The sequence below is a fragment of the Erpetoichthys calabaricus genome, chromosome 14 (genome assembly GCF_900747795.2).
Source record: "Erpetoichthys calabaricus chromosome 14, fErpCal1.3, whole genome shotgun sequence".
Taxonomy (NCBI): Eukaryota; Metazoa; Chordata; class Cladistia; order Polypteriformes; family Polypteridae; genus Erpetoichthys; species Erpetoichthys calabaricus.
The window spans coordinates 2,856,557-2,978,557 of NC_041407.2; the positions used below are offsets into that span (position 1 = coordinate 2,856,557).

At 40.0% G+C, this 122,001-nt stretch overlaps 4 protein-coding genes across 11 annotated transcripts; 2 read left to right on the plus strand and 2 right to left on the minus strand.

The window, feature by feature from the left end:
- Window positions 1-3,664: 3,664 nt before the first annotated feature.
- LOC114664409 (protein SCO1 homolog, mitochondrial) lies at window positions 3,665-20,569 on the minus strand. The gene is made up of 7 exons (XM_051918898.1): window positions 20,367-20,569; window positions 17,998-18,141; window positions 17,455-17,545; window positions 13,657-13,854; window positions 10,201-10,293; window positions 8,074-8,189; window positions 3,665-3,989 (listed from the first exon to the last, which is right to left on the minus strand). Exons 1-7 carry the CDS (start codon window positions 20,520-20,522, stop codon window positions 3,864-3,866), a joined length of 924 nt encoding a protein of 307 aa, XP_051774858.1. The 5' UTR covers window positions 20,523-20,569; the 3' UTR covers window positions 3,665-3,863.
- A 2,312-nt stretch (window positions 20,570-22,881) lies between these two features.
- Window positions 22,882-38,387, plus strand: adprm (ADP-ribose/CDP-alcohol diphosphatase, manganese-dependent). The gene is made up of 4 exons (XM_028818327.2): window positions 22,882-23,178; window positions 24,933-25,556; window positions 26,632-26,757; window positions 37,611-38,387. Exons 2-4 carry the CDS (start codon window positions 24,938-24,940, stop codon window positions 37,904-37,906), a joined length of 1,041 nt encoding a protein of 346 aa, XP_028674160.1. The 5' UTR covers window positions 22,882-23,178; window positions 24,933-24,937; the 3' UTR covers window positions 37,907-38,387.
- A 362-nt stretch (window positions 38,388-38,749) lies between these two features.
- tmem220 (transmembrane protein 220) lies at window positions 38,750-52,535 on the minus strand. Of its 2 annotated transcripts, XM_028818330.2 has the most exons (6): window positions 52,345-52,525; window positions 52,062-52,091; window positions 51,356-51,416; window positions 46,478-46,601; window positions 44,478-44,537; window positions 38,750-42,731 (listed from the first exon to the last, which is right to left on the minus strand). In XM_028818330.2, the coding sequence occupies exons 1-6, from the start codon at window positions 52,462-52,464 to the stop codon at window positions 42,599-42,601; spliced, it is 528 nt and encodes a 175-aa protein (XP_028674163.1). In that variant the 5' UTR covers window positions 52,465-52,525; the 3' UTR covers window positions 38,750-42,598. The 2 variants fall into 2 exon arrangements, with proteins under 2 accessions (XP_028674163.1, XP_051774859.1); XM_051918899.1 differs by lacking the exon at window positions 44,478-44,537 and having other exon boundaries at window positions 52,345-52,535.
- Window positions 52,536-58,687: 6,152 nt separating this feature from the next.
- On the plus strand, window positions 58,688-120,699 carry map2k4a (mitogen-activated protein kinase kinase 4a). 7 transcript variants are annotated; one of them, XM_028820032.2, is made up of 14 exons: window positions 58,688-59,113; window positions 61,975-62,010; window positions 76,709-76,741; window positions 90,397-90,496; window positions 93,214-93,387; window positions 98,704-98,878; window positions 99,623-99,742; window positions 100,316-100,435; window positions 100,523-100,574; window positions 102,772-102,899; window positions 116,867-116,944; window positions 118,821-118,969; window positions 119,163-119,208; window positions 120,297-120,699. In XM_028820032.2, exons 1-14 carry the CDS (start codon window positions 59,002-59,004, stop codon window positions 120,408-120,410), a joined length of 1,437 nt encoding a protein of 478 aa, XP_028675865.1. In that variant the 5' UTR covers window positions 58,688-59,001; the 3' UTR covers window positions 120,411-120,699. The 7 variants fall into 7 exon arrangements, with proteins under 7 accessions (XP_028675865.1, XP_028675867.1, XP_028675866.1 ...); XM_028820041.2 differs by lacking the exon at window positions 58,688-59,113 and adding an exon at window positions 59,165-59,314; XM_028820034.2 differs by lacking the exon at window positions 61,975-62,010.
- The last annotated feature ends 1,302 nt before the right edge of the window (window positions 120,700-122,001 follow it).

Sequence of the window (122,001 nt, forward strand, 5' to 3'; positions counted from 1 at the left end):
GTGCTCCACTCCGTTAAAATATGAAGCCATCCATCCATCTAGCAAACCTGCAAGCAGGGCAGGATCATGGGGATGGATAGAAGGATGGAAAGAAAGATGTGCTGTTCTGGGAGCAGCCACTGGACGCACCACTCAGAACATTAAAGAAGTGGTGACACAGGTAGGCAAGAGGCCTCAGAAGTTTGGCAAAGGGCCACAAGACCACCTGGTCAAGACAGGACAGAATAATCTTGCCAGGCTTGGAAGGATGGTCATTTTATTAGTGGTGGTGTGTGTGTGTCTGGGAGTACTTTCCAATCTGGCCACTAGGTGACAGCACACAATTCCAGAGCTACACAGCATCTAGGAGGTGCAGGGACACCAAGAGCCAGGAGAGGGAGCTGCATTGTGTGGAGAGAGAGAGAGATAGATAGAGAGAGAGAGAGAGAGAGAGACAGAGAGAGAGAGAGAGAGTGAGACAGAGAGACAGAGTGAGACACAGAGAGAGAGAGAGGGAGAGAGACAGAGAGAGAGAGAGAGGGAGACAGAGAGAGAGAGAGACACAGAGAGAGAGAGGGAGAGAGAGAGAGAGAGAGAGAGAGAGGGACACAGAGAGAGAGAGAGAGGGAGAGAGACAGAGAGAGAGACACAGAGAGAGAGAGAGGGAGAGAGAGAGAGAGAGACACAGAGAGAGACAGAGAGAGAGAGAGAGAGAGAGACAGAGAGACAGAGAGAGAGAGACAGAGAGAGAGACAGAGAGAGAGAGAGACAGAGAGAGAGAGAGAGGGAGACACAGAGAGAGACAGAGAGAGAGAGAGAGAGAGAGACAGAGAGACAGAGAGAGAGAGAGAGAGAGAGGGAGACACAGAGAGAGAGAGAGAGGGAGAGAGAGAGAGAGAGAGACACAGAGAGAGACAGAGAGAGAGAGAGGGAAAGAGACAGAGAGAGAGAGAGAGGGAAAGAGACAGAGAGAGAGACAGAGAGAGAGAGAGACAGAGAGAGAGAGAGAGAGAGACAGAGAGAGAGAGACAGAGAGACAGAGAGAGAGAGTCACTTCTGACACCATCTTGAGTCAAAGTCTGAGATAAGAGATAAGAGTTAAGGAGAAGGACCACTGAGGGGAAAAAACTCCATAAGAGCCCACACTGTCCACGTGACATCGAGGGCTGGGATTTGTACTGTTCACTGCCAATCTTGAGCCTGCGCTAATCACAAACATCACAATATTAAATTAAAAACAAATAAATAAAGGGTACTACCAGAAACTCACAGAATACCCCACAGCCCTGCAGCCCATCTAAAAATACTCACCATGTGGGAAAATCACAAGCTTACAGAAAACCCGACACTGACAGAGCAAATTACACAGCAGCTGGCAAACTAATCAGAGTACGGCTTAAAGCTCTGGCTGGCCAAACCAAGCAGGCCGAGCAAGAAAACAAAGAGATCAAATGTGGAGGGGCTGCTGCTGAAAAGTGTGATTTCCTTGAGACAACAACATTGGAGAATTATCCAGCATAACAGCATTTTCAAACGGGCTAAATCCAGTTCAGGATTTCCGAGTGGACGTGTACCATAACAACTCCTCTCACAAAATTACCACACCCAGCAGGATTGATCTGGTAAATTGGGGTGTCCAGCTGGAAAGAGAGAGCCAGAGACAAGGAGACCACCTAGGAAACTGAGGAAAAACACAAGTACCACATATCATTTTAAAGATGAGAGTTGGACACTGCCAGTCGATGCCCTACCCCTGAATGTGTTTCAGTTCACTGGGCACTAGAGGGCACTCAGCATTTTGAACATAGTGGATGTCTCAGAAAAGCACAAGGCAAGGGCTGGGTGGGGGGGCTTTGCCATTTATGAGACAGACGGACAGAGAGTTGGCCTGGCAGGAAATGTGTTTTGTCCCTCCAGCAAACTCCAAGGCAGGTGAGCAAACAAATGCCAGGATGCCTGCCCACTGTTAGTGAGATCAATAAAGGCAAGGGAAGAGGTTGCAAGATCCTGTGGGGTTTTACCTTCCTTATAAATAAAGGAAGCAAGATGCCTCCTGGGAGAAGAATCTGACAGCATTGAGGTCTGGTAGGTGGCCAGAAGACCACATGATTGCTACAGGGGACAAGGGCCTAAGAAGGAACAGAAGGGTCCATGCTGTGTCTTCGATAGAGTGGTGGAACTAACCGTTTAGTGGCAACCGAAATCTCAGGAGTGCAGGAATGCTGGAGAACACCAGAGGGCATTCTAGCCTGGTGCACCTGGAACAACTATGACCCTGGAAGAGACTCCAAGATTTGACCGGTGGTGAACTGTGCAAGGGCACTAAGGAAGGGTGGAGTACAGAGGGCACAAGCATGTGGGTGTGTGGGTGTGTGCACACGAGTGGCGAGAATGGCATTGTTTCATTGTACTTTTTTAGGTTAGTCGGAAAGCCTGCAAGAGGCAGATGAGGGGGTTCAAAACCTTGAGTTTTGTTTTTTTGTTTGGTTTGCATTTTCGATTATCTACTTTGTGTATAATTCTGATACGTGTTTTATATTCTCTAAGACACTGTGGCAAAGGCGCTATATAGGCGTCGACCCGACACAGACTGACAACGTAGGCACGTCTAAAATAAACACAAATGGGTTTTTATTTTTCTTCAGCCATGGGGCACGTCTTCCCCGTGTCCCACAGGCCCAACACAGTCCCAAAACAATACACAAAGTAAATCACCCCAAACCACACTCTTCTTCTTCTTCTTCCTCCTCCACTACTACTACTACTACTACTACACCTCCTCCTCCCGACTCTGGCGCCTACAGCAGTGGCTGCAGGCTCCTGTTCTAGCATCTCCAGAAGTGCTCCAGGTGCTTGTTGACCTACTTCCAGCTGCAGTTCCGGGTGTGGCTACAGTCCAGCCCACATGGGCTCGTTAAGCCACGCAGCTCCCCCTGGCAGTGGCCATGGAGCCCAACAGGGAGGGATAGACAGACAGACAGACAGATACAGAGATACTTTATTGATCCCAATGGGAAATTCACAATACAATCCAGTGTTCCACCATTGTGGCCCAGATGCAACCCAGGGGAGCTGCCACCAAATGTTTCGGGGATGTAGTGTGCATCCCATGGCTGCTCCCCAGGATCCAGTATCAAAGGGGCGTCCCGGCCGTCCACCACAACACTATTTTTGAATCTGTTCGGCCTCCATGACATCACTCCAGGAGTGGGACTCCTCCTGTGACGCCTGGAGGGTATGTTACTTTCTACTCTACTACTGTCTATTCAGTCTCAACGGCCCTGACCAAAACCGAAGTACTGTGAACAGCTTCAAGGAGTTGCCAACATATTGGTGGTGCTTGTCATGGCAGCAACCCTAAGATTGTTGGCAGAAACCAGTGGTAAGGGATACTGTCAAGTTAAAGAATTGGGCCTTCCGGCAGTACGAACAGCCAGTCCCTACAAAGGTTTATTGAACTTTGAGCACCAGGAGACAGAGGAGAGGCCTAAAGACAAGTGAGATAAAGGAAGAGGATGATATGGATGGCAAGTCCTACAGCAGCTGCCAAGTGTTTATTATGTTTTTCCCTCATCTGTTAAACTCTGCCTGTGATTTTATAACACAAAAAAGAAAAATTAACAAACAAGCTTTGAGTTAGAGTACCCACTAGAGGGCACCCCATAAGAGAAAAATAGCAAAAGAAGAACTTTAAAGGATTTAATTTGTAAGCCACAAAATGATATTCATCTTTGTAAATGGAACATCATTACTGCATTAACCAAAATAGCAAATTAGAGATCACAATATAAACAGAAACCTCATTTTGAAAATGCATATGGATACCCATACTGTTTCACTCTGCCTCGGAACGAAGCAGACTTCACTCTATCTCTGCAAATGTCCTACTTGTACTTTCGCATGTAGGAAGCTACTGAAGCTGCTATTTCCGAGCTCTTCTTGTTCTGACCGAAGTACTCCAAAAATTCACCTTTGGGGCCAAGCAGGTACATGATTATCGTGTGATCAACCTGATAAAATGCAAACACAAACAGTGGAGTGGTTATGTAGCAAATCTACAGTGAACGGCATTTACTTTATTTTAGCCTTCTGATGGATATTCAGGCACTGTGCTAGAGGCTCATGGGAAATTGTTCATAACACAAAAACCTTAAGTCATACCATTCCAACTATGCATCACATCATGCACACATCTCTCTATTATAAAAAAAATCTTGCGACGAGACGTGATCTTTGGAAGAGAGACAGAGAGACACTTTCACGTCCCGCGAGACGGACAAGTCAAGTCATACTTACAGTGCATCCGGAAAGTATTCCCAGCGCTTCATCACTTTTTCCACATTTTGTTATGTTACAGCCTTATTCCAAAATGGATTAAAGTCATTTTTTTCCTCAGAATTCTACACACAACACCCCATAATGACAACGTGAAAAGTTTACTTGAGGTTTTTGCAAATTTATGAAAAATAAAAATATTGAGAAAGCACATGTCCATAAGTATTCACAGCCTTTGCCATGAAGCTCAAAATTGAGCTTAGGTGCCTCCTGTTTCCCCTGATCATCCTTGAGATGTTTCTGCAGCTTCATTGGAGTCCACCTGTGGTAAATTCAGTTGATTGGACCTGATTTGGAAAGGCACACACCTGTCTATAGAAGGTCCCACAGTTGACAGTTCATGTCAGAGCACAAACCAAGCATGAAGTCAAAGGAATTGTCTGTAGACCTCAGAGGCAGGATTGTCTCGAGGCACAAATCTGGGGAAGGTTACAGAAAAATTTCTGCTGCTTTGAAGGTCCCAATGAGCACAATGGCCTCCTTCATCCGTAAGTGGAAGAAATTCAATACCACCAGGACTCTTCCTAGAGCTGGCCGGCCATCTAAACTGAGTGATCGGGGGAGAAGGGCCTTAGTCAGGGAGGTGACCAAGAACCCAATGATCACTCTGTCAGAGCTCCAGAGGTCCTCTGTGGAGAGAGGAGAACCTTCCAGAAGGACAACCATCTCTGCAGCAATCCACCAATCAGGCCTGTATGGTAGAGTGGCCAGACGGAAGCCACTCCTTAGTAAAAGGCACATTGCAGCCCGCCTGGAGTTTGCCAAAAGGCACCTGAAGGACTCTCAGACCATGAGAAAGAAAATTCTCTGGTCTGATTAGACAAAGATTGAACTCTTTGGTGTGAATGCCAGGCGTCACGTTTAGAGGAAACCTGGCACCATCCCTACAGTGAAGCATGGTGGTGGCAGCATCATGCTGTGGGGATGTTTTTCAGCAGCAGGGACTGGGAGACTAGTCAGGATAAAGGGAAAGATGACTGCAGCAATGTACAGAGACATCCTGGATGAAAACCTGCTCCAGAGCGCTCTTGACCTCAGACTGGGGCGACGGTTCATCTTTCAGCAGGACAACGACCCTAAGCACACAGCCAAGATATCAAAGGAGTGGCTTCAGGACAACTCTGTGAATGTCCTTGAGTGGCCCAGCCAGAGCCCAGACTTGAATCCGATTGAACATCTCTGGAGAGATCTTAAAATGGCTGTGCAGCGACGCTTCCCATCCAACCTGATGGAGCTTGAGAGGTGCTGCAAAGAGGAATGGGCCAAACTGGCCAAGGATAGGTGTGCCAAGCTTGTGGCATCATATTCAACAAGACTTGAGGCTGGAATTGCTGCCAAAGGGGCATCGTCAAAGTATTGAGCAAAGGCTGTGAATACTTATGGACATGGGATTTCTCAGTTTTTTTATTTTTAATAAATTTGCAAAAACCTCAAGTGAACTTTTTTCACCTTGTCATTATGGGGTGTTGTGTGTAGAATTCTGAGGAAAAAAATGAATTTAATCCATTTTGGAATAAGGCTGTAACATTAACAAAATGTGGAAAAAGTGATATGCTGTGAATACTTTCCAGATGCACTGTACAACCATTAGAAGCAAGTCCCGTGATGCTCATGCAGGGCAGGTTAGAAATAATGGAAGCAGGAAAATTCAAAAGTCTCAAAAAAAAAAAAATAACAGTAAAGATCGCATTAGTGCAAACAAACGGAAGACATTACTCGGTGAAATAACGGAACGGCGAAAAGAGATCGCATAGTGTTTGAGGATGTCTGGGGGAGAAGAGAGACAAGGCATTGAGACAAAAAGGACAGCCGCTGTACAGGCTTTTAAACGTTTGAATCGCTGTGCGAAATGCAGATCACGCGGCACGGCAGCAGCAGCAGCAAGCCAGCAGCTGATCGAGCAAAGAGGAGATTAAAAAAAAATGTTTTTGTCTCCCATTGTATCACCGTTTAAGAGGGGTTTCAGAGGAGCGGCCGCGTCTCCTTGGGGTGCGTTTAAGTGTAGCGCCTTGGGGCTGGGGGATGAGGAGAGGTTGGCGAGCAAAGTCCCACGAGTTATTCATGAACATAATGTAAAAATAGACCATCAGTCTTTAAAATTGCAGTCAGTCTGTCCCTTTGCCTGAAACTCTCTTCAATGGCTGATCATTGAATCAACCCATTCACCCCACCAATCCCTTAAACCTGGGATCTCAAACTCCAGTCCTGATTTTCATTCTAGCCCTTTTCTTAAGTAGTGACCTGTTTTTGCTAATTAACTTCTTTTGAACTAATTTGAATTGACTTGCTCTTGAAGATTCTGACCCCTTGTTTCTTTTTCCTTAATTAGCAGCCAAACAATAATGAGATACAAAACGAATCAAAACATGACCTCCAAACTGTGACCATCATACAATAGCCATCCATCCATTATCCAACCCGCTATAATCCTAACACAGAGCCACTGCGCCACCGTGCCACCCCCTTTACATCCATAAAAAGTTAGAAATAAGTAGCAGTGTTCAGATTTCTTTGCAAGACACTAGAGATTATAGTATCGAATCAGTCAGTCATCGTCCAACCCGCTATATCCTACCACATGGTCATGGGGTCTGCTGGAGCCAATCCCAGCCAGCACAGGCTGCAAGGCAGGAAATAAACCCCGGGTAGGGCACCAGCCCACCGCAGCGCACACACACACACCCACTAGGGATAATTTAGAATCGCCAATGCACCCAACCTGCATGTCTCTGGGCTGTGGGAGGAAACCCACACAGACATGGGAAGAACATGCAAGCTCCACGCAGGGAGGACCCGGGAAGCGAACCTGGGTCTCCTAACTGTGAGGCAGCAGCGCTACCCACTGCGCCACCGTGCTGCCCTTCATACAATATCTGAAAATGAAAAGGGCGGAGGTCACGGGAAAGTCCATTTGCTCAGGTCCCCAAAACATTTTAACGATGTTCTAAGAAAAGTAAAGAAAAAAAAAATCAACAATTCTGAAAATGTCTGCTATTGCACAATGAGAGCAACAACAAGCCATGGAATTAAAGTTCGGCTTTAATTAACATCAAGACTTGCCGCCTCATTAAGCAACTGGTTGGAGTGAAATTGGTCGGAGTTTGAGGCCCTGATTTAGTTGGTCTTCTGTCGACTCACTCACTTTACATTTCATTTCTGTTTAAGGACAGAAATGAAGCAATTCAGAGGAACGATGAAGAAATTCTGGGGAACAAATCTTAAAAAAACAAGTCAATTAAAACTAATTCAAAAAACAGGTCACTAATTAAGAAAAGAGTAAGAATGAAAACCTGCAGCCATGGCAGCCCTCCGGTACTGGAGTTTGAGATCCCTGGTTTAAAACTCACTTAACTCAACAGCAGGGTTGTGCACACTAAAAAGGTAGGAACCAACTCTGGTCAGGATGCCAGTCCAACACAAACACACAATACAAATTTAGAGTCAACTACCAAACTAGCGAGTACCACGGTGGCTCTTTTAAAAAACAATGCACTAAATAAAATAAAGAGATGTCTCCAGCCATGCTGTGTCAACTGGGACAAAAGGAGTTTTAGGGAAAACCTTAAGCTAAGATTTTTGAGAGCTGCGTAATCAGAAATTTCCACACATCTCTATGATGGTTTATAGCTATGAGCTAAACAAATGGACTTGATGGACTGAATGGTCTCGTTTTGTTTGTCATATTTCTTATGTTCTTATGAGAAACAACTATGGAGACTAGCAAGTTTAATGATCCTCCCAATCTTTAAGTCCACTTACAATGTAGTCATTGTCTTCATCCTTCGGGCCCTGGCTGTAATATACTCTGTATGCCCTGGACACTTGTTCTATTTGCTCTGATGAGCCCGTCAGTCCAATAAGCTTTGATGAAAACTCTACAAAGAAAAAACATAGCAAAGGTTGTAGATAAAGGAAGTCCACTTTTAGTTAAGGACAATCTTTTTCATCTTCCCCATTCTAGTTAACATTCCTTGATTCTCTTCTCATGCAGCCTCTTCATTAGCCCTTTCATTTCCACGTGTAATGCTATTTTTGTATGGCAATTAATATTTGTGTAGATATCCTTGCATAAATTAAAATGACTACCTACAGTCCATATGTATGTTCAATGTACACAAAAGGAGCCCCCTGAGCTCCAAACCATACTAACAGACCACCATCTATATGTGGAGCAGCTGCTCTTACAGTGGGGCAAAAAAGTATTTAGTCAGTCACCAATTGTGCACGTTCTCCCACTTAAAAAGACGAGAGAGGCCTGTAATTTTCATCATAGGTATACCTCAACTATGAGAGACAAAAGGAGGAAAAAAATCCAGAAAATCACATTGTCTGATTTTTGAAGAATTTATTTGCAAATTATGGTGGAAAATAAGTATTTGGTCAATAACAAAAGTTCATCTCAATACTTTGTTATATACCCTTTGTTGGTAATGACAGAGGTCAAACGTTTTCTGTAAGTCTTCATAAGGTTTTCACACACTGTTGCTGGTATTTTGGCCCATTCCTCCATGCAGATCTCCTCTAGAGCAGTGATGTTTTGGGGCTGTCGCTGGGCAACATGGACTTTCAACTCCCTCCAAAGATTTTCTATGGGGTTGAGATCTGGAGACTGGCTAGGCCACTCCAGGACCTTGAAATGCTTCTTACGAAGACACTCCGTTACCCAGGCGGTGTGTTTGGGATCATTGTCATGCTGAAAGACCCAGCCATGTTTCATCTTCAATGCCCTTGCTGATTGAAGGAGGTTTTCACTCAAAATCTGACGATACATGGCCCTATTCATTCTTTCCTTTACACGGATCAGTCATCCTGGTCCCTTTGCAGAAAAACAGCCCCAAAGCATGATGTTTCCACCCCCATGCTTTACAGTAGGTATGGTGTTCTTTGGATGCAACTCAGCATTCTTTCTCCTCCAAACACGACGAGTAGAGTTTTTACCAAAAAGTTCTATTTTGGTTTCATCTGGCCATATGACATTCTCCCAGTCCTCTTCTGGATCATCCAAATGCTCTCTAGCAAACTTCAGACGGGCCTGCTCATGTACTGGCTTAAGCAGGGGGGCACATCTGGCACAACAGGATTTGAGTCCCTGGCGGCGTAGTGTGTTACTGATGGTAGCCTTTGTTACTTTGGTCCCAGCTCTCTGCAGGTCATTCACTAGGTCCCCCCGTGTGGTTCTGGGATTTTTGCTCACCGTTCTTGTGATCATTTTGACCCCACGGGGTGAGATCTTGCGTGGAGCCCCAGATCGAGGGAGATTATCAGTGGTCTTGTATGTCTTCCATTTTCTAATAATTGCTCCCACAGTTGATTTCTTCACACCAAGCTGCTTACCTATTGCAGATTCAGTCTTCCCAGCCTGGTGCAGGTCTACAATTGTGTTTCTGGTATCCTTTGACAGCTCTTTGGTCTTGGCCATAGTGGAGTTTGGAGTGTGACTGTTTGAGGTTGTGGACAGGTGTCTTTTATATTGATAACGAGTTCAAACAGGTGCCATTAATACAGGTAACGAGTGGAGGACAGAGGAGCCTCTTACAGAAGAAGTTACAGGTCTGTGAGAGCCAGAAATCTTGCTTGTTTGTAGGTGACCAAATACTTATTTTCCACCAAAATTTGCAAATAAATTCTTTAAAAATCAGACAATGTGATTTTCTGGATTTTTCTTCTCATTTTGTCTCTCATAGTTGAGGTATACCTATGATGAAAATTACAGGCCTCTCTCATCTTTTTAAGTGGGAGAACTTGCACAATTGGTGGCTGACTAAATACTTTTTTGCCCCACTGTATTTGAATAAGATGGGGTATTAAATGGCTGACTGACTTGTAACTTAACAGTTGTACTGCACTCCTAAAACAAAATTTAAAAACTGCATTTAAGATTCTTACCTTTAACATATTTTGCAACGGCCTCTGGATTATCCCTCTCGGGGTCAATTGTAATGAAGAGGGGTGTGAGATTGGGCAGAGTAGGAATTCTATCTGCAAATATTCAAAAATGTGAAGAGACTGTTAAACATTCAAAATCTAAAGGATAAAAAATAAATTAAAATTTCCTTCCCCAGTGGTTTCATTTGTAACCAAAAGTATCTTCATATATATACTGGTCATAAAAATTAAAGGAACACTTTAAAAACACATCAGATCTCAATGGAAAAAAAAATCCTGCTGGCTATCTCTACTGATCTGGACTGATATGGTGAAGTGTTAGGAACGAGAGGATGGCAGCCACATCGTTTGATGGAGATGAATATAATCAACCTACAGAGGGCTGAATTCAAAGACACCCTGAAAATAAAAGGGAAAGAATGATGTGGCAGGCAGGCAGGCTCGTCCATTTGGCTGAAATTTCATTGGAGTAACTCAAAATCATACTCAGTAGTTTGCATACCCCCCACGTGTTTGTATTCGTGCCGGACAACCTCCTAATGGTGTCCTGGGGGATCTCCGCTCAGATCTGGACCAGAGGATCAGTGAGCTCCTTGACAGGCTGAGGCATCGGATGGACCGAAATGTAATGTACCACCTAGACGTGTTCTATTGGATTGAGGTCAGGCGAGTGAGCGTGGTAACCAGTCAATGGGATCAATTCCTTCATCCTCTATGCCACATGAGGCCGGGCATTGTCGTGCACCAGGAGGAACCCAGGAATCCACTGCACCAGCATAAGGTCTATCAATAGGTCCAAGGATTTCATCTCGATACGTAATGGCAGTCAAGGTGCCATTGTCTAGACTGTACAACAACAACAACATTTATTTATATGGCACATTGTCATACAAAAAGTAGCTCAAAGTGCTTTTACATAATGAAGAAAAGAAAAATAAAAGACAAAATAAGAAATTAAAATAAGACAACATTAATTAACATGGAAAAGAGTAAGGTCCGATGGCCAGGGGGGACAGAAAAAACAAAAAAAAAAAACTCCAGACGGCTGGAGAAAAAATAAAATCTGCAGGGGTTCCAGGCCACGACACCATTCTACCTAACATAAATGAAATTACAGTAATCTTTTAAGTTTTTAGGGTTCTCATGGAAGGACTCGATGTAGAGGTCTGTACGTCCCTCCATGGATATGCCACCCCAGAGAGACCATCACTGACCCACCACCAAACATGTTACAGGCAACATAACATTCTCCATGGCTTCTCCAGACCCTTTCATATCTGTCACATGTGCTCAGGGTGAACCTTCTCTCATCTGTGAAAAGCACAGGGTGCCAGTGGTGGACCTTCTGGTATTCTATGGCAAATGCCAATTGAGCTCCACGGTGCCCAATAGAGGACTTCAGGCCCTCGGGCCAACCTCATGAGGTCTGTTTCTGATTGTTTGCTCAGAGACATTCACACTTTTGGCCTGCCTGCTGCAGGTCATTTTGTAGGCTCTGCCAGTGCTCATCCTGTTCCTCCTTTCCCAAAGTAGCAGATACCGGTGGGTCCTGCTGATGGGTTAAGGATCTTCTACGATGGGCCCTGTCCAGCTCTCCTAGAGGAACTGCCTGTCTGTCTCCTGGAATCTCCTCCATGCCCTTGAGACTGCGCTGGGAGACGCAGCAAACCTTCTGGCAATGACACGTATTGATGTGCCATCCTGGAGAAGTTGGACTACCTGTGCTACCTCTATAGGGTGCAGGTATGTCCTCATGCTACCAGTAGTGACACTAACCGTAGCCAAATGCAAAATGAGTGACAAAATAGAAGAGGAGGGAAAAATGTCAGTGACCTCCACCTGCTAAACCATTCACTCCCGTTTTGGGGGTCGTCTCATTGTTGCCCCTCTAGTGCACCAAAGCAGCTGAAACTGATGAACAAGCCCTTCTGCTACTTAACTGGCCAGATCAATAGCTCAGATGTTTCATTGACTTGATGCTATACTCGGATTCAAAAGGGTTCCTTTAATTTTTTTTGAACAGTTTATATATGTGACACAAATGCTATATACAGTATGTCAGACACGCACCCTCTGCTGCCGCACTCACAGTGGCAGTGAAGCCCCTCGAGACCACCTCTCCTGCCCAAAAGCTCGAGCCACAACACTACACTTCTATCAGGACTACAAAGAGAAGACAGAAATCAGCTGCAGCTTGTTCAAAGCTCATCACCAACAATTGTAATAAAGAACAGAAAATGAAAGCACATTTCACCAGTCCAAGCATTATTAGACTGGCGGCCCGCTAGGGACTGAGCTTAACAACTCTCCATTGTATATAAAGCTCAGCACAATCTTACACCTTCCCAGATTTCAGCTTTGATGAATCAATAATTTGGACTGATACATCAGGATAATACTGTTAAACATTTAAAAATGGCAAAAAATAAAAGGTTAATCTTGGTTTTTTCATTGAATAAAATAACCATAACTGCATAGGCTTGCATTTGTTAGCACAGATAATCTTGTGGTGTCACTCTGGTCAAAGCCCTCTACTGACATCATGTAGTAAAGGATAAGGGAGATGCTGCTCCTGGAGTGATAACTGCAACATCCGATCTTCTAGAACTTTCCATCATTTATGGATACTAATGAATGACTTTATCACATTTAAGTAGCATAGAATGCCGAGGTGAGGCGGAGTGGTTAGATTTTCCTAGAGATTTACTTTCCACATTGTCATTGCCTGCTGGATTTTTTGGTTTCCTCTTCTTCCTTGACCTCTGAACATAGCATATGTGATCAAATCAGACATTACAACCATTACAGTCTTATAATATGCCTGAATACAACTGTAATTAGGGTTAGGGATTCCTCCAATTTTTACCTTTTATCTGTTTTTGTAATGGTTTTCTTTTAATGCTTCCAAAGCACTTTCAGTTTCTCATGCAGGTTAAGCTAACTGGCGTCTGCACATTGGCTAATCAGAGGGCAAAGATATCATAAATGCCAACTTGTATTCACAGGTGGCCCTGTGTGACTTTCTCTCTCCTCCGCGCGTTCATCGCCTGCTAAGCCAAAGCCACAAGTAGGCAAATTCAGAGTGCAGATTTACACCCCTGACTGGACCACTAGTGTGCAACAGGCGTTAAGAGTTTTAGCGATCCAAACTATCCAGCGTCGTTCAGAGCTAATCAGTGATACTGTCAATTACTTCAGGCAGCTGCTCAAACGCAGGACTTACTAAACTAATGCAGCAATGCAGATCAGGCAAATGAATGTATAACTGCAGCTTCAACAGACAGCTGGAGGCCAGGAGTGCTGCTGCTGCTGCTTCTAGTCCTAAGCCCCCCCACCTCTTCCACAATTCCACTATCTCTATGACAAAAAGAAAAACCCAAAAGTGAAATAAACATTTTAAGAGGAATTGATATGGAAAAAAAAAATAAAGTTCACTTAAAGCCAACTGCACGTTACCTATCTCCTCCACGGCCTCGATCATTTTCTCCATTTCCTCTGGACAAATATCTGGGCAGTGAGTAAATCCAAAGTAGATCAATACCCACTGCCCATGGAAATCTTCGCTCTTCCTCTGCTGTCCATTGTGATCTATTAGCGAGAAAGGACCTCCGAGAGAAGGCTTCCCAAGAACCCGTTTTCGCTCCCGCTCAAAAGCTGCAATGGAAAAATCCACAGTTGATTATTGTTTCAATTAATCAGGATTTTACATGCAATATTTGTGTAAAACTGCAAGTATTTTATTACAAGATTACAGAGTTGGATTGCTTGCATAACAATAGCACAAGTATGCTCTAGCACACATACAACTCAGAATCTCACGATACTCGGCATTTGCACACGTGACATCAACGATGACCCTAGACACCTAAGAGGAAAGGATTTTGGAAAATGACAAGACAAATAAATGTTTACTTAAGACAGTTCAGGAGCACTGGGCATCGTAAATTAAGATTTCATTTTAACTCCTACCAATAATACACCATGAACAAAGCTGTGCATCCTCTCTGTGACACGCTAACACTGAGGACTTTCAGACAACAAATGAATCAGCAGAGGTGTGTCCAGAAACACGACTGGGACTCCTTTGTACCCACAACTACATGCCTGTATAGCGCCTCACTGGGACTGCGACTGCCAAGGCAGGACTTTTATTTCTTTTTAACTTTTCTTCCTTTTCATTCATTCTGGTGTGTGTTCAGACCATAGTGTGTGAGAGTATATACAGTATATACATACATATACACACACATTATATATATATATATATATATATATATATATATATATATATATATATATATATATATATATATATATATATATATATATATATTGGAACCTCAGGTCACGAACGTCTCTGAACACGTACAAATCGGGTTATGACCAAAAAGTTCGCCAAACTTTTGCATCTGTTCACAACCACACACTCGGGTGACGAACAAGCCAGTTTCCCTTCCGGTTTGTACGCGCCGATGATTTCCGCACGTGTTCAGTCTCTCCCTGTACAGTACATTGTTCTCGGTCAGATGTGCATCGTGCAGAGGGACTCTACCTCAAAACTGTAATCTCCTCTCCACCCAGTTCCTCCTCACATCCTTCATGCCAGAACTCGACTCATGCAAGGTTAGTTTTCTTGGTTGTTTATGGTTCGTTTTTGTATAAATTACGGATTTTTCAAATGTTCATTTTTTTCCCTGTGCTTAAAACTCATTAAAAAAAAAAGTGTTTACAGCGATCAGTTCGTAAGGCTGTAGCATGAACTCCTGCAATGTTAGTTTTCTCTGTTATTCAATGTTTTTACATTTAGTTTACTATTACACTGTGCATTCTATGGTATAATTAAAAATATATATATTTACATTCAGCTCACACGGTCTGGAACGGATTAATTGTATTTACATACAACCCTATGGGGGGAAATTGCTTCAGCCCACAACCAAATCGGGTTGCGACCAGAGTTTTGGAACGAATTACAGTCATGACCCGAGGTTCCACTGTACATGTATGCATGCGTATATACATTTTATATATATATATATATATATATATATATATATATATATATATATATATGTGTGTGTGTGTGTACTGCGGTGGGTTGGCACCCTGCCCGGGATTGGTTCCTGCCTTGTGCCCTGTGTTGGCTGGGATTGGCTCCAGCAGACCCCCGTGACCCTGTGTTCGGATTCAGCAGGTTGGAAAATGGATGGATGGATATATATATGTATATATATTTAATTATTTATATATTTATCTTTCTATTTATACATCTATTTATTTAAAGAACTTATATAAAAAGCCATATAAAGTTCCATCTATTTACCATACATTACAAATTCAAAATAAGCTAATTGACTCAGTATGACCATGGGTGGTTGTCTATGTGAGTGTGCCCTGTGATGGACAGCCATCCCATCAGGGGCTCTGCTCTGACAGACTCTGGAACCACAACCCTGGAATGGAAACTGCAGGTTCAGAAAAATGAGCGAGACACATGACAGGAACAGAGCCATTCAGCAGTCATGTTCAGATTCTTTTCCACCACAAGATGGTGCTAATGTTCTGTCATAAGGGGCAACAGACTAATGCTGGGGTTCTCCACGTCGGCCCTGGGGGCCCACTGTGGCTGTAGGTTTTTGTTCCAACCAGCTTCTATTTTTAATTGGACTCCTGGGCTAATTAAGTGAACTGTACCAAGCAGTTATATGGGAATAATGTATTTTGTTTTCTTTTTAACAATATTTTCCATCTTGATTTTCATTCTGTTTTTTGCCGGGTGTTCTAATTGTTTAATTAATTCATTATCTTCTAATTAGTGGGTCTAATGCTAAAGTAGTTGCAGCCTTTGATCATTCAGTGTTGTTTGCCTAGGTGTCTGCTCTGCTCGTTGTCATTCGTAAGATACAATGAAGGGAGCAAACTGCACAGAGAAAGGGCAAAATATAATGAGATCAACAAAAGGGAGTTAAGCATTTAAATCTCTAGCAAAAATGGAAATATTCCTAATTGTTTCATAAATGTAAAAATCAATTCTGCGGGGCTTTCTTAATGCAGAACAAGAGAAAAAAAAAACAGCCAATTAATTGAGCTCAGTGTTATCAGTTGTTGTCACTGATTAGGAATCTGGTTGGAACAAAAACCTGCAGCCACAGTGGGTCCCCAGGACCGAGTTTGAGAACCCCTGGTCTAATGCACTAAATGACTCAGTCTACACTGTTACAAAAAATGAAAATATTTAATTTAAACTTTTATATAAAAAAAGAAAAACAAATAATTATAAACTGCGGTGGGTTGGCACCCTGCCCGGGATTGGTTCCTGCCTTGTGCCCCGTGTTGGCTGGGATTGGCTCCAGCAGACCCCCGTGACCCTGTGTTCGGATTCAGCGGGTTGGAAAATGGATGGATGGGAATAATTATAAATTGAGTTTTATGGTCAAAAATCACTATTTTTAACATTTTGGTACATTCGGCATTTGTGGTTAAACCTCTCAGCCCAGAACCTCAGAGATGGTTGTTCACACACGTGTGCTGCTGTAAAAGCTAACACTAAAATGGCTGCTCAAGAAATCTTAATAATATTTTCAAAGCCACTTTCTTAATGGAACTACAATATGATTAATTTTAAGTCTTGATGACTTCCAGTTATACAACACCTTGCTTATTTACAGTAGGTGCCATGATTTATGATGATGTGTGTGCTATTCTGACTATAGTGCGTGTACATATATCGATTTATCTACCTGTTTATTTATTTAAAGAGCTTACATAAAAAGCCAAATTTCCCCCCTGGGGTCAAATAAAAGTTCTACAAATCTATCTATGATACTCAAGTACTGAGGAGGTCATTAATGTTTTGAGATTCTAATAAAGATGTGACTTCACTGAACACAAATGATTCAAACGTAAGCGCAGTGAACAGTGTAGTAGTTACTGTTCCTGTCTCAAGGCCCCTCAGCCCTGACTTGGCCGGTACTTGCACGAAATTTTTAATTGGCCTTTTTCACCATGCCAATTCCACAAAAGTTGATTAGTTATTCCACCTTGTCCTGGTATGACAGGCTACAGCCCACCGTGACTCAAAACGGAACAAGCAGCCTCAGGGAGTAGAAATTCAATAAGACAGGCAGACCACCGCTTTTAAAAGTGCAGGCACTCAAAATTAATCTTTTGTATCAAACTGTAAAGTTCATCTGAGCTCTGCTTCCATTACGCTATTTAAGTGAATGGACCAGGACCCCTCATTTGGACACCTACAGGCTTCTTTCTCCTTCTTGAAGTATTTCATCACTGCCAGCAACGCTCCTCCAATTGCAAACGTCACCGCCAGGGATTTCCATGTGACTGGCTACTAGAAAAGAGAAAGCAAAAGGGACCGGCTTGAATTTGGTTCATTTATGCAGAATATTACAAACATCTGAAGGTAACACACATTTTAGTGAAAGCAATTCCCCAGTGTTCAAATTATTTACTTGATATTTCCCAGCTTGCTTCTACTTGTAATCTAAATAACAACTCTGTATCCTTAAAAAGCCTGTCAACTCCCAATTTGATCTATCGCCTTTCATCACAAAGGGTTCAAGAGTGGCAACAGTGCCAGCCTCCCGAAATCTGCTTCTACACCAGGCCTACCAGACAGAATGCTGAAAATGCTCACCGTTGTATTACAGCACAGAAAAAACGGGCCCGAAATTCATAACAGAACGGATGCTAGATGGTATGTCAGTGTTAATCGGTGGATTTACCAGTAGTGGTCTTAATGAATCAGTTATTACAGATTGTTAATGAAAGGTTTCTTACCCCAGATTTCTTTGAACCTTTGGATGATTTCTGCCCTTCAGGTGGCTGTGAAGGTGAGGCTGAAGTCAGCATCCGTGGAGTGGAGTGGAGAAGCCTCTGTGCTGAGACGCATGCTGGAACACTGGAAGCTTGCAAGTGACTTTGCTAAAATATGCATACCAACAGAAAACAAAAGATTAACAGAGAGTTCTAGTTACAAAAACTGCAAGGCTCTCACACAAAACGATGAACTCTGCAGCACTTCCTGCTTAACTGGATGAGAATCTAAGACTCTGAACTGAGATTAGCCGGCTCAGCGCATAAACCAACGACGATGAAGGACGCGGCGCTCCCAGGAGCAGAAGGCCTTTATGATTCCCTGCTTGACACCATCTTGGATTGTGTAAATGCATAATTCCCCTCACCCAGGAGGGTCTGGGCTGCCCTTTGCTCTACTCCAAATTCCTGAACTGCTTAGGAGTTTTGCTCCCCAGACATTTATTTTCACTCACTTTCAGTTCCTTAGAGTTTTCACTTTGCTCTCCTCAGTTGCCATCTGCTTACTAGCAATTGAATTAGAAAAAAATGAACTTGCGCCTGTTATCATATCAACATTTTGAGGTTAAACAGGGTTTAGCAACCTTTTATGTATCTTGCAATTACTCTGAACCTACACTTTTTTGTGACAAGTTTTATTTTTTTGTTTCTACCTTTATATACACACATTGTATAAATGCAACTGGAACTGTATTTTAAAGCAATTTGTGCTATATAAATAATTGCTATTATAGGCAATTGCCCGTTGTGTAATGTCTGTGGTGTGAACCCCAAGCGTGACTAAGAGTCGGAATTCTATGAACGAGTTGTTAACCATGAGTCAGGCTCAGGGTGAGGTGCGGTTATCTGTTTTACATTTTTAAGTCCAAATAACACTTGAGGACAGTATTCTACTGCCACCTAGTGGATGGAATAACTTCACTGCACAAAAACAATCCAGAATATTCCATCAGAGTACAGCCCGCAGTAGATATGCGGTTAGTCACGAAACGCCCCAACATCAGGAAACGCCCATCGCATTACATTGCCACTCTAAGGTGACTCATCAATATTCATAAGTGGGGCGGGGCTTCAACCAATACACAATGGCGAGTAAACATGAAGCTGTAACCTCGGTTGAGTCTAATTTCTGATTATTTTTCTTTTCTTGACACATTTTCTTGTAAAACACTTTGACTTACGTCCTCTGTATGAAAAGGTGCTAAAAAAATAAATTATGTTGTCATTGGCATATTTGTGGATGGTAACATATACAGTATACGTATATACCTACATATATATGTGTGACGGAAGGCCGGGCGCCCTTACACCATATATACCAGGGGGACAAGGGTGGGAATCCCAGCATCTTCCCCGGGACGCTAGATGGCTGCCTCGGACGCCCCCAGGGCTTCATGGGTGTTGTAGTTCTGTGCAGCCCTGTTGGGGTTCCGTTGGCGCAGCCAGGGGGTGCTGCGGCAGGAGCTGCTGGCCCCTTTTGGGCGTTTGTTTCGCCACACCCGGAAATGCAGCCGGATGTCGGCGATCAAGCAAATGGAGCACTTCCGGGTACCCCATAAAAGGAGCCAGCGGCCACCACTCAGCTGCCAGAATCGGGAGGAAGAGGTTGCCAAGGAGGCGTTGTGGATGAAGAGAAAGTGTGTTGACTTGCTTGAATATTGTGCTTGGGACTGTAGGGATTACGGGGAAGACGTGCCCTCCAGCTAAAGAAAAATAAACAGTTTATTTGTTTTACACGTGCCTCCGTGTCAATTTGTGTCGGGTCGGGCGCAATATAGCGCCTTTCTTACAATATATATATATATATATATATATATTACACAGATAGAGATAGATACTTTATTAATCCCAAGGGAAAATTCACATAAAAACAAATACACCGACATATATATCATACATCTATACACGAGTATATAAATAAATACGTTTGACAGACGGGTGGATGTCGTTCAGTTCATCACGCTTTTTTAGGTTATTACTAAAATTAACATTTGAATTTAGCTCAATCTTTCTGATATTTGAAAAATATAGAAAGGCCATGAATCCCCGAAGGATCCCAGTTTCACACACACCGGGTGCCTAATGGCAGCACAGAGTCCAAGCGTGAAAACATTCGATACACGACCTTGACGAGTAAAGCGATCGGTTTCTCCGCCTATGTTCCCCCCGCTTTTCACGGTAAACCCGCATCGACTGATCTGCACACAGACTGCAGTGTGGAATCTGCGGTAAAACGCCACATGCTCTTCTGCCCCGGTACCAGTGTTCATCCTCAGCATCATCACCACCACCATTAGGACCATCAGCAGTAGTTATCATTGGCGCCATCTCACCTTTTGTCGTCCGAATCGATGTGACCACGACACTTGCACATTACCATAACGGCGACAAAAAGTTGAGCTAAGGTGACTCTTCCACAAAACGTTTGAACCGAGCCAGGAAAGACAAAATCCCTGCCGCCTGCACAAAACCATGGTGACTTGAGCCATGATGCGTTCTGTCCTTCCGCATCCCCACTTCCGGGAATGCGTCCGAACGAATAATAAAAGTCGTCTGGAAACGGTGGACGTATTAAATAAGGGTTCCGGGATTTTTACTTATTTTGTGCTAATCGTATTCTTCTGATATTGGCAGTTGGCAAACCGTCTTCTTTATAAGTGCGTTATTTACCTTTTAAATATGTGTATCTGGGAATGTATTTAAAGAAACGAAAGCTGGAGTTGCAATGAAAATCAATAAAGAAGCCCGCTGTAGACTCACGACCACGACTGTTTTAACTTACGCATTCCCCGGACAAATAGATACAATATTGTGCAAATTATTTCAATACGAAATTAGGAAAATTGCATTTTTTATTACAGCTGTTATTACACTTAGCATTTTTTCCAGTCTGAGCTGAGCAAACACAAGAAGTTTCATCAGCCTGACTCCTACTTATGCGCTAATTACGACCTATTAAAGAGTTGAATTGGTCAAATATTAAAAATATAACTTCAGATGAAGAAGATCAAGAACGTTCACATCCCTAGGTAACTGACACAAACGGTTGTTGCATTCTTAAAAAGATTAAATTGGATGTTTTAAGTCTAAATACGTGCGGCACGGTGGCGCAGTGGGTAGCGCTGCTGCCTCGCAGTTGGGAGATCTGGGGACCCGGGTTCACTTCCCGGGTCCTCCCTGCGTGGAGTTTGCATGTTCTCCCTGTGTCTGCGTGGGTTTCCTCCGGGCGCTCCGGTTTCCTCCCACAGTGGATTAGGTGGATTGGCGATTCTAAATTGGCCCTAGTGTGTGCTTGGTGTGTGGGTGTGTTTGTGTGTGTCCTGCGGTGGGTTGGCACCCTGCCCGGGATTGGTTCCCTGCCTTGTGCCCTGTGTTGGCTGGGATTGGCTCCAGCAGACCCCCGTGACCCTGTGTTCGGATTCAGCGGGTTGGAAAATGGATGGATGGAAGTCTAAATACAGGAAATTATTTTCTTTTATACGGCCAAGAGTCCGATAAAAATCTGACAGTGTCTTTCATAAAAAAAAAAAACCGCGACCACTCTGACCAAACTGAGAAACTGGATGGGGGGAATGGTGTTCGCTGCGCGGCGCGTTTGTATTTTAATGGGTATTTGTCGCCATCTTGTGGTCAACTATGGCATACTTGTTTGGAACAAACTGAATTAGCTTACGCCGCTCTAATTCAGGGTGTTCATCACGAAATGTAAGGGTTTATTTCATGACGTAGAAACACAGATATTCAAAATTTCAAAATGTTAAAAGCTGAAGCGCAGCTTTCGAAAATTTAAATATACTTTATTGTAATAGACGTGTCATGTTTCTCCTTCTGATAGATGTCCAAAGGGGGCTACATCCCTAGTAAAGGATCAAACATAATATCATATTTATAATCGCTAACTTGAAATAGTCAAAAATAATACTCCGCATGCTTATATTTGCCATTTTTCACCTTCTGGGTGCAGTTTTATAGGGCTTTGACCACCGCTACAGAATCAAATATCACAAAAACATTGTTCCTTTGTAAAAGTGACAATGACAATAAAGATCTATCTATCTATCTATCTATATGATGGGCAAAAAGTTCAGGAGCTTGTCGCTATTGACTGGGAACATCTCGGACTGAAAGATCAGGGATTAAAGCTCCTGGTGTAGCCCGGGGAGAGAAAGAACAAGATACTGACAGTCCAATGAGTGGTTTGGTAGTGGGGCAAGTAGAGAAATCCCTCTGATCTAAATTGCAGGTAGAAAATTGTAGGTAGAAAACAACGAGTGATATTGTATTTGAATTGTCTAGTATTTCTTTCAGCTGTTGTCTTGTTAGCATTACACAGCGCCTTATTAAGGTACTGGCTATGAAAGGTATTATAAAGCGCAAATTGATTTTTTTCCCCCAAATTCCAGTACTTTCTTTCTAGTTAGAGTCTTGGGCTCTTCTTTGTGAAAATGCAAATATTGACCGAGAGCCCCGACGATGCCAAAGAGCTGAGCAGCCTGAGGGACACTTCATTGATTTCTGCCACAGTGTGTTAAAGAGCGACTGCAGTCAGCGCACAAATACAACTAGATATTGCTGCAGACCGGAGTGATTGGTCAAACGTTGATAATTGGCCATGTGAGTTTTTGAATGTCATACAGTAACAACAACCTCATTCGTTGAAGTTCTGAATTGACACAATGTGATTTGGTGAAGTCGAATTTGATTGACAGTTATCCCGCCTCCATATCCACTCATAATGTCTCCAGTCTACAGCAATGCCCTTCTCCAAAAGCAGGCTCCACCCCGGCTTGTGACGTCACGCGAGGGTACACGAGGGTTATCCGGGAAGTGTAAGAGACAGTCCGCTGCAGTCAGCATAGGACAGCAAGGGACGTCAAGAGTGAACACTTCCGGAGTGCAAACCTATCGCTGCAGCTTCGTTTCTTCTTCATATTTTGGTGGCCTTTCACTTTAATGCCAAGGCGATATATGTCTGAGGGTTTCAGTGTAAGCTTGCTAGCAAGAATGAGAACCCGGAGGTCGCAACGATACTATAAATTTTCTCTCCACCTTTGATTTCTCCTAAAAGGAAGAAGCTGTCTCTTCGTTTATTTTCCATCATTAACGTACTACGCGAATGCCGGCTTCTCAAATGTGCAATTACTGGTAAGCGAAAATAGAGAAATTAAATCTTATCTTCTGTGTCATAATATCTAAGACAGCCTGCCGAGGGCTTCTACACAACGAAGGTTGCTTCTGTCGGTTTGGTTTTGGCATGTGTCACCTGTTGAAGAATTGCGTTTGTCGGCTTCCGTGGTGTTGGTTGTTAATTCGGGGAACGGAGGACGCGTAGTGTGATCGGAAGACGTGTTGGTGAAATCGACGACATCTTCTATAAGCGTTGATCTGTATTTGGACGGGACGGGATGGGATATTCCTGTTAGGTTTTACTGGCAACTAAACTCCTTTTTGACGCGGCAGGAGTGAATGTCGGTGGGTGTGTTCGGTGATTTCGGCTCCCAGTGACACTGAACTGCGTTGTTGTGTTAGAAAAATGGGGATCGGTTTTATGTTTTGTCTTCCATGTAAAGCGCCTTGTAATTCAGTGGTCAGTGAAGTGTGTAATGAGCTATAGCACTGGATTCAGTGGAAAACCGAGGACGGCAATCATGAGATCACAAACGGGAGAAATCGAATCGAACAAGTGGCCTATTGACATTAAAACTATAGGACGACTGACCGCAACCTCGCCGGTTACGATTTTGCACAGCAGTCACTATTTAAGGGCGTCATTTGGACCTGGAGAGTATGGATGAGTGAGATTTTTGGATAGCCCGAGTTGTTTGTCTAAACGCCTGTATGAGATTGTATTTCAGACCTGAGGGCAAGTGCATGTAGCGCTCCATCTTCTCTGCAGATTAGTGGATAATAGCACCACCACCTAAACACTTTTGTCTTCCAATAATGTCCTAGCACCCTGAGGCGTAGTGAGCACAGGCTAACTCGTAATGAAATGGCCGTAAAGTATGGTGGTATTTGGATCCGAGTTGTGCGAATCTGAACCACTTGTTAGGACTGCTTCTCATCTCCCAGGACTTGCTTGAATTTGTCATGTTACCCAAGTGGCATGCCCTCCAAAGATGTGCATGCCATTACATGCCGACTCTGGTCATGTGAGAGTGTGACAAGCAGTGGACTGTCATCCGATCCAGTACCGGACCTCAGCCCCTGTGAACCAGACCTGAATTAAATAGGTTTAAAAAAAAATGGGTGAATTGCGTCAATTATTTAATTATCTGCTTTCATTCTATTGCTGTGCCACATCAGGACTTCCAGTCAGTTTATATTTCACTTTACTCAGATGATTAGTACTCCTCATTGTAAATACCAATTAAAAAAAAGCTTCTTCATGGTATATATTAACAAAAAGCAAGTGAGACCCAATTAGCTGGTCAGATCTTCTTTATTTGTAACTTCTTGTTAATTGACAGCTTATTCAAGAAAACCAATTAAGATCTTTTCACAAATGAATACGATAAAATGTGGAGAACAGATTCAGTGCAGTACAAGAGTCACCTATATATATATATATATTTAAAGATAAGATGGAGGGCACAGGAAAGCCAAACGAACACAGAAGACGTGCAAACTCCCATAAGCAAGGCCGTTAACGTGAAAATTGCTCCAGGGGTCTTTGTACAACGGCTGACCCTGCACAGTGACCCCCAAAGGTCATGCAAAAACACAATTGCCTCTTGGGGATAAACAAAGTATATCAGACAGAGTCTGGGGTGGGAAATGAATGCGGGGGTCCTTAGGCAGGTTTAATGACTCCCATTACTATTAAAATACATGTGGACCATTACTGCAAATCTCCGCAGTTAGTTACGATTGACTTTCTTATGTTTTTTGTATTTCAGGTGCTATGCTGCAGCTGGAAGGACAGCATTCAGGACAAGCTAAAATGTTTGATGGCGCCCAGCCCCTCTTTGTGTTCGGTGTGATTGCTGATGTTCAGTATGCCAACGTTGACAACGGGAGTAATTATCTGAAGACTAGGAGGCGCTATTATCGGAACAGCGTGACGTTACTGCATGATGCAGTCGAGCACTGGAATGGAATTGCTCCCCATTTTATAGTTCAGCTGGGAGATCTAATCGACGGTTTGAATAAGAAGCACAATTTCTCGGCGAAGGCGCTGGAGATTGTGATGAAGGAATTCCAGAGGTGCAGAACAAAAATTCATCATGTCTGGGGCAACCATGAATTTTATAATTTTACAAGAGAATATTTAATGAGCTCCATACTTAATAGCAAAGTTCTGGAAAGTGCATTAGATGATATTTCAGTAAATCCTGAAGACCACGCCGCTGAAGCCGCCATCTACTCCTACCATTTCAGTCCCACTCCAAGCTTCCGGTTTGTGCTGCTAGACGCCTATGATTTAAGTGTTTTAGGAAGAAAAGCACCGAGCAAGAAATATAATCAATCACTTAAAATTTTGCAGGATAAGAACAAGAATCAAAATCTCAATTGCCCTCCAGGTATACACATTTGTGATTTGTGCCTTCATTTGTTATTACAGTGTACAGCAGGGGCGGACTTGGCCATTAGGGCATTTGGGCAGTGCCCGGTGGGCCGCAGACTCTGGTCTGGTCATGGGCCGGCCGTTTCATGAAATACATTTTATGTACTGGTTACTGTTTGACATTAACATTAATTTTCTAAACTAATAAACATTATCTGTCAGGTTTATATAGTCCTATATAATATACCGTATTACGTTATCAAGTTGTTTTAGTTGTCAGCACCCAACGTTGCAGCGAAAAATTTGGTCAAAACTGCCTTTTGCCGATTTCTGTTTCGATACCGCGACATTTCGGTTAGCATATTCATTATTGCAATTTACTTTATCTCATATCTAGTAGTTAAATTCTTCGGTACTAATAATTAGTTTAGATTATGTATTATGCATTTTATTGTTCTCTGGTCGTCGGCGTGATGATAATTTGTGGTTTTCAGCTGCGATTATTAGTATGATGAAATAAAGTTATAAAGCACAGGACAGGAATTTTTAATATTAGGACAGAACATTTCTAGTTTATCATTAATGGAACATTTCAATCATGTGATGTTTTCATTATAACCTCGGTTATCATTTATTCCTTTGTAAATGAGCAGCTATTAGCCTACTGGGGTACTGGCACTTGCACATGACATTGCCATGTACTCTAATAACGTGTAAGCCGTGTTACCAAATTTTTATTTTTCATTAAATTTTACTTCTAAGTATGTCGTCAAATTTTAAGTTGTCTAAACAACAGTGTTACAGATTCAGTTTAGGTAGAGTTCATAACATAGGCTCATAGCAAGTAGCGAGCCGCGTTTTAATAAAATTACAAAGAATAAGGGGCCGGGTGGGTCGACCTCGTCACCTCAGTAGTTGATGGATGCCCGGGCTGGTTTTGAGACCCAGTCCACTCCTGGTGTACAGTACAGTAGTGTAACAATTGCATATTCATATTGTCTTATGGTGTACTCACTGGGGATTTGCTGTGCCTGTTTACTGCTCTTCAGCCATATTTGATGAGTTTGTGATTTATTTTCTGTCTTTTGTAGAGGGACAGTGCGGGACAGAACAGCGCTTTGTTCAGTTTAATGGAGGATTCAGCAAAGAACAGCTTTCCTGGTTGGACAAAATACTTACATATGCTGACAAAAACCTTGAGAAAGTCACAATAATTAGTAAGTAAAAACTATATATATATATTATATATGACTTTTGGTTAGCACATCAAGTCTGGCCGATCCAGTTCTATTAGAATGAAACATTCCTGTTCCACTAGACTAGCCCGGCAGACAGAATAGTCTTCATTTGTAAAGATTTTCTTATTTCTTTGTGTAGCGTAGCTGGAAGTAGAACAGTCAGGTGTCAGCCTCCCCATTAAACAGTGAAGTATTCCTGTGTGTGTGATGTCCTTAAATGAAACGGGTTTGCTTTTGCTTTTTCACGGCTCCCTAATGTGGTGTTCCTCATTCATAAGAGTCCTCCGTTTATTACAATTTGGCATCTTTACGTGCGGCAATGAATGTCTGCTCGTAGTGGATATTTACAACCCAAGGATAGCTCTGGTAGCAGGCCATTTAACTTAATTTAGCACATCAATCTCTGTCTCCAGATTCTTTTACAATACAAATATGAAGATTACAACGTGATTTATTTAAATAGCAGCCTTTCATACAAACAGCTTAGCTCAAAGTGCTGTACAAAAAGTCAAAGACTACTCACGGCAGTGCTGTCCTCAGCGCTGCTCGTTAACTTCGTCCATTTATCTGTTGTTCTCTCAATGGGTAAACGCTGCCTAGCATTATTAATACGAACATTACTCGTAGCCAGCTTCCACGTGTGCCCCCATGTTCTCGATGGAGAACGCTTTTCAAAGTAACAGCTGGCACCAACCCTACCTACCACTTTGCTGCTCAGTTTTGAACACATTTCATATGCCACCTCTTACTCTCTGTTGGCTGTAAAGACTCAGTTCCTACTCTTTTGTCATAACTCTAACCCTGCAGGCCGTTTGTCAGGTTTATCCCGACTGGTGACCCCGTGCCGCCTTGTTGTGTCAGCTTGTAAAACAAGTGAGACCACAAGTTTTTCTCCTCAGCTATTTCAACGATTCATAATGATGTATTAGCCCAGGGGTGGGTAAAGTCAGTCCTGGAGGGACGCATTGGCTGCAGGTTTTTGTTCCATCCCAGTTGCTTCATTAGAAAATAAGCCTTGCTGATAATTTAATTTCATGGCTTGTCGTTGCTTTAACTCTGCCATGTCAGCTCATTCTCATATCATCCAAATGATTTAAAGTTTAAAACAGATGAGTAATTCTCAGTCCTTCGCTTTTTTCTCTTAACTTTCCTTGCAAGTATTTAATTAAACCAAATAGTGCATGCTAAATACCATAAATACGCACATTTAAGTTCTCCCACAATTTGACAAAGCATGAAAGTTTACAGTCAATATGAAAACGTGGATGTTACACAACACTAATAATGCTATGAAGCAGTAATGTGCCGTCCAATAATTTTAATATTGTTACCTTTGGTAAGGAAAGCTGTTTATATTCAAAGATGACGACTCGTTTTTTTTTTTTCTTCTCCTTGCGCATGGAGAACTTCAATAAACGATGGCTTACGTCAGCGGTTCTCAAACTGTGGGGTGCGCCCCCCTAGGGTAGTAACAAAAAAGGGGGCGCAAATGTTGCCATATGTGGTGTAATTTTGCTATTCGTAGGAAAATTTTAAACTTGTAGCGGTGTATCGGCAGCAAAAAATATAGGAATACATTTTATTAGGGTTAGGGTTATTCAAAAAAACGTTAGGGGGGTGCGATTAAAACTGTTATGAAAACTCGGGTCTCAAATACTTAAAGGTTGAGAAACGTTGGCTTACGTAGACATTTAACACTAGAATTACCAGAGCCTACGAAAAAACTCGTATATCCGGCCCACCTTAAATCGCTTCTTAAAACCTTTCTCACCTCTCCGCTAGCGTCTTTTGTCATCTAAATGCACTGATAAAGACAAGCTCCCAGCAGCCGGCTATTCCATCCCCCCAACGACTTAGAACGTAAACAGGCTTTTCCCAGCTCTTGCCTTGATTGATTACCTGGGAGTGAAGTGGAGTTTTAGAGTAGAAATAATAAGATTGTTATTTGAAACACACGCATTTCATATGTGTTGCATTTCTACAGTAATCTGTGTAAACACATTGTTAAAACAGAAACGTGTTATATATTCTAGTAGCAACTGACAAAATGTAGGCATAAACTATATAATGTATGAAGCCTGAAGTCCAAATATCAAAGAAACACTTTCACAAAAAGTACAAAAAAAAGCCACCGCCAAAAAAACCCGCCTTAGTGTAAGACATTGACACACATTAGCTATCACTGCTTCTGTGGCGTAACAGTATCAGCCACTAACTGGGAATCAGAAGGTCATGAGTTCAATTCTGCACAACTCCCATTTGAGAAGTGTTCTTATTTTCACTATTTTAGAATAAAAAGATACATTTGATTTCAGTCTGTAACAGCTGGTGTAATTTATGATATTTGTAAAGGTTAGCTTTATTTTTTTAAAATTCACTTTTCATTGTCTCAGTCGCGTTCAGGATCCATCCCTACCGCCCCCCACCTGACACTGCTGTTTTTACATAAAGACGCGCTGATTTAGTGTGCGCAAGAACATGCAGGTGGCCAGTTGCTGAGTGCTACAACGCACATTTTAAAAAAAGAAAGAGACAAATATATGTGACGTTTTGAAGAAATCATTTTATGACGCGAATAGTACCAATCAGAAAACATCGTCGAAGTAATGCAATATTATTTGAAAACGAACAGCGTCAGGTTGGGTGTGAAGTTATACTGGCGCTGTTTGAGTCAGATCAGAAGCTGAATAAGCTGAAAAAGCTCCTGTTCTGACTCTAAGTAAAAAAGCATGAATTAATCAACAGAAATAACCGCGATTGACATTTTAAAGTTAACGATTTACAGTGCATACCAATTTATAAATTCAATGTCCGTTTGAGGAAAAAAAAAACACTTTCTTCAAAGCTGGGAATCGAACTCGCGTCTTTGTGGCACAGTAAGGCAGTGGTGCTCCAAGTCAGCAAACCGTCCTTATAACTTATTTTTTTCAAGATCCATAACACAGACAGACAGAGCACTGCATAATACAGAGACAGACAGGCAGAGATATACAAACAAACAGGGAAGGCACATGTACTGAAAGAAAAAGCACTGAATAAGCTCACCCGCTCTAACATCACCCCTCCCCTGATCTGACTCTCTAAGTAACAGCGCAAGTACAGACACAAATCAAGTGCATGTGTGTACTGTATAATATTAACAAAAGAGCAGCTTACTACTGAAAACGGCAAATATAGGAGTGAGTGGGGATCGAACCAGTACTCTTGATCACACTTGGTGATATCGATCGCGGTTATTTCTGTTGATTAATTCATGCTTTTTTACTTAGAGTCAGAACAGGAGCTTTTTCAGCTTATTCAGCTTCTGATCTGACTCAAACAGCGCCAGTATAACTTCACACCCAACCTGACGCTGTTCGTTTTCAAATAATATTGCATTACTTCGACGATGTTTTCTGATTGGTACTATTCGCGTCATAAAATGATTTCTTCAAAACGTCACATATATTTGTCTCTTTCTTTTTTTAAAATGTGCGTTGTAGCACTCAGCAACTGGCCACCTGCATGTTCTTGCGCACACTAAATCAGCGCGTCTTTATGTAAAAACAGCAGTGTCAGGTGGGGGGCGGTAGGGATGGATCCTGAACGCGACTGAGACAATGAAAAGTGAATTTTAAAAAAATAAAGCTAACCTTTACAAATATCATAAATTACACCAGCTGTTACAGACTGAAATCAAATGTATCTTTTTATTCTAAAATAGTGAAAATAAGAACACTTCTCAAATGGGAGTTGTGCAGGATCGAACTCATGACCTTCTGATTCCCAGTTAGTGACTGATACTGTTGCGCCACGGAAACAGTGATAGTTAATTCATATCAATGTCTCACACTAAGGCGGGTTTTTTTTGGCGGTGGCTTTTTTTTTGTACCTTTTGTGAAAGTGTGTCTTTGATATTTGGACTTCAGGCTTCATACATTATATAGTTTATGCCTACATTTTGTCAATTGCTACTAGAATATATAACACGTTTCTGTTTTAACAATGTGCTTACACAGATTACTGTAGAAATGCAACACATATGAAATGCGTGTGTTTCAAATAACAATCTTATTATTTCTACTCTAAAACTCCACTTCACTCCCAGGTAATCAATCAAGGCAAGAGCTGGGAAAAGCCTGTTTACGTTCTAAGTCGTTGGGGGGATGGAATAGCCGGCTGCTGGCAGCTTGTCTTTATCAGTACATTTAGATGACAAAAGACGCTGGCGGAGAGGTGAGAAAGGTTTTAAGAAGCGATTTAAGGTGGGCCGGATATACGAGTTTTTTCGTAGGCTCTGGTAATTCTAGTGTTAAGACAGCTGAATGAGCTTTTTGGATGCTAGCATCAATCATTTAGAGCCATTGTACTTTTGCAGGAAAGAAAGTTTTGACCTCCGTTACCTTAAATTTCCTAAAATTGTAGCCGGCACCCGTATTTTTTAATTCCATTATGAAAAGATTTTAAATACCTTATATACTTGTGGATAAGTCGAGACTACCGTATAATTTCTGTTATTTTATAATGTCGGTTGTATAAGTCGAATGCGGAAAACTCCCACTATTGGTCCAAGAGATTAAGATATGCCAAAACCCACCTGAGAGAGGAACCACGGAGCACACAGCCTTTTGTTTTTATGTATTGTGCCTATGTGACCAAACGGTAATACCCAAACTATTCCGAAGCGACGTTTGCACTGTTTTGTGTTTTTTGTGTCTCACACACTCGTACACCTTTATCGTAAGAGCATCCTTTATCTACAAGGGCGTGTTTGATCAGAAGAAAATATGAAGCTGGTTTTAAATTAAAAGTCATTGAAGTGGCGAAAACAAATTGGTAACTGCGCTGCTGCAACAAAATTCAATGTGTCTGAGACACTGGTGTGAGATTGGAGGAACAACATTTATTTATATAGCACATCTGCATACAATGATGAAGCTCAAAGTGCTAAAAGGAAGCAAGAAGATGTAAAAACATTTTTTTAAAAATTAAGTGTTCGTATTTTTGAACAGCCATATAAGTCTGGGTCTGATTTTATGATCGATTTTTCAGGTTTCAAGACCCAACTTATTTGCGAGTATATGTGGCAAATACTGGACACCATTTAAGAAAATTTACTTCCAACTGCCAATTAATCCACTTGCAAATCCTGTCAAAAAGCCCCTTACACACTGGCACTTGTGACCTATCTTTTAACTTGCGTGTTAACCCTGCCTGGTAGGATTTTATGTCAAACTGAATTAGTAGAGTAAGAAGATTAAGATTATGACAGAGGAAATAAAAAGAGGAATAAGCTGCATGCTCATCATGAAGAAGCCTATGATATGGTTTAACATGAATGAATGAATGCCAGGAGCCACTGCATTTTCAAATGATTTTCTACTCGCATGCCGACGCCAGTAACTTTAATTTGGATAGCTGGACAGAAAACAACACCGCTACAGTGGGTACGGAAAGTATTCAGACCCCCTTCAATTTTTCACTCTTTGTCATATTGCAGCCATTTGCTAAAATCATTTAAATTAATTTTTTCCCTCATTAATGTACACACAGCACCCCATATTGACAGACAAAAAAAAGAATTTTTGAAATTGTTGCAGATTTATTAAAAAAGAAAAACTGAAATATCACATGGTCCTAAGTATTCAGACCCTTTGCTCAGTATTTAGTAGAAGCACCCTTTTGAGCTAATACAGCCATGAGTCTTCTTGGGAAAGATGCAACAAGTTTTTCACACTTGGCTTTGGGGATCCTCTGCCATTCCTCCTTGCAGATCCTCTCCAGTTCTGTCAGGTTGGATGGTAAACGTTGGTGGACAGCCATTTTTAGGTCTCTCCAGAGATGCTCAATTGGGTTTAAGTCAGGGCTCTGGCTGGGCCATTCAAGAACAGTCACAGAGTTGTTGTGAAGCCACTCCTTCATTATTTTAGCTGTGTGCTTAGGGTCATTGTCTTGTTGGAAGGTAAACCTTCAGCCCAGTCTGAGGTCCTTAGCACTCTGGAGAAGGTTTTTGTCCAGGATATCCCTGTACTTGGCCGCATTCATCTTTCCCTCGATTGCAACCAGTCGTCCTGTCCCTGCAGCTGATAAACACCCCCACAGCATGATGCTGCCACCACCATGCTTCACTGTGGGGAATGTATTGGACTAGTGATGAGAAGTGCCTGGTTGTCTCCACACATACCGCTTAGAATTAAGGCCATCTCCCACATGGAGTTTGCTAAAAGACACCTGAAGGACTCTGAGATGGTGAGAAATAAGATTCTCTGGTCTGATGAGACCAAGATAGAACTTTTTGGCCTTAATTCTAAGCGGTATGTGTGGAGACAACCAGGCACTGCTCATCACTTGTCCAATACAGTCCCCACAGTGAAGCATTGCGGTGGCAGCATCATGCTGTGGGGGTGTTTTTCAGCTGCAGGGACAGGACGACTGGTTGCAATCGAGGGAAAGATGTATGCGGCCAAGTACAGGGATATCCTGGACAAAAACCTTCTCCAGAGTGCTAAGGACCTCAGACTGGGCCGAAGGTTTACCTTCCAACAAGACAATGACCCTAAGCACACAGCTAAAATAATGAAGGAGTGGCTTCACAACAACTCTGTGACTGTTCTTGAATGGCCCAGCCAGAGCCCTGACTTAAACCCAATTGAGCATCTCTGGAGAGACCTAAAAATGGCTGTCCACCAACGTTTACCATCCAACCTGACAGAACTGGAGAGGATCTGCAAGGAGGAATGGCAGAGGATCCCCAAATCCAGGTGTGAAAAACTTGTTGCATCTTTCCCAAGAAGACTCATGGCTGTATTAGCTCAAAAGGGGGCTTCTACTAAATACTGAGCAAAGGGTCTGAATACTTAGGGCCATGTGATATTTCAGTTTTTCTTTTTTAATAAATCTGCAACAATTTCAAAAATTCTTTTTTTTGTCTGTCAATATGGGGTGCTGTGTGTACATTAATGAGGGAAAAAATTAATTTAAATGATTTTAGCAAATGGCTGCAATATGACAAAGAGTGAAAAATTGAAGGGGGTCTGAATACTTTCCGTACCCACTGCATGTCTGGTGATATGCAGAATTTAAACATTACAGCCTTCTGGCGCGTTGTGTTACACTGTGTTTACTACTTACTAGTTTTGCAACATCAACTCATGACTTGAAGAGTGCGAGGTTGGCAAACTTTCTTTCACAACACACAGAATCGGAAGCAACCGGAGGCAGATGTGCTTTTTTTTTTTTTGCTTATTATCAGATGTAATAGGCATAATCAATTCGCAAGCCTATTTTGTTGTGACCTGTTTGTAAAATAAAAAGGGCTAAATACAGATACAATTAAACGCATATTATGTAGTACTGTTTCCAGTAAAGACAGCTTAGACAGCGTATCTCCCAAAATATAAAATTCGGTGCACACTACAAATAAATTGTACATAGTAAATGTCACTGAAGGAGGCCAAAAATGAAAGCTCAAATGCACCTAACACTACTTACCAAGTTTGTGTGTATATTTTATTAAAATGTAACCACGGATAGGTTAGGAGGCTTAATCATGAGGACAGAATTGAGCCAGGCAGCCAGTCCACTGTGCCCACCAGAGGCGATGCCCTCATTTTTTATTTGGCCCTCCCTCAGATATTATAATACTGCCTTACAGCAGAATACTTGATCCAACACTGGAGAAAATCATGTCCAGTTCATTCAGAGACTAAGAACATTGCTGCATTTTACCCATCGTGACTCTCCTGCCACAATAAGTTATTTCTGAATCAGTGGAATGCGGGGGTCCAATCCAATCCAAAGAGTGTTGCTCTCCAGGAGAGCCCTGTTTTGAAAATAATTTTACTTTAAAATGAACAAATTTAAATCAACATAGCTCATTCTCAGTGAAGCAGTATGACTTCTAAGTGCTAGAAGTGCTCACGCCGGGCCTGACCAGACCCTGCGCAGTGAAAAAAGAGGCCTTCCCTTGAAAACATTATGAAAACTAGGCTTATTTCACATGGGGCAGGAAATTGAACCCACCAGTAAACGGCACGACTCGAGAGATGCTCCGCCCCATTTCCCTCCCTCACTCCAGCCTGCACATTGAACGTGGGGCTCGTTTATACATCACGCTCAGAACGCACACATCATGGCTGCCACCCGTTCCCAGCGTTCATTTCACGCGTCCTCTGAGCACTGTCATTACCCGATCTGCGTGCCTACCTGATTTGCGCGCGCAGGCGTATTGAAAGCCTAACATGCCGTAAAGTGTTCACGCATGCGTTAAATAGATTGGGCAGCAACGTAAAGTGTGTGATGACGTAGCCTTTCAATACGCACGCGCACGCAGAAATTAATGCGATGTGTGCGCGAGTCTCAGTACCAGCGCAGTGTGATAAAAGTCGTTATGTGACATCAGAGGCTCTGTTTACTAAGGACATGTGTCAGAAAGCCGCTTTGCGAATCCTCCGGGATCGATGTGCCTGCTTCAATGTTTGATGAATTGTTCGATATGGTGAAGCAAAATGCCAAAATACAAACACATTCGTGGTGCTTTTATATTCAAGCGTTCGCATATTCCCCATCGTAATGACACAATATATTTTAATGGTCTCACATACCATCTTCTGTGCCGTCTTTTTTTTTTTTTTTACAATTAACAACAGAATGCACAGCGCTGTATTTGAGCCACAGAGAAAGGTGAAAAGGTGTATTTTGAGATGAAAGTGGAAATTTAAGCTTTAATCTTGAACTGTCCACTTTAACTTCGTAGTTTATCATTAAAGCAGATCGTCGTAAACGTCATTTTAAACCCGACCCAGTTGTTAGTCGCTAGGAGTTTCTGGGGCTTCCTCCTGAGCTGACAGCAGCAATCGCCACACAGAGTACATCACATTTATGATATTGCAGCTCTCTGCACATATAGAATTCTTAGATTTATACTTGATATCACTTTCATGATGAAATGCATTAAAAGTATGTGTGTTACATTTTACATACAAGTTGTTAACTTTATTTAAATAATGAATACTGATAATAATTACACATGTTGTGGCAGCACAGTCTGTCGCGCAGGGAATCAGGTCCCTTGTCTTCTCTGTCTGGTGTTTGCATGTTTTCCTGGTGGGTTTCCTTCCAAAGACATGAAGGTTTGGGGATTTGGAGACGCTAAAATGACGCTAGTGCCAGTGGCGTAGCTACGGGCAGGCAGAGGGGGCGGCATTATTGGCCAGAAGGCTCAGTACAATTCGTGTGTTAGCAGCAGGGTTCGGAAAAATACGAATGAAAAAATTTTTATCCACAAATGCTTCAAAAATAATTTTCAGACTGTCCTTCTGTGGCGGCATCAGACACAGCAGTTGAAATGTATAAGGCAATACCAAAAATAAACAAACATGAGACCCATAATTATTTCTAGGAAGATAAACAACTAATTTATAATTTCGTTTCGTTATCAATCCGAATGCATTCTTGCTCATCCCCACCTATCACTTGTACACTCCACTGGTTCTGGTTTTCCCAGAGTAATTATATTAATCTAATAATTAGAACACGGCCTATCAGTGCGTCAATATTATATTCTTGTCTAGTTGATTATTATAAATAATTATGTGAAAAATAATTGCTGTTTCTCTATAGATGAATAAATCTATGCAAAATGTATCTTAATTTTTCTCTGTACGTCATTTTAATTTTCTATTTAAATAATTTAACATATTCAGATATGTTGGTGGGTGGCAAACTGAAGCACCGCCCCGACCCGAGCAGCACAAACTCTGGCTACGCCACTGGCTAGTTAGCGCATGTGTGCGCTTGTGTTCACCTTGCGATGAGCTGATGTCCGTCCAGGGATCGTTTCTGCTAGCTGGAATGGGCACATCCCTGGATTGATGGATTTAATCATTAAACATCCCTTTCAGAGATAATGCTTCAAGGTATCCTCCGACTTTAATGGATGTTTCAGGTAATTCACAACACAACGAAGCCGAACATGTCCTCACCGTGATGATATCTCACACTGCCACCTGGTGGAATCTTCCAAATTTACGTAAAGTACACGTGTAAATATAAACGGTAAAAAGCTTGCGTAGCAGTCCGCTGGAATAAAACTGGCCTTTAAAGGGTCATTTGTCCAACCTTGGTGCAGTGAAGTGTTTTTCTCAGAATTAGTTTACCTCACTTATTTCATCTCCTGTTTTCTTTTTCTAGCTAGTAAGGCAAGTCAGAGAAATGTGTGGTTTGTGTTCGTCTTCAAGACCTTTGAAACTGATTTTCGTTTCTTCTGAATTTGCAATCAGTCACAATTGAAGACGAAAAAGAGAGATTAAAAAGGAATGTTCAGCCTTTGCAGATTACTATAATAATGATGTGACAGCGATTCAATTATATGACAAAATGCCTGATTTTGTGATGCTCCTTTGGACTGGGGGGCTGGGATAGCGTTCCCCCAGATCCTAAGGATGCTCTCCGTTGGTTAGTACAGTTTAGAAGGGCTGCCTTTCTCACGATTTGCATTGCGTACAGATCACTGTTTACCATTGCAAGTTGTGAAAGATCATTTTCAAAACTGAAATTAATAAAAACTCATCTGAGATTCTTCCATGTCACAAGAGCGTCTGACCAACCTGGCTTTAATTAGCATTAAAAAAGGAAATCCTCACAGAGGATGTAAAAAAATGAAGTAGCACAATTGTTTTTGGGGAAATGAAATGAATATTTAATTTGAATAAAGTGTTTATTTCTTATTTAATATGCCTTCTTTACCATTCACTTTGAGGGCACCTCACCTTAGGGGGCATCTTCTAGCCTCTCTCTGCACGCCACTGACCTGAATAATTATATATATATATTTTTGCTTCACTTTTCTGCAGGCCACCTTCCTGTACATCCAGACAGTACAGACCCCATCTGCTTAGCCTGGAACTATGAAGAGGTGCTCTCAGTTTTGCACTCACATAAGAGTGTAGTGTGCTTCATGGCTGGGCATGATCACGATGGAGGCTACCACATGGATCACAGAGGAATCCATCACGTCACCATGGAAGGTGTAATCGAAACCCCGCCAGACACCAATGCATTTGCTACGGTGTATGTGCACCAGGACAGGATGATTTTAAAGGGGGTCGGAAGGGTTTCAGATAGGATTATGCTATATCCTTCAACATAAAAAAAATATTAATTTTCTTCTTTAAATGCAATATTAAAATATTTCAAACCAAAAGAACAAAAACTAGCAGTATTTAAAATGAAATGACTTGATGTTGTTCATTTTACATAAAGCGCATGTTCAATCAGTGAGCAATCATGGGCTTAACTTCCAAGTGAATGTTTTATGTTGCTGCCACTCATGATGATGATGATGTAAAGATTTTATTGAGCACAATTCCTGCAAAACACATTCAGGTCACAAGTACAGATGTAATGCAATTGTAAAATTACAGTGCTAAAGTGCTATGTATTTAAAGTATTGAAGCTGTTTTTGCAGCTCTTACTGTACAGTGTATTAGATAAATCATAGAGCTATTCAGGATAATCCTGTAATTGAATTTCTGTGTGATGTTACAGAGAAGAGAACTGGATGAGATTGTAATCCTCCATTTATTGTATTTTTATGGATTTTTGAAGATTAAAAGCACATCTGTTTCAAAGTAGGAATGTCTCATTTGTAAAAATCCTATTACTCAAAGAGCAGCATATGCAAACTATGATTTAAAGTAAATTTGGCATATTTCACTTTACATGAGGTTACATGCAAACTATGATTTAAAGTAAATTTGGCATATTTCACTTTACATGAGGTTACATTTTATTCATTTAATATATGCCTACTTATTCTGAACCAGGGAGTGGAAAATTGGCCAGTCAGAAAGCACTGCGGCCACAGTTCTCACTAACATTGCTGTCCATCTCATGTCTCCTCCAACATACAGGTGCTGTTTTAGCAGTGCAATACTGAAAGGCAATATTTTATAGTGCAAAATAAAATGGGGGTACGTATTTCTTTGTTTAAAAAATATATTTTCTCCTTCCCCGACTATACCGCATTGGTGTGCAAAAAGCACAACCCCACTACCTGTGTAGACCAAAATCAATTTGAGTGGTTTTGTTCGTAGTGAAAAGTGAAGCAAAATGACACCTTTTATTAGCTAACTAAAAAGATTACAATATGCAAGCTTTCGAGGCAACTAAGAGGTGTCATTTTGTGTGGTTTTGTTCAAAATTAACACTTCAGAGTCGTCGTGTCCACAATCTTACTTTCAAAAACTGTCATAGAAAGTGTCACCAGTCTGAAAGTGGTCAAATCCGGGGACATGTGGTCAGGGGAGGCATGCAGGTGAGGAAAAAACATAATGGTAACATAAAATAAATGTGTGGAGTGGTCTGTGCTATAAATTTGTTTTCTGTATGATTCCAATTATTTTGATCATTTTTATAGACCAAATCGCTGAATTTGCGCATTTCCTGTTCAAATACAGCAGAGAAGCGTGAGGTGTGGCAGCGACGTGCCTCCCCTCACCTCAGACTGCGCTCTCCCTCACACACAGGGTTGATGAATGCCTGTCACTGTCTCTCTCTATGTCGCCAATAGATAAATAGATAGATAGAATTTGGTATAGTAGGCAGGATTAGATAGATAGATAGATAGAATTTGGTATAGTAGGCAGGATTAGATAGTTAGATAGATAGAATTTGGTATAGTAGGCAGGATTAGATAGATAGATAGATAGATTTTGGTATAGTAGGCAAGATTAGATAGATAGATACTTTATTAATCCCAAAGGGAAATTCACATACTCCAGCAGCAGCATACTGATACAAAAAACAATATTGAATTAAAGATTGATAACAATGCAGGAAAAAACAGACAATAGCTTTATATAATGTTAACGTTTACCCCCAACCCCGGGTGGAATTGAAAAGTCGTATAGTGTGGGGGAGGAACGATCTTCTCAGTCTGTCAGTGGAGCAGGACAGTGACAGCAGTCTGTCGCTGAAGCTGCTCTTCTGTCTTGAGATGATACTATTTAGTGGATGCAGTGGATTCTCAACAATTGATAGGAGCCTTTTGAGCCCCCGTCGCTCTGCCATGGATGTCAGACTGTTCAGCTCCGTGCCCACAATAGAGCCTGCCTTCCTCACCAGTTTGTCAAGGCGTGAGGCGTCCCTCTTCTTAATGCTGCCTCCCCAGCACACCACCGCGTAGAAGACGGCGCTCGCCACAACCGTCTGATAGAACATCTGCAGCATCTTAATGCAGATTTTGAAGGATGCCAGCCTTCTAAGGAAGGTTTGCAGACACGTTTATTATACTGTACACCCTGATTTTCCACAGGCTGGCTAATATTTTTAACGAATGTGTGTGACATGTAGTTTTGCTGATCGGACATAAAACCGCAGTGAAAAGGCACAACGTGAGGCAGACGGTACCGTGGTGTCCTGAAGGGGGCGCATGTGAGCCCAACAGGTGCTCGTTGCTGTTCTTCTATGCAGAGGCGCCAATAAGCTAGCGATGTCAGAAAGTCAAGTGCACTGCAGCGGTCCGTTTATTTTTATTTTTCTGTTCCAACTGACTGCCAAAATGGAAGATTGAGACTTTTAAAACTAAAGGGAAATAAGGAGGACTTTTACAAGAAAGTGACGTTGATTTTCGTGGAGGAAGATAGGCGCATGGACTTCATTTACATAAGACCATAAACGGTTTTCAATTTTATAAGAAAATGGAATCAGACTAAGAAAAAAACAATCCAATATTTAAAAACTGAACTTTGACCGGATTCTTTTGTTTTTCTTGTTATCCTTTTGTTGAACCTTCTGTATTAAAATTGATTAAAGCATCAGCATTAAAAGCTTTAAAAAACAACTATTTCAATTAAGGTCGAAATTGAAATCCGTTTTTTTGAACACCACTCTATACTTTAATTTGTTTTAAATGAGTATGAATTTTGGAATTGCAACGGCAAATTTAGAACACATGGAGGGTGAGGAGCAAATGTGCTTTCCACTCTCTCTCGCCGCTATAAATATAAAGTTCTTTCTTAGTCAAATATGCGCCTTACCTGTGTGTGTGTAAAGAATGCTAATGAGATATGAAACATAACCAGTATATCGATGTGCATGTGGCCAATTTAATAGTGGATGAGCTACTCTTCTGGGCTCATAGATTTGTAAATCTGACTCTGAAGGAGTCACCAGCCATGAACCTCACCGCACGTCACTGGTCAAATCGGGTTCTGGGATGCCTAAATTACGCAAATGAATGGAAAACTTTGACTCCATATTTCTACTCCCGATTTGAAGCCATTGCGTTTGTAATGAGTTGGTCTGATATAGAGTATGGAAAATTGACTGCACAGCCATAATGTGAACATAACTTGTGAAGTCTGCATGTGCACGTGCTGCGGAGAGGCGATCGGAGTTGTCTGCCTGCGTATTCGGTGATTAGGTTTGTAAGACCTGCCCTGTGCACAGATCACCATATTCTCTCAAAGCATTTGAGTTGTTTTATTAGCCTTGCTATCTACTGGTTCTTGTGAAGACAAAACAGTACAACGGACATACTAATACCTGAAACACGCTGAAAGATACAAGACGGACATTTTAGTGTTTTGTCAATGCAACGGGATGTGGTAAAAACTGCCAACTCTTACTTTGAAACTTCACAGGCCGAGGCTAAAGAATGCGTACACAGGGAAGTAGACTTTTAACATACAAAGTGATCCAAATTCTAAAGATGTACATTAAACTGTATCTTGAAATAGAGTCATTGCGATGGATGAACGGAGCTAATGAGTGTAAAAGATGCACAACAGGTGACCGCATTATCATGATGGATGTTGTGATCGACGGCCGGCTGTTCAATCCGGTCGTGACATCCCAAAGCAAGAAGAATGGAGAAAGGCAGGCTTTTCTGGATACTGACCCCCAAACGGGACACTAGGTAGCAGCTCCCCTGGATGGCAACGGTTCCCCGGATTCCCTCAGAGCATCCTGGGACATGGAGTCCATTTCCTCAGCCCTGTTGGGGGGCCATGGGGAGCTCACAAAGAACCTGGGGATTTACATTATTACTACAACCCGGAAGTACTTCAAAGTCACGAGGCTGGAAGGCTGCAGTACTTCCGGGCTATTTGAGGAATGAGGATGTGGCAGTTGACCCGGAAAAGAAACACTTCCGGGTCATGGACTATTTAAAGAACTTTGGGAAACCCAGCAAGGAGAGCCGGAGTTGGGTGACTAAGCTGCTGGGAGTGGAGGATTGTTTATTGTATTAGGATTATTATTGGAGAATTGTGGCGTGTGCGGTTCTTTGTGCACTTTATTGGAAGAGAAATATTAATCGTGGTGCTTTTTACTTTTTCACAGGGCAACAGCGCCTCTTGCGTCCACACTGTAAAGGGTATCTCAGACATGACAGTCATAGGGGAAAATGCAAATGCAAATGATCAGTTCTTCCAATGTTTTTAAAAGTTTTTATCACTTGTGCCATGCAGTCATTGCCAGCTAGAAATGCTCTGGTGATCTGCCACCTTGGCAAGTCAGACTGGTGATAAAATAGATGACACATTGCTGGAATGTCTTCAATTGATGTTCGTATTTTCAGTTAACACTATCAGCACAGGTTATTATCGTGTCAAGAGGTGTGCAGCCTCCATCATCCATTTCCTGAACCCCATTTTACTCAGTCCAGGCCGAGTATATGGCATATATTACAAAATAACTGAACTGGACACACACACCATCCTGGCATCATCAAAAATATTGTCCTCATACTTAGCTAATGAGCATTGATTTCTTAACTTTATGCACTCGGTGGTCTCCAAGGGGGTTTAATGTGGCTCAGATGCTTTTACATTACTTCTCACAGGGCGGTCTTACAGTGCGAGGGCCAGGAGTCTCTCAGGTGTGTGTTCACGTGGTAATACAGCCAGGCCACAAATGGAAATGCAACAATTACACCTGCAGCTGAAAGTCTCAGTCCTCCAACTGGATTCCTGATAAAATAAAAATGCAAATGATAAGCGTGTCAACAACATTCAGTGCAGAAGGCACAATGACAAACACTCAAAACACTGCATTCGTCTATTAATATCCATCTTCTGAAGCTGCTTTTTCCTTTGCTTATTTGTGAGAATGCCTTTTCCTTCCTTTAGGTGTTTTAACTTGGTGAAGCCAACAGACATCTGAGGGGAGCCCAATGTCAGTCCAACGCCTGGCCCACTGGCACATTTAGCATTTCAGAGCCTGGACGCTGATTAACATCCAATTCATGCTTTGGGTAGTCGGAGGATAGAAAAGTGAAACCAAACGCATGACAAAGAATCATTATCAGAGCACAACTGGGCCCGAGGATTCTGCAGGAAAAGCTGTTTGCTCTTAAATCTCCACACAAGACTACAAAATCTTTAACAAATGACAGGAGACAAAGCTAAAGTTGTCCCAACGCCTCCACCAGATACTTTATTTTTTCGCCTCGCTCGCCAACCCCTGGGCCTGCACTACCCGTTAGCCTCTTTGCGGTTCTGCCACTCACGTATGGGGAAGCGGATGTACAATTTAAACAGATTGTTGTTTTCATGGGAATTGTTGCATGTGCATAATAGAACAAACTATTTTACATTACAGCGAGTAATTAACCATAGTAAAACGTAATAATTTGAAAGTAAGTTATGTTTCATGTTGCGTTATACAATTTTGTTCTGTTTGGCTTTGAAATTAACACGTAAATATTTTTAAAACTTACACTTTTACTGTAAAAAACAATTTTTTGAATTAAATTTTCATCAATATTGCATTGAATTTTGATTCTGTGTTTGGACTTGCATCGTGACAACGCAACGTACAACTGCCTGTGAGAGAATTTCATTTCTTTCTCGCGCTATTAAATAAAACGACTTTTTCGAATGTTTACCTCTGTGATTTGTTAATTATCTTTGTAAAAGCTATTCTAACGGGAAATGGTTAACATTTTAATACGAATGTTATATCAAGATCTCCTTTGTTGTGTAATGTTATCCCTTGAAGATATACTACATTAACTTTGTCACCTGTTAAAATTTTACATGTCAGAATTGTTGAACCAATTTTGAATACAACTAATCTTGTCCTATTGTGTAGCTATTTACTCAGACATAAATTACGTAATAACATTACGATACGTCCTTCAGTCAACAGTAATTCAGCCGGTGGAAGACCAGATGGTGTTAACGGTTGTAGATATTCTTCATGATATTGTACGTTGATGTTTTCATCTTTCTCACCATCACCATCAATTGTTTCAGCAGAGTCTATCGATACGCATTTAACCAATTTGCCGTGTAACAGATCGACATTTTTCGCGTTAATTCGTTTGACTTCATCGTTTCTCGGTGCTAGGATTGCCCGTGTACTCATTTCTTCTGTTGTTATCCCTTCGGGATGAAATTCATCAATAGGATTTTGACATTCCTTAATTGGGAACTTTAAGTGAAAAAAATGTAAAAATTTATAAGGGCTGAGAGCGCAGGAACTGCGTCTGACAAAAGCATTCACACCAATGAGAGGTGAGAGGACCGCAGGCGAGGGCCGTTAACCGGAATTGGTGAAGAGGAGGGTGGGACTTGGAAAAAAATCTCATGGCCAAAGTCTCATCTCGCCCCAGGATTTTGTCTATATAATAGAGAGATTTTCACTTCAGCTATAAGTCTCCAGTGTATGGTCAAACATTAATAGGTTAATAAAATGAAATAAAAATAACTTACTTGCCTGAACGGCGACAAAGGAGAAGCCATACAGCAACTAGCAGCAAACCAAAAAACTCCCTAAATACAGAAAGTACAGCACACTTACACATTTGTGTTTTCAGTAGTATCACACGAGTAACTTATATCATAATGACAGAGATGTTATCTTTCCAACATTCAAAGTGTACATATTAAAAGTATTTTATTCTTAAAACAGAGATTTCACGACAGTACCTTCTACCTATAAACTGCGAGATTAAGACTTGAGTCTTCTCCACCAAACCAATGAATTTAAAATGTCTTTTAATGTGTTTGGGGTCTGTTGAGGGATGATCATTACTAACCATTCAATACTCTGTACCGATATGTTATTCGTATAACCGTCCCCAAATCGCCACACGCACCACCCAACCCTGTTATGGCGATAAAGTAACGAATGGCCACTTTTATCATTCAGTTAAATTAGGACGACAATTTAATAATGTCATGATCTTAATGCCACGGTTCATTTCCTAAGAGCCATTTTGTTTTCTGGATTATGATTAATAATATAGTTTTGTTTGTAGTCCCGACTGATTCACCTAAGTAAATTATTGGTCCGCAATAGAAATAAAATCCTGTAGTACTTCTTTATATTCTTTGCTTTGCACCCAAATAAATAGAAGTTATCCCCAATACTAACAACCTAAATTGTGCTTCACTCACTCAGAATATGGAACCCATGTAGGAAGAATTTTAAGATAAAGCTTCCCTATCTGTGACACCTCTACACGAGAACCACCTTTTTCCACCCTCTCAAACATACACAGTTTTTAATGTCTGGAAGACATTCGTGATTAAATCACATAGAGATCTGCACATAGACGTTTTTGCATCCTACAAACAATTACACTCCAAATTTAACTTTCCAGGTCTTCAAATTAGAAACCTTGTTAAACAAAACCTGCCCAATTTTCCTCACCTCCCACCTACCTCTATGATGGAAAAAATATTGCTCAGTCTTGGAGGACTCAGACAGCATTTCCGTAACATATAAAACCATTCTGCAGTCCCTCCCTTTCAAATATCCAAGAGTACAGTGGGAAAAGGATCTCTCACTCAAAGGAGTGGAAAGTAGCAATGCAGAGAATTCACTGGAGCGCCATATGTGCAAAGCACACAATTATTCAACTCCAAATTATCTATCGAGTGCAACTCTCTCGTTTACAATTGTCTAAAATGTTTCCAGGAAGCGAGATCAAACCTGCGAACGCTGCAATCGAGCTCCAGCCTCACTGGGCCACATGTTTTGGGCCTGCACCAAATTAACATCATTTTGGACCAAAATCTTTAAATGCCTTTCAGACAGCCTTGGTGTCCCAATCCCTCCTAATCCCCTAAGAGCTGTATTTGGGGTACTCCCAGAGGGGCTTAAAGGGGAGAAGGACTAACAAACTGTAATGGCCTTTACTACACTATTGGCACGTAGAGTTATCTCGCTCAATTGGAAGAATCCTAACTCTCCTCTTTTCAGTCAGTGGGTAACTGATGTTATATACTATTTGAAACTGGAAAAAAATCAAATTCGCACTGCGCAATAACATTTTAGAATAAGCATTTAAATTGAGGAAGCAGGTTCTCTCCCCTCTTTTACTCCATTTATCTTTATTCATTTCTTAAAATTTATCCATTTACTTATTTAAGTTTTACTCTGCTGGCCTAGCTCTCTTTCTCAGGGTTGGGGGCCGATTTGTTTCAAACCTTTTTTTTGTAAAACTTGAGTTATTTGTATGGAATGCTATTTGATTTTAATAAAGTAAAAAAAAATAAAAATAAAAATCAATAGACATCACAGGCCACATTCTGGAGACACTTCTCACCGCCAGGCTCCTTAAATAAACTTTCTGCTGTACCCAAACGTAAATGAGTTTTAGGCCTGACTTACACCAAATGAACCCTGGACCTGGGCCGGTGACGAGCCAGTAAATACACTAACTGGGGGGGCTCTACCCGCTCTGCATTTGCCGCAAGTCACGTACCTGCCTTCCTCCTCATGGAGGATGTTCTTGGTTGCATTTCTGTAGACTGACAGACCCAGAGCACCAGCAACGATAAGGCAGGAAGCCATATGCAAATCAGACAGCTGACTCCATATTAAATTCTCTAAAATAAATGACAGCAATACTTTATTGTCAGGCAAATTTGAACTTTTTCTCGCATCACAGCAGCACCGCCTGTGGGGCCACCCAAATAATTCATTTAAGTGAAAACATTTATCACGGCGCCATCACAAAACGCGAGGAAGCACAATACAATGGATTAGTAAATCTCCATTTATTCTAATAAAGTGGTTTCACAGAATAGGAATCCCAAAAGCTGAATATATCTGATTGAGTCCAGTGTGACCAAGTGTGGACGTGTGAATCAGAGTGTCCTCTGATGAACTGGTAAAGAATGCACAGCTCCTTCCTGCCTTATCTCCGGATGCTTCTCAGATAGGATTTCTAGAAGGGTGAAAGAAATGGATGGGAAAAAAAACAACTACTGCAGTTTAAGTGGACATTGGCTTGCACAGAATTTGGTGGAGCCCGTGTACGAGGTGAGACACAAAAATAACTGGACTGGGCTTGGGGCTTTCCTGGAAAACCGTCTGGAGGTTGGCCGGACGTAATTCATAGAACTATATCCCCTCCTACACGCCGACCGGCTCGGTATATCCTGTGAAGAGCCCAGTCAGTATCTGCACATCAATCGCTACACAAGTTGCCGCGACAAAAAGCTAACAGCGAGACAAGACAACTGTCCCGCACACAATGCTTTTCCTGTAAAGCAGTTTTTGTCCTCAATCATCCTCCCTATTCGCCCGATTTAGCTCCCTGTGATTTTTACTTGTTCCCGAAAATCAAAAGTGACCTGACGGGAACACATTTTTTTCTTCAATGGATGAAGTGAAGACAGACATGGCAAGCCTGTTTGAAGCACCTCAAGCAGGAAGACTTCCAGCACTGTTTCAATCAAAGGCACGTATGGAGCAGTGTAAAGATCGGTATATACAGTGGTGTGAAAAACTATTTGCCCCCTTCCTGATTTCTTATTCTTTTGCATGTTTGTCACACAAAATGTTTCTGATCATCAAACACATTTAACCATTAGTCAAATATAACACAAGTAAACACAAAATGCAGTTTTTAAATGATGGTTTTTATTATTTAGGGAGAAAAAAAAAATCCAAACCTACATGGCCCTGTGTGAAAAAGTAATTGCCCCCTTGTTAAAAAATAACCTAACTGTGGTGTATCACACCTGAGTTCAATTTCCGTAGCCACCCCCAGGCCTGATTACTGCCACACCTGTTTCAATCAAGAAATCACTTAAATAGGAGCTGCCTGACACAGAGAAGTAGACCAAAAGCACCTCAAAAGCTAGACATCATGCCAAGATCCAAAGAAATTCAGGAACAAATGAGAACAGAAGTAATTGAGATCTATCAGTCTGGTAAAGGTTATAAAGCCATTTCTAAAGCTTTGGGACTCCAGCGAACCACAGTGAGAGCCATTATCCACAAATGGCAAAAACATGGAACAGTGGTGAACCTTCCGAGGAGTGGCCGGCCGACCAAAATTACCCCAAGAGCGCAGAGACGACTCATCCGAGAGGTCACAAAAGACCCCAGGACAACGTCTAAAGAACTGCAGGCCTCACTTGCCTCAATTAAGGTCAGTGTTCACGACTCCACCATAAGAAAGAGACTGGGCAAAAACGGCCTGCATGGCAGATTTCCAAGACGCAAACCACTGTTAAGCAAAAAGAACATTAGGGCTCGTCTCAATTTTGCTAAGAAACATCTCAATGATTGCCAAGACTTTTGGGAAAATACCTTGTGGACTGATGAGTCAAAAGTTGAACTTTTTGGAAGGCAAATGTCCCGTTACATCTGGCGTAAAAGGAACACAGCATTTCAGAAAAAGAACATCATACCAACAGTAAAATATGGTGGTGGTAGTGTGATGGTCTGGGGTTGTTTTGCTGCTTCAGGACCTGGAAGGCTTGCTGTGATAGATGGAACCATGAATTCTACTGTCTACCAAAAAATCCTGAAGGAGAATGTCCGGCCATCTGTTAGTCAACTCAAGCTGAAGCGATCTTGGGTGCTGCAACAGGACAATGACCCAAAACACACCAGCAAATCCACCTCTGAATGGCTGAAGAAAAACAAAATGAAGACTTTGGAGTGGCCTAGTCAAAGTCCTGACCTGAATCCAATTGAGATGCTATGGCATGACCTTAAAAAGGCGGTTCATGCTAGAAAACCCTCAAATAAAGCTGAATTACAACAATTTTGCAAAGATGAGTGGCCCAAAATTCCTCCAGAGCGCTGTAATAGACTCATTGCAAGTTATCGCAAACGCTTGATTGCAGTTATTAGGTTCAGGGGGCAATTACTTTTTCACACAGGGCCATGTAGGTTTGGATTTTTTTTTCTCCCTAAATAATAAAAACCACCATTTACAAACTGCATTTTGTGTTTACTTGTGTTATATTTGACTAATGGTTAAATGTGTTTGATGATCAGAAACATTTTGTGTGACAAACATGCAAAAGAATAAGAAATCAGGAAGGGGGCAAATAGTTTTTCACACCACTGTAGAAGGTGACAATGTTTAGAATGTAATTCATCAATATACTGTATATATATATTTTTTTTAACCAATCCAATTATTTTTGTGTCTCACCTTGTATAGAACTGGAAAGCATCTCCAAGTCTTGATCAACTTGCTTGATTCTTTCAAACTTGAGTATTACAATTTAGCTGCCACTCACGATCTACAAGTTTGGCTTTCCCGGCCGCCGCCACCAAGTTCAAGTTTACCGTCATCTGCATAAAATTCAATGGGATTCTCACTTTTAGGCCAGCGGCAGCAGTGCAATATAAACAACCTGTGAGAGCAAATACAACACCAAGGACCCTCGTGCGTTGTCAGCGGTGTCTGTTGAGCCGAGGATGAACACTGGCCCCCCGATTCTAGCAATGTGGGTATGGAGGGTCCCCCACCATTTGCTAAAATGGCGAAGGTAGAAGAGTGACTGTGCGGCACAGACAACAGCATACATCGCCAATTTTTTCCCGTTGCTGCCATAACGTTGATTGTTATAAATTTGAGTGCTATGTTGGGAGACGTTACAGAGCTTTGTCCTCACTGTTTGACATTTAATATAAAGGCACTTACATGAAAAATTGAACAGATTCAGATTCACTTAGAAAAAAGCATCTGTAAATTAGACCAGTTATCCCACAGCCCAAGGGTATGTCTTGTTTTTGATTAATGTGCTACAGTCTGTACTATGGTAAAACGAAATTCCTACGCTTGCATTATATTTCATCTGAGAGAATGTATACTTGTAGACAGTTGCCAAGTAATAAAATATGGTAACCTGATCTGCTAGGATATTTAACGGTGGCAAACACAGTAAACAGGACAAAAAGTCCGTTGATTTGACAGAAAAAGTACATGTTTACAATATTTTATGAAACACACAGCAAGTTCTTTTGCTCCTGTGGCTAAACAAACTTTTGAAAAATGAACCCCACTACTCTACACGTCTCCTTTGGGCTGGTGGCTTAGGCACTGGCCTACAATTACTCACGCTTAATTCTGAGTGAAACAATTCATCCACTGACTTTCCAGCCCCACTTATCTGAAGCCACATCACAGAGAATCGATGCCCATCCTCACTGCACTTGATACCAACCCTGGACAAGGCACTAACTCACCATGTGGCACACTTCCACATTCACCAAACTCCCTCACACCAGGCCAGTTTAGAGTCCCCAATAATCCTGATATGCAGCAAGGCTTTGGGAGGGAAAAATGGAAAAGCTGAAAGGAAACCCATGTAGAAACAGAACAGCTACAATACATCTCTCCATGTCAGTTCAGTTTTCTGTAATTCACTTTAATAACAGGATAACGGTCTGTGTGTCCTTCCAGTTGCTATGTCTCGATCATTCCAACAGATGGCACATCTCAAACATTTCTAGTAATAAAATGCATTGCATGTGATAATTCACTTTATTAGTTATATAAAATTTCTTGCATTAGGAATTTGTCAATAGATGGCATATCAGAAACACAGCTTGTGTAAATCCCATACCAAACGGCACATAACAGAGACCCAGTATTCCATAATGCACTGCAAACACTAATGCTGAGGTTTGGGTTGATTAGTTAGATTTCAACCTCTCTTAGACAGGTAGCATAGCTAGTCCACTTTAATAATAGAAGTGTCTGTGTGGTTGCTATGTCTCCATCCTTCCAACAGATGGCACATCACAAACGTTTGTAGCAGTGAAATGCATTGCATTTTTCATTCCAACAGCTGCCACATCTCAAACAAACATTCACACTGCTTTATGAATCCCACACACAATGGCATATAACAGAGACATCACACTGCACGGTGTACTGCAAATGTTAACGGTCTGCGTTGATTACTTAAGATATCAACCTGTCTTAGACGGGTAGCATTTCTAGTTATATTATTAAAGTGTAATGAGTATTTGTTGCAAGTCTTACTGGTGCAAACACATCAAAATATGGCTGTAGTCCATCAAGTACATGCTTCAGAGAATACGCTTACTCACACTATAATCCCAAGCAGGTCACTGAAGTTGTCCTTTGTGCCACGTGGGTTAGCAGTACTTTAGCTCTAGACCTGGAAAGCGCCATTATGTGGTGCAGGCTTTCGAAAGGCATTGTTATGTTAAAAAAAAAAATACTTAACATTGGTTAATTAAATATTACTTTATATTAATACCCGCTAAAATTTCAATTTATATTTTGGTGATTTGAGTTACAGATAAAGCTGGAGTGCTTTTTGTGAAAAGAACTTTAGAATTATTTAGGAGTATTCTATACCTGTTATTGCAGGAATGACACAGACCATAAAACACAGCCCTGATGGTATGATGTAGGCAGCCTGTGGAGAAACAGACAGCAGAGCATCAGAAAAAGGTTTTGTCTAAAATGAATAAAAAGAAACATCTTTTTTTTTTAATATTCTACTAGTAGGCTCTTAAATGGGTGATTGCTTACTGTGGATTTCCGATCAATGTTTGTTCACACCTACCAACAGTTCTCGCAGGTTTCTGAAACCCTGGCAAGAAGAATAAATGAATTTCCAAGACCATTAATGGGTCCACCACGCCAAAGGACGACCGCTCGCCTTCCCTCAGTGGGCCAGATCGGAGTTGTAAGTTTCAGGATGCGATAGGAAAGCGGATTCCATTCGGTTCATTCTTCTCAAGCATTCGTCCAAGGAACATATGATAAAAATCACGGCAGGGGGCACAGGGCAGGAAACGTAACTGGACGGAGTGCCAGTCCACCACATGCCAAACCCCTGGGCAAATCCACATTAACAGCATAAAGAAAACTGATAAAAATCAGTCTGTGCCCATGGCATTTTCCAAGCGCAGTAACTAACTCCTGTGTCAGTTTAAACGACGTATTTACTGTAAATTAAGTATTTTCCAACATCATAAAAGCCACTTAGTTGAGCGTATAAATTGCAGCAGGCACTAGCTCTCTAGTTTTTAATTACGTTAAACAATCCGATACTTACCATCCAGATTCCGGCATCTGGGTCGTTCACCTGTAAAAAGACAACTCGGCTGTGATCACAAATCTTTTGAAATGTAAATAAAAAAGAAAGGTAAAGACTCTTGACATGACACTCTTGTCTCTTCTACTGAACATAGCGAGACAAGTAAGCGCTTCGTAATTTGCATTTTTTTTTATTGTTTACGTTTGCACGGTACGCGTTTTAAAAACTCAATACGCGCACTTCGATTCCAGGAGGACTACAAGACCCGAGAGGGCACTCGGCCGGCCCGACTTCTACTTGCCTGCACGTAAGCGGCTAAAGCGAAAAAGCAGCCCATGCAAAAGTTGCACATTCGCCACATGGCCGGGAAACAACGCAGGAATGAACTGCTCAATTCACGTTTGGAAGCCTCGCTTTTCATTTTGGTTTCCTCTCCACTCGAAGAAGAAGAAGAGGAAAAAAAAACGGAAGTTATCCCGTTGCATTTTGGATATTGTAGTTTGTGAATGTGTAATTTTGTTAAGTTTTACAATACAATTCCCAGTATCCATTTCTCTACACGCAAAGAATGATACATCAAAATAATAATAATAGTAATACTCGAAGTAAAAGAATATCGTTTGTTATACGTTGCCTACATAGTATAGCGTATCCGGCTTCAGGGCGATTGACGCAGTTTTAACGCTAGGTGTCCTGGTTTAAGAGCTTTAAGTTACGTGCTATAAATCAGTACAATTCCAAAAAAATTATATCATACATAAAAATACTAAATAATAAAGAATCAGTCAGTTATCGTCCAACACGCTATATCCTAATACATGGTCATGGGGTCTGCTGGAGCCAATCCCAGCCAGCACAACCTGCACAGGCAGGGTGCCAGCCCACCACAGAACACACACACACATACACCCCAAGCACACATGAGGGACAATTTAGGATCGCCAATGCACCTAACCTGCATGTCTTTGGACTGTGGGATGAAACGGGAGCACCCGGAGGAAACCCACACAGACACGGGGAGAACATGCAAACTCCACACTGGGAGGACCCGAGATGGGAACCCTTACTGCGAGGCAGCAGCGCTACCACTGTGCCACCGTGCCGCCCCATAATAAAGAATGTTACATAAAAAATATTTTATTTTATTTAACTTAAGATGTCTTCCATCACACAGCACTGAAGATAGCTGAGTCCTTTCCTTGACAAAATCTGGGAGACCAGTATGCTTTTCTAATAGAATGTACTGTCAATATATATTAGACTGCTGAAGATATACTTGGTATTGAGGATAGGCGTCATGCTCTAATATGGTGTTGTGTCATTCATTTTATAGTGATCATACATCAATGTCAGTTTTGCTCAATTCTTTTGCTCCACTCTCTAAACTATAAACAAGCGGTTCCCAAACTCGACACTGGGGACCCACTGTGGTTGCAGGTTTTTGATCCAACCAACTTCTGCTTATAAGTGGATGCCAAGCCTACAAAAGTGAGCTGTTGTTGCCCAGTTTCTGCACTTTGGGGTCAATGTAGAAATTAGATAGATAGATATTTTAGCGTAGTTGGCAGGATTAGATAGATAGATAGATAGATAGATAGATAGATAGATAGATAGATAGATAGATAGATAGATAGATAGATAGATAGGAAAGGCACTATATGATAGATATACAGATATGAAAGGCACTATATAATAAATAGATAGATAGATAGATAAGAAAGGCACTATAAGATAGATAGATAGATAGATAGATAGATAGATAGATAGATAGATAGATAGATAGATAGATAGATAGATAGAATTTGGTATAGTAGGCAGGATTACATAGATAGATAGATAGATAGATAGATAGATAGATAGATAGATAGATAGATAGATAGATAGATAGATAGATAGATAAAAGGCATTATATAATAGATAGATAGATAGATAGATAGATAGATAGATAGATAGATAGATAGATAGATAGATAGATAGATAGATAGATAGATAGATAGATAGATAGATAGATAGAATTTGGTATAGTAGGCAGGATTACATAGATAGATAGACAGATGTGAACAAGCACTTGAAAAAGTAAATGGATGGACAAACCTATTAACATGTTACCTGACACTATCAGAGGGGATCCCCACAAAGCAGAGCCATAGATAGATATATTTAAAATAAAACATTAGGTTGTAACATAAAAACAGTGGAATTTTTGTCAAGGGACATTATGCTCAAACTATATAATGCACTAGTAAGACCACATCTGGTGGATTGTGTGCAGTTCTGGTGACAGCACTACAAGAAAGACATAGCAGCACTTGAAGCTGTGCAGAGGAGAGCAATGAAGTGCATCCCAAGACTTAGGGACATGTCCTAATGTGACAAACTCAGAGAATTAAGCCTGTTTAGTGTCGAGCAGAGGAGACTGTGTGGGGACCCAATCCAGGTATTTAAAATCCTCAAAGGTCTTGATAAAGTAGATCCAGCAACATTCTTTCAGCTTAAGGGTGAATCAAATACTCGAGGACAGCAATGGAAATTAGGAAGTGTGTTCAGGACTGAAGCCAGGAAGTACTTGTGGGACTCTGGAACAAACTACCAAAACATGTATTGAGCACTACAGTAACCGTGTATTTTTTTTTTTTGTGTGTATTAGAACTCACTGCCCACACTTATTAGGATGCAGAATATGCCAATCACTGAATTCCAGTGCCGCTGTCTCAGGCATACTCAGTTTTGACTCTGTTTTCTTCTGTCTTTGGTATATTCAAGTTTTAGAGTGTCTGCAATACTTGGTTTTAGAATTTGTCTTATTATTTCTGCAGTGTTGAATAATGAAACGGCATGTTCTGCTATATACCATTTTCAGAGATCTGCTACCTCTGTAACACCAAGTTTTACAACTCCCTGTCTAGACGAATCCATTTCTTGTAACTCCGTGCTCTGCTATCCCTGCAATGCTCATTATTGATATTTGGGGCCTCGCTCTGTTGGTTTTAATCAATTTTGAGACTCTGTTTCTTGCTATTTCAATTATATACTGTACTCTACTGCAGTCCAGTATCCATCCACCTTAGATGCACTTGATTTTCCTACTCATTATTCCTGCTGTCTTTTCTGTGCTTATTTATAACATTTGTCACCCTGGTGACTAAATGGTGTTCAGTTTTGAGCCTTAGTGCTCTGCTATCTCTACAAAATATATTATTAAAACTTGCTGTTTCAGGTATTCGGAGGGTTACCGTCAGGAATGGTGAGGATGCAGGGAGTAGAGTTGGCGAAGGTGGATGAGTTTAAATACTTGGGATCAACAGTACAGAGTAATGGGGATTGTGGAAGAGAGGTGAAGAAGAGAGTGCAGGCAGGGTGGAATGGGTGGAGAAGAGTGTCAGGAGTGATTTGTGACAGACGGGTATCAGCAAGAGTGACAGGGATGGTCTACAGGACTGTAGTGAGACCAACTGTGTTATATGGGCTGGAGACGGCGGCACAGGAGACAGAGCTGGAGGTAGCAGAGTTAAAGATGCTAAGGTTTGCATTGGGTGTGAAGAGGATGGATATGATTAGAAATGAGGACATTAGAGGGTCAGCTCAAGTTGGACAGTTGGGAGACAAAGTCAGAGAGGCGAGATTGCGTTGGTTTGGACATGTGCAGAGGAGAGATACTGGGTATATTGGGAGAAGGATGCTAAGGATACAGCTGCCAGGTAAGAGGAAAAGAGGAAGGCCTAAGAGAAGGTTTATGGATGTGGTGAGAGAGGACATGCAGGTGATGGGGGTAACAGAACAAGATGACGAGGACAGAAAGATATGGAAGAAGATGATCCGCTGTGGCAACCCCTAACGGGAGCAGCCAAAAGAAGATGCTGTTTCTGGTATTCATAGTTATGAATTTTCAGATGCCTTTACTAGACTTTCAACTATATTTGATTTTTTGGCTCAAGAGTCCTGCTGCCTCTGTTTCACTTATTACCGAAATTTGGTGTCTAGATGAGTAAACTATACTGGGGTTTTGAGGCTCTGCATCCCATGAGCCTCTCTCTTCCTGTTGTCTGTACTATCGGAGTATTGTAGTCATGTTCCATAGTGTCGATTATACTGGATTTACCAGCACTGGGTCCTACAGTCTGCTATGCTTATTATCGAGATTTTCTACCCTGCTCAGTTTTTCAGGCTCAGTGTCCTGCAGCCTCTGGTATACTTTGGTTTTAAGCTCAGTTTTCTTGCTGGGTGTAATATACTGTACTTAGTATTTCAGATATGCTTTCTATTATGGCTTGCTGCCCCTCTGCTTTGTGAACTACACTCAGTTTGAAGCTCTATGTCCTCCTCTCTCAGATATACTGTATATATACTCTCTATTACTGCTTGCTGCCCCACTAAACTAAATCCCAAAGATCCTAGTCCTGCTATTTCAGCTACAGTAGGCTTATTATTTGGTATTTGTCACCCTGCTCAGCAAACTATACTCTGTTTTGAAGCGCCATATCCTGCTGTCACTGTTTTGAGGTTTTTGTCGTTTTTCTGATTTTATTCTAGTGTGTATTGCAGTCCAGAGTTCTGCAATTGCTAACAGTCATTCTTTAAATCAGCCCCACTGTCTCTGCTATGCTTAAAATTGAACTTTAGTGCCCCGATGACTAAATTAGCTGGAGTTTTGTGCATCTCCATGTCCCACTCTGTCCACTCTGCTTGTTACTGTCATTTACCCCTCCGTCCAGTAAACTATACTCAGTCTAAGGCTCAATGTCGTCCTCTTTCAGATATAGTCTTTTTTTATATCTTGTAGCCCCACTACACTACATCCCAATGTTCCTTCACCTGCTATCTCTGCCATACTTATTATTCGTATTTGTCACCTTGTTCATGTGGGCCTGAATTGCCTCGAAAGCTTGCATATTGTAATCTTTTTAGTTAGCCAATAAAAGGTGTCATTTTGCTTGACTTTTCACCTTGTTCAGAAAGCTATACTTGGTTCTGAAGTTCCATGTCCTGTTGTCATTGTTTTGAGGTTCTGTTTTCCAGCTCTTTCTGTTTTATTAAGTATTGTGCCACCACCATCTACCCAAAGCACCATGATGTTCCAACAATGATGGATGGATTAAAAGCCAGAAGTCTGTATAACCATCAGCATCAAGTGACTCCGTGAGAACCCTAACTACAAAGAGGACTATTTCATTTATGTTTGGTAGAATGCCCAAAGGGGACTGGGCGGTCTCGTGGCCTGGAACCCCTACAGATTTTATTTTTTTTCTCCAGCCTTCTGGAGTTTTTTTTTGTTTTTTCTGTCCACCCTGGCCATCGGACCTTACTCCTTTTTATGTTAACTAAGGTTGTCTTATTTTAATTTCTTATTTGTCTTTTATTCTTCTTTTCTTCATTATGTAAAGCACTTTGAGCTACTTTTTGTATGAAAATGTGCTATATAAATAAATGTTGTTGTTGTTGTAACGCCCAGTGATCTGCAGTCTCAACTATTGTCAGTTTCCAATTCAGTCCTGCTGTCTGTTCCTCCAGGATCTCTGGTTTCCTCCCACAATCCAAAGACATGCAGGTTAGGTGAATTGGCCCAAGTCTGTGCTGTGTGTGCGTGTTCACCCAGTGATGGACTGTACCCCTATGCTTGCTAGGGTACGCTCCAGCACCCCATGCGGCCCTGTTCAGGAATAAGTGGGCTACAAAATGACTGACTAGAAAAATGTCTCTTCTATACTTATTATTGGTATTCGTCACCCAGCCCACTAAACTACACTTGGTTCTGAATCTCTGCATCCCATTGTCAGTGAAATGAACTGATTTAGAGGTTCTGTCTTCCTGCTCTTTCTATTCTGTTAAGTATTACAATCCTGAGTACTGTTAATTTCCAATTCAGTCCTGTTGTCTCTTCTCTGCTTATTACTGACAATTTGCCACCCTGCTTGGTAAACTATACTCAGTTTTGAATCTCCAAGTCCTGCTGTCACTGTTATGGGGCTCTGGTTTTTTCAGGTTTTATTCTACAGGAGGAAGTAGGGTGAAATGACACCTTTTATAGATTGCAAATGCAAGCTTTCGAGGCAGCTGTCCCAATATAAGCTTGAGTATTTTTCAGTTTCTTTGTTACACCTTCCCTGATGAAGGGGCCTTAGCTGCCTCGAAAGCTTGCATTTGTCATTTTATTTAGTTAGCCAATAAAAGGTGTCATTTCACCCTGCCTTCTCCTGTATCAATCTATGGCTAACACGGTACAACACTCTACTGCTAAGGTTTTATTCTATTGAGTATTGCAGTCCCCAAGTAATGTCAATTTCCAATTCATCTCTGCTTTGTCAATGATTGTAGTTTGGCGCCCTGCTCATAAACTACACTCGCTGTCTTCTTGTCACTGTTTAGATGTTGCTTCTGTCCAATTGAATAAAGTCCAGAGTTCTACAGTCAGTCAGTTTCCAGTTCAGCTCCGCTTTCTCTGCTATGCTTATCCTCGGTATGTGTCACCCTGCTCACTGGTTCTGACGCTCCATGTCCTGTTGTCACCGGTTTTATTCTGTACAGTCCACGGAGTTTCGAGAATCTCCGTGTCCCCCTCTGTGTGCTGTGCTCGTCACTGGCATGTCCCCCTCCGCTCAGTAAGCTCTCCCCAGTCGGAGGCTCGCTCAGTGTCAAGCCCCCCCCTCCCTCTCTCTCTCTGTTACGGCTTACTGCCCCCGCTCCGCCGAATCCCGAAGCTGCTCGTTCTGCCGCCTCTGCGATGCTCACGACTGACAGTCATTGCCCTGCCGTCTCAGCTCCATTTCCCGCTCTCTCCTGCAAACCGAGCCCTCCAGCTCGGTGTCCTGCTGTCTCGGTTCCGCTCGGCATTGATGCTCGCCGTCCTGCCTCACCCTCTCACTGCTATACTAAATCCTGAAGCTAGGTGTCCTGCCTCCTTCTGTAAAGGGTGAACTTACTGCATTGCAGCCTCCGAGCTGCTGGATTCAGACGCACCACAATGGCGACTCCCAGCCCCAGCGGCGGCTCCACGGGCTCGTCCGGCAACAGCCCGGGCCCGGCGGCGCACTCGCAGCCCGCGGCCCAGCACATCTCCGTGAGCAGCATGCAGGGTGAGCTCCGCCACGCTGTGGCCTCCTTTCTTTGTCCGCGTCTCGCGACTCCTCGCGTTTCCCTGTCGCCTCTGCGGCTAGGCCTCTCGCGCTCGGGGGGAGCGTCGCACTCGCAGCTGCTCGAGTCTTCCGAAGCTCATCGCGATAGCGCGGAGAGGGATTCACACAAGTGGGGCTGCGCTTCCCGAGTTTCGCTGTCCGGTAAGTGGGACTATTGTAGAGAGTTTTTTTTTTTTTTTTTTAACCGACGCGTGTGTAAAATGAAGAGCCGGAGCCCGCGAGCTCGGACACGGCTTATGAAGGGCAGGGATTTGTATCCCCGTTCGTTCGTAGGCCTTGGAGAGGGTTTTAATATACCGAGGCCTGATATGAAGGCGAACTCAGAAGGACTTGGACCAGGGAGTAGTGTGTACTGTCCGGTCAGTCACTGGTATGAGAGCCCACAGCGGGTCAGCCAGTGAAGCGGTCCGGGGCCCAGGATGTGCTGGAAGGGCAGGCTTCCCGTATGGACCGTAGTGGCCTGCCGTTAGCCTGGACTGGGGTTCAGTAGGCATTCGTGGACGTAACCCATAATTGTCCTGTTTTGGCCCGCCAGCTAGCCAGCCAACTAACTGGACTTTAGTTCAATGTGCATTGTGAACACAGGGACCCAGACTGTCTGCCTGGCCAGCCACAAATTTGAACTGACTGGCCGTTGTGTCAGTTCATTCAGTAGATCTGGACTCCAGTGCAATAAGGACGGTCCCTTAAATAGCTCAGTTTGTGGGACCTGGACTGTAGATTGGTATGTACTGTGTTAACTGTCCTGGCCAGCCTGGACTCCAGCATAGTATGTTCAGCCTGCCATTTGCTTGACTGTCCTGGTCAGATAGAAAAATGAACTGGAAATCAATAAGCAGTCAAGATCCAACACTGGAACCGAGTCCGTCTCTGCCCGCTAACTTAGTGAGGTCTCGACAAGAAGTGACCAGTCAGTAACTTAGATTGAAATGCACCATGTGAGTAACTTAAAGCAGGACACACACAATGCACCGTAAAGACAGGCAGTCTCAGTTTATCGTTTTTTGGCCAGCCAGGAACCTGCACTGGAGTTCATCAGGCTCAGTACCATCTGGAATATGCACTTTCAGACTGTACCTGACTTTCCTATCCAGGCCAAAAAAAATAAATAAATCTGGACCGTAAAACACTGTGTCTGTGATTAACTCAGACTGGAGCCCAGTAAGCACAGCTCAGTGCAGCCGAGTCTTCCTTGGCTGGCCAACCAACCTACTTGAGAGAACCGCAGTTCATACTGGCCAGTCAGTAACTTGGACTAAACAACATGGTGCAGTGTAAAGACAGTGGCCATCTGGAAACTATACAGGAGTTCTCAATGCGCTGTTCAGTTTGGGATCTGCCCCCACTCTCTAACAGGCTGGACTGAGGTAAATTCCACTCTGTCCAACCAGCATTTTGCACCTGTGTTTTACCTGTTTGTCTTGGCAAGTAAGAAAATTGAACTCTAAGGCGGGTATGCACTTCCAAGTATCTCAGTATCCTAGACTGGACTGTCCATTCAACAGCTGGGCCTAGAACAAAACAAGAAATAGCAAATTTAGCAGGAGCTCAGTATGTATTGTAAAGATGGAAACTCATATTTGAGTTCTGTATGTATGTGAAGGCAGGCCCTGGACTTCACCACGCTCTGTACGGTTGGCCGTCTTCCTCTGGATTTGAGTTCAGTATGTCGTGTCTAGTATTTAATTTGTGCCTGGCTAGTTAGCCAGTAAAACTGTACTGTAAGCCAGATTAGAGCCCATTAGGTACTGCCCAGCCAGCAGCTTATACTACAGCAGCATTTTTCAGTGCTAGCCAACTAGTAAAGTGGACCGATGGCTTTACAATGTATTGTGAGCGGTGAGTAGGAGCACAATATGTACTGGTGAGCCCCTTGAAGCATCCATCATCAATCAACTCTTATTGTAGTACAGTGTGCATAACCAGTTGAGCAACCTGCACTTTAGCTGTGTGATTATATGTTTGTGATGGCTAACCAACTACCATGACTTCAACTCGATAAGCACTGTCCATCCAGGAGCCTGTTCTGTGCAAACCAAAAGCCCAGACTGCAATGTCCAGGTGGACTCCCATATTTGCTGTCTAGCCAAAAACCTGGACTGGAATTTGATGTGCACTGTTAAACAAGCAATGAACAAAGTGGACTTAAGCCAGATCTCTGCCATAGCCAGTTAGTAATTGAACTTTATCTCAAGAAGCAACATCCCAACAGCAATCTGGACCTGATTTCAGTACGTACTTCCCAGTCTCTGGTCTAAATAACAGCTTGACAGCAACCTGCATTAGAACTCATTCTGTCCTTCCACCAGTCTGGATTGGGGTATTCCATATGTTCTCTGGCTGGCCAGAAAGACAGAGCCTGCAGTTTAGCATTTATCCTGGGCTGCCGTCTGACTTGCCCTGTCCAGTTAACTAGGCTCTAGTAGTCATTATTTGAAAGTTGAGACCAACATTTACAGTGCATATGGTTTTGTGCTCAGGCGTCCGGACTGGAGTTTTGTCTCTCCTGAGTCAGAGATTTTCGTTTCACTCTACTGGTGTGTTGTGAAAAGTAGCCACTAATTAACTCTTGAATGTGCTGACCTCACAAAAATCTGTGCACAACTGCTTCATGTTTCTGTGTTGCCCTGTAAAAGCATCAATATTGGCATTGAGCTATAAAAAGACGTTAAAAAATAAGCCTTTTGTGGGGTGGGTTGGTGCGTTAATTGATATGCAGACAGGATAAGTTTTTTTTTTATAATATTAAAAATGAATTTGCATAATACATACAGTAAAAATATTTCGTTTAAACCTTACAGAGCCCAACACCTGCTGGAGATGTCAGAATGAAACAGGTACACTGTTACATTTTTATAGAATTGTCATTTTTAAGTTCTGTCCCATTTTGATATTGTTGAAGCCACATTGCAAAGCCGCCAACCTTAAAGACATCAAATTGCATATAGGAAGCATCATGTTATTAGGACAGTGATAATGGAAAGCTGCTGTTTATTATTTTGTTTTGTTTATCAGTCTGTCTTTAATTCACAAAGTAGCAGATATCACATAGAGGGACTGGATATGGAAAGCTTTGTTTGAAAGAAGAATAAAGCTTATTGAGAGTTTGGTGTGCGTGAGTGGAGCAAGAGGGTCTTGGTAAGCATGAGTTTGAATGGAATTCAATTTTTGTGTTACTTTTAAGCAGGATAAGCCTCAGTTATGAGTGATTTTGTTAAGTACGCAATTCATTTTTGAATTTTGAAAGAACACATCACTCTCTGTTTGAGTTTTGATTGTGTAATTTAAAGAGGATATTTTTGTGATATGCCCCCCTGTCTTTCCTTTTGGACTCAAAGAATTGTTATAAAAAAGACATTTAGGTTTACCATGGAAAATATACCCAAACATGCTAATTAAAGGCTGTCTTTACACAATATGGCCACCTTTGACATATCTGGGGAAGGGCATCCTATTTGTTCAATTTTTGTCACATGTTTTCAAGTCTCATCCCTCTTGATATAATAAACACATGTGGTCACCTTTCCTTCCTGCAAGTGACATTTTACTCTCTGTATGTCACCTCTTTCAACCTTATCCTTTACTGAAAGAAAACAAAAACTGGGTAGTCCCTACAGAGTTGCTTCACTGTGCTAAATGCACACCCAGAAGTCTCTTTGAGCACTCGACAGTGCAGCTTGAGCCCACTGGGCACCTCAACATTTCTTATTCCCAGCTAGAAGATGTGCCAGTTTGCATTTCTTTTTTGCTCATTGTAGTCCAGTTTCCTACCCATCAAACCCGCTTATCCACTTTAGAGTTGTGAAGAACTGGTGTCTGCATTGGGTGCAAAATTCTGGTACGTAGGAGGAAAATCCAAATACATCCAGAAAAAGCAATGGGGGCACTTGGAGAAAGTGTGGACTTTCCACAGACAAACTCAGGAGCCTGGAGCAGTGGAATGCCAACACTTGCCACTGTGCCATGGCGCTTCTCCCATTTTCTGAACCTGGTTATTCCATTTCAGGGACCTGATTAGCCTATTCCAGTAAGACTGGGAGCAAGTCAGGAAACACTGCAGTTCACACATATGCACATATCCAAAGGCACAAAGTGCACACCATCTTCAGGCCAGGATTTAAACTCACGAAGGTAGAGGTGTGTGGAAACCGTATTGCCTGTGAATGTTGTGTGTTCCCATAAAATCGAAGGTTGCAGTGCTCCATGTGCACACAATGTAAATAGAGAGATGTGCTTCAGGCCAGTTACTGTTGGTCTCTTTTCTGTAACTTGATACATTGAACTTTTGAGGCTCTCTTTCCTTTCTATTGATTAGTTACCAATGCTGTTTGTAATGATTGAATTCCGTGGGTCAGTTTCCCTGTGAAATGCAAAGTGCAATCAAAACAACTTCTTTTTAATTAAATAATAATAGACTTAATGGTTAAAAGCTACATCCACTCTTGTTAAGGAATCAAGTTTTTGTTTTTAATTATCAGATGATGCTGAAAATGTTGAGGCTGATAAATTTTGCAGCTTTTAAACTCTGAGATCCTTCATCACACAATAATGAGAAACAGTCCTCTAATCAAACCAAAAATAAAAGCAAACAAACATGGTGGCAGCTTTGCAATGCTATTCAGACAAACCTGTCTGCATCCAGTCGGATTTATCTTCTTTTCATTTCATTCTTGCAAATGCAAACTCCGGCTCCATTTGCATTAATTAGCCATCTCTAGCAGAGACATATTCTGCAACATCTCATTTTGCCAGTTTCCCCCATTTTTTATTTCTGAAGATATGCATGTTTTTGTTGTATAAGTTTGCATGGTTGTATTAAACAGTTCATGTCTATTAGACAGCTGGAAAGAATTGTGCTTTTTTTCCCCACCAATGAGCAGAATTGAGCAACCTGGAACCGTATTTGTGACCAGTTCTGAGGGTGGAGATTTTCTGTTATATAAATGTAAGACTACAGACACAAGACTTTACAGGCAAGCAAATGTAAGCACTGCCTGCAGCATCCTGGAGAGCTGCCTTGGCTGCAGGGCGGACAGTCATCAACTCCTCTGCGCCTGTGATGGAACATGCTGAGTATCTTTACTCTGTGTTTACCTGCTTTTGCATCCAAAGAACTATGCAGATGTACTTTGTTTTTAAACGACAGGAGCATATTTGTTCTGCACTGTTTTGGACACAGCACATGTTCATTTTAATAGCAGGTCGCTTGTGATGCGTGGACAATGGTGTGGATAGCAGGTGCCAGTTCACACCAAGGCCTGTTCATCAAAATTAACCGCTTGTAATAGGAGATGTTTTGTAGCTAACTTGTATTGTACAAATAAAAAGCAGCAAAGCTAGGAAACAACCAATTTATGAGAATGTTTTGCAAAGACCAATAGAGAGAGAAAACACCTTATTAGGACTTGGGATCGTTTATAGGCATAGTTTCAGTTCTAATTATTAGTTTGTCCGGAATAAAAAGTTACAGATTCTGTGGCATTCCTTTACTGAATTTGCTTAACCAACGGCTTATAGGATAATGCCAATTTTTATACTGGGTGTCGTATTCAGTATTTGGATTATGAGCATGAAGGGGGAACACACATGTGGTTCTGCAAAGCTCGTAAAAGCATAGCTGTATCCTTTGCCCATCATAATGCAGGTGTCTATGCATATGGAAGGAAGGGCAGTACAAACCGCAAATGTACCTTGTAGGTACCCTGCATGCCTAGGAAGAAAAGACAGAGGTAAACGGGCAATGCTTTCCCAGAGTACTAGAAGGGAGGGAAGTGATTATGTAAGAAGGATGTTTGTTCTTTTTATGAAGATGCAGTGAAACCATGGATGTCTGAAACAAAGTTTAGATATAGATTAGGACACAGTCCCATTGTAAGGGAACAGAGACCTTGTTTCCCATTTAAGCAACATGGAAGAGAGGCTTCTCTCTCAAGGTAACTGACGGCCCTGAGCTTTGGAGACACCAGAGGGTCCCTAGAAGGAACTCAAGTCTAAGCTGGTGTCCAGATTGCAAGAAGAGCCGTCTCTGATCCCAGACCCAATTCTTGGGTTTGTTCAGCTACAACTTTGGAGCACTTCAAGATTACAAGCACAGGGAAATTGGAGTTAGGAGACAAGTCACGAGCAAGGTCTCCATTATTGAGAGGAGGAGAGGCCAGGATTACAGTGAAGGATAGAGAAAAAAGGATACTGAGACTGTGTTAAAAGATGAGATGATGCGTGTTTTATGGCACTCTGAAGTAGGCAAATGGCCAAGTCATTTAACGTTAAGTGATGAAGCTTCACTGTGTGTTATCTACTAGTTTTGTTGTTGTATTTATTTGCCTTTTTTCTTTGTTCATCTCTCTTATTATATTATTATTATCTCTCTTATCTCGTACTTGCTTATTTAATAAAAATCCTATACTTTTGCCAATTTGTCTCCCCGATTGTAATTTCAGATAAGAGGGTTTCGTCAAAAGTACCCCTTTTTGCAAAATATGCTGAACTTTGCTTGAGAAGTTCTTTGGGATGGTAATTGCCAGCTGCAATGAATGAGACATCTATTGTTGGTCTCCTGCTAATGAAGTTAGACCCCAGTATTTGCTAGCGTCCCAGTGTGTTTTTCTGTTGAGGGTTTATGATGAGCCTCGGTTGTATGGTTTATGGTTAAAAGTCTGCAGTGCTGCCTGTTTAAGTTTTCAGTATAAGCAGGAGTTTAAATGTATCATTGTATTCAATCAACACTGTTGCTTCTTTTCCTTTTCTAAATCTTCAGATTGTAGCCATTTCGTAGTTCTTACTGCCATTTTAATGTCCGTGCATCTGGGCAAAAATAGCTTATTGGACAAAAATTAGTGAGCATCTGGATTTTCTTCAATTTAAAACTCGGCATGCAAAACTGATTGTGTTCTTTTTGGGCCTTTGTGCAAATCATGTTTTTTCATTCAAGATGCATTATTACAAGTGTAAATGCACTAAAACCCTAAGGCGGGTGTGCAAGGTGAAAGGTAGTCTTCTTTTTAATCTTAACCCAGTGTCCCAAAAGGTGGCTATAACTATTAACTGTAAATAAATATAAGATGCTGTTGTGTAAAGTTAAAAAAAGGTGCTTAATTATGTGTTGCCCTTATACCCTCTAGGGCAGGGGTCCTGAATCACGGTCCTGGAGGGCTGCAGTGGCTGCAGGTTTTTGCTCCAACCTAATTGATTAATAAGAAGCACTTATTGCTCAAGTAACACTTCTGCTTCACTTTAGTTGTCTCGCTCATTAAGATTTTGAACCCTTATTGCTTATTTTAGTCTTAAACAGCTATATTGTTGGTTTTTAATTGCTCCTAATTAGCAGTAAGATGCAACTGACAAAAGAGACCAGCATTTCTCCATTTAGCTTGTTACCATTGTGTGTATTTATCATGTACTACAGGGTTTAATTAAATACTTGGAAGGAAGAGGAAAAAGTGAAGGACTGAGAATTATTTGTCCATTTTAGCGTTCAAATCATTTGGATGATTATCCTTAGAAAAGAGAAGAAAATCTAGGATATGAGAATTATCTGACATAGCAGAGTTAAAGCACTAATAAGCCATGGAATTAAATTATTGGCAAGAATTGCTTTCTAATTATGCAACCGGGTTGGAACAAAAACTTGAAGCCACTGCGGCCCTCCAGGACTGTGACTGAGGACCCCTGCTGAAGGGCAAACAATAATGGACTACTGCTGCTTAAGTACAACATATAGCATCTACATTGATGGAATCTGCAGCTGTTTCACTTAAGAATTCCACCTTCAGCTGCAGTGCTAATTTTGCAGAAAGTAATGTGCAATGTGTTGGCTGATTTTTATTACAGTTTTTAAAAATGTCTTTTATTATTGCATTTACTCGTATTTAAAAAATTCTAAAAATGGCATAAATTCAAAACAGATGAACCTCTGTCCATGAAGCTTTGTTTTGTAAGCCCTGACATACAGTATATATACATTATGGTGTATACATTTTTTTTTTTGATTTGTGGGGGCTGTATTTTATTTCTGACTAGACATTATGTAACTAATCTACATGTTAGCAGGTGTTACTGTATAAATATGTATATTGCTGAATTCATGCAATGTCATGACAGGCTATAAAAAGACAGGGAAACTCGCATTTAGACCTCTGCTTCCAACATGGACTGCCAACGAAGACTTCCATATGCAGTGATGCATTACTCTGTTAAGCAGGTGGTGTTAGCTGTAGTTGACTGGTATTTCATTTCCTTTTTGCTCTATGTTTTAGCATTTTACTTAATTCAGAAAGTTTTATGGATTTTGACCTGAAGCAGATCCATCTAAATGCATTTGATATTGTGTTTTTGTTTTCCTAAAGCAGCAACTGCATATTCTTAAGACATCTAAGCCATTTTTTGTTCTAATGTCTGTCAGACAAATGTTTTACCACAGGGAAAAAAAATGAACTTGGCATATATTCTACTGGACTCTAAATTTTAGCTAATTATAACCTGCTTTCTTAAAATGTAGAGTTAAAGCATAAGCTAATTAGAATACAAATTCTTAGAATATGATTCATTGTCTCTGTCCACGGGCAGTAAGCATCTGCTTAGCCAGCATCGTTTTAAAGAAGATCTCTCACTGACTGCCTTTAGACGAGCAGAAAGACAAACTAGGACTGACCCAGCATGCTCGAGGTCAGCATGTTAGTGGATGCCCCTCCCTTCAACATTTTGCAGTGAAAAGGGGGATGGCAATTGGAGACTTTGTAATCGATGCCGTCTAAAGCACTAACTGCCTCCTGATGAGTGGAAAGTTCATTTCTAAAGTCAAAATGTCCAGATTTTTTTTTTTTTTTTGATCACATAAATAAGCATAGCTGTGAAATGGGGAGGAGAAGACAGTGAGTTTATCACCAACACCATGCAGTTGTAATTTAAACCCCTCTCAGCTGATTTCAGGCTCATGTGGGATTGATGTTTATTCTGGCAGCATCAGGCACCAGGCAGGAACCAACACTGGTAGAGGTGCCAGTCCATAACAGGGACATCATTCCTGCACACCCCCCATACCCCCTCCTTATCAAAGTACTGAACTTATTAATGATGTTAAGTGTCTTTTGACCAAATATACAAAGCCATGCATTGACGGTTCTATTTAGCAGTGGAACACCAGTGTTTCTCCAGCATTTACACAGTGGTCATCCATGATGGTGTACATCAAGCAGATTAAGTTGGAAATTGTGAGATGATGTAGTTGGATGTTACGTCTCCAGGGGAATATTTAGTTAGGCAGTGCCTATTTAGTGGCACCCTTTGGGTGTTATAAATTACAGTTCAGCAGTATTCTGGGATTCTTACAAAAGAAGACACTTGAGTTTTTGGACAGTCCTTGACTGATCGGTTCATGGTTTTTGATAATTTACAAGTATATGATCTCTACCAAAGCAAATTAATATAATGTTTATGAAAATATTTATATTTTATAATCTGCTCCTTCAATTAATTTATTACTTTTCCTGTACATGTTTGCTTCATGCCCTGTAATGAATTGGCTCCATGTCAAGAGTTGTTTCTTTCCTCTTTGCACCTGGTGTTGCCAGGATCGACTCTGCCCCCAGCCTGAACATCCCAACACAACAATCTATGTCAGTGAATGGAGAAGTATGAGAACATATGAAGTTGTGTATGTTTGCTAGGAAGTGGCACAGTAGTTTTAGTGCTACGAAAGACCTTGGTTTGAATCCCACCCCACTCACTGTGTGTTGCTTCCACTTTCTTAAGTTTCTGCAGTTTATGTGTGATTTTTTCACCAGTGCTTCTTCCACAGCATCCCCATCTAGAAATGTTTCCTGCCTGTTGCCTGTTAAACTAGATCTGCAGATTCATAAAATAATTGGCTTCCATAGTGATAGTGTGTCTTTGAGAGTAATCACGTTAATGATAAGGTGCCTGTAAATGAAATTGATCTCATTAACCTTTTTAAGATGCTCTGATATCTTCACCGAACGTGCTTGCTAGTTAATTATCTTGTCAGTTGCATTATTTAATCTACATGTTTGTGTTTGATCAGTGTTTTATAATCAGTTACTTGTAACCTTATTTCTGAATTGTTTATGCTCTGTAAAAGGGTTTCTTCATCCAGTGTTCTTTAGAATTTTGCTGTAGACTTGCGTTGCAGTCTCTAAACAACAGTAGGCTACACTTCTTGGAAAATAATACCAATGATAGTATCCCTCAGGAAGCTCTAACCACTGTAAACAAAGAGCATCAGCTTGGCGACACTTTCTTTCGATGAGATCACTACAGTCAAGACGAGTAAAATCCATTGAAGGCATAGCTCTCTGTCTAATTTAATGTGTCTCCTGATAGCACTGATTACAATTTTGGTGTAAGATTAGTATGTCAACATTACATTCTATTTAGTCTTTCCTTTTTGATAGAAGACTTGCAATGTAAATTATTGGGCTATGGTTTTTATAATGGGCCATTATAATTGGTTGTCTTGTTCATTTTCGTCAATTGATACCAAGCAGATGATTGATTTATTTTTTTTTTTTTAAAAAACGTCTTTGTATCTTCCTTATCTTATAAGATGCATCTGCCTCTTTGAATTTCTTTAAATTTGTGCAGCAGCACCAATATGAAGTAAAATCAGAGCTCTGTTAGATGTGATTTATGTCATGAATGAACACTGAAGGGCAGCGTGTCGTTTTAGCTCCTTTGATGTCTTTCACCCGTGTGGATATGCTAGGTAGGCACATTTGAACAGCATTCTGAGTCAGAGAAGTTTATGTAAGTTTCCCTTCCACTGGTAGCATATGTCTTTGATATTCTTATGTAACATAATCTGAATTTTTTGGATGTGGGTTAAGTGCAGAGCTTCATGGATGGTTTTTAGAGCATACTTTTTACACTATTTTAATTTGTTTGGTTGAGTTGTGTTTAAATAAAAGGATTAAAATCAGACATGTTGCACTGCCCAGGTAAAATGCAGGCATGTATTTTTATTTAGGAAAAGGAAAGAAGACAAAAAGCATAATGTTTTGGCTGTGTAGCCGTCATCAGATGTGTTGTTTTTATTTATATATTGTGTTTGAATGTTCCAATTGGAAACATTTAAAAATCTAGGGTTTTGTGGACTCAGTACCTTTTTTTAATTTTGTAATTATTAATGCCTTAACCCCCGTCACATTACACAACTTTTCCAGTGATTTTCAACTGTAGCCTCTAATTGTATAATTCAAGAGAGCTGGGGCAGTTGTGTGGTTTGACATCCCCATTGACTTGGTGATTCCAGTATGCATACAATGTGTGGGCAAGGAAAGAAGAAAAGAAAGTGTTTTGGACCAGATACAGTGGGTACGGAAAGTATTCAGACCCCCTTCAATTTTTCACTCTTTGTCATATTGCAGCCATTTGCTAAAATCATTTAAATTAATTTTTTCCCTCATTAATGTACACACAGCACCCCATATTGACAGACAAAAAAAAGAATTCGTGAAATTGTTGCAGATTTATTAAAAAAGAAAAACTGAAATATCACATGGTCCTAAGTATTCAGACCCTTTGATCAGTGTTTAGTAGAAGCACCCTTTTGAGCTAATACAGCCATGAGTCTTCTTGGGAAAGATGCAACAAGTTTTTCACACCTGGATTTGGGGATCCTCTGCCATTCCTCCTTGCAGATCCTCTCCAGTTCTGTCAGGTTGGATGGTAAACGTTGGTGGACAGCCATTTTTAGGTCTCTCCAGAGATGCTCAATTGGGTTTAAGTCAGGGCTCTGGCTGGGCCATTCAAGAACAGTCACAGAGTTGTTGTGAAGCCACTCCTTCGTTATTTTAGCTGTGTGCTTAGGGTCATTGTCTTGTTGGAAGGTAAACCTTCGGCCCAGTCTGAGGTCCTTAGCACTCTGGAGAAGGTTTTTGTCCAGGATATCCCTGTACTTGGCCGCATTCATCTTTCCCTCGATTGCAACCAGTTGTCCTGTCCCTGCAGCTGAAAAACACCCCGACAGCATGATGCTGCCACCGCCATGCTTCACTGTGAGGACCGTATTGGACAAGTGATGAGCAGTGCCTGGTTGTCTCCACACATACCTCAGTGCAAGACACATGACAGCCCGCATGGAGTTTGCTAAAAGACACCTGAAGGACTCTGAGATGGTGAGAAATAAGATTCTCTGGTCTGATGAGACCAAGATAGAACTTTTTGGCCTTAATTCTAAGCAGTATGTGTGGAGACAACCAGGCACTGCTCATCACTTGTCCAATACAGTCCCCACAGTGAAGCATTGCGGTTGCAGCATCATGCTGTCGGGGTGTTTTTCAGCTGCAGGGACAGGACGACTGGTTGCAATCGAGGGAAAGATGAATGCGGCCAAGTACAGGGATATCCTGGACAAAAACCTTCTCCAGAGTGCTAAGGACCTCAGACTGGGCCGAAGGTTTACCTTCCAACAAGACAATAACCCTAAGCACACAGCTAAAATAATGAAGGAGTGGCTTCACAACAACTCTGTGACTGTTCTTGAATGGCCCAGCCAGAGCCCTGACTTAAACCCAATTGAGCATCTCTGGAGAGACCTAAAAATGGCTGTCCACCAACGTTTACCATCCAACCTGACAGAACTGGAGAGGATCTGCAAGGAGGAATGGCAGAGGATCCCCAACTCCAGGTGTGAAAAACTTGTTGCATCTTTCCCAAGAAGACTCATGGCTGTATTAGCTCAAAAGGGTGCTTCTACTAAATACTGAGCAAAGGATCTGAATACTTAGGACCATGTGATATTTCAGTTTTTCTTTTTTAATAAATCTGCAACAATTTCACGAATTCTTTTTTTTGTCTGTCAATATGGGGTGCTGTGTGTACATTAATGAGGGAAAAAATTAATTTAAATGATTTTAGCAAATGGCTGCAATATGACAAAGAGTGAAAAATTGAAGGGGGTCTGAATACTTTCCGTACCCACTGTATACAGAAAGATTTTAATGGAAAAAGGATAAATACAGTCCATGACTGAAGCTGAACTCGCCATACCTGCAAAACATTTGTACGGGCACCGGCACTGTCAGGCAGCATTTTAATTGGCTGTCAAAATGCAGCAAACGTACGATAATTTTGAACTTTGAAAGTGTACTGAAAAGTCGCGAGGCACTCTTGTAATCCCTCACCCTCTGGGATTTCCAGTTATGTAATTTGTCATCCTCAAGGCAACAAAATTGAGCAACTGCAGTCATTGATGCTGACGTGATCTCTGATTCAAAATCATGTGGTGTACTGTTGGTGCTACTTGAGCAGAGATCTTTTTTAAATTAATATCTACCTTCTTACGTTTATCTTTTATTATAATGACCACTACCGAACAGTGAAAGAGAAGATTGTGAGTCAAGTCATGTAAGCAGCTTGGCTAGAGAGCAGGAGGGACTCCTCTTTGGAGATTTAGGGGGAGGCAGCTTGATGGCCAAGGTCTTAGGACTCTGAACAAATCCAAATCGTATTATGTGATATCATTTACTGTTGAATTCTGCTCTGCACTTGTAATATTTCTGTTGCACTATTATATTGTATTGAGGATTATTTGTGTTCAGTTCTGTGTATTGTATTTATCCTCTTTTTGGACACCCACTGTACGCCCAACCTACCTGCAAAGGAATCTCTCTTTGAACTGCCTTTCCCAAGGTTTCTTCCATTTCTTTGTTCTCCCTACAAGGGTGTTTTTTTTTGGGGGGGGGTTCTTGTCTTATTAGAGAGTCAAGGCTGGGGGCCATCAAAAGGCAGGGCTTGTTAAAGTCCATTGCGGAACGTCTTGTGTGATTTGGGCTCTACAAAAATAAATTGTATTGTATTTACATGTGGGGATACGATAAACCCTTCACAATTTTTTTTGAGTAACAGGAGGAAAATTTTTTTGTGCTTAAATATACGGTGTTATGTGCCAACATACTTTAGTCTTGAGTGTAATTCTGTTGATAAACTGTTCTCCCATTCGTCATTAGTACATTACAGATGGAGAGGATTATAGAGCCACTGTAAAACCAGGGAATCATTGGGGTATGGAAATATTGTGTCATGTGAAAGCAACATGCCATATAGATCATGGTCAAGATTTTGACATTATTGGCAGTAGCAATATTTTCAAAAAGCAGCATACTAATATTCAGATGGTTTGCACAGATGCCACTACAGCTCCAGTGCTGTGTGTTGCAGTCAAATGCCTGGGCACTATATCAGTGGCATTTACACATTCTTCAAGTTCTTTGGGTTTCTACCAACATCCCAGTGATATGGAGGTCAGGTTGATGGACAACTCTAAATTGTCCTTTTGTGGGTGAGTATGCCCTGTGATGATCTTGTGTTTTAATCTAGGATTGACACCTACTGCTGTATATGTTAAATAACTGAATAGATGGCTTTGACAAAGCATGAAAGTTTATAGTCAGTATGAAAACGTGGATGTTACACATCTCTAATAATGCTATGAAGCAGTAATGTGCAGTCCAGTAATTTTAATATTGTTAACCTTTGGTAAGGAAAGCTGTTTATATTCAAAGTTGACGACTCGTGATTTTTTTTTTTTCTTTTTCCTTGCGCATGGAGAACTTCAATAAATGATGGCTTACGCAGACATTTAAGACAGCTAAAAGAGCTTTTTGGATGCTAGCATCAATCATTTAGAACCATTGTACTTTTGCAGGGAAGAAAGTTTTGACCTCCGTTACCTTAAATTTCCTAAAATTGCTGCCGGCACCCGTATTTTTTAATTCCATTATGAAAAAATTTTAAATACCATATATACGCGTGGATAAGTCTGGATCTTGATTTTACTGTATAAGTTCTGGTATTTTATAATGTCGGTCATACAAGTCGAATGAGGGAAAACTCATGCTATTGGTTCAGGAGATTATGATATGCTAACACCCACCTGACAGAGTAACCTTGCAGCACACGGCCTTTTTTTTCTACGTATTGTGCCTATATGACCACACGGTAATACCCAAACTATTTGGAAGCGACATTTGCACAGTTTTGTGTTTTTTGTATCCCACACCCTCATACACCTTTATCGCAAGAGCATCCCTTACCTGTGATGGAGCGTTCAATCAGAAGAAAATATGAAGCTGGTTTTAAATTAAACGTCATTGAAGTAGTGAAAGAAATTGGCAACTGCGCTGCTGCAACAAAATTCGATTCGTCTGAGAAACTGATGCGAGATTGGAGGAGGCAAGAAGATGTAAAAAAAATAAATAAATAAAATTTAAGTGTCGTGTTTTTGAACAAGTGTATAAGTTGGGGTCTTATTTTATGATTGCTTTTACGGGTTTCAAGACCTGACTTATACGTGAGTATATACGGTAATGGTCCTCAAGTATATTGCCAGGGTAGTCTAGACTGGATTAGGCAGTTATTTTATTTCAAAGGATGTTGGTTTTGCTTCCTAATTCAAGAACAGATGACAGTTGTTTCCGTAAGGTTGGTTTAATCTTGTAGTACAATATTGAGTTGGAATTATTTCTAAAGATGCAGACTATATGACTTATTCACCCATGATGTATGCATTGTAATTAAGCCCTTAATAAAATATTTTAAAAAAGGAAAACAAAAATATTTAAAGTGGTGTTCTGTTGAACAACATTTCTGTAGGATGTGTACGCTTTTGTAGTCTTGCTGTAGGTTCCTTCCACTGTTGAAAAGCTTGCCATATGGTAGATTAACTGGTGGGTCTAACAGGTGTGCCCTGTGGTGCTCACATTGTCTCTGATACCTTAAAGTGCTCATTTGTTTTCTTGCAAGTTTGCCCTGATAACAAGTTTGATGATTTCCTGTTGGAAAATTGGGATGTGGTTGATTTATGAAGGTTTCTGATTGTTAATCAATATACTTTATCTAGTGAAGAAAAGATCTATTCATTTTTCACTTTTCAGAATGTGTCTGGAGTTTTTATCTCTAAAATAACATAGATAAACAAAGAAATGACATTCATAATAATAATGCAACTTAAGCGTTTGTGATATTGGAGAACTCGTCTTTATGGGGTACCAACAGGTGGGTCACATTTAACAAATACATTTGAAATGTGTTGGATGCTTTGTAAGAATTACTTACCTAATATGCATTTCTGAAATGGAACAAAATATTTATACATTATCAGTCAAAAGATTTAGAACACCTCAGGTTTTCCAGTTTTTCTTCAAATTTAATCATATGACATGCAATAAATGATATAAAATAGTGATAAGGTAAGCAGAACTGCAAGAGGTTTAAATTTAAAGTTTAGGTTAGCAAAAACTGAAACAAAAGGAGATATCATAAATTTGCAAATGGGCTTTCTTTAGGGAACAACTAATACGTTACAACCTACAGATGTTCTATAGGAGATAAAGTAAATTTAAGCCATGCAAGTTGAAGCAAACAATTTGCTCAGGTGTTCCAACTTCCGTTGATTACTTAAAAAGTCTCTGTCTGTCCTAAAGCAGAGTTGAACTGCAGACTGTGTTACTACACCCTCTGAAGTACTACTTGGACAATACCCCAGTGATAACGGCAAGAAAATCACAATTACCAAATGAAATGAAACAGAGCATTATTACCCTTTGAATTGTAGGCCTTTCTTTTAGAGAAATTGCAAAAAAATAAATACATAAATAAAGTGTCAGTGAGTACAGTGGTGCCCTACCCAATCCAATGGCAATTAGCAACTGGAAGAATCTCTGATAGGAGGGAGATCTGGCAGACCCAACATAACCACCCAATCAGAAGACAAGTTTTTGAGGGTCACCAGCTTGCATGATGACCGGCACCTCACAACACAACAGCTTCAGGCACAGCTTAACAGTGGTCAAAAAAAGCAAGTGTCAGTTTCATCTGTGAAGAGGAGACTTTGTGCTGCAGGGTTGACGGGTCAAGTGGCAATAAGAAAGCCATTCCTTAAAGGAAAAAAAATGGGGCCTTGAAATACGGGCTGTGGACTACTGCTGATGGGACAAAGTCTCCTCTTCACAGTGGAAATTGACACTTGCCTTTCCCTGAAGAAGGCCCATTTGTAATATTCTGAAATTTACTTTTCTGTTCTGTAACTGCTAAGATAAACTTTAAATGTAAGCCTCTTGACAATTTACTGTTTACCTTTTCACCATTTTAGGTCATTCATTGCATTTCAACTAATTAAATTTGAAGAAAAACTGGAAATACACACGTGCTCTAATAGTTTTGACTGGTAGTGTAGTGAAAAAATTCCAGATTTCATATTCCATCTTGCAGTATCTTCAGTATTTTAGACCTAAGGTTGGAGACCAGATTTAACCCCACTAGATTAAGTCGACTAAATTACAAAGATACCCATAACACTACAACTTACGCATAGCATGAAACTACGCCAGTGGTTTATGAGCAGCCCAGCTATCTTTAGTGCATCCCGCACCCCAAATACACGCTGTATAGTACTGGTATCCTCTCAATAAAATACAAGCCTGTGACTGTTTTGTTTTTTTGCAACTGCAGAAGTTTGTTGGGGAGGGAAAGCAAGCAAATAAACAAACAAGTAAATGCTGTCTTCTCTTTCTACTGTAGGGCTTCAGATAAACTTCACTGGAAATGCACAAAGTAAGCTCTCTGTTTTATAGTCTACACAAAACCCCTTTGTTTCAGTCTGGTATGGGGAATCTTTCCACTGGTCCTAACTAACTCAACGTACAGTGGTGGCGGTGGTGTAGTGGTGGTAAGAGCTTCCATTTACCAATTTCTATTCAATCAGATCTACAGTGAGGCTGCCCATTTTGTGTGTGTTGTTTTAATATTTGGCTGGAGCAGCCTGTAAATGAACTTGGATATATGTTATCTTTTTTTATGTATTGGTCCCGATTTTAGCAGAATTTACTCATCAAAATTTCATGTTTGCTTTCATGAAAGCAAATGGAAGCTCTGTCTGATGGTTATTTGTATGTCTTCATATACTAATTGTTAATGCCTGGCTCAAGATACAGTTAGGTCCATAAATATTTGGACAGAGACAACTTTTTTGTAATTTTGGTTCTGTACATTACCACAATGAATTTGAAATGAAACAACTCCGATGCAGTTGAAGTGCAGACTTTCAGCTTTAATTCAGTGGGGTGAACAAAACGATTGCATAAAAATGAGAGGCAACTAAAGCATTTTTTTAACACAATCCCTTCATTTCAAAAGTAATTGGACAATTAACTCTTTGGCTATTTCATGGGCAGGTGTGGGCAAGTCCGTCGTTATGTCATTATCAATGAAGCAAATAAAAGGCCTGGAGTTGATTTGGGGCGTGGTGCTTGCATGTGGAAGATTTTGCTGTGAACAGACAACATGCGGTCAAAGGAGCTCTCCATGCAGGTGAAAGAAGCCATCCTTAAGCTGCGAAAACAGAAAAAACCCATCCAAGAAATTGCTACAATATTATGAGTGGCAAAATCTACAGTTTGGTACATCCTGAGAAAGAAAGCAAGTACTGGTGAACTCAGCAACGCAAAAAGACCTCGGAAGACAACAGTGGTGGATGATCGCAGAATCATTTCCATGGTGAAGAGAACAACAGCCAACCAAGTGAACAACACTCTCCAGGGGGTAGGCGTATCGATATCTAAGTCTACCATAAAGAGAAGACTGCATGAAAGTAAATACAGAGGGTGCACTGCAAGGTGCAAGCCACTCATAAGCCTCAAGAATAGAAAGGCTAGATTGGACTTTGCTAAAGAACATCTAAAAAAGCCAGTACAGTTCTGGAAAAAACATTCTTTGGACAGATGAAACCAAGATCAACCTCTACCAGAATGATGGCAAGAAAAAAGTATGGAGAAGGCGTGGAACAGCTCATTATCCAAAGTATAGCACATCATCTGTACAACACGGTGGAGGGAGGCAGTGTGATGGCTTGGGCGTGCATGGCTGCCAGTGGCACTGGGACACTGGTGTTTATTGATGATGTGACACAGGACAGAAGCAGCTGAATGAATTCTGAGGTGTTCAGAGACATACTGTCTGCTCAAATCCAGCTAAATACAGCAGTCAGATTGATTCATGATACAGATGGACAATGACCCAAAACATACAGCCAAAGCAACCCAGGAGTTTATTAAAGCAAAGAAGTGGAAAATTCTTGAATGGCCAAGTCAGTCACCTGATCTTAACCCAACTGAGCAGGCATTTCACTTGTTGAAGACTAAACTTCAGACAGAAAGGCCCACAAACAAACAGCAACTGAAAGCCGCTGCAGTAAAGGCCTGGCAGAGCATTAAAAAGGAGGAAACCCAACATCTGGTGATGTCCAGGAGTTCAAGACTTCAGACTGTCATTGTCAGCAAAGGGTTTTCAACCAAGTATTAGAAATGAACATTTGATTTCCAGTTATTTCATTTGTCCAGTTACTTTTGAACCCCTGAAATGAAGGGATTGTGTTAAAAAAATGCTTTAGTTGCCTCACATTTTTATGCAGTCGTTTTGTTCACCCCACTGAATTAAAGCTGAAAGTCTGCACTTCAACTGCATCGGAGTTGTTTCATTTAAAATTCATTGTGGTGACGTACAGAACCAAAACTAAAAAAAGTTGTCTTTGTCCAAATATTTATGGACCTAACTGTATGTCTTTGTTTCTTTGCAGTGTCTATTATTCAGAGAATATCTGTCATGCCAATATTTTTTTAAAAAAATGTCCTCACCAGCTGTGTATATGGTTGTGACATTCTGAATCCTTGCATGAATAGCTCCAAAAATGTAATCCGGTTATAATAACAGTTGAAAACAGTCTGTTTAAACAAATTGCACTACAGAATTGTACACCGCCATAGCTTTACCGAACATGCCATTTAAATGTTGAAGGTCAAGGATGGAAGAAAGTTTGTGAAAATACGTGTTTCAGGTTGTTCATTCATTGAGATTTCCCTACTCCCTGCACCAGAGACCTGCTGAAGCACTGCGTGGCCCATTGAAAGGGAATTTCAAAGTACAATAGAAAGAAGAGATATGAACACTTCTAATACTGGAAAGGGCTACAAATGCATTTCCAAAGACCTGAGCCCCCAGTCTACAGTCAGGCACTAACGGAAGAAAAGCAGTACGGTTGAAGTGAGCACCCTGCAAAAATTTGAACAATCGCTAAAGTGTTTTGGCACACCTAAGGGTTCTTTGGTGACATCCTTATAAAATAAATATAGTGATATCTTCTTAAAACTTTGTTAGCTTCCATTTATTTCCCCACTACAAATGAGCCAAGAGTTGAACATTGTGGCATCATTATGGTTGGAGAAAACAAAACACTTCATACAAAAACCAAAACCTCAGAAACTACCAATTGTGAAACATAGTGGAGAATCATAGCATGTAGATGCTTCAGTGACAAAGAGCCTGGACAACTTGCAGCTTTGGGAAAGCAATTCGTTTCATGTTGGCTTAAGAAATTCAAATAAAAATATCAGAACATATTTCTGTGCTCTGAAGGTCAGAAGACATTTGGTTATTCAGAGTGCGGCATTTTGGAATAGCCATGTAACAGTCCTGAGCTCAGCCATATTGAAATGCTGTGGTACAAACAGATGTAAGTCGTTCATTACAGACACCCCAGAAAAATAAGTGACCTGGCAAGAGTTCTGTAAAGAGAATTTGGCCAGAATACCTGTAATCACTGAACAAGTCTGATCAGCAGCAGTGAGGTTATTACTAGTAAAGGGGGGTCCACCAGGCACTAAATCTAAGGGCTTACGTAAGGTTTAAGTAAAAATGATTATATCCATAATAATACAACAATGTACAATGTAGTGAGTGGCAATTTTTTTAACCGGACTGTCTTAATCTGTGATTATGAATTTGGTGAAATTTAGGCCACTCTATGACTATTTGTTTGAAAGTACAGAAAATTCCAAATGGTTCACAAACTTTTTTTTTTTTTTTCACGTCTGCAAATTTTTAGCAAGCAATGTGGAATTTGATTAACCAGATTTTGAGATTTTATAATGTGTAAATATTATAGCATGACATGTTTACTAATAAAGGTTTGTGCTTCTTAAAAAAAGTTGCTCACATTCTGAGAATTTTATATTTTCAATGCGTCTATATGATCACACAGACTGCCTTGACTTTGTATAGCCCCAAATCAAAAAATGTCAGGATGATATGGAAAATGCAAATAAGAAACATGCAATGATTCTTAACATTACTTTGACTTTTATTTTACAGCAGGCGGTATGAACCCAAGATATTTCATGTTTTGGCTGATCAACCTCATTTCATTTGTTAATTTACATTCGTTCCTCCATTTCAGGCCTGCAACTAATTTCAAAAAAAGTTGGGCCACTAAAGTATTCACCACTGTAATGTCTCCATTCCTTCTCACAACACTTAAAAGACATTTTGGCACTGAAGATACCAAGTGATGAAGCACAAATACACAAATTCTTCCTGCAAATGCGTCTTAAGCTGTGCAATAGTATGGAGTCGTCGTTGCATTTTTTTATTTCAAAATTCTCCACACATTCTCTATTTGGGACAGGTGAGGACTGCTGGTGGGCTAGTCCAGTACCTATACTCTCTTCTGCTGCATGTAATGTGTGCAGAGTTTGGATTTGCATTGTCTTGTTGAAAAGTGCATTGACGTTACTGGAAAAGATGTCATTCTTGAAGTCAGCATATGTTGCTCTAAAATCTTAAAATACTTTTCTGCATTAATGCTGCCATCTCAAATGTAAAAATGACCTTTGCCAAGTGCGCTGAAACAACCCCATACCATGACAAACCCAGGGTTTTGGACTTGTTTCTGATAAAGGATGATCCTTTTTGTCTTTGGTCCAGAACACGTCATCTTTTTCTTCCAAAAAAGATCTGGAACACTGAATCATCTGACCACAATACGTGTTTGCACTGCTATGTGATGGTCCATCTCGATGCCTCCAAGCCCAGAGAAGTCAATGCCGCTTCTGGACATGGTTAACATAAGGCTTCTTGTTTTGCCTGTAAAGTTTTAGGTGGCATTTGTGAATGTAACTCTGTATTGTAGTGCTTGACAAAGGCTTGCTAAAGGAATCAAGCCTTGTAATCCCATGTGGTTCTATCAGTTATCTATGCAGTGCTGTATGAGGGCTTGGAGATCATGGCTGTTCAGCCTAAGCTTGTGCCATTGCCCTTTATGCATTGAAATTCCTTCAGATTCCTTTGAATTGTTTAATGATATCATACACAGTAGAGGGAGAAATATGCAAATCCCATTCAGCCTTTCGTGGATACTACTTTTGTACCAAATCATGATTAGAGTCGCCTGTTGACATCACCCAATTTGAAATCACATCATTATTTTACCTCATTAGTGGCGCTAATTTTTTTAGAATGTGTCGCAGGCCTGAAATGTAGTAATGGATGTATGAGGGACATTCAAAAAGTTTCCAACATTTCATACCAACATTTTAATGCCATCAGCAAAATTTTGTGAATCAGTCCCAGGGTTCTTTCTTCATTCCTTCTGGAGCGCTCCACATCTGTGTCACTAGTACGGCCTTTTTTGAACATTTCAATCCACTCATAGATGACTCTACAAGAGAGAACTTTATCCCCATACTGAGCACACATGCAGAGATGAAGTTATGCTCCCGGCACACCTTCTGCCCACAAAAAAGCGTATGACGGAACACTGTTCCTCTTTGGTGCAATTTATAAGTTTCACAGCCATTTTCACCACAGAGTGACAACTCTTAGGGCTCGTTTATACTTCACGCTCAGAACGCGTACGCGCCCGCATCATGGCTGCCACGCGTTCTGAGCGTTCATTTGATGCGTCCTCTGAGCAGGTCCTCAAATTAACGCGCCGCATGCGCAAGTTGCAGTACCAGCAAAAAGTCGGGGGGCGAAGTGTGCTAAAAGTTGGAATGTAACGTCAGAGTCTCTGTTTACTATCTACATGTGACAGAAAGCCACTTCGCGGATCCTACGAGATCGGTGTGCGCGCTTCGATATTTGATAAATGGTTCGATGTGGTGAAGCAAAATGCAGACATACAGATGTATTCGTGGTGCTTTTATATTCAAGCGTCGCATATTCCCAATCGTAATGACACGATACATTTTAAAAGTCTCACATACCGTCGTCTTCTTTTTTTCTAGGGCTTCCATCCGGTCCTGACAGCAGCAATCGCTACACAGAACACATTAAATGTATGATATTCCAACTCTCTGCACATTTAGAATCCATAGATTTATACTTGATATGATGAAAAGCATTAAAGATGTATGTTACATTTTACAGATAACTCGATAATTTTGTTTAAATAATGAATACTGTTAATAATTACACAAATGGGGGTGACAGAGTGGCGGAGCGGTAGCGCTGCTGTCTTGCAGGGAGTCACGTTGCTGATATTCCCTGCCTAGAGTTTACATGTTTTCTTGCTGGGTTTCCTCAGTGTTGCTCCTCTTTCCTTCCAAAAATATGCAGATTTGGTTACACTAAAATGACGCTAGTATATGTGAGTGCTTGTATTCACCTTGCGATGAGCTAATGCCTCGTTAAGGGATTATTTCTTTTTCGTGCCCAATGCGTACATGAAATGGACAAATCCCTGGACTGATGGATTTAATCATTAAACATCCTTTTCAGAGATATTGCGGTAAGATGTCATCGGAATTTAATGGGTGTTCCAGGCAATTCACAACACAGCGAAGCCAAACCTGTTCTCACCGTGATAATATCTCACACTGCCACCTTGTGGATTCCTCCAGATGTACGCAAAGTACGCACGCAAGTATAAACACTACAACGGTTGCGTAGCAGGAGCGTCCGCTGCAGCATGCGTCGCGTCGTGTGAAGTATAAACCCGGCCTGATACTAAACTGAAAGGGCAATCGGCTTGCCAGACCGAACTAGTCACATGACCCTCTCAGACACAACCAATTACTACTACTCCCTCCTGCCTTCACCATTTCCAACGAAAATATAAACGTGCAAAAACTTTTTTGAATGTCCCTTGTATATTGGCAAATGAAATGAAGTTGTCCAGCCAAAACATTAAATATCTTGGGTTCATACTGTCTGCTATGAAATAAAAGTCAAAGTAAAATTTAAGAATCACTGCATTTTTCTTATTTGCATTTTCCATACCATCCCAACTTTTTCTGATTTGAAGTTTTAGTTGGTATGTTTGCAGAGTCATGTTATTAAAAGTTGTTTTACAGTTGAACTTCTTTCAACATTTATGATGCTCTGCTGATTGCCTCCATAACATTTTATCGCAGCTCGCATGTGAAGGGGAGTGGTCAGAAGTCAGGTACAATTTTAACAACTGAACTATTTTGAAAATCAATATGTTAAACCCTACCATGGAAGGGTGCTCTCTCCGGGGGTTGTTCCTGCCTTGTGCCCTATGCTAGGCTCCAGCTTCCCCGCAACTCTGCATTAGATAGCGGGTCAAGAAAGTGGTTGGAGAACTTGTTAAATCTGAATGCCATGGTTAATGCCAGTCAGATTATATTGATTTTTTTCATCCACCCTTTCTACACTGAGTTAATGACTAACAAATACCAATATATTATTAAACAGGGTATAATTCAAAGTGCAGTTAATTTGTGACATAACCCCATCGTCAATAAAATCCCCTGTGTGACATTAATTGATGGGTTTCAAATGTAACAGAAAAATAGGGATTGTGCAAGCATTTTTTTTTTCCCCAAAGTAGTTCCCCTTTGTAATAATACTAGTTTATACACTAGCCTTTTTCCTATGGTGTGGCTGAAAATGAAACACTGCTTCATTTTCCATGAAAAGAATTACAGGCTCTTAAATGCTTTCATGGATTTATATCCAACGAACTAGGTTAAATGGTTTCTTAGAGCACATTCAGTTTGAATGCTAAAGCTATAAATATTGATTATTTGTGTTACACAGCCTGTAGCTGTTGGCTTATGGACTTCTTCAATATGTAAATAATAAATACCAGAAGGCGGCACAGAGACTCTCTTTGTGATTTCACTGTCCAATGTCCTGTTCAGAACCAGTGCCCAAACGTTGTCATTGTGGAGTTTGCCCATTTTCTTTGTGCTTGTGCAGATTTTCCTCCGTGTACTCCAGTACTCCTTGAACAGCTCCAAAGGTGTGCTGATTTGGTTAATTGGCAGTTCTGAATTGTCTAAGTTTGTGGGTCTGCATGCATAAAAGGCTATGTGTGTGAAAGAAAGTCCAAGTCGATATCCTGAGGAACTCCACTTGGTAATTTTGCAGTTGAGGATGTAGACTGGTGGGATTCTAGCTCTTCAACTAATTTGATTAAATCTGTAAAAGTATGGGGTTGAGCATGCTAAATTTCACAACAGATGAAGCAAAGAAGGGCGGCACGGTGGCGCAGTGGTAGCGCTGCTGCCTCGCAGTTAGGAGACCTGGGTTCGCTTCCCGGGTCCACCCTGCGTGGAGTTTGCATGTTCTCCCCCTGTCTGCGTGGGTTTCCTCCGGGCGCTCCGGTTTCCTCCCACAGTCCAAAGACATGCAGGTTAGGTGGATTGGCGATTCTAAATTGGCCGTAGTGTGTGCTTGGTGTGTGGGTGTGTTTGTGTGTGTCCTGCGGTGGGTTGGCACCCTGCCCGGGATTGGTTCCCTGCCTTGTGTCCTGTGTTGGCTGGGATTGGCTTCAGCAGACCCCCGTGACCCTGTGTTCGGATTCAGCGGGTTGGAAAATGGATGGATTGATGAAGCAAAGAACACTGTGTTATCTCTAGCTTGATCATTTTTACAAAGCACTACAAAACGTTTTGTTTTGCTATTTAAAATGTTTTTGGACTTTGACTGACTCAAAACCGAGTACATCCAGCGCAAGGGGAAATTGTTAAACGGTATTAGAAATTTCTTTTAAAGTCCTGAATACATATGAATATTGAGATTGAAGTTTCATTTCAGCTTTTCTGGTATTTGGGATATTGTTCACCTTTAATTAACTCATGACATCTCCTGCTTCATGATACTTCTGAAACCTGGAACTGTTACATGAGAAGGCTATGGACCAAGAAACTGACAGGTCATCCTTACGAGTATACAGTGGCAGTTTAAAACTGTAATTTACTGGCAGACATCAGAGGCTCATGTTTCAGTAGCTCATCTCACATTTCAAGTAGTAACCAGTAACTTGCAGACCTATAGTCACAGATCAGTCACGAAACTAATGCAACTGATTGAAACTATCCAAAGAGATTTAACCAATGTATGGAAGGACTTCACTGGAGAGACATGAATGCATCTGGGGTGACAGGATTGACCTTTACAGTAACATGTATTAAGTTTTACAGTAGAATTTTATTAGTCATTATTTGACAGACATCTTGTTTATTACATTTCTCTTTGAAAGTTTGTGACTCCCTTCTATAGTTCTAGATTTTTACTTTGGAAAACTTAATCAAAAATGTTCTTATTCATAAATTATGTGTTGATATATGCAATAGTGAATTAGTTGAATTACATAGGTACATTAAAAATATTTAAAACGTTGTGACAAAACAAAAAGTATCACTTGCAACAATTCAATTCTGATTCCATTTACAGCCAGTTTATTTATGGTTTTAAGCCTTTAGCAGTGGGAGTTTCATGTGGGATTCTTGTTTGAGAGTAACAGGAAACCGACATTAGAGGAAAAAAAAATGATTGTGTGCAACACCCACTTTAGCAAAAGAAGAGAGCAAGACCATGAAGCTTGAATCTGCTGGGCCCAACTGCATGATTGACAACTTGATAGTTAGAAAAGGTCACTGAATTATTGTAAAGGTGACACCTGGAGAAAGGTATGTATTACTATATGTGGTGGTTGCCGATCCTATTGTCAGAGTAGTAAGGAGTAATATAAGGAAGTGTGTGGTGAACGTAAAGGTGTGGATACATAAATAAAAAGAGTATGAGAACTTAATATGCTGAGCATGTGGCTTTGTGGGCATCTAATGCCAGTTATAAGTGTTATTGTGGTCAGAAGTACTGCTGAGATGCAAGGGGATGTGGTGGTGCAAAGCTAAAGTTAACTGAGGAGAAAAGGAGGTGCTTTAAAGGTGATCTAAAAGGAGAAATCATGAAATGCTGGGAAAGTGGGAGTGAAGGCACAACAAACCAGAAGCAGCAGCGTTCGTTTAGGCGCAGAATGAAAAAATGTGTTAAGGGAGTGTGTTCAGGACTGTGAAGAAGAAGGTAAAGAGAGGATGCAGAGGGGATTAATTCCTTAATAAATGCTGAAAGAAACATAATTATTGTTAAGAAAATATCTGGATATGCTTGATGCTCCCTGCAATTTGTACAAAAAATGGGTAGATTTACTAATTTGTTATTTTAGACCATAGTTTACCCCCCAGTTAAACATTCATACCTACTGTTCATGTATGTATTTTTAAAACATGGCACTGCTTTTTAAAAACCTGTCCCAACAACATCAGACACAAAGCAGTAAATAGTCCTGGAAAGACCGCCACTCTCTTTCAGGGTCTTCTGACTCACAACTCCACATGTACTTACATGTCTTTGGGTATGTAGGAGAAAAATCCAGCGTGAAAGGGGGACACGTGCAAATTTTATACCATCAGCGAAGACCCACTGGATTTAAATACCGAGTCTGCAAGACAGCAGTGATAACCTCAGAACTACCCTAGTCAATCAGTCTTTCTTTTATAAAGCACCTTTCATAAAATAAATCAATACAACTGCTTTACAAAAGAAGTAAAAAAATAAATAAATTATACAACACGTGATAAATTACAATTAAACAAACTGAGTCCAGCCACCAGTCATCTCTTGATTCTGAGCAAGTAACCATGAAGTCACGGTGTAAAGAACACACACTTGCATTTGTCCCAGAAGAGATGCATTAGAAAGTAGCTAGTTACAAGTATTGCATAATAACAGCATAAGAGAGTGAAAATGAATTCCCAGGTTTTCTGTAATGAAGCTTCTTGTTCAAACCGAAGGAGAAACTAAATGAATGTTGGTCATGAGTGGAGTGCTGAATCTCCATCTGCTGGGTGTGAGGCAAGCAGTAATAATGGGTACTCAGATCTGTTGAAATTGTACAAATGAACATTTAGGGGTTTTTTTTTAATCTAATTTTGTTTCATTGTTACATTATGTATTTCCTTAAATGAAATTTTTTAAGAAGTTATCTGGTAGTGTACCATTTCAGCATTCACATACAAACATTCAAGTCATGATTTCTTGAATTTTAATAGGCAATACTGGTAAATCTGGCCTAAAATTTGGATCATCGCTAACTACTTTACTGATCCTGATTTATTTATGCTGTTATACTCTACTGTAATTTATATGCACTTGCAAGTTGTTCTTTTTAATTTAGAAAGATCTATTCTATTTTACTTAGTGAAGAGCCTTGTGACAATGTATTGACTATAGAAACGATATAAAATAGAGTAAATTTACCTTGAATTTGCCCAAAATGATTGTGACTATCATCTTTGTCATGATTCCTTTACACATTTCACCACGGTGTCCTTCTGCTATTGCAACATTTACATGTCCGCACAGGAAGCAGTTAATGTAAGAAGTGAAATCAAACATAAACATAACATTCTTAAACCCACTTGATGCAATTTAGGGTCATGACATACCAGAGTCCCAACACCGCAGCCATATTTTCCCACTTGGAAGTGGTCATGAGTTGCATTTCAGCAAGCTTCAAATGCAGAGTAAGATTTCTGTTGCTGTCTTCCTAAAGCCCATGTTGAGAAAAGTCAAGCAAAATGACCCCTTTTATTGGCTAACTAAAAAGATTACAATATGCAAGCTTTCGAGGCAACTCAGGCCCCTTCTTCAGGCAGGCCCATGATGAAAGACACAACTATGACATGGAGTCACTGTTCTTACAAAATGCTTGTTCTCACTCTGCCAGCTTACCTGGGTGTACCAAAGCTGACAGATTGCCTCCAAATTCTGTTCCTTCCCCCTTTTTAGTACGTATTCTGAATTCAAGGTTTGAGGAGACTTTATTTTTGGTTTACTTTCGCATGCAAATTGTGGCCCTGTTGTATCACTAAGTCTCACTGGCAGTTGTTTATATTGAAATCCATAATGTAGACATGTAGAAGAGGAGCTATCTGGTCATATTTGAAGAAGATGTAGTACTATATATCTTACTGATTTGTACTTTTATGTGATTCAGACCTTAAGGTAACAAATATATGTACAAAAGGAAAAAAAAGTAATTATTGTCTAAGATGAAAACTGGTGGTCAGAATTCTCATTTCACTCAAATGACATTTAATCATGAAATACTGTTGTCTGTTTTCATGCCAAACATTAATTTTGTGGCCAGTTTTTTCTGTTTTTATATTTAAAATTGAAATGCTTAAAGAACACCAAGTGGAATTAGATTTCATTTACTGTCATTTATTTTGGTTGTGTAATAGTAAAGCTTTAAAGGAAAAGTTTCCATTTGTGCATTTCCAACATATTACCTGTTCTGTACATTTCTGAGTTGAAAAGCACAGAAATTTTGTAGAGAAATGTTTGTGCTAATAAAACTATTCCATGTCCAGAGAAAATCGGTGCTTGGTGGGTCTGGACTTAATTGTCATTTTATTGTGAATTCCATTGGGGTCAGTAAAGTGACATTGTTGACAAGCAGAACCATTAGATGAGAACATTACTGCACTAACTGGGGTTGTGGTTGCATTTTCTTTGTTTTGCTAGCACTGATGCATATCCTTTCATTTTCAGTCTTTTCTGAAAATTAAACATCTGTGTTGTTTTAATAATCTGATAAGGCATTGTTAGTGAATGCTGAATTGACAACTTGCAGTACAGTGGAAAGCTTTAAAGTTCCAAAGCATTTTCCAAATGTGACTCATGTGTCTTTAAAGTTGAATTTGATTAACTGTATGTAGTATTAGTATTATTATTATGTTCTTTCAACAGATATTTATATGTAAATGTAAATTGTGCTTTCCGTTCAGCAAAGATGTCAACTGTAACATTACAAATGGTGGTCTGACGCTGGTGGACATGTCGAGAATAGTTTGCCAATCAACAGCTTTGGCATCTGTCAGGAACAAAATGTACTTCATCGCTTATAACGATACAGTCACCATCTATCTGTAGGTCAAAGAGGATTGTGGAGACTGACTGTTGTGAGCAGGGGATAAGCATTTGATTTTGTGTGGAAAGTGTGCTTCAAGAAGCATAATGGAAGTACAGAAGCACTTTAAAATGAGGAAGTGGGACTGCAGGTGAAGCACGCCCATCTGTCAGCAGAAGGAGAGTTTCCTTGTAAATCATGTTCTTTTATTCTTTACCAGTGAGGGACTAAACTGTTGTTTGGTGATCAGTTCTAGACGTGCACCGCATCCATTGACCACTCAGATTATCATCTTTGCTGCGTATTACAGCCAAGTTTAGGTCAATGATTAACTGTACCTTGTGTGTGTGTGTGTGTGTGTGTGTGTATATGTGTATGTGTGCCAAAGCGAAGGTTTGTTCACACTTCAGTAAACTGAATGATCATGTCAGTAAGTACATACTCAGCTGTAGTTTGGAACATCTGTTCTGTAAAATACCTGATTCTTAAATTTTCTTCATACTTGTAACAACAGGCAGTAATTTTGCAGCTTTTTGCAACATTTCAACATATTGGAGTTTGAAGTGATTTTGTTTCTTAGACGTTTAGAAATGCTTACAACTTAATTTTTGAGAAAAAATGAGACCTTTGGCTTCTACTTCTGCTTGCTTGTGTTAGGCATTGATTTTCTGTTCCCTATAAAGTCTAGATCTAGATGTTAGGTTTTGGGATGTTCTTTTTCATCTGGTCTTGTTCATATATTCCTGGTTATCTGCTGTAATTTAGAACTGTACTGATTTGAGGGACGTAGAGTGCTCAGGTTGATCCATTATCGTGAATGAATCAACATCCAGTGTGCATTTCTTTCCAGGACTTGTAAGCAGAAATCAATGTTATGGATGTACCTGTTTCTAAGGAAAATATAATTGAAATGAACGACATCATGCATTGCTGAGCAAATGCCCTGAAGCCTTTTTATATCTAAAAATATGAAGAAAAATTATAGCATTTGGCTTTTTCTTTCTTGCTTCTATCTTTTTTTTTTGCCAGTTTGTGGTTCAATGCATCATTCCTCTTATTTCACTAGCTCCCTAAAGTGAGTTATATGTTTGCATACTGTACTTTTGTTTGTACCCAACTGTTTTGAACTTGTTTTCCCAGTACTCCCAAAGGGCTTATGAACTTCAATTTCTCTTTCTTTTTGTATTTCTTTTTAATTTTTTTCTTGATCTAGGTAAACGCAAAGCACTGAAGTTAAATTTTGCCAATCCACCAATTAAGCCAGTGACAAGCTTTACTTTGAATGCAGGAGTTTCGTTTCAGAATCCTCACATGTAAGTATTAGCACACCCTGTCACCAAAATAGAATTTTCAGAAATAGCTGGTAATTTGCTTAAACGTTCTCCTAAATACGAATGGAATTCTCAAAGTGTCTACACGTCTTAGAAGTAGCTGATACTCTGAATGGCCTCCGTGGGAGTGAATGTGTAAGATTGTGCCCTGCAGTGTGTCCAGAGGTAGTTCTTGTCTTGTGCTCAATCCTGCTCTCCATTACTCTGACAAGGTATTAAGCAAGTTTGGTAAATTTATGAGTGTATTGATAAAAATGTAAATCGTAGTAAATATGCCTCACACATTTACCTGGCTCAAAATCATGAGGAGCTGCTCCCTTTACTGGCAGCATTGATTGCAAAGGAGGAAAACAGCATTGGGGGGGGTGCCATGATTTTAATAAAAATAATCAGTTTTTCACTTTTTTATCAGTATTTGCAAATCTGAAACTTATGCCTTTTGCCATTTTCCCTCTGTTGCATTGAAAAAACTTGTTCTGTGCATGTGCCAACAGGAGTAACCCGTCTTTCCTCCTGCCCATGGCAATTTGAAGTTGGGTCCAAGAAGCTAATATGTAGTTTTCCATGAGTGGAATTTGGCCAAAGGCAGAAATATCAGCTAATCATAGTACTATTGTGCTAGGTGACACGTCACTTAAGCACAGATTATGACGAGGAGAGAAACCTGTCACATATTCTAGCAATTAGTGCATTTAAAACTGTGGTTTCATTTGTGTTTGCTTGTGCACTTAATAATGAAAAAGCAAGAATGGGCTTGTTTACTCCACATACCAATTTTGGTTTTTCTTTTTCCTTAATTGGCTTTCCACAACGTTCAATCACGTCTGAGTATGTCACAGTTATACCCAGAATCTCTTGACTATTCTTTGAGTGTGTCCCAGCAGGGAGTAGAGAAACACAAACTTTCAGAAGCCATGCTGCTGAAAGCTCATTGTCATCCCCATAATTTGAACAAACCAAAATCCCCATCTCCACTGCCTGCTCTGTAAAAACTAACACAAAAACGAATATCCTCTGAGCCCGGTTTTCTAACGCTATGTATGTTCCTGCCCTCATTGCCATAAAGCTGCATAAGTGTTCCTTTATATTCTCTCTGGTGCTGTGTTTTTTTTTGTTTTTGAGACTGCTTTACCATCGTTACTTACATCTGAACTGATGATAAGCCTATACAGTATATTGCCACTCTTCCAGGGCACATGCTGCATTTTATTTCTTCCTTTCACAAATATACCACATTGCTTTAGTCCTCTTGAACTATAATTTTGCAGTTTACTTGGTAAATCTTTTTGAGAATGATTATAATGACATAAACTATATGACTGACTGATGAAATTCTATTAATTATAATATATGTACACATTTGCATGGCATTTTTGCTCTTTTAAGATAAAAAGTAAAGAGATTCACTTCTTTGCATTAGGCCCAATCACACTTACAAACAGATACACCCAGCAGATAGCATGAGAAAGTACAACTTGCATTTTCTGAATGCAGACATTGTTTTTAGAGTTCACTCCTGTACAAATTGTCATCCTCGGGCAAAACTTTATTTACGTATTTGGTTGCTGTTTGTGTCCTGCTGTGCTCATTTAACTGTTACTTTTCAGTTTGATTTACGACATGATACTGATGCCTTTTCTCTGACTTGACAAAGTGACAAGAGCTGTTTGGGTGATTTATAGTTGATTATTTATATAATAACATTTCACTAACTTTCATAGGCATCTGCCAATTTTTGTTAGTTGGTCAGAAACTCTTTGAGCTAAGAGAATCACACGTTAGTGCAACAATACTTCTAAAGCCTATAAATCATCACCGTGTTAAAAAATGTCACTCTTTTATATTCTTATAAACTTTTAAAATGTTCAGTATAAAATGGACATTGCTGTCCTTTGTAAACATATTTTTATGAAAAGGTTTAGGGTTGCTGACAATAATTTTTAAGTTCGCCTGTAAATGGCAGTGTGGCAAAATGAATCGGACATTACAACTTAGATTACTGGTTCACCCCCTGATTGTGACTCATTGTGTGACCGATCCTTATTATTTATCTATTTTTCATTCTTTGTAATGCATCCTCATCTGTTAAGTAACCTGGAATTAAGACATCTACAAAATAAGCAGTAATATTAGTATTTTGAGAGAGAAATCATATCATCATTTAGGTAACATGGACTTTCACTTTTCCCATTTCTGGTATATGCTTATTCTTCTACGTAGAAACAAATTTGACTGCTTGGTCTACAGCCAGGCACACTCCTACCTTATTAGTAGTAGCATTTAATAAAACAATCAGATGGGATGTAAAAAGTAAAAACATACTTGAGATCTGTAGTTATTAGTTGTATATAGTGTTGATCAACGAAATTCGCCATTGCATGTACTCTATTCACTGGCAGCTTTGTTCACTGAATATTTCCTGAAATGTGGCATGTGGCTGGTTTAGGCGAACATTTTGCGCTCCATGATGCTTTGCAAGGCCAGTGGGACATCTGTAGCAGCCGTGCTCAGAACGTTTACACATGCCTACTGTAAGATTAATGCCAGCAAGGCCATTGCTGGGTCACAAGCACACAAGGTAAAACAGAAGTTCCATGTCAGGTACTAAGATGCATGCGCCTTAAATACTTCCCTTCCCCTCATAACACAGGACACACTGTGAAATCATAAAAACAGAACATTTTGTTACTATTTACAAGGCATTTCTTTCCTCCTGATGGAAGAAGAAACGTGCAAAGCATCTGCACAGATAGATGGGAAACAAAAAAGGTGTTCCAGCTGTGCCCGAAGCTGCGACTACAAACAATGGAAGGAGACAGTCCCACTTCACTGCTGTTCGGCACAGCTGATGTGTGCCCCAAGATTGGGACTCTGTGAGTGCAATGATCTGTATTTCATTTAGTTATTGCTAGTCTGTATTTTGTTGTATTTTGTTTGTGGTATTCTTTCCATCTGTATCTTTTGTTGTTTGGGGCATGGTGACGCAGTGGTCAGCTCTGCTGCCTCACAGCTCAGATCACATATTTGGCCACTTGTTGGCAGGTTTCACTACCTCTACCCAAAGAAATCTCACCACAGCAAGTTTTCAACAGTAATGCCATCCGGCAGCAGAGCAGTCATGTTCATTTGACCTTGGCTTCAACTAGACTAACGGCGGCCCATAGATAGTCGAACTACCCATAGGCCATCACAAAAGTGTTATATTGTGTCAGCTCCTATATGTTGAGGTTAGCACATAATTTTCAAATTGCCTTTACTTTTTAATTTACCCTCATGTTAAAAATATAAAGTAAACTCAAATTTCTTCACTTTCATTTACATTAGTTAAAATAATCAAAAGCATAGTAAATAGTGAAGTGTTGTCAAAGTATTTTAGTTATCAGAATAAAATGATTAGTTTGCACATTAATTGAAGTGTACTCAATTATACTTTATCACACATTTGTCCATATGCCAGCTATACTGTGTGGCAAAGGCGCTATAAGAGTGCCGACCCGACACAGATGATAATGGAGGCACAGGTAAGAATAAATGAAAAGATTTTATTTTGTCTTCAGCTGTGGGGCACGTCTTCCCCATGTCCCACAGGCCCTACACAGTCCCAAAAGAAAAACACCCAAAAACACACTCTTCTTTCTCCTTCACTCCTCCCAGGCAGCTTTGTCCTCCTCCTTCTCCCGACTCTGGCACCCGGAGTGGTAACTGTCGGCTCCTTTCATAGCCCACCCGGAAGTGCTGCAGGTACTCGTTGGCCTACTTCCGGGTGTGGCTGCCTTCCCGCCCAGACGGGCTCATTAAGCCGTGCATCTCCCCCTGGCAGTGGCCACGGAGCCCAACAGGAATGAGCTCCGGTGTTCCAAAATTGTGGCCCCAATGCAACCCAGGGTCGCTGCCGCCAAGTGTTCTGGGGGAACACAGCGTGAATCCCATGGCTGCTCCCCCGGATCTAGTGTCAAAGGGGCGTCCCGGGCGTCCGTCACAACTGTATACTTATACATTTGTTGGCTTCACAAATTATGTGAGTCAAATGAAAGGGTAGAATGTAGTCATTGCTTCCTGGTTAAAAGCTGTTTTCTAGTTAGACCTGGAAATGGTAAATAAAAGTTAATACTATGGAAGGATAGCATCTCTGCAGTATAAAACTGTACCAAAATGTCAGGAAAGAGTATTTTTGTTTCAAAATATGACGGAGGGGCCACACAAAGTGACAAATTAAGGTAGAAATGAACATGTGCTGCCTATCCAGTACTACAGCAACGCTGTCTCTGGTCTTAACTCCAGGCAAGTCTTGGATAGAAGCATCCCATGTGTCCCTTGAGGTTTATTTTGTTGATGCTGCCTATTGGTCAAAAGGAAATGCAAAAGTCCTGTGCCGTTCCAGGGTCCCTCATTATTCAGTTAGGGGTCAAACATCCTTATTGATGAACTGCCTGCCCATAAGCATCTTCAGAGAATATTGCATTGATCTTTGAAGGATGACGCTCACTTCTACTTGGAGGCCTTGAGAAGTCAAGCAAAGTAACATCTTTTATTGGCTAACTGAACAGATTACAGTAAAAGGTGTCATTTTACTTAACTTCTCATTGCATCCATAATGGCTAACACGGTACAACACCCTACTGCTTGGAGGCCTTGGAAGATATATTACTGAGGCACCCATTGCTGCCCCCTAGAGGCTCCTGCGTAATTATACTATAGACCTGCATTTCTTGTATAATCACACAATAGAAAAATTAGTTCTTTGCAGCGCAATTTTAAGTGCTTCGACTGGCCAAATATTAGGATGCAAGACTCACAATTAGATTCTTTAAAAAATTTATTTTTAAAATTTTCTTTGGCAAGAATTCATTAGTACCGTTCTAAAATAGTCTGCTGGGCCTCTGCCTCTCTCTGGTTTTTCTTAGATGTGTTTGTTAATATACAGGTATATGTTAATATACAGTACTTCATAATGCACTTTTTTATGGCACTGTAATATATGGTGTGAACTGTCAACTATTTTATTTTTCTAAATTTTTGTAGAATTATGTATTGTTTGCTGGTTGATTTTTAAGCTGACTTAATGTTTAATTAAAGATAAAAGAAATGTATTTTTCCTTTTCAGTCTATGCATAAATCTGATACAATGTTTTTCGGCTGCAACTTAATGAATTATGCAGGATGTGTCAACACATCATGCAGACAGCAGAACACGTCCCTGTCATATTAGGCGGTGTACCTTGGATAGTGTGAAACAGCCTGGTGGTGAGAGCCAGTTAAAAAGAGCGTCATCCGCCTTTAAATAGCTCTTAAAGTAGCACATTTAAACATGTTTAAATAATCAAATAAATCCTGTATAGTTATTTTCAATTGTTCTTAGAAAATCAGCTGCCATTTGCTTACTGCAGTGTTGTTTTAAGTTTAAGCACACTGTAGCCATAAGGTGTAAGCTGTCACTCATCATGCATCTTGTTAAAGGGGTGAACCAGACTGTCACAAATAACAGACACAAATCTGACAAATGTCCCATAAAATCTAACAACATGCCTATAGTCTTTGACAAAGGATTTGTGAAATTCATGCACACTTAATTGACACTTAATGGCATACGTTCCCTTGTGATATGGGATGTAATGTAAGCAGTATGAGCATCAGGAGACAGGACTGAAGTTGGCTCTACGCTTAAAAAAGCAGCAATAAAATTTTTAAATGCAGGCAGAAGGGAGACTTAGAAAATGACTTGTGCAACCTGCAGCTTTTATTTAATTTTACCAAACCTATTGCAGTCAGTGGTACGTGTCCATTATTTAATACCAGAAGGAATGAGCCCTGTGTTGTGGCTTATACAGAATAAGTGTGGCCTTTAGGCAGGGAATTTATTGATGCCTCATTGATGTCTTTGTCAACTGAACCCAACAGGATAAGGATAGCTTGAACATGTTTTATTTAAGTGGATCTTCCTTGTTCTCTCTTTTAAGTCAGATGTGACCATCATTTGATTGTGAATTTCCCCTTGGGATTAATAAAGTTATCTCTATCTATCTATCTATCTATCTATCTATCTATCTATCTATCTATCTATCTATCTATCTATCTATCTATCTATCTATCTATCTATCTATCTATCTATCTATCTATCTATCTATCTATCTATCTATCTATCTATCTATCTATCTATCTATCTAATCCTGCCAACTACACTTTCTATCTATCTATCTATCTATCTATCTATCTATCTATCTATCTATCTATCTATCTATCTATCTATCTATCTATCTATCTATCTATCTATCTATCTATCTATCTATCCTGCCTACTATACCAAATTCTATCTATCTATCTATCTATCTATCTATCTATCTATCTATCTATCTATCTATCTATCTATCTATCTATCTATCTATCTATCTATCTATCTATCTATCTATCTATCTATCTATCTATCTATCTATCTATCTATCTATCTAATCTTGCCTACTATACCAAATTCTATCCATCCATCCTATGCCTACTACACCAAAACCTATCTATCTATCATTCACTTAATATGCAGTACTTACAGTGAACTGGCGGACATCTGAAATGTACAGATGATTGAAGTCATAACTTAACTGGTTCCTGCTTTTTAGACCTGGAAGGGCAGCCTTATGTGGAGCATAACATGAACATGTTTTCTGTTTAAGCCAATCATTTTCCAGTACTCTTTAACACACTATTAAACTGTTTTATCTTGTGTAGCTCCCTACATGGAGTACCCCATCATAAGGCACGTTTCAAAGAAAACCACCTTTATTCAAATAAAACAAGACGACTCGAGTGAATAAACCTCTGGACCCAAATTCCTCAGGCAGTAGGGTCTGCAATTCTGTTATAATTAGCAGCACCATTTGCACTTATTTAGATTTTATTTTTCCAAAAGTATTTTTAGCATGTCCCATCCTAAAAGCAAAGATTAATTGTATGGAACTTGTTGTTTCTGAGCGAGCCCTTAATTTATAAGATATCAATGCATTTGGTGCATTTTCTTTAAATTTAGCGTCTCCCCAGACTCTGTTTTTGATAATTGTTACTCTTATTTGTTTATTTCTTTTTTCACTTAACGCATTTACCCAAGGTACAAAAAGTTCAAACACGACACGAAAGTTTACTTTTATTTTCTGATGGTGCTCCATTAGCCTCTATTGTAAAGCACCAATGAGGGCAAGATATTTTTTAAAATTTATAGAGAATGCTTAACTTTATAGCACAATTTCTTGTGGTAAATGCATAAATACCAAATTTGTGAAGAAACACCTTTGACTTGAAAAATACTGAACTTACCCTCTAAACAGCCGTGATCTAACTGTGCTGTCAACTGTAAAAAAAATATCTCATAACATTTGTAACATATCCAAATCTTTTAAGTGACTTTGGGTTAAAAAGACTCGGCCAAATATACAGTAATATTCCCAACTACTGATTCAGCATGTTAGGGATAGTAGGAGTAGGATGTGCTGGCCACATTTTGAACTGAAATGGGTTGGTTCATCAGACTTAATTTCAACAATGCAGTTTTGTGAGTATCTCTGTTTGCTTTACAGAGAATACTAAAATGCATTTTAGTAATCAAAGATGTTTGACTTGCAGATAATGATACACATTTCTTGGAAGCTAATAACCACCGAATTTCAGTGGTCCACGAAGTATTTGTGTAAGCTGTTTCTGAAAAGGGTAGTGTGATGAAAAATGGTAAACAATGGTACCTGGCATTGCCAGGAGACTGCATTCAAACCACAAAATCAAACCATTCAGCTTCTGTTTGGAGTTTTCATTCTCATCCCATATCTGTGTTGGGGTTTCCCCAGATTCCCTAGTTTTCCTCCCGTATTCCAAAGACACTTGTGTTACTTTAGTTAGTAACTCCTAATTGTCCCAGTTATTGTGATTTTGGGTGTGTGTCCAGGAGCCGTGTGGCTGGGAATGCACTTGATGATGGCATAGCTTCAGCTCAAGATGACCCTGAGATGGGATAAGCACAATGAGGAGGGTGTTTTAAAGTTTTCCTAATTATATGGAGTCTGAGTAGGTATCATTGGGGTGCTTTAAAGCAAGTGTTAGATGGATCTAAATCCACAGCAATGGACAGTGTTAATGTTGTGTAAGGCTGGTGTCAGCAAGTGAATTAGATGTCTTTATCTTTTTGTGTGTGTGTGTTTTTCTTCTTTTTTTAGAGAAAGGCTGCGAACACATAGTATTGAGTCTTCAGGAAAATTGAAGATCTCTCCAGAACAGCACTGGGACTTCACAGCAGAAGACCTGCGAGATCTTGGGGAAATAGGACGAGGAGCCTATGGGTCCGTCAACAAAATGGTGCACAAGCCAAGCGGACAGATAATGGCAGTTAAAGTAATTGCTCAGTTATTTTCATTTCCTTGGAACAGAAAAACTTTATTTGGTGTTTATCATACACAGAATCTGGGAGTGCATCCTTTGAGATGATGAAGTCTGATCAGTGATCTGTAACAAAGAGAAAGCATGGATTGATGCAAAAGAACCATGGCCCAATCTTTTTTACCTTTATTTCACTTTGGTCCTGAAGTTTAAAGTTAAATATGTTATTTAAATCCTGCAGATCAGATGTCATAATGTCTGAATTTTACCAAGGCAACCCAATAAATAAACAATTCTTTATCAATTAGAAAAAATGCAAGAACTGTTATCTTAATCGTGGGTCATCACAGCACATTCTGTTTGCAAACTGTTAAAAGAAAATATTTGGTTATTTCATGGATAAGTAGAAAGTAAATCAGTTGTATGTAAGGTGTACTTCTTTCTCATAGTGATTACAGTGGTGTGGGGTCATTTTGTGACTCTTTCATCCATTAATATCTTGGGCACACGTTAAAAGTTTTGTTTGTTTTTAGAGCATTTTTCATAGCAATTTGTATGTATTTTGCAAGGTGAAAAAATTAAATGAGGAATAGTTAGTATTTAATATGTTACATTTACTGTTTCTTTTTCCATCAAATATAGTCTGTTCAGTTGTCAGACGGCTACTTCAAAGCTTACATACATTTGAAAAACTGAGCAGCTGTATATTTCTTAAATTGCATTTCTCAGGATTTGTTTGCTTTCCTTTGTTTTTAATAGAGAATTCGATCAACTGTGGATGAGAAGGAGCAGAAGCAGCTGTTGATGGATTTAGACGTAGTGATGAGAAGTAGTGATTGTCCCTATATTGTGCAGTTTTACGGAGCTCTCTTTAGGGAGGTGAGAACAATTACAACTCTTATTTTGCATCTTACCAAGTCATTGAATGTCATTCACTTTTTTTTTTGGTTTATATAGTACTATTATAGTATCTGTTTAAGGCACAGTACAGTTTCTGATATATGATGAGTTCTGCAAAAAAAACGGAAAGCTCAGCATTTTCCAATACCAGATGGAAACTCCTACAGCTACGTTGACCACATGTTCATAATCAGCCATGGACAGGTCATGTACTCTCCCACAATTCAATTACACTCTTCTATTAATCTAACAAGTATTACTTAGAGATGTGGCTAAAAAAGCAGAGGACTCTGAGGAAAAACTCACATAAACACAGAGAGAGCATGCTAAGTCTGTATAACAGTGATTGGGCCAGGATTCGACCCAGGACTCTGGACTTGTAAGTCTGCAGTGGGAACCACTGACCCACTGTGCTGCCTGGTCTTCATCATAGTACTGATCATTCAATCCATTGGATTTCTAAAGGGTGTTGGCTGGGAAAATATTAGTGTAAATAAGTCACAACTAAGTGACATTAACCTCTTATCTTTGTCTTACTTTCTTGTCTCTCAGGGTGACTGTTGGATCTGCATGGAGCTCATGTCTACCTCGTTTGACAAATTTTACAAATATGTATATGGTGTATTAGATGATGTGATTCCAGAGGAAATTTTAGGCAAAATAACATTAGCTGTAAGTATCTGAGCAATGACTTCTTTTATTGTATTAGAGTAATTTTCATTACTGAACAGATTTGCTTTAATGTTTTTTTTTTTTCAGACTGTGAAAGCACTTAACCACTTAAAAGAAAACTTGAAAATAATTCACAGAGGTAAGTGTTTTTTTTTTTCTTTCAAAAACATGCACTCTTAGAAAGCAAGTAAAATAAAAATTTTGTATTAAAATAGGTAAGAATAAGCACATGATAAATGGACACAGTCTAGGCAGAATGGGAAGTCTGCCTTCTGCGATATACTGTATATTAAGCATCTTGTTGAGGACTGTAAGCAAAAAAGGTCAGCTGCTGCTTAGTAGGTAGATAAATTGCTCCTTAGGGAAAAATAAAGTTCTGTTTTTTTACAGACGCTCTTTAAGTAAATGAATACAGAAAGAAATAAGTAGGTAAATAAAAACATACATATACAGTACATATATACACACACTTTGGTCTGAACACATGCTGGAATGACTATAAAGAAAGAAAATTCAAAAGAAAGAAAAGTTCTGACTGCCAGTGAGGCATTTTACTGGCATATTGCTTTAGGTTTAAAGGAGCCCCAGTAGCGTTTTCTTGACACACTTTTGCTGAATAATTTTTTGGCTGAATATATGCAACGTTAGTGTGTCAGAGAGAGGGGATGTGCAGTTTTGTACATTGTACCCATGACAAATGTTAAGGAAAGAAAAATAATAAATGAAACATTTAATCGGTGGGTCGGTCCAGCTATTTCACCTTCAGTACAATATAAAGATCAGCCATGACTGTCCAGATTACCAGAGACCAATCTGGACATTTCCAACTCAAACCCCCCCACTACCTCAAATACTATCTGTCTAAAAGAAAACATAATGGTCTTTTAATACCTCTTTCAGCCACAGCTAAAAATGAAATTTGTGCACAGTTTCAAAGGGATATCAGATTAAAGTAAAGTTAGAAATTGTACTCCTAGTGCATTGCCATCATGACAGGTTGGGGGGGGGAGTCGTGAAGTGCTAGCACATTTGTATTTTTATTGTTAACCAAGGAAAAATAAAGGTAAGTGTGAAGTCCAAAGTGAAGCTGGCATCTATGGCTTGGGACCCTCCTTGTTGCACACTGATTAAAACTTAATTACAAAAAGGCTCATAAATCCCATTTTTATAGAAATTGAAATAACTATGTGTTTAGGTTCCTTTTATTGCACATGTCCCTAAAAATGCACAGCCTTGATTTTGTATATGAGTTTTATTTTTCTAGTTATCTAATACTGACTAAGTTGCATTTTAAAGGGATTGTTTGAGGACACTACTACAGACCTACCCTTACTGTCACACGAGTTAAACACTAAGGCTCACAAGCTACAATACTTAGAAAGTGTTTCTCTTTATCTCCTGTTTATTGCAGAATATTCAGTTACTTTTTTGGGCAGATCACGTGTTTCTGTGCAGTTGATCTGAAAAGGCGCCATATTGATTTCATTTTGTAAAGGGAGTGTCATTGCCAGTACTGGTCACAAGGCCGTAAACAATCCAGGCCACCGTCCATCACAGGAAAAACTCAAAACCGCAAAACCTCCTCACTCAAACCAATACAGTTTTTATTGTTGCCTGTCTAAAATTGAGCAAGCGTTTTTAAACTGAAAATGTCAAAGAACATCCTTGTACATCGATGTACATTTTGTGAGAAGTGCTTCATTTAGTGGGCCGAGCCTTGGAATGCATATGTAATATCCTAGTCAGACGTCATTTTACTTGGCACCATTTAGTGACTACGGGGGAATACAGTTCAAAGCAATGAGTGCATTTTTAAATTTTTTTTCCCTACATTATTATTTCTTTTCAAGCATTTGAAGGACATACTATATGTGAATATTATGAAAAATATGACATTAGATTTGAAAAGTTAAAGATAACAGCCACTGTAGTGCTAATAAAAGATGACCTACTGCATGCACTAAAGCACAAAAGTCAAATCCAACATTTATATAAATGTTTTATTACACAAAAACAAGTCAAATCCACGCTTTTCAGTTTTGCACAAAGATGCTCAGAAGTAATTAAAGGCTTGATGCAGTTGCTACTGTTTATGAACTTTCTTAATGTAGCATACAGATTTTGTAAGAAAACACAAATACATTTCAAAAGGCTGGAATAAAACTTTTTTGCACAGTTCCTATTTCACTGCTTGTGGTTGTAAAGGTGATGCAAGTCTTAAAACAACAGTGAAGCACACTATTTTAGATGACCAATATAATATCAAATTTTTCAAATATTTCAGTGTAAGACTTTTTTTATATGCTAAATAATGCATTTTTTGCTCCCTTTTTCAGACATAAAGCCTTCCAATATTCTTCTGGACAGGAATGGCAACATTAAGCTTTGCGACTTTGGAATAAGTGGCCAGCTTGTGGATTCTATCGCCAAAACCAGAGATGCAGGGTGCAGACCTTACATGGCGGTATGTGTAATGGCATTGTGGAAGATTATTTTTTCATGTGGCACACAATTGGAAATGGCACTGGCACTAGGATCTGTGCTGTGAATTAGAGCAGAGGCTGCCTTTAACAAAGATTAATGCAGTTGGGTTTGAAGAGAAGGGACATGCAGTGTGATTTTATGCTACATAATGCATATTGAACAGAAAAATGTTTTAACAGTTCATAATATATTTATTACAGATGTGTTAAACCACCACATGGTTTCCTTTGTAAATCTTGATTTATTTAAGTGCTACCAAAGAGCATTATTTATATAAGTGATTTTATTTATTTATGAACAGGTTTGTTTTTTGCACTGGGGGATTGTGACAACTTGAGGTTTAGTTCAATAAAGCATTTAGTTTACCATCTAAGATGGATTGAAAGCTACAAGTTTCAGGCTGGTTTGAATTGGTACTGCTTTTTAAGAATCAACATTTGCTACCTATCAGAAGAATCTAAACTGAATCCAAATTTATAGTCTAAATGTGGCTGTTAATCAGTCCTCGAGTATCTCAGAATTTGGAAAAGGGTTTCTATTATTCTGAGTATAGTTTTGTGTTACTTTTTGCTTTGTTTTGTAATCCCAATATGGATGTGGAGGATGTTCTATGCCCTTGTGTGTGCCCTGCTTGACACATCAAGTCTGACGATCAGTGTGAATGAAGGACAGTTTCCATAAGAGCATCTCATTCATGTGCCTTCCAGAATGAAGCAGCGTGTTTGCTCCCAGAGCACTGAGCTCATAGCATTGGATTGTAAATCACTTTAATGTTACTTTGGCTTACTGCTACTCATCCAAAATAGATAACGCTTTTAATGTTCAGCCTCTGTGCTAAGTCTGGGACTGAAGAGGCAGAAATAGTTTTGAAAACTGTTTTTTATAAGTATAATCTCTTTGGTGCAAAACTTGTTTAGAGTTGTCTGATTACGATATACACGTTAAGCACACTTCTCATTTAATGGTATTCATCTGTATCATCTGTTGGAGTTTATTAGAAGTAGACATTTAATGAGTCTGTCTAGACATTCATAGGGGAGTTAAGGTCAACTATATTTTGATTCCGTTTTTTAGAACTTTTGTGTTTTGGCTTGGGAATTTCAGGTATTTGAGTTGCTAAAGGTCTTATTAAATAAATACAGTATGCCTGCTTGCCGTTAAGATTGAAGTACAATTTGTCTGCAGTATTGTTATAATAATGAAGAAAACAAATAGTGGCTAGTGGAATTACATTCCTTCTCACTGAAGATTAATTTACTTTTAATCACAAGACTTCATTGTTTACATTCCTTAGATATTTGTAAATGCTTTCATTTACAACTAAGTACGTGTTTAAAAACTAGCATTCAGCACTTATTAGTGACTTGTCCCTAAAGAAAGATGGCTAGTGCCATTTAGTATTTGCTCATCATCAAATGGCTTTTTTAATAATTGACACTGTGAAAGAAGCAAGAATGTAAGAACTTAGGAAAACTAACTGAATTTGTCCATCCATCCATTATCCAACCCGCTATATCCTAACTACAGGGTCACGGGGGCAATCCCAGCTGACACAGGGTGCAAGGCAGAAAACAAACCCCAGGCAGGGCACCAGCCCACCACAGGGCGCGCACACACACACACCAAGCACACACTAGGGACAATTTAGAATCGCCAATGCACCTAACCTGCATGTCTTTGGACTGTGGGAGGAAACCCACGCAGACACGGGGAGAACATGTAAACTTCACACAGGGAGGACCCGGGAACTGAACCTGGGTCTCCTAACTTCGTGGCAGCAGCACTACCCACTGCGCCACCGTGCCGCCCCCTGAATTTCTTGTGAATAAAACATTAAATTGTACTTAACTCCCCAGTAACATGACACAGACTCAGGGTGGGAGGTGTCTTTATTGACATGTTAAATGTAGAAAAACTACAAACTTACTATTTTCAGTCAAAACTCAAGAGTCCCATTTCAGCCCAGTAATTTGGTTGGAATTAAAAACCAGAACGCACAGTGGCACTCGGGATAGAGTTTGGAGGCCGCGCTCTAAATTAGTAATTCTCACAGTGTGGTCAGCAAATCGAGTGGTCTGAAAGGTGACGGTCCTCTGCTCAGAGAGGGATGGGTTCTTACATTTTTATGTATAAACTTTTATCAACTCCTTTATAACAAATGTGCTCCTCTTCAATCTTCTGCCTCCTATCATTGGCCTCCTAAATGAACTTCCATGTTGTTAGGGCCACAAGTAATCTTACTTTCTTACGGACAAAAACAATTTTTTCCTTCTATTCCACTCCTTCCTGCTGCCCACTTCCACTTATTGGCTCTATGAAAAATCCAAAGCCCTCATGAAAGTCCGAGTCCCCTGTATTTGGTGCTCATCTATAGAGCATTCAGCTCCAGCAATTTCTCTTTCTCCCCTCTCTTACTCTTTCTTTTGATTTTTTTCTTCCATCTTACACTGTTTTATCCAGAACAAAATGGTATGTTTTAACCCCATAAATATACACAATAAAATAAATGTGTTGACTCTGGTACAAAATGTACAATGAGTGGCTGTTTGTGTGGGTGGTCTTTCATATCCTCGACTTTGGCAAACTGGTACTTGGCCTGAAACTCTTAAAGAGCCACTGCTCGCCTATTTTGTCTCAGTTTCATTTATTTTATAACCTTGCTGACATTAGTATCACAGTTCTTTATTATGGTAGTTTCATGCTTCCCTTGCACTATTAAAGTTTTTTGGTTAATTTTCTTTGTTTTTTTTTTATTTTATTTATTGCATCCATCAATGTTCTGAATTTGCATTTTTCATTGCAAGGCTAGGAGAGTGTCGTATCAGTACCAGACTGGACACCAATCCTGGATGAAACGGCTCACACCCTCAGTCACCCCAGGCCAATTTAGAATTAATAATAAATCCTAATAATACTCTTTTTTTGGGTTGTGAGAGGAAACCAGAATGCTTTGAGCAAATCCACACAGACACATGTACTGTACAGGCACTTGCAAACAACACACCAGCAGCCAGTGGGCTGAGAATTGGGACAAAGGACAAGAGCTGCGAGACAATGGCACCAAACAGATTTTTGTTGCATTGTAGAATTTATGTATTCTTTACAAAGTGATGCTTTCATAGAAACAATGACTAAACCTCTACATAAGATCATTTCTTAATGTTATCTTTTCCTGTGAAGGTTTTTATTTTTACACACAAAATCCCCTTAAAATTAAATCTATAAGCAATATGTACAGATAGCATCGACACTAGAATTGTTTTTGTCCTGCTCTTATAAATTAGTTTGTTTACTGCACTTTAGAAGGCGACACAAGCACATCAGTGAGTTTTGTTTTCTGCAGCCCCTTTGATGGCACAGTGTTTCACAATGCAAATACAATCACAACAGCATAAAATTGTAATTAAATCCATGTTTCACTAATTATGTGGCTATCTAAAAACAGCGATGATTTAGGCATGTCATAGTAAACAGGTGGAAAATGTAGGCAATGTATAATTTTGTCTTCAATAACTGTAACAAGTTTAGATCAATGTGTTTTTACTTTGACTTTTCATAGTTTTATTTTCTGATGATTGCGGTCAATAAAACGCACATTAGATCAGATGCGGTTCACTCTTGTAAAACAATAAAACATGAAATAATCCAGGAGGTTGAATACTTTTTTATAGGCACTGTAGTAAGAAAATATATTTGATTAAACTGGGGAAACTGGATTGATTTTTTTTTTTCTGGTTAAGTAGTTAAACTTTCTCTCACTTTTATTGTGCAAATGTCACTTTACCACAAACCTTCAAGCAAGTAGTCTGACAGAGACTTGTGGTCGAGTTGCTGAAAATTTTCTTTATTTCCATTCCAGAAAGGACTTTAGATTTAGCGAGTGTAGACATGACCTAAGTTTAGAGTGCAAGTCTTCCAGCTCGAGCTGATGTAATGAGCTAAGATTAGCTGCTCCTGGTCCCACGCTGAGATGACATCACTGACGTTTTTCCAAGCTTATGAATGAGTAAGCAGGGTAGTTTCTCAGCTGGAATCACTGGAGTATTCTGGTGACATCATTGGCATCCCTTTCACTAAAAAGATTTCGGTAAGAGCAGAGGCATTTCATGAATTATTGCTCAGGCTGCTGGTTTGTAGCATGCAGAAGAGCAGAGTGGTGAGCTTCAGCTGCTGTCGGTGAGCAGGCCTTGTCAGCATTTTCACATTTACAAAGGAAGTCACTTAACTACATTGAATACTTAATACTGCTTTTACGTTTTATACTTTGAAAACTTTTCGTCAAAGAGAAATGGTCCATTTATACACCCTTAATTAAACCTGATTTCAGGCTTAAAATGATTCTGCCCGTTGCTTTAGGTAAATGTGTCTGCCGACTTTTTTTTTATTAATATTTCTTTCAGATAACCAGGAAAAGCATTGATTGCCAACTCAAATCGGCTATGTCAGGGGTTCTCAAGGTCGATCCTGGGGGCCCACTGTGGCTGCAGGTTTTTGTTACAACCAGATTCATAATCAATGACAACAACTAATAACCCTGATCTCAATTAATTAGCTGTTTTTTTTTTCTTTTCTCATATTCTACATTAAGAACACACAGCAGCATGATTTTTACATTTATAAGACATTTAGAAATATTTCTGCTTTTGTTATTGATTTAAATGCTTAACTCTCTTTTGTTGCTTTCATTATATTTTACCCTTTCTGAGTGCAGTATCCCCCCTTCATTGTATCTTAATAACGACAGTTAAAAAACGAACAGAGCAGACACCCAGGCGATCAACACTGAATCGTGAAAGGCTGCAACTACTTTAGCATCAGACCCTTTAATTAGTAAATAATGGATTAATTAAACAATCAGAACACATGGAAAAACAGAATGAACATCAAGATGAAAATACATATATTTATAGACTGGACTGCCAATACTGATGCTCTGTGCAAGAAAGGACAGAGCCGACTATACTTCCTTAGAAGGCTGGTGTCCTTCAACATCTGCAATAAGATGCTGCAGATGTTCTATCAGACAGTTGTGGCGAGCGCCCTCTTCTATGCAGTGGTGTGCTGGGGAGGCAGCATAAAGAAGAGGGACGCCTCACACCTGGACAAACTGGTGAGGAAGGCAGGCTCTATTGTTGGCATGGAGCTGGACAGTTTGACATCTGTGGCAGAGCGAAGGGCGCTCAGCAGGCTTCTATCAATTATGGAGAATCCACTGCATCCACTAAACAGGATCATCTCCAGACAGAAGAGCAGCTTCAGCGACAGACTACTGTCACCGTCCTGCTCCACTGACAGATTGAGGAGATCGTTCCACCCCCAAACTATGCGACTCTTCAATTCCATACGGGGGGGGGGGGGGGGTAAACGTTAACATTTAACATTATACAAAGTTATTGTCTGTTTTTCACCTGCATTATTATCATTCTTTAATTTAATATTATTTATTGTATCAGTATGCTGCTGCTGGAGAATGTGAATTTCCCATTGGGATTAATAAAGTATCTATCTATCTATCTATCTATCTATCTATCTATCTATCTATCTATCTATCTATCTATCTATCTATCTATCTATCTATCTATCTATCTATCTATCTATCTATCTAATCCTGCCTACTATACCAAATCCTATCTATCTATCTATCTATCTATCTATCTATCTATCTATCTATCTATCTATCTATCTATCTATCTATCTATCTATCTATCTATCTAATCCTGCCTACTATACCAAATCCTATCTATCTATCTATCTATCTATCTATCTATCTATCTATCTATCTATCTATCTATCTATCTATCTATCTATCTATCTATCTATCTATCTATCTATCTATCTATCTATCTATCTATCTAATCCTGCCTACTATACCAAATCCTATCTATCTATCTATCTATCTATCTATCTATCTATCTATCTATCTATCTATCTATCTATCTATCTATCTATCTATCTATCTATCTATCTAATCCTGCCTACTATACCAAATCCTATCTATCTATCTATCTATCTATCTATCTATCTATCTATCTATCTATCTATCTATCTATCTATCTATCTATCTATCTATCTATCTATCTATCTATCTATCTATCTAATCCTGCCTACTATACCAAATCCTATCTATCTATCTATCTATCTATCTATCTATCTATCTATCTATCTATCTATCTATCTATCTATCTATCTATCTATCTATCTATCTATCTATCTATCTATCTATCTATCTATCTATCTATCTATCTATCTATCTATCTATCTATCTATCTATCTATCTATCTATCTAATCCTGCCTACTATACCAAATTCTATCTATCTGTCTGTCTGTCTGTCTGTCTGTGAAAAAAAAAATGTAATTCCCATATAACTGCTTAGTACATTTTATTTATTTATTTTTTTTTTACCAAACTTACTTTTCCAGTTTCTATAGTGTTCCCAAAACACAGAATTGTTAAATAAGAGTTCACTTAATTACCCCAGGAGTCCAGTTAAAAACAGAAGCTGGTTGGAACAAAAAACCAGCAGTCACAGGGGGTCCCCAGGACCGACGTTGAGAACCCCTGTATATCTTTCAGAACTTGAAACTCCAAACAAAACAAAGTGACACACTGTTCTTGCTGCAGAAAATGCCTGGATGTTCAGTGTTTTGTACCTCCCAGGTCATTTTGACATGCAGAGGTTCTCAACCGCTGGTTTACAAGTTGTGTACTCATACTGACCCTGAAATTCATATTACACCATTAGAAATGTATAGTCATCTGCCTGTGTGTGTGTTTTCTGAAACATTTTATGTCTAGAAGCAGGTGACAGGGAGCAGAAGCCAATCCTGGCAGTAAGGAGTTCATGGTAGGTGGCAGCAATGGCTGGGACAATACTCTTCCCTACTGTCACTCCTATGGGGAACCTTCAGAGTAATCAAACAACCTGTGAACATTTCTCTTGCCTGAAGAAGTGATTAAAAGTCCTCTTTCTTTATTGTTGAAACACTACAGCACGATCATACCAAATACACAAAATGTTTAATTTAGAGGTCTGTGACTATGAGTGGTTTTGATATCATGTTTTTTTTTTTTATATGAAAAGGCTAAACGGCTCAGTCACACTTCCTGGTACTACTTCATTTTGTTTAAAAGCCCAAACTAACAGAACTATAGACTCTGTAAGTTGTAGTAATGGAACTTAACCTGGGGTTTGGGATTGTGGAAAACTTCCATTTTGTAATAGTTACTTGCATAAATGAATTACTTTACTTTGGGTGTTCTTGTTGAAACGCAAACCTCTGTGTTTTGCTGAAGTGAGAATGACACCCCTTCTTCAACTTAAATCAACATTGCTGCCCATTGCCACTGTTTAGCCTGAGCTGGAGCATAATCTTTGAATCTTGTGCACTGCTAAAATGTATCTGTTCACTTTCTCAGAGTTTGGCAAAGCAATCCTGCCACAAGCTCTTTAAAAATGTCCCGTAGTGCTCAAAAGAGATGACAGCTTACAAACACTGGCCTGTAGTTATTTAATTGTAAATGAGAATTATTATGTGAGGGCATGAGCATGTGTATAAGCAGGGTACTAAGCTATTCACATTATATAGGTTATATTAAAAAAAACAATAATTATTTTCAATTGACTGATTTTGCTGAATGCCATGGATAATTGTTGAGATTTCGGGCCCAGATTGATGTGCTTGTGTCTTAGTTTTAGATGCATTAATTGCAATGTCATTTTACGTTAAATTTTAACATAGTCACAGCCAGTTAATGTGAGATTTAGGGATAGATTTGTGCCTGATTAACCGCTCCATTTAAATCTGAAGTTACTTATGGGATTGGGAGTGGATTCTAAAGGTCACCAGAGCCAGTGCGTCTTCTGGTGGTCATTGACACCACTGCATTTTGAGCCATCTGCAGCCATTAAAGGACGGGACTGGCTTACTTCAAAGATAGAACTGACCCACCTTTTACACTCCATGTCCTTGTGGTGCCACTTCACTGACTTGTGGGAAACAACTGCCCCCTGATCAGTCCTCTTATTCCCCATTCCCGTGTGTAGACCTTTCATTAGCCTCTGCTGTTTTTGCTGGCCCTTGATGAGCCCCGCTCTGCCTTAAGTTAAGTGGAGTACCATGCCATCCATCACACTGCTGTCTGGTCATTTCTGTTTAAAAATGGTAGAAGGCTTTGACCTTTCCAGAATTTTAGGGAACTTGAAAACTAGGCACAAGTGACACTATTATCTGTGAAATGTGCACACTTTAATTTTAGTCACTCTGGGGGCAAAAAAAAAGATACATTTTTTGCCTGTCAGTATTTCTAACATGGATTAAGTCATGCAGAAGTGAACAGAAAATTTTGGTTTATCCATTCGTAAATTTGTAAATCTGCTTTAGTAAGGACTTTGCATAAGCCTCCTTAATTGTGCGCTGTTTCTAACATGCTATGAGTCATGCTGGGCCACTTTCATAGCTGATTGCTGGACATCATTCCAAGAGATGAAGTCACTCTGATGTAGACATACATGGCAGTTTGGGAATTTCCCTTGAAGATGCTTAGTAACTGATGTAATCTTAAAAGTTTTATGTGGATGATTTTGTTTGAATTGGGGATTGTATTCTTATGGAGTTTGTTCACATTAATAAGAAAGCAATTAGCTAAACAGGACACTTACTGTATGCTTTATGGGTAATGTTCATGGGCGTTTATTTTTCCTTTTGTATTATTTCTCCATATTTATTTATTTATTTATTTATTTTGCTAACTGTACAAACATAAGTGGCCATACCATTTTCATTTGCTATTGTTGTAGTGTTTTTTGTAAATGGATACAATTTTAAGTTTTGACTGAAACATCATTTGCTTGTTTTTTTGAGCCATAAACTGAACTGAATGCAAACATTTAATCAGTTTAAACCTCTAAACTGAAGCCAGGTTTTGATCAGTTTATGATCTGGTTTTGTCCACTGCCATATTCTGTCAAACTAGCGGTCTACTTACAGTGCATCCAGAAAGTATTCCCAGCGCTTCATCACTTTCTCCACATTTTGTTATGTTACAGCCTTATTCCAAAATGGATTAAATTCATTTTTTTCCTCAGAATTCTACACACAACACCCCATAATGACAACGTGAAAAAAGTTTACTTGAGGTTTTTGCAAATTTATTAAAAATAAAAAACTGAGAAATCCCATGTCCATAAGTATTCACAGCCTTTGCTCAATACTTTGTCGATGCCCCTTTGGCAGCAATTCCAGCCTCAAGTCTTGTTGAATATGATGCCACAAGCTTGGCACACCTATCCTTGGCCAGTTTCGCCCATTCCTCTTTGCAGCACCTCTCAAGCTCCATCAGGTTGGATGGGAAGAGTCGGTGCACAGCCATTTTAAGATCTCTCCAGAGATGTTCAATCGGATTCAAGTCTGGGCTCTGGCTGGGCCACTCAAGGACATTCACAGAGTTGTCCTGAAGCCACTCCTTTGATATCTTGGCTGTGTCCTTAGGGTCGTTGTCCTGCTGAAAGATGAACCTCAGTCGCCCCAGTCTGAGGTCAAGAGCGCTCTGGAGCAGGTTTTCATCCAGGATGTCTCTGTACATTGCTGCAGTCATCTTTCCTGACTAGTCTCCCAGTTCCCCACAGCATGATGCTGCCACCACCATGCTTCACTGTAGGGATGGTATTGGCCTGGTGATGAGCGGTGCCAGGTTTCCTCCAAACGTGACGCCTGGCATTCACACCAAAGAGTTCAATCTTTGTCTCATCAGACCAGAGAATTTTCTTTCTCATGGTCTGAGAGTCCTTCAGGTGCCTTTTGGCAAACTCCAGGCGGGCTGCCATGTGCCTTTTACTAAGGAGTGGCTTCCATCTGGCCACTCTACCATACAGGCCTGATTGGTGGATTGCTGCAGAGGTGGTTGTCCTTCTGGAAGGTTCTCCTCTCTCCACAGAGGACCTCTGGAGCTCTGACAGAGTGACCATCAGGTTCTTGGTCACCTCCCTGACTAAGGCCCTTCTCCCCCGATCGCTCAGTTTAGATGGCCGGCCAGCTCTAGGAAGAGTCCTGGTGGTTTTGAACTTCTTCCACTTACGGATGATGGAGGCCATTGTGCTCATTGGGACCTTCAAAGCAGCAGAAATTTTTCTGTAACCTTCTCCAGATTTGTGCCTTCAGACAATCCTGTCTCGGAGGTCTACAGACAATTCCTTTGACTTCATGCTTGGTTTGTGCTCTGACATGAACTGTCAACTGTGGGACCTTCTATAGACAGGTGTGTGCCTTTCCAAATCATGTCCAGTCAACTGAATTGACCACAGGTGGACTCCAATGAAGCTGCAGAAACATCTCAAGGATGATCAGTGGAAACAGGATGGACCTGAGCTCAATTTGGAGCTTCATGGCAAAGGCTGTGAATACTTATGGACATGGGATTTCTCAGTTTTTTTATTTTTAATAAATTTGCAAAAATCTGAAGTAAACTTTTTTCACGTTGTCATTATGGGGTGTTGTGTGTAGAATTTTGAGGAAAAAAATGAATTTAATCCATTTTGGAATAAGGCTGTAACATAACAAAATGTGGAGAAAGTGATGAAGCGCTGGGAATACTTTCCAGATGCACTGTAGGTGCTGGTTGTATGCAGACAGAAAATGCACTTGCAGTTGTGTGTAAATGTTCTTGTGGTCTGTTTCTCTCGCCTCTAACTGTGGTCTGAGTGATCTGATCAAACTTGCATTTACGTTTGTTTTTTAATGCAGTCAAGTGCTATGTGATTGTGATTAGTTCACCAAAAATGCTTGTTAATAACCTGGTGTGAAGAGGGCCTTCGTGATTCAAGTACATTGTGCAGCTGTGTAAAAATGAAAATACATACAGAACAGGACCATTGCTGCTTATCAGTGTATTTGCTGTTACACAGTTGCTATTTTTTGGAGCTGTTGTATAGCTTTAATTTCTGAGAATCCATGGGGTGAAGTCTGTGACAATCTAAGTGAATCGGAGTCTGTTCCTGGAATATTGACTTTTTTTTAAATTCACGTGTGAAAATGAGTCTTTTAGAAAGACAATTTAAAGTATTCTTCACTGCACTTGTGAAGTCAAGTGAAAGGTACACATGATTTTTATATCATTATTTTAAAAGTGAATGTTGTTTTACCTGTCCAGACAGTGTGATTTGGTGTGTAAGAAGGTAGACTGCGAGTCAGAAGGTTGCCAAGTCAGTCCTCATCACTGTCCCAGCTGTCACCTTTATCAAGTCACTTAACCTTTTTGGGGTCCAGTTATAAAACATATAGACACCAGTGTATGTTACATAGCTCTGTTCTTATAAAGCACATATGGGATTATCTTCACTGTAGAAGAGCATTACATAAGATAAATTGTGAATGTTTCTTTATACTGCTGATTGATGATGTCTCTGAGAATGCTTTCTTTTTCCTTTTCTGGCCAATTAAGAATCTGTCCATTGTAAAAATGTGTTCTAGTTTTTAGCGACCCATTGTTAAATACAGGATGCATATTTATTTATTTTTTTTGTATCAAGATCAATCTTACTTTTTTCATGTTGCCTCCGTCCAGTTTGTATGAGAATCTTATAACCCAATATATATCTATGTACAGTGGAACCTCGGGTCACAAACGACTCGGAACATGTACAGATCGGGTTACGACCAAAAAGTTCGTCAAACTTTTGCATCTGTTCACGACCACACACTCGGGTGAAGAACAAGCCAGTTTCCCTTTCGGTTCATATGCACCGATGATTTACGCACATGTTCAGTCTCTCCTTGTGCATTCGCTGTGAACTCTTTGTGCTCTATTTCGTTTACCTTCCGGTTTGTACGCGCCAATGATTTCCGCACGTGTTCAGTCTCTCCCTGTACAGTACATTGTTCTCGGTCAGACGTGCATCGCACAGAGAGAGTTTACCTCAAAACTGTAATCTCCTCTCCACCCAGTTCCTCCTCACTTCCTTCATGCCAGAACTCGACTCATGCAAGGTTAGTTTTCTTGGTTGTTTATGGTTCGTTTTTGTATAAATTACGGATTTTTCAAATGTTCATTTTTTTTCCCTGTGCTTAAAACTCATTTAAAAAAAAGTGTTTACAGCGATCGGTTCGTAAGGCTGTAGCGTGAACTCTTGCATTGTTAGTTTTCTCTGTTCAAGGTTTTCTCTCTGTTATTCAAATGTTTTTACATTTAGTTTACTATTACACTGTGCATTCTATGGTATAATTAACTATTTTTGTGCATAAAAATATATATTTACATACAGCTCGTACGGTCCAGAACAGATTAATTTTATTTACATGCAATCTTATGGGGGAAATTACTTCGGGTCATGACCAAATCGGGTTGCGACCAGAGTTTTGGAATGAATTACGGTCGTGACCCGAGGTTCCACTGTATACAGCATCTCAATACTGGCACCTCCTTTATTTGGAATAAAAATGGACCAAAGCTTCCAATTTCCATTTACTTTTCTTGCACACACGTGACTGACGGTCAGCTACTAAACATATTCATCAGAAACATCACTTTGGAGTAAAGCCTTTGTCCCTGTCATGTGATATTTGTTGAAACAAAAGAGAGCGCGTTCACACTTTGATTACTCTTCTATAATTTTTGTATTTGTATTTATATTGAATAAGCCAGTTGGAAATGGCTTTATTTGTTTGCCCATCCAATTTTGAGTGCAGTTAACACATTTAAGAGTTGTGGGAATATCCTACCAGCACTGGCGAGAAGATGGAAACCAGCTGTGGAGTTGGTGTCAGTACACAGGGCCAGCCTTAGATGTGGAACCAGTCCATCAGAGGGCAAGTTGACCAAGCACACCCTTGGAGACATCATCCTTTGTGCAATATATAAGCAGATATCTGATGAGAAATCATTTTGTAAACGTGAGATGTGTGTGTGTGTACATATATATATATATTATATGTACACATACACACACACACACACTAGGGGGCTTCGCTTGCTAACCCAACTCCAGCTTGTGCTACACGCCAGCCACTTCACGTCTCTGCTGCTCACGTTGTGAAGAGGGGGGCTGAACGCACCCCAAGGAGAAGCGGTCGCTCCTCCAAAACCCCCTCTCTTTAAACGATGATGATAATGGGAAACAAAGTTTTTTTTTAAACTCCTCTTTGCTCGAAAAGCTGCTGGCTTGCTGCTGCCGTGCCGTGTGATGTGCATCTCGCGAGGCGCACTTCTGTCATATCACTTATGTCCATATATTTGATCTTTTTTCGCTTTTATCTTTTCATCAATATCGTATTGAATTTTGATTCCGTTTTAATTATATCGTGACAACGCAACATATAACTGCCCGTGAGTGAATATCGTTTCTGTCTCTCTACAAGAAATGTGTCTGGCAATAGCATTCACACAAATGAGGAATGATTTCTCTTGCGGGATTTCACTTTCACTAAACAACAAATCTTTTAATTCGCGTGGAGACGCCTCTTCATTGGGAAGAAGCACTACTTTTTTTTTTTTTTTTTTCTCCCCTGATGGCAACACGAATTAGATGACCTACAAGTCTCTGACTTACAGTGTAAATCCGAACAATATATAATAGATTTCAGATATAAAAGTAGCACAGAGTTTAGACCTGAGATTAACATTGTTGTAAAATACAATTTTAGGATTCAATTCAAGCTGAGCATTTTGCCCTCAAGTGAGGAGCAGTGCTTTGTTTGTTCTCTACAGTGCGTCACTCTGTCCAAGTTTGCTCAGCATGGCGTTCTGCTATCCTGCCCAAGCTCTCAGGGTATCAATAAATCTTCTGTTTTCTTTTGCCACGTTGTCTTAATTATATTTTTGATATCCTCAAAGAGGCGTTTTATTCCAGTTTCAATTATGGAGTTTTAAGTTTTCTAGGAACAATAAATAGTTAACTGTTTACTTGCATCATCTGAGCCATATCTAATACGTATAATTTATTTTCATTTTATAGCCGGAAAGGATAGACCCAAGTGCTTCCAGACAAGGATATGACGTTCGATCAGATGTGTGGAGTTTGGGAATCACACTGGTAAGTTTTAGTTTGTGTTTTAGAACCTTTCCACTCTAAAGTGAATGGTACTTAAGGACTTTAAGGAGGAGCACAGCATTAATAGTGGATAAATGTGGATTAAAGTAACTGGCTCCTCAGCTGCTAACTAGTGTTCAAATATAAAAATACATTGCCATCAATCCATTTGTTGTTTCGACTTAATCCACTTTTAGATTGTCTTGGATAGTCAAACCCAGGCAGGATATCAGATCTAACTATGGGTGGAAGATCGCACAGCTGACCATTGCCCTTTCATCTCCAATAACATAATCAGAGAATAAAGCGTATTTGACCAACGCTTTTCCCCAGTGTGACTTTTTCCTCCCTTTGTTCTAACATAATTTACTTAAGACCAGTTAATCCACTTCTTAGTCTTGAGGTGGCTTGGGCCCCTATATATTCTGCCCGAACAGGGAACAAGACAGAACGCAGCCCCTGGATGTGATTCCAGTACATTACAGAGCCCACTCACCATGCACACTGGGGTCAATTAGGAATTGGCAGTTAAGCTAACATGCATATCTCAAGAGTTGTGGGAGGAGGAAAACCCATGCAACTCTCTTGTGGTAGACCACCTGGACCCACTGACGTTTTCGTATAATACACAGAAGTGGAGGATGCCATTATCTGTCTGCTCCACAAGGCCTTTTTCTCACCTGGATAAAGATGGCAGCACTGTAAGGGTTATGTTTGTTCAGCTTCTCCAGTGCCTTCAGTACCATCCAGCCATCCCTGTAATGGGGTAAGCTCAGAGATATGCAGGTGGATGGTGTAACAGACTTGCTGTTGGGTAGACCGCTATCTCTGATATACATGTGAGCAACACTGGAGCAACACAAGGAACAGTCCTGTCTCCTTTTCTCTTTAGTCTGTACACCTCAGACTGTATGTATAACACCAGGTCATGTCACTTGCAGAAATTCTCAGGTGATTTCTACACTTATGGGGTATATCATAAAGGGGGGATGAGACATAAGAGAAGAGTCAGGTGGGGAACTTTGTTTCTTGGTGCCAAAAGAACTGTTGGCAACTCAACATCAGCAAAACCAAGGAACTATTTAATGATTTTCACCGCACCAAAGAGCCTCTATACCTGATCATTGTTCAGGGAGTGGATGTAGAGGGGGTGCACTTATAAGCACTTGGGGGTCCACATCAATGACAGGTTGGACTGGTCTCATAACACAGAGGATCTCTATAAGAAAGTGCAGAGCAGGTTCTTTTTTCTTAGAAGACTTTCAGCCAATGAGGTATTCAGCAGAAGTGCGTCAAGAAACACAAATGGAGCTCCTTTGTATTAACAGCAATACGTCGTTATAGTGCCTGACTGGGACTGCCAAGTCAGAAATTTTCGTTTTTGTTTTTAGTGATTCTGGTGTGTGTTCAGGTCAGTGTGTGTGTATATTTATTAATTTAATGAGCTTCTGTAAAAAGCCCAGTTTCCCCCTTGGGGACAAATAGTTTTATGTCCAGTCTCAATCTCAGATGCTGTGTGAGCATAACAACCTCACACAAACAGTGTCCTGGCACAACATGTAAACCAGAAACTCCTTTTTTTACCTACCATACCTCAAAGGCGAGCATGCTAGTTTGTGGTGAAGTCGGGTGAGCCTTGCGATGAACAGGTGCCCCCTCCAGGGATGGCACCCATTCTAGCCAAGGTAGGTCCCAGCTCTCAGCTATCCTGCATTGAGTTAAGCAGGTTTGACAGTATTAGATGTTACACTCTGCCGTAAATACTACAATATTCAAAAGCTGAACTTTATTTTTGACATCCGTTAGAGCCTCGCGTACGCACAGGTATGAGACTTTGTGGTGCTGCACTAAGGTTTGTTTTCTTGTCCTCTTGATTTAGTATGAGCTCGCCACAGGCCGCTTCCCATACCCCAAATGGAACAGTGTGTTTGACCAGTTAACACAGGTTGTGAAAGGTGACCCGCCACAGCTCAGCAATTCAGAAGAGAGACAGTTTTCTCCAATGTTTATCAATTTTGTCAACTTGTGGTAAGTGTGAATGTCGGTATGTGGACAATTTCAGTAACATTCATGGTGCCATCATTAATTCTCAGTGACTAATGCATTAAATATTTTCTTTCATATTAAAAAAATAAACATGCTTTCTGGTTTCGTGTTTAACAGGATGACTGTTTGTTATTAAATAAAGGTCTGTTTTTTTATTTTTATGTTTACTTCCAAGCCTTACAAAAGATGAATCGAAAAGGCCAAAGTACAGAGAGCTCCTGGTAAGAGCCTGATTTATCTTTTATAAAGTTTTCAAAAGTGACTTTCCTTGCCTCCTTTAATGATTTCTAGCAGTCGTTTGTTTAACAGTCTTTTCAAAGCATTGAAACACAAAAAGATTTTTTTTTGTTTCTTTGCCTTTTCTTTTATCTTTCTAACATAAAACAGTCATTTTAAATACAAAGTAACTGTCACGTGTGCATTTAGTGTACAGTCCCTGTGTTGACACAAATAAAACACAAAATGAGGACACGATTGCTTTATCATTGGCCTCCACCGTGCTATAGCTCAGGATTTTTATACATTTTATACAAGCGTTTTCTGCATACTGTTCATTAGTGTTTTGAAACCTGCAAAATTCCTTTCTGCTCTTCTCATATATATATATTATTTTTTTTTTGGATCAGTTTTTAGACGTTCCTGTTTTTTCACATCTTTTCCAACTGCCATCTTGGGAACGAGCTTGAGAAGTGCAACGCGTGACATAAGTGACGCGACAGCATAAAGCTCGGCCCCTAGGGTTTCTGGGTTTTCCAAGATTAGTTTGTAAACAAGTTCCTGTTTGTTTGGTGTGTACTTGGCTTTGGTTTCTGGTTTAAAAATTCTTTGTTTGTTTTTGCTCCCTGATAATGACTTTTGGGATTACAATCTTAGCTTTTATGAAGGATAGGCCACATTTTGTTTGGTCGTTTCGGCTCGACTTGTGGTTACATTTCTTCTGTTGATCCTTTGCATAAAATAAGCTGCTTTTCTAGTAAAGGTGAAACACTTCAGTGAATCATTGACGTAACTGCCACGTTTTCTGGATAAATCCCCCACAATTAGGTGATCATTGTTGAGGTTGTGAATCTGTAGGACCTGCTATGAAGAAGTTGGCGTTCAGATGAAACAGATACCTAATTTAGGAAATAGAAAAGTTACATGGGGTTCAATGTTTAATTCTATGTGTTATTTGTAAATATAAAAGGAAGTGCAGTGTGTAACAATAAATTAAAAGTAAAGTACTTTATGATAATTATTTCAGTCATGAAGGACTGTATTGAGTTTGCTCTGAAGTGTTACAAGTCTGTGTTTTTAATGTCTCTTGCAGAAACACACATTCATTCTGATGTATGAGGAGCGCCACGTGGATGTGGCGAGCTATGTGTGTAAAATCCTGGATCACATGCCAGCTTCGCCCAGTTCACCCATGTATGTTGATTGACAACACTTTTGGAAGAAATACACAAAACCGGATTAGGAGAGAACCCATGATGTAAAGATTCTTTTTTTCATCACACATTGCAGTGTTGCTTTAAAAAAAAAAAATTAAAAAAGAGAAAATAAAGGAGAAAAAAGTGGAAGAGAAAAAAAAAAACACTCTCCTAAAACACCATGTGCAATAATAATTGGTGTTCATTTCAATCATGTCTGTATACTGTAGTCATACGCAAAGTGCATTTTATTAACTGCTCACAACGTGTTCAAACTGTTGGTTTCAGCAAACAGAAAAAGAGGCACCTCATCTTCTGTGAATGCAGTATAGTAGTGAGTCCTTGGAACTGTAAACGTATGTTTTGGACGAAAACACATCCGACCACTTGTGGAATTTTAATTGGGAGACTTTTCAAAGCGGCCTACCAGAAAAAGAAAAAAAAAAAAGCAAACTTTTGTTGGGAAACTTCCACCTCTTCCATGTGTATCATATTAGACATTTGTATGTATTTCTTTTAAAAGGAAGATTACATTTTTGGGTGCGGATGCTTCGCAAGGCTTTTTCTTGGACTCGCGCAAAAAGTGTGTGTCGTCTTCAACGTGCAATAGATGTGCTGATTTAAACATTCTCTTGCGTCACCGTAACACCTGACGAGTGCTTGTGTGAGTATGTTTGTTTTACTTTGTGGTTTTAATGGATCAATGGGGTATATAATAAAGCAGGGTTCTGAGGTACCCGTATCAGATTTTACCAAAAAACAAGAGTATGAATAGTGACACTGGAGGACAAGAAACAGAACAAAGTCATTTGACAAAGTAAGAATATTTTTATTTATTTTAAATACACATAAGTGTATAGTTGTTCACATTATATATGTAAAAGTGTGTGTGTGAGTGTTTATATAATGTATTTAATATTCTATATAGTATATACGTTAAGTATATAGTGTGTATATATACAGTATATATATATATATATATATATATATATACATTTATATAATGTATGTAATATGTATATAATATTACATATAAAAGTGCATATGTCATAACATATACAATATATGTGTGTATATATGTAATATATATGTATGCATATGTATAGTGTATTATTGTGTGTGTATATACTTATGTGTTGTAAGTATATAAAAAGATATAAAGTATACACAAGTGTGAATGTGTGTGTGTATGTATGTGTGTGTGTATGTATATATATATAATATATATATATATATATATATATATATATATATACATACACACATACACAATACTGTATATATATATCAGTATTGTGTGTGTGTGTATGTATGTATATATATATATATATATATATATATATATATATATATATATATACATACACACACAGTATAATGTGTGTGTGTATATATATATATATAATATATATATATATATATATATATATATATATATATATATATACACAGTATAGTGTGTGTGTGTGTATGTATGTGTGTGTGTGTGTATATATATATATATATATATATATATATATATATATATATATATACACATATATACACAGTATAATGTGTGTGTATATATATATATATATATATATATATATATATATATAT

What these genes read in the sequence shown, in the direction of transcription:
- LOC114664409 (XM_051918898.1), bottom strand. Translation starts at nt 20,522, where the DNA reads ATGGCTCAAGTCACCATGGTTTTGTGCAGGCGGCAGGGATTTTGTCTT. An exon ending in AAGGTTCAAAGAAATCTGGG is followed by an intron (nt 17,546 to 17,997) that starts GTAAGAAACCTT and finishes CTTTTCTAGTAG; the next exon opens with CCAGTCACATGGAAATCCCT. An exon ending in CGAGGCCGTGGAGGAGATAG is followed by an intron (nt 10,294 to 13,656) that starts GTAACGTGCAGT and finishes GAATATTTGCAG; the next exon opens with ATAGAATTCCTACTCTGCCC.
- adprm (XM_028818327.2), top strand. Translation starts at nt 24,938, where the DNA reads ATGCTGCAGCTGGAAGGACAGCATTCAGGACAAGCTAAAATGTTTGAT. An exon ending in AAATCTCAATTGCCCTCCAG is followed by an intron (nt 25,557 to 26,631) that starts GTATACACATTT and finishes TGTCTTTTGTAG; the next exon opens with AGGGACAGTGCGGGACAGAA. An exon ending in TGAGAAAGTCACAATAATTA is followed by an intron (nt 26,758 to 37,610) that starts GTAAGTAAAAAC and finishes ACTTTTCTGCAG; the next exon opens with GCCACCTTCCTGTACATCCA.
- tmem220 (XM_028818330.2), bottom strand. Translation starts at nt 52,464, where the DNA reads ATGAAAAGCGAGGCTTCCAAACGTGAATTGAGCAGTTCATTCCTGCGT. An exon ending in TGTCATTCCTGCAATAACAG is followed by an intron (nt 46,602 to 51,355) that starts GTATAGAATACT and finishes CATTTATTTTAG; the next exon opens with AGAATTTAATATGGAGTCAG. An exon ending in CTCCATGAGGAGGAAGGCAG is followed by an intron (nt 44,538 to 46,477) that starts GTACGTGACTTG and finishes TTCTGTATTTAG; the next exon opens with GGAGTTTTTTGGTTTGCTGC.
- map2k4a (XM_028820032.2), top strand. Translation starts at nt 59,002, where the DNA reads ATGGCGACTCCCAGCCCCAGCGGCGGCTCCACGGGCTCGTCCGGCAAC. An exon ending in GGTGCAGACCTTACATGGCG is followed by an intron (nt 102,900 to 116,866) that starts GTATGTGTAATG and finishes TTCATTTTATAG; the next exon opens with CCGGAAAGGATAGACCCAAG. An exon ending in ATCAATTTTGTCAACTTGTG is followed by an intron (nt 118,970 to 119,162) that starts GTAAGTGTGAAT and finishes TTTACTTCCAAG; the next exon opens with CCTTACAAAAGATGAATCGA.